Source organism: Micromys minutus (assembly GCF_963924665.1).
Source record: "Micromys minutus genome assembly, chromosome: 1".
Classification (NCBI taxonomy): Eukaryota; Metazoa; Chordata; class Mammalia; order Rodentia; family Muridae; genus Micromys; species Micromys minutus.
In genome coordinates, this window is record NC_137969.1 from 40,408,610 (window position 1) to 40,526,678 (window position 118,069).

At 40.8% G+C, this 118,069-nt stretch overlaps 3 protein-coding genes across 3 annotated transcripts; 2 read left to right on the forward strand and 1 right to left on the reverse strand.

Moving 5' to 3' along the window:
* Window positions 1-39,429: 39,429 nt before the first annotated feature.
* On the forward strand, window positions 39,430-78,438 carry PPP3R1 (protein phosphatase 3 regulatory subunit B, alpha). The gene is made up of 6 exons (XM_080924854.1): window positions 39,430-39,674; window positions 61,032-61,071; window positions 72,994-73,170; window positions 74,332-74,391; window positions 74,755-74,939; window positions 76,329-78,438. The coding sequence occupies exons 1-6, from the start codon at window positions 39,672-39,674 to the stop codon at window positions 76,374-76,376; spliced, it is 513 nt and encodes a 170-aa protein (XP_080780980.1). The 5' UTR covers window positions 39,430-39,671; the 3' UTR covers window positions 76,377-78,438.
* A 1,169-nt stretch (window positions 78,439-79,607) lies between these two features.
* PNO1 (partner of NOB1 homolog) lies at window positions 79,608-89,822 on the reverse strand. Its single transcript, XM_080919444.1, has 7 exons — window positions 89,609-89,822; window positions 89,328-89,477; window positions 88,016-88,099; window positions 87,777-87,837; window positions 87,481-87,598; window positions 82,950-83,020; window positions 79,608-82,425 (listed from the first exon to the last, which is right to left on the reverse strand). Exons 1-7 carry the CDS (start codon window positions 89,810-89,812, stop codon window positions 82,358-82,360), a joined length of 756 nt encoding a protein of 251 aa, XP_080775570.1. The 5' UTR covers window positions 89,813-89,822; the 3' UTR covers window positions 79,608-82,357.
* A 437-nt stretch (window positions 89,823-90,259) lies between these two features.
* DNAAF10 (dynein axonemal assembly factor 10) lies at window positions 90,260-115,963 on the forward strand (the record flags this gene model as incomplete). The annotated part of the gene is made up of 8 exons (XM_080908577.1): window positions 90,260-90,442; window positions 102,187-102,287; window positions 104,641-104,771; window positions 106,697-106,798; window positions 109,018-109,133; window positions 110,009-110,143; window positions 111,561-111,658; window positions 114,895-115,963. 8 exons carry the CDS (start codon window positions 90,260-90,262, stop codon window positions 115,100-115,102), a joined length of 1,074 nt encoding a protein of 357 aa, XP_080764703.1. The 3' UTR covers window positions 115,103-115,963.
* Window positions 115,964-118,069: the final 2,106 nt, after the last annotated feature.

Sequence of the window (118,069 nt, forward strand, 5' to 3'; positions counted from 1 at the left end):
TTGTCCTGTCTCAAAGAAATACGAGGAAAAAGTTGGAGCAGAGACTGAAGGAGTGACTGGCCAGACTGAGACCCATCCCATGGGCAAGCACCGATCTCTGACACTATTACTGAGCCTCTGCTATGCACAGACAGGAGCCTAGAATACTGCCCTCGGAGAGGCTCTACACAGCAGCTGACTGAGGCTGGTGCAGATACCCTCAGCCAAACGCTGGACAGAGGCCGGGGACTCTTCTAGAAGAGCTGGGGGGAAGAACTGAAGGCTCTGAAGGGGACGAGAACTCCACAGGAAGGTCAACTAACCTGGACCCCGGGAGCTCTCAGAGACTGAGCTACCAACCAAAGAGCACACATAGGCTGAAATAAGGCCCCGTGCACATATGTAGCAGACGTGTAGCTCAGTCTCCATGTGAGTCCCCCAATAATTGAAGCAGGGACTCTCTCTAAAGCTGTTGTCTGACTGGGATTTCTTCCCAAACAGGGCTGCTATGTCTGTCTTCAGTGGGAGAGAATGCACCTAACCCTGAGGAGACTTGATGTACCAGGGAGGAAGGATACCTGTGGGGGCTCCACCATCTCAGAAGAAAAGGAGATGGGGAGACTCTGTTAGGTGGGGATGGGGGCAGAAGTTGGGATGTAATAAATAAATTGATTAAAACGAAACAAAACAAGAAAGCATGGAGGTATGTTTCTATTCCCTGGCTACTAACATTGGCAGGCTGGGGCGGGTTGAAACCCACCTTGAAGCATTAATTGTAAATTTGTCTTTCATTTGCCCGGTCTATCCTGCTAACTGTATTTTGCCTGTTGCCTTAAATTCCTTTGTTTCTGTTTTTCTCTCCAGAGGTCCACTTAGTGTTTAGTATGTGCCACCAACGCTGCAGATTTAAACAAAAGACCAAAGCAAAAGCCCTCTAGACCCTTCAATAAAGGTTTCCTAGATTGGATGAAACTTTCTTGACTACACTAGGAAAACACTGCTGAAGCTTGCCTTCCAGTAGTTTGAGCCGCCTCAAATTTCTCTTGAAATTTATGAGACAAACCCAACACACAGTGGGAGAGCTACTCCCCCAAAACAGCCCATTCTGGATCCAAAATACTTTAGCAATGGCAGCTTCCCACCTAAAACACTTCAAGTTGCTCTCTGCTCCTCCCCAGCCCGTCCTGGCTCCTCTGCCTCTGTAGAGCTAATAGCGTAGACAGGAAAGTTTCATGGACCGTCCTCCTCAAAGCTCACAGGCTGGAAAGAGGGAAACTCTGATAACATTTTCCTCAGCATTGTATTCATGGCTAGCCTTTAACTCGTGAGGCACCAATCTCGTCTTTAACTGCAGATTCTCACTGTGTGCGTGAGTGCTCTGACTTCTTACCTGATGCCCGTGGAGGCCAGAAGAAGGTTGCAGGTCACCTGTAACTGGAGGTTCCAATGGTTTTGAGCCATCATGTGGGTGCTGGGAATCTGTGTCCTCTACAAGGCCAGGAAATGTTCTAGACCACTGAGCCATCTCTCCAGTCCCACAGAAAATATGTTTAAAGATACCACAGTATGCAGATAGTATATTTCCATCTATGTTTTTACAAAGGAGAAAGACAGAGACAGAGAGACAGAGAGATTGAGGGTTGAAAGGCATTAGTCACTGTTAATGAGAAAGAGTAGGGTTTTGAGACAAGAGGACTGAAGAGCATTTTACAATAGGCCCTAATCTCTTATGCCTTCCTCGTTGTTTTTAGTAGTAAGTTTTCGTGTAATTTGTAATTTTTAAATAATATATTTTTTAAAATGCTGACACATCTTGGCTACCACTAGGTGGCAGTAGTGGCAGAACAAAATGGATGGATTTTAATCCTCCTGTGTTCCCCGCGATACCTGGATATGGGTCTAATTTCAAACACGTGTGCGTAGGTCTAGGTTTCTAATGATACAGGGCGAAACAAATGCCTTTGCCAGTTACTACTGGTGTGTGTGTTCAGGGCTCCCTGTGGAGCACCCCAGGACATCATGTTACTCTCCTGCAGGTACGAGATGCAGGATTTTAGTATACTTTCTGCCTTAATCTCATTGACACAGCTCTGTTGCATGTCAAGACGAATCCCTGCACCTACAATGATATTCCCATGCCAATCTAAATATATGCACGAGGACCACTGATAGCACCTGAGGTGGCCATTCCCAGTTGTCAACTTGACTGTGTCTGAAATGGATGACAATCCAGAAATCGAGAGCACCCCTGTGATGCAGATCTTGAGGCATAGTGGGCATGAAAAGCTAAGGCTCAGGCAAGGTGGTACACGCCTTACATCCAAGAAAACAGAGGCAAGCAGATCTCTGAGTCCAAGGCCAATATGGAGGTTTGAATGTGGAGTGGCACTATTAGGAGGTGTGGAGGAAGTGTGTCACCATGGGAGTGGGCTTTGAGATCTTTGTCCTAGCTTCTTGGAAGTCAGTCTTCTCCTAGCTGCCTTAGGAACAAGAGCTAGAACTCTCAGCTCCTCCAGTGTCGTGTCTGCCTAGACGCTGCCATGTTTCCCACCTTAATGATAATGGATTAAACCTCTGAACCTGTAAGCCAGCCTCAGGTAAATGTTGTCCTAAAGAGTTGTCATTGTCATGGTGTCTCTTTACAGCAATGAAACCCTAAGGCAGCCAGCCTGGGACAGAGAAAGTTTCAAGTAAAGAACAGCTTAGGTCCAGGCATGGTGGTTCACACTTTTAATCTGAGCCATACCTTCTGCTGGAGACCTATATAAAGACCTATATAAAGAAGGAAAGTTTGCTTCTTCGCTGCCTGCTTGCACTTACTTCCCAGAACATTTCTTGGAACCTACTTCTTCAGGATTCTAGCTTATATAGAAGACCAGCTGAAACACCCAGCCTTGGGCTGGAGAGATGGCTCAGTGGTTAAGAGCACTGCCTACTCTTCCAAAGGTCCCCAGCAATCACATGGTGGCTCACGCTATCTGTAACAGGATCCAATGCCCTCTTCTGTTGTGTCTGAAGACAGCTAGTGTACTCATATACATAAAATTAATTAATTAATTAAAAAAACACCCTGCCTTGTGGGGCTGAGCAACTACTAGACTTTTAGAATTCCCATTCACAGCTGCCCATTGTTGGTTAGTTGGACTGCAGACTGTAAGTCATTCCAATGATTTCTTTAAACATACAGAGATAGTCCATAAGTTCCGTGGCTCTAGAGAACCCTGAATAGTACAGCACCCTTCACCACTTGAGTGTCCAGCTATGACTTGTGTGTCTTCCATCAGCTCAGCTGACATGGGCATGGTATAAGTGCTCCATCTTTTTGCTTTCCGAATGTACCTATTATCAGGTTGCATGTCTGATTTTTCTCTCTAAGCAGGACCTATTTCCAAGTATCAGTTAAGTCAATTGTTTAGATCAAACCAAAGAAGAGATGACCAGTTGCTTAGAGAGTCGTGATTATACATCCGCATGGTCAAGTAAGCCACCAGTAATCTCAGAAGAGTCAGGAGCATTCCATCCAAAGGATATAAAATTTTAGATAGACAACTGCTATCTATCGATAGCAATGAAGCTACTGTTTATTCAGATTCTTCATTGATGTGCTGAGTGCTTTACTTCTTTAATGCTTTTGATTCCCTGTGAAGTAGAATTATCATGCTAGTTTTACAGACATGGAAGCAGAGAGTTAAAAAGATGAAGATGCCCAGTGCAAATTCATCTGCTTCCAAATTTGTCTTCTCAATCTAAAGATAGTTAAGGGCTCTGAGTCTTCCAAGACCTTTGATAAGTCACTTAATGAACTACTGAGGACATTAATGCTTTCTCCTCCTTACTCTTCTTCAAGGGAGAGGACAAGGTCAAGGCAAAACACAAGAGGGAGGGGAAAACCTGTTCACATATATATTTTTTTAATTTTAACTTTAAGAAGATATGTATGGATGTTTTGCCTTAATATAGGTATGTGCTACGTGCATGTCTGATACCCACAGAGGTCAGAGTGAGGTTTCTGATCCCTTGGAAATGGAGTTGCAGAACTGTGAGCAGGCATGTGGGTGCTGAGAGAATTCGGGCCCTAAAAGAAGAGTACCTGTACTCTTCAACCAGTGGGCCATCTCTCCAGCCCCATTCAGAGACTTTCTACTAAAAGTGATTATAAACCAAAGTTTTCTTTTCCTCATTTTAAAAATTATTTGCCTCAAAATCAATCTTTTCTTCACTCATTTTCCCTAAAAAAAAATAAATGAAAATAAATTGAAATGTTAATATATTAGTTGAGACTAATTTTGCTAGATGAAATTTTATTGTTTCAAGAAAAGCTGATCGGGGGCAGGAGAGATGACTCAGCAGCTGAGAGTGTCTGCTGTTCTTCCTGAGGCCCCAGAGGGCTGATCCTGGCTCACAACTGCCTGTAATCTCCACCCCAGGGTATCCAGAACCTTCTTCTGACCTCTGTGGGCTCCTGCATACATATGGTATATAGACACGCACTCAAGCACACATGCACATATGAACATAAAATAAATACTTTCTATAAGTAAATAAGAGCTGACCAACAATGGTTGGTTGAAAATACTAAGCAAGAACAAATATAGCACAAACAGTCTTTGCTAGAAACATTGGACTAAGATTATATTCAGCATAAAAATAGGCATGGTGACAATTTAAGGATCTGAGTTACAATACACACACACACACTTTTTTGTTTCTGGTTTGTTTTTTCAAATATTATTTTCTTCTTCTGCCTCTGGATGAGCCTGGCTCTGCTACTCCAAATTCAATGATGTCAGGTCAGCAGGGACCAAACTCAAGACTATAATTTTCATCATCTATCAGCAAGGGACAAATTTTCATCCCCAAGGTCCAAGTTCAGTTCTAAAGGGCATGTTTTCTTTTGTACATGTGTGGTTATCTCTTATTAGCAGTAATGGGCACTACCCATGTGCATACAGAAAATACTGTACCCCTAAGACTGGCCCAGATATACATTGCATGGGGTTAAAGGAAACACATTTTTGACTCATGGTGCCATCCTCCTTCGTGTTAGGACAAATGTTGCTACAGAATGAGAATTTAAACCAATTAAATTAAATGCCAACAAGTATTGCTTTGTGCTCATGTTATCAGAAACACCTTTAAAATGTGGTTTGTTTTGTTTTGTTTTGTTCCATGTTTAGTGCTGGACCTGAGATCCATTACAGTCTTAGTAAGGAAGTGACGAGAGATTTCTAAATTTTTTTCTGTGTCCATTTCACCACAACTTGCATTAGTACGTATATGATATCAAACCCTCCGGTCCCAATTTGAAAACTATGCATGTAGACCCTACATCCCTGACTGTGTCTGAATGTTTATGTTTTCATCTGCTTTCATTTGATCTCATCACTATCAGATCTTCTGGTCATCAAGTAGAATTACAAACAGGTATGAAAAACATCCCTGAACTGTGATTGATAAGCTGTTCGAGACAAAAACAGCCAGTTCTTGAAGGCTGGATACAGAGGTGTGTGCCAAAGCCAAACCAGCCAGGGTAGGAGACAGTCTTGTTTGTACAGGACTTAACAAACCCCAGAGGGACATGGGACAGCTTAATGAAACAATATCTTGCCCAATTTTTAAAATTAGGTTCTTAATTGCTTGGAACTCCTGGTTTAGAAAGATCTGCAAAACATAATGATTAAAAGAATGCTTCCCTGGCAATGCTTTCCAGGTTCCTGTGTTTGCTCTCACTGTCCTGGAACTCACTCCACAGACCAGGCTGGCCAAGAACTCACAGAGATCCCCCTGCCTTTGCTGCCCGAGTGCTGAGATTGCAGGCATGAATCACCACCACCCGGCTCGTCTGACTTGGTTTCAAGCACTAATTTTTGTGTATGGTGGGCGTCACTGGGGCTGAAGCTGCAGCGTAGTTGGAGAGTGCATGATAAGTCTGCTTGGCACCTTTGGGTTTAATCTCAGACACCACCCCTCCAAAATATATCACGTTGGAGTTCAGACCTATTGAAATGTGCAAATTACTACCCATAAGGAAATAGAAGTTGGAAATACTTCAAGTGTCGTGGCAGTAAAAAGGTCTCTCTAACAGACACTTGCATTTTTCCCTGCAATGATTTGAGTCTTAGGACAATAAAGTCCAAAAAAAAAAAACCTGGAATTTCCCTAGAAGTCTTCTGCTGAGAAAAGAACTGGGTGGCCCAGACGCTCCACCAAAGAGATTTTACATCATTCTAACAGTATTCAGACTACCTAGCAGAAGAGACCAGACCAGAGACAACGGTGGGCAGTACCAAACCTTTATCATGGCTGCAGCTACACACACCTCCTGTCCCCTCCATTTAAACCTAATACGGCGTCAGCATCCTGAAGTGGACTTGAAGGTGTCACTAGGCAGTGTATGGACCGAGGACAGAAGTCAACATTTAGAAACTTAAAGGAAACACTTAAATTTGAAACTTCCAGGCCCTTGGTCCTAGTGTCTTAGTTTGAGTTTTATTGCTGTGAAGAGCACTGTGGCCAAAGCAACTCTCACAGAGAAAAACATGTAACTACGGTGGCCTACAGGTTCAGAGGTGCAGCCCATTATCGAGGCAGGAGGCACGGCAGCATTCAGGAATGCATGATACTGGAAAAGGAACTTATTTGCCAAATGGAATCAAAGCACATGGTTCCTTTAAGATTGTCTATGCATAGATTTTTCAATTGCCAACACTGTGTTACAAGTTTAAAGTTAACATTTTGTTATAGATAATGGATTTTTTGCCATAGATATTTTACTTTTAGATAACTAAATGAAACCAATAATCCCTCCCACTGTTTTGTTTTGCTTTTTTTCCTGTCTTGGCTCTTGACCCTGGATGTGGAGACTTTAAAAGTGTGTCTGGGTCTGGGAAAGAGTGAGACATAACTTAATTTCAGAGCTAAGCTGTTCAATAAAGTAGAACAGCATAAAACAACTGAATAGTACCTATGTCCAAATGACATTTGAATTCCTATTACATTAGGGCCAGGGGCCAGAAAGCCGGAGATAAAGTCTGAGCCTGGGGACCTGGAGAAGCAGCATAGTGACCTCACACATTCAAGAGCAGTCAGAAATAAACCAGAAATGGCCACATACACACACTCAAAAAAGACAGACAAAAGTGTCCTGCCCAAATCTCCTCCTCCAATGTTGTAACTTGGGGGTGGGAAGCACCTTGGTAGCTGCCACTGAATCCAAAACCCCACAGGCCCTGTGGTGCTGTACTGAGGCCAAACCCTGGCTTCACTATAGAGACCCTGGGTTTTTCAAAGCTTCCGATGGGCCCGAAGCATTGTATTCTACGCCCAACCCTCAATCGCTGAATCCTATGCCCTCAAAGCTCTGCCATTTCCGCAGTGATCTCTCAAAGCTGCAGCAGCCTGTCAGTCTTGTTTTTTTCCATCCAGTCGCCCCAAGTCAGAATATACGACAGTTACAGCCATAAAACAAGAAACAGTCCAAACAATGGCAAACATAGAGCCAAACTACAACAGAAAACAAATCAACAGCAACAAAAACGGAGTCCTCCGCTTAAAGTGGTCCACCACTCTGATCAAGAGAGAAAAAAAAATGTATAGCTTTCTTGTACAGCCCTGATACTCAGAACCCATCAAAGGCCAAGCCTCTCTGCATCCTCCACTTCCAGATCCACAGTAAGCCCTTCCAAACACTCGGCTTGGCCCTGGTGCCCTGGAATGCCCTCTATAGTTCCTCGGCTCTGGTGTACAGCGTAGACACTGGAGTCCTGTTGGTGGGCACCAAGGGCCAGGCCTCTCCAAGTACTTAGGCTCCCGGTTTCACCAGGGGGTTCTCAAGGCTCCAAGGTCAGGAGAGAGAAACTGGTGACTCTGGCTGGATGCCCCCAACTAGCCATAATTTGCCAGTGAGCTGTGGGCTGCCTCTCTTTGTTCTGAACAAGAGTGCGTAAGTCTCATAAGCTCCTCCCTGGGGTATCTCATAACCAGAATACAGAAACCAGGCAGAAAAATGTCACAGGAAGCTAGCAAAAGAAAGAAAAAAATAAAAAGTCTTCTCTAACTTACCTAAGTTTAAACTTTAAAACCCATGTAAAAGTTCAGAGACTCAGCTCCACAAAACTGTCCTTTGACCACCACATAAATGCCCTGACTTGTGTGTGCCTTCACATACACATCATATAAACACAATAATAATAAATAAAAATAACAGAACGGACTTTCACTTAGGGTTTCATTACTGTGAAGAGACACCGTGACCAAGGCAACTCTTAAAAAGAAAACATTTCACTGAGGCTGGCTTACAGTTTTAGAGGTTCAGTCCACTGTCATCATCATGGGGAGCATGGCCTCATTTAAGCAGACTTGGTGCTAAAGACCCAAGAGTTCTACATCTTGGTTTGAAGGCAGCAGTAGGAGACTGTCTTGTGCAGGCAGCCGAGAAGAGGGTCTGTACCACACTGGCCAGACTTGAGTACATGTGAGACTCAAAGCCCGGCTTCCACAGTGACACACTCTAACAAGACTACATCTCCTCCAATTAGGCCACACCTCCTAATAGGGTTACTTCTCATAGGCCAAGTATAGTCAAAACAACACAGACTTGGAACATATCTCACTGGTAGTGTACTTGTCCAATATACATGAAGCCCTGGGTTCAGTCACCAAAATGTCACCACAAAAACAGAGAAGGGGTGGCAAAGAAATGGCTCGGGAGCATGCAGTTGTCTTACAAAGGATTCAAATTCGGTTCCCAGTATCTACGTTAAGTTGTTCACAACCATCTGTAACTCTAGCCCCAGGGTTATCTGACCCCTCTAGCTTCTGCTTGAAACACATATACACACACACACACACACACACACACACACACACACACACACTTTTAAAGAGAAAACTGTTAGAAAAGTTGTCTGTGTGGTATGTGAGTGTGTATGTATAAAACCGTACATAGGGAATTGACTTGTTTGCGAAGTGTGGAAGTCCATTTCATTTTTCCATTTCAGTCTCAGCTCTTGTTCTTACTAAATTCTATTTCAACTCCATCTTTAGAAACATTTTGAAGCTTACTGAATCGTTCAGATCTGAAGAATTGAAGCTTTAAGTCTAAAACTAAGTTTGTGACTCTAGGATCAGCAGGTGAGCAGGCGAGAGGTCTCCTTAGTACAGACAGCATATTTCCTCTCCAAGCACACCATGTAAAGAAAAGCAGAAAGTTTACACGTGAGGAATGAACTCTTCCGAGTATATACCTATAGCTATACAATATATGACCATACAGTCGGCTTCATGCCCCGCCTGCTGGGTCTCATTTCTGGCTGTGCTATTTCTTCAGCTCATACCCAGGTGAATCATTTGACCTCGTAGACCATTTGCCTGTCGAATTGGGGACATGGGTATCACAGGGGTGTGTTGATAAATTAATTAGCATTTCGTGTTTCAATTAAGATCCTCAAGCAGTTTGCCTTAGTTAGAATTTTACTACCATGAACAGATACCATGACCAAGGCAAGTCTTATAAATAACAACCTTTAATCGGAGCTGGCTGACAGGTTCAGAGATTCAGTCTATTGTCATCAAGGCGGGAGCATGGCAGCATCCAGGCAGGCATGGTGCAGGAGGAGCTGAGAGTTCTACATCTTCATCTGAGGCTGCTAGTAGAAGACTCGATTGTAGGCAGCTAGGATGAGGGTATTTAAGCTCATCCTCACAGTGACACACCTACTCCAACAATGGCACACCTCTTAGTAATGCCACTCTGCGGACTAAGCAGATACAAACCAACACAATTTAGGAAGTAAATACATCACTTTTAGGAAGTACTTCAAGTAATATAGTGCATGCAAGAATGGCTTTCTTTTCTAGCAACAATTGTCTATCTGCAGTGAAATATTAGCAGGTTACAAAGACTCCCTCAGGTTTAGGCTGTAAATTAAGTAGCTTTAATTTGTAATTTGTAACCAGCAAAGAAAAAAAAGTCTTATTTAAAAATAAAAAAATATATTGATGATATTGGAAATCTCTAATCCAAAGGAAATCTCTTAATACATTTTATAATGTTTAATTTTTAGCTGATGATGATAGTGGTCGTGTTGATGATGATGATGATGATGATAATGATGTTGATGATGATGTTGATGATGTTGATGATGTTGATGAGGATGATGATGGTGGTGGTGGTGATGTTGATGAGAGCACACACGTGTCACAGCACACACGAGGAAGTCAGAGGGCAACCCTCAGGAGTTAGTTCTTTCTCGAACAGGAACTGGGGATGGAACTCAGAGAGTCAGGCTTGCACAGTTCCCACTGAGCCACCACACCAGCCCTGTTTTACAACGATTTCATTCTAGCCTTGAAGCCCAGAGCCATTTGTTCACCTAAGCAATGGTGCTTCCCACCCGCCTTTGAGAGCAGCACTTCAGTGCATTAGCCTGTCGATTCTGCGTGTGAATGTGCAGTCAGACGACAGCTTGTAGGGATCAGCCCCATCTTCCCGCCATGGGGGTTGCCCGGATTGAGTGCTGACAGGTCTCACTAGCAAGCACTTGCCTACCTGCCGAGCTATCCGCAAGCACCTAGAACTGTCATTTTACAGGTGAGCTTGAGAAACAGAACAAAGAATTAAATCCCAGCCACCCATTCTCTTTCTACGACCTCGAATAGGGAGCGATCTCTAAGAGGTAGTTACACCTTAAGCTGCCCTAGGGGCACAGGTAAGATTTTCTTCTGCTTATCCCAATCATCTCTCTAAACTTGCAAATTAAAGCAAGGATTTTTAATGGAATCTCAGTTATATCTTTGGGAACTTTAAGAGATTGCCCAAATAATGAGTCGATAGACATTTGGAGGGACACATATAGAAAATAATTTTTAATTACTTAACTTTTTATTAATTCTTTGTGAATTTCACGTCATGCACTCCAATCCCAACCATGTCCCTGACCCTTCATACCTGCCCTCTGCCCTTGTAACCTCCCACACTCCAAAGGAAAAACTCTTACGTGGAAGCTGTAGTGTGTCTCAGTCTTTCCCACAGTCGGCCCTTTTGTCCACAGTTCCTTGCAAATGTTCACTGCAGTGAGTCCTGGTCTGGTCTGAGGCCTCTGTCTTCTGTCACACCATCAGTACTGGATCCTCACTGGGACTCCTCTTGGACGTCCTGTTGTTGCCCTGAATCATAGAGATCCCGTAGCTTTGTCCGGCCCTTTCACTTGCCCCAGCAATTCCCTGGTGGGGTAGATACTGGGGCGCGTTAACTCAAAGTCCTCGATCTTGGCCTCGGTAGTACCCGAGCGGCTCAGCCTCCTGCATCCACGCCACCAGGGTGGGCTCTCCACCTGGGCTGCTTATCCAATGCCACAGTCGGCAAATGGCTGAAGCACCTCTCCCATGCTCATTCCCTCGGGGTCGGCTCACCTTCAGCCCTCACAATCAGGGCAGGCTCTACTATGCTCTCGCACCTACAGGACCAGCTCTCCCATGATGCCCAGACAAAGGATGGGGCCAGCTCTGCACAGCCCTCAGACACCAACATGGTGCCCGTGGCACCTTAGACCAGGGACGTCCACCTGAGTGGTAAGAGCCCCCGACTGCTGCCGGGCCATGGAACTAGACATGGCCCCAGGTGGCAGCCCAGACCAGAGACATCCACCAGGGTAAATTCAGACCCCCACTGCTGTAGGGTCATGGCCTCAGATGTGGCTCCATGAGGAAGTGTAAGCTACAACCTCACCATGTCTCCAGGAGGCATCACCAGCTACTCACATCAGGCTGTTCGTACATTGCGCACGCAGCCTTCTGCTTCTCTTCCTTTTCCATCTCTCCACCACTTACCTGTTTATGTTAGTGGTGCTTGGGGCCTCTCGGTGTCTGGAGTTATCTGAGGGGTGGTCTTAGGAACACGATACCCCACCCATGACAAATAGTAGCAGGCAAGGGTCTTCCTGTGCATAATCTGCCTACCTAGGCTTGTGTGGCATTGACCAAAGGTCACCCCTAACTTGCTCCCAACCAAAGCCTGTGTAGACTTACGTTAAGTGGATACAGGATTGGACATGAGAGAGCCAGGCATAGAAAGGTCTAGGAAGGCAGAAGAGGAGGAGAGAAGGAAGAGACTGAAAGGAACAGAGATGGAGGCAAATGTATATATTTCTCTTGGTGCATCTATAGCTTGATGAGGGTATTATTTCTAAGGGTTTCTATAGATCTTTTTATTTCATATAGAAAGGCAGTTTGTGTTTGTCCATTGGTTGTAAGCTTATTGTGTAGAGGGTTTGTGGGTTGAGAATTTAATATATAAACCTACTGGATAAGCTGCCAGGTTTTGGAGTCATGTTTGTGCCGAGCAGTGAAGGAAAGGAACAAACCGGGCAGTCATATCCACCGGGGACAGAAGCCACAGGGCGGAGTGAACCACCTGGGAAGGGAACCTCAGGGAACCTCGTGGAGAGGGCGGCTTGTGGACCATGTGACAGTCTGTTTGCTCAGCTCCACACTGGAGCAGCGTCTATGGAGTAAGACTTAGAGGGCTGATAAAAGGTTAAGCCATCTTTTTAAATATTTATTGAAACAGCTCTGGACCTAGGGGAGAGGGTCATCTGTAAAATAATTTTCAAGGGCCTGTCAGGTAAAAACACTTACCACAAAAACCTGACTGCCTGAGTTGGATCCCAGGAATCACGGCAGCAGAGGAGAACCAACTCCAAGTCGTCTCGGGACCTCCCCGTGTACACTAGGCACACGTACACCCTCACAGGTACATGTGATGGTATAAAGTTTATGTTTACAAAAGTTTTTTAAAAGAAAAAATCAGAGCCAAAGAGATGGCTCAACAGGTAAGAATATTTGCAGCTCTTGCAGGGACCCAGGTTCGATTTCAAGCAAACATCAGGCAGCTCCAACACCCTCTTCCGGCCTACACAGGCCTTGAATTCGTGCAGTGATCATACAGGCTGATATGTAAATAGAAATAAATGAATGGATCATTTTAAAGTTAAAAAACTGTCTTTTTAAAATATTTTGTGTACTTTCTTTAATAAAAAAAGGACATGTTCCTTGGTAACAATTGACTTAGTGAGCCAATGAAATGCTCAGTGAGTAAGGAGCTTGCTCCCAAGTCTGATAATCAGAGTTGGATCCTTATAACCACATAGTTAAGGAGCAAACTGAGTCTTGCAGGTTATTCTCTGACATTCACATGGATGCTGTGGTATGCATGGCCCCATACATATATATATAAATATATAAATTAAATTTTATTATGTTAAAAATAAATAGAAAAATTCTTGCTCCTGTCTGAAAGAACTTCAGGAACAAAAATGGAGAAAAGCCTGAGGCAAAAGAGGTGACAGGCTCGAATTGAGACCCATCTCAAGGGGAGGCCCCAAGGTCTGATAGTATTACTGATGCTGTGGTGTGCTCACAAACAGGGGCCTATCATGACTATCCTCCAAAAGGCCTAACAATCAGCTGAAAGAGTCAGATGCAGATATGTCCACCCAACAAATGGACAGAGGCTGCAGACCCCTGTGGTTGAATTAGGGAAAGGCTGGAAGAAGCTGAGAAGGGCAACCCTGTAGGAGGACCAGCCATCTCAACTAACCTGGATCCCCAAGATCTCTTCGACAATGGACAACCTACTAGGCAGCACACACCAGCTGATAAGAAGACCCCATTCATATACAGCAGAGGACTGCCTGGTCTGGACTTAGTCTTAGAAGATGCACCTAACTCTTAAGAAACTTCGGGCCCTAGGAAGTGGGGAGGACTGGTGAGGAGGCAGTGGGCTGGGGACATCTTCTTGGAGATGGGGGTGAAGGGGAGGTAGATGTAAGATGTAGAACATTTGGAGGGGGATAAAGTCTGGACTGTAAAAAAAAAGATTAAAGAATCAAATAAATAAGTGAGACAGTTCACTCAATTTCAGTGATTTTTCAACTACATTAACCTTTATGCTATATTGACAGATTTTAAATTTTCATTCTGAAATAGAATAAAATGAAAATGGGGACACAATCAGTAAGAAAATTAGCTTTTTGTGTTTATTGTGGGAAGGAGAACAGGATGAACACAGCATGAGCCCCTGACGCTTTGTCAGTTTTAGACCTTGTGAGTTTTTCTCCAAATCCAGCCTGACGAAGCCTCAAGTACCCCTCAACTTTCAGCACTGAAAAACTGTTCAAGTCCCCCCTAATCTCAGCCATGGGGTGGACAGAATGTTCCTTAAAGGTCCCATACATGGGGATAGAGATGTATTACAAGTCCTCTGTGCTCCGGACAGAACTGAGAGGAGGAAAGGGAAACCGCAGTTTGGTTAAAGAAAGCAAGGAAGGGCCATGAACAAAGATAAACTTGTGGTTTGTTTTGTATTTTCAATAGATACGTTTTACATCAAAATAAAATAAAAATGGAAACCCGATGCAGGAACAGGATGATGGGGCAAAGAAAGAGCTTAGAGAGAGGATTAGGCAAAAATAAAGATGGATTAAAAACTTCAGTGAGAAACTAACTACTCTCTAAGCTAATTTTAAAATCTTTAAAGGAGTTTTCTAGTTTGCTTTGCGTCAATGCGATGAAACACTAAACAACAGTCCACTTGGGGAAGAAAGTGTTTATTACAACTCATAAGCTCCAGTTCTTTATTCATGACCGAAGGCAGGCAAGGCAAGAACAGCAGGAGCCCGAGGCAGGAACCAAGGCATAGACTGTGGACGGATGCTGCTTCCTGGCTTGCTCTCAGACTCATGTTCAACTCTTCCTATAGAGCCTAGGCTCACCCATGCAAGGGTACCAGTGCCCACAGGAAGCTGGGCCTTCAATACCAATGAACAATTTTAAAAAGGTCCCCAGAAACAATCTGTAGGCCAATATGATGGAAGCAATTCCTCAGTTGAGGTCCCCCTTTTCCAGGTGTGTCGAGTTGACAACCGAAGCTAACCATGGTGAGGTGTTTGAACAGAAATACAGGAATGGGTGGCCAATACTGGTCTCCAGAGGCCAGAGGTTATCAAACAAACACCCCAATGCTAGACATAGGAGATTCCCTTATGAGTTTTTGGCTAGAAAGGTCCTCCAGGCTCCCACAGCAATTCAGGCCATTGCCATTGCTCTTGGTTGCCTACAAGAACTAGATGGTAGGAACCCATTAATGACTACCCCCTACACTGCTGCATCCAGTCTTGATAGGACCAAAGGATTTTCCTCCCATCAATGCCTGGCAAGGCCGTCCTCTGCTACATATGCAGCTGGAGCCATGGGTTCGTCCGTGTGTACTCTTTGGATGATCGTTTAGTCCCTGGGAGCTCTGGAGGGGTCTAGTTGGCTGGTATTGTTGTTCTTATGGGGTTGCAAACCCCTTCAGCTCCTTTAATCCTTTCTCTAACTCCCTCATTGGGAACCCCATTCTCAGTCCAATGAATGGCTGTATTTGTCAGGCTCTGGCAGAGCCTCTCAGGAGACATCAGTATCAGACTCCTGTCGCCATGCACTTCTTGACATCTGCAATATTTTCTGAGTTTGGTGACTTTATATGGGATGGATTTCCAGGTGGGGCAGTATCTGGATGGCCTTTCAGTCTCTGCTCCAAACTTTGTCTCTATATTTCCTCCTGTGAATATTTTTGTTCCCCCTTCTAAGAAGGACTAAAACATCAACACTTTGGTCTTCCTTCTTTTTGAGCTTCATGTGGTCTATGAATTGTATCTTGAGTATTCTGAGCTTTTGGGCTCATATCCAGTTATCACTGAGTTCATACCATGGGTACTCTTTTTTGACTGGGTTACTTCACTTAGGATGCTATTTTATAGTTCCATCCATTTGCCTAAAAATTTCATGAAGCCATTGATTTTAATATTTGAGTACTATGCCATTGTGTAAATGTACCACAATTTTTGTATCCATTCCTCTGCTGAAGGACATCTGGGTTCTTTATGCTTCTGGCTATTATAAATAAGACTGCTATAAACATAGTAGAGCATGTGTCCTTGTTATATGTTGGAGCATCTTTCAAGTATATGCCCAGGAGTGGTATATCTGGGTCCTCAGGTAGCACTATGTCCAATTTTCTGAGGAACTGCCAGACTGATTTCCAGAGTGGTTGTATCAGCTTGCAATCCCACCAACAATGGAGGAGTGTTTCTCTTTTTGTACATCCTACCAACATCTGATGTCATGGGATAATACAATACTGTTTTATGGAGTAATGCAACACTATTTTATGGGGTAATACAACACGGTCTTTTAGGATAATACAATACTGTCTTATGGGATAATATAATGCTGTTTATGGAATGACATAACACCTCTGATTATATTGAAGGCTCACACCACAGAGAAGAATTTATACCTGACACTGCAAACCTTCTCAGTAGTTCATGGCTGATTAGTCACATGTCATAGGAGAAAACATACTACTGTTTTTTCACTAGATGGGTCTTAAATATTTTGTAGGTAGGCACTGCCCTGTACTAGCAGGCATTTTTTAAGTGTTAGGAATTGAACCTTAGGCCTTACACATAAATGTTGATGGACCTACATTTCCAACTCACATTTTGTTTTGATTTTAATATACAGGGACTCCTACAGCTAGCCTGCAACTACTTATGATATAGACCTGGCTAGCCTCAAACTTGTGGTAAGCCTCCTCTCTCTGCCTCCAAGGACTAGCACATACTACCAAGCCTAGAAATGATCACCTTTTAATAAAGGTTCTAATCCACAGTATAGGTGTATAAGATTTGGTTCACACAATTAACCTTCACGTACATTGCCTATTTTAAAAAACAGTGTGTCTTTAAAGTACAGAGAGACTCAAGAATATGAGAAAGAAATTTAAATAAATCTGACCCAAGCTGATAGCTCTCTTTGTCCTCAATACAGACTCATGGTCTTTTGATTATCATTCGCTAACGGTTCAGTTGTGAAGACCATACGTAGCTCGTGACACCAACCTTTGTTGTTAAATATCAAACCTCTGAACACAGATGTGCACAAGAAATACACAATTAATTGAGTTTAGTCTTCCTGATCATAGGACTTTTACTGCACTTGACCCTACCACATTTTTCTCTCCACAATGAATCAATTCAGCCCCATTTTTAACTTAAAAAAAGGACATAAGTCTACAAAATACTCTGCTTTTGGCCAATAACAAAAAAACTAAAAGTTATTCCTTGTGTGCCCTTCAAGATTGACTTAAAATGTAAGCCCTGCTCTCGGGATCGGTTGTGGCACAGCAGGTACAAGGGAGGAACAGCCTTCTGGGATTGTGTCCCAGCTGGGAAGTTCACTGCTGGCTTTGAGGCTCTAGCACCATTAGTAGAAAACACCCTGTGAAGGTTCCTGAGGGACTGAGTTCAGTGCTTTTGTCTGCCTGGTGAAAAACATAATCATTCTCTAACGATTCCCTCCGGATTACTCCCTCAGGAGTATCACACACCACACAAAACTGACCCAATTGAATAGCGGGTTAACAAAGAAAAAGACTGTCCCTTGAAGTTACTGGTTTTTCAGCAGTCAATTGGGTTTAGTTTGTTATCAAAAGTTAATTACTACCCCAGACCTGTTGTGTTTACTGATGCAAGCCAATATTCCCTGCTAGTTGAGAAGGTGGGGCAGGAAAATTGCAAGTTCACAGCTTCATGATACCCTGCCTCAAAATAGAAGGCAAAACAAACAAACAAACAAACAAAACAGGATAGAATGTGTCTCAATAAAATGGTTACCTCGCATGCACAAGGCCTGGGTTTGACCCTGAGTTCAATACTCAGTGCTGAAAAGAAAAAGAGGGGAGGGAGGAAAAGAAACAAACAGAAAAAGAACAGGATTGGGACTAGTAAGCATGCTTGCCATTGTGCCTGGTACCTTCTGGAACTGAAAGTTGTGAGCTACAATGAAAATGCTGGAACTTGAGCCCTGGTCCTCTCTAAGAGCAGCAAGTGTTCTTAACCACTGAGCCATCTTTCCGACCCCTGGAGTTGAAGTTTTACCCTAATTCTATCCAAAAATATCTCTGGGCCAATGAGATGGCTCAGGATTAAGAGCACTGTCAACTTGACACAAACATCTCTGGGAAGAAGGTTGCTTTTGGTAATGATGTTTTATCACAGCAGTTGCAGCTCTAAGACAAACACTTGCTTCAACAACTGATGACCAGAGTTCCCTCCTTGGGACTCACATAAGAGAACTGACTTTGTCAAGTTGTCCTCCGACCTCCTCACTAGCACCTTTGCACATGCACACACACACACATACACACACACAAATACACAGAGAGATACACAGATACAAACACACACATAGTCACACACTCACACAAGCAGACACAGACACACTTTCACAAAATAAAATAAATATTTTATTGAAATAGAAATATTTTAATTTTTTTCATTTTATAAACACAATACAGTTCCAGAGATTAAAACCTTAAATAAATCTCCAACAAAAGAAGAGTCTGTGGGATAAATAGTGGAGGAGACTTCGTAGAACTGACCTATGAATTACAAAACAAGCCCTTTCCTTGCTAAATCAGAGAAATTATAGAATGGAAGACAAAAAAGGCTATCCTGTATAAGTGCATGTTGATGGAATAACTCCCATCACAAGAGAGCATTTCCTGATATCTATTGTTAATAATAAAGAATGAGGAATTGTTATTTACAAGCAAACACAATTTTTAATTTTTTTATATTGCATGTGTGCATATACATGGATGGAGCCACACGCGTGAAGGTCAAATGACAACTTGTAGGAGTCAGGCCTCTCCTTCCAACATATGGGTCCCTAAAACATAATTCACGTTGTCAGGCTTGGTACTGAGTGCCTTTACTTACTAAGTCATGTGACAGAGCTAGTTTTCAGACAACGGAAAATAAACCAAAAATGTATATAAACCTATTGCACAGATGAAACCTCTTGACTAACTCAAAAGCCTAGGTTCCCCAGCCTGAATAAAGTCACCAGATTTCCTTAATTTGCCTAGTTACATAATTGAATCTGTCACTTGTAAACAAACAGCTCTATTGCTTCACAGTTCTGGATCTGTGGGTTGGTAGCACTGTTTCCCTGTGGAGGCTGAAAGCTTCATGGTGATTTATTCTTTTCCCAACCCTCTGCCTTCTTTCCTTATTTTTGCCATTCCTCCTTCTTTTCTCTTTTGGTAAAATGTAGGCTGAAAACAATTAAGAGAAATTAAAGGCAAAAAGAAATGCAGATTCTAGGACTTCCCCACAAAGAGAATATAAACACATGACCTTTAACATGTCTATACTCCTACATACCCTTTCTATGCAAGGTAGCTGATTTCCCACACACCGAACCCTCCCTGGCTTTAAACAGAGCTCTGCATGCACAGGACAAATGGGGGTGTAGTTCAGGAGGAGAATGGGGGAGGAGGCAGAAAGAACGTGGGTGAGTTAACATTCACATGCAGTGTTGATTTCAAGGCCACCTCTGCTGGTGTACTGCAGTACTCACTTGGGCTGCTGGCAAACTAGAAGACTTTTTAGATTGGTGCTTATGGGAAACATGTGTAAGATGTTCTCTCTCTTCTTTCCAGGGTGTTAAGCTTTCAAAACATACAATAGAGGCTTCAATAGCCACGTGCAATATGCATCTACTTCCTCGGGTTTGCTGTTTTCAGCAAGAGCCTGTTATCTCAGGGGCTCTGAGGTCTGGACAGGCTCATAAACTAACATGTCTATAAGCAAAGTATGGCTCAAGACTGTATCATGTGCTCAAAAGTTGACGTTACTCATCAACTGCGCCACTTTGAAGGACTTTGTTTTTGTTTCTGCAGACAACATAAGAAAGTAACGCTGGGATCTGAGCATGCAGAACTAGGAACATCCCCTGTGTGTGAGGAATAAAACTCCAGTGGGACTTCTTTGGACGTGCCTGACTCCCTCCGTAATCACACTTAGGACGTGGCACCCTTAGGCAGAGGCAACTTTGCTTTGAATCCTGTGATCTTTTTCCTGAGAGCCCCCACAGTCATTTCTAACAGACATTAATCCTCATCAGCCACCCCCAGTTAAAACGCAGGAGAGATGGTTCAGCAGCTAAAAAGCATTTGTTGCTTTTGCAAAAGACCGGGGCTTCAGTTCCCTGAACCCACACAGTAGCTCCCAACCACCCAGAACTCCAGTTCCAGAAGTCCTGACGTCTCTGATGAGCTCCTTTGGCACGAGGCGTTCTCACAGTGCAAGGACTTACATGAAGGCAAAACACTCATACACATAGAAATAAAATATATAAACCTAAGATTAAAAATTATATAATTCCTCCACAGACGTTGGTTAGGTTGGTTATTTGAATTTTTTTAATTGATTTTTTTTTCATGGTGTCCTGTAAGTAAAGACAACAAACCTTTAACCCCCACCAATAATGACATAAAATTTTGGCATGTTCTCTATCTCCTCCGTGCTGCTGGTGATCAAATCGATACATACAGATGTGTGCCACTACGTACACACAGATCAGACTTTTATTTTTGAACATTTTCAAGCTCCTCCCATATGTTCCTATTTCTCTTAAAACTCTGGACATGGTAAATTATTTCTATGCCAAAGAATCTTTTAAAACATCCCAGTTTAATCTACTAATGGCTTTTCTTCTAAAACAAAACGCTCTGGGCAGTATTGTAATGGCTACATCCTCAGAGTGGAAATAAGGATCGTTTGAAACTGAAAAAGGATCCTCGAATGCCGTCTTTGAAAGCCTATGGGTATGGGATAATTGAGTATGGGATATTTGATAAGGATGTTTATCTTATAAAATCATCTTGTTCTTTTAATGTTTTAAAATAAAGTATCTCTTATTAGTTGACAATTTCATGCACGTTAGTGATGTATTTTGATCATGAAACACATCCCATTCTGCTCCTCTCGGAACCTCCAACATATCTTCCTACTTTATGTCTTTTGTTTTCTTTTCCTTTGCTGTTCTTTGTTTTTTGGGGGGATTTTCTGTTTGTTTGTTTGTTTGTTTGTTTTGGTCCTGTGGAACCTACCATGTCCATTAGCATTGCTTGCTGGAATACCGTCTCTGGCAAACACAGGATTTCAGCGGCTTAGTAGGATATAAATGCTACTAATGAGAATTGGAATTTTAACAATGGCTTAAAAAATAATACACACAGCTGGGCATACAGACAGAAGTCTGAACCAGACACTTGGGAAGTAGAAACAGGAGGAGCAAGAGTTCAAGGTCATCCTTGGCTACAGAGTGAGTTTGAATACAGTCTGGATTATGTGAGACCCTGTCTTTTAATGTGAAAAGAAGCTGGAGCCTGTCTAAATGCCTTTTCTGCATCTATGGAGATGACCGTGTGCTTCTGTCCTTGAGTCTCTAGAGATAATTTACAGCACTGACTGACTTAGGTGTAGCCAGCCATCCCTGGGTCTCTGGAGTAAACTCAAGTTGATCAGTTATATTCTTGAGCTCACTTTGCAAGCCCTGGGGAAGTTTTAATGTTCACCCATCTCCTAGATGTCTCTTTAATTTTTATTTTCATATAAATATATTTGAAAAAGAAGGGTCAGCCTCCAGGACACTGGTCCATGTACTTAGCTGATTGAGTCTCTGAGAAGCTAGGAGGAGGCTGATGAGAGCCGGAATTGACTCTGCTCAGAGAGTTTCCCCAGCTGAGGATCACCCGTGGAGCAGCACCCGTGGAGCGGAAGTGACGATGCTTAGCCTTCACCTAGTGTGAGACTATAATTTTATCGATGAGAAAATGCACACCACAAAGGGATTGTGGTCATGGGTCACATATTTTCTGTTTGCCTTTTGAGACAGTGTCTCAAGTATCCCAGACTATCTCAAACTCACTGTGTAGCCAAGGATGGCCTTGGACACTTGATCCACCTACTTCTACCTCCAAAGTGCTGAGTTACCGACATGTGTCACTATTCAGAGCTGTGTGTATTATTTTAAGGCCATTGTTAAATTTCAAATTATCATCACTGACATTTATATCCTACTAAGACGCTGAAATCCTGTAATTGCTAGAGAAAATGCTGGGTTTTACTTTGCATCCCCGAAGGGACTGAAAATTTTAAGGGGCAAAGCTTGGATCTGATCAATATGATTAATAACCTTCTACATGCATAGCACGTGTTGGCATGCTCACTGCCTTGCCAGCCAGGAACCCATAAGAATCATCACTTTGATTTTTAATTAAATAATCAATGTCATTCATTGAAACATGCTCAGGAAAGCTGAAGAAGAAAATTCCTAGGTTTGAGAATGGATGTGAACACATAAAATCCAGGGTTATTTCTTTTTAATTGAACAACTTTATTTAAAAAAAAAGATAGTTTGTTTATATGGTGGATTACATGGATGGATTTCCGTATATTAAAGCATCCCTACATCCCAGGGATGAAGCCTACTTTATCATGGTGAATGATAATTTTGATGTGTTCTTGGATTCCGTTTGTAAGGATTTTGTTGAGCATTTTTGCAACAGTGTTCATAAGTAAGATTGGTCTGAAGTTCTCTTTCCTTGTAGGGTCTTTGTGTGGTTTAGGAATAAGGGTTATTGTAGCCTCAAAAAATGAAATAGGTAGAGTTCCATCTGATTCTATTCTGTGTAATAGTTTGGAGAGTATTGGTGTTAGGTCGTTAATAAATGTTTGATAAAATTCTGCACTGAACCCATCTGGACCTGGGCTTTTTTTGGTTGGGAGGCTTTTGATGACTATTTCTATTTCTTTGGGTGTTATAGGATTGTTTAGATGGTTTGCCTGGCCCTGGTTTAACTTTAGTATCAGGTATCTGTCTAGGAATTCATTCATTTCCTCTAGATTTTCCAGCTTTTTTTTTTAAATAGGCTTTTATAGTAAGATCTGATGATTTCTTGAATTTCCTTAGTTTCAGCTATTATGTCTCCACATTCATTTCTGATTTTGTTAATTTGGATACTCTCTCTTTTCCCTGTGGTTAGTCTGGCTAAGGGTTTATCAATCTTGTTAATTTTCTCAAAGAACCAGCTCTTGGTTTTGTTGATTCTTTGAATGGTTCTTTTTGTTTTTATTTGGTCTATTTCTGCCCTAAGTTTGATTGTTTCTTGCCGTTTACTCCTCTTGGGGGTATCTGCTTCCTTTTGTTCTAGAGCTTTCAACTGTTCTGTCAGGTTGCTAGTGTATACTCTCTCCAGGTTCTTTTTGGAAGCACAAACTAACTCATTTTTTGAGGCTAAAATACCCTCGTTCCTAAACCACACAAAGACCCTACGAGGAAAGAGAACTTCAGACCAATCTCACTTATTAACATTGATGCAAAAATACTCAACAGAATCCTTGCAAACCGAATCCAAGAACACATCAAAAACGATCATTCACCATGATCAAGTAGGCTTCATCCCTGGGATGCAGGGATAGTTTAATATATGGAAATCTATCAATGTAATCCACTATATAAACAAACTCAAAGAAAAAACCACATGGTCATCTCACTAAATGCTGAGAAAGCATTTGACAAAATTCAACACCCCTTCATGTTAAAAAGTCTTGGAAAGAACAGGAATCCAAGGTCCATACCTAAACATACTAAAAGCAATATACGGCAAACCAACAGCCAACATCAAACTTAACGGTGAGAAACTTGAAGCAATCCCACTAAAATCAGGGACTTGACAAGGCTGCCCACTCTCCCACTACCTATTCAACATAGTACTGGAAGTCCTGGCTGGAGCAATTAGACAGCAAAAGGAAATCTTAGGAATACAAATCGGAAAGGAAGAAGTAAAAACATCACTATTTGCAGATGACATTGATAGTGTACTGAAGTGACCCCACAACTTCCACCAGAGAACTCCTACAGCTGATAAACAAGTTCAGCAAAGTGGCCGGATATAAAATTAACTCAAACAAATCAGTAGCCTTCCTCTACTCAAAGGACAAACATGTGGAGAAAAAAATTAGGGGAAAGATACCCTTCACAATAGTCACAAAAACTATGAAATACCTTGGTGTGACTCTAACTAAGCAAGTGAAGAACCTGTATGGCAAGAACTTCAAACCTCTAAAGAAGGAAATCAAGGAAGATCTCAGAAAATGGAAAAATCTCCCATGCTCATGGATTGGACAGATCAACATTTAAAAAATAGCCATCTTACCAAAAGCAATCTACAGAGTCAATGCAATCCCCATCAAAATTCCAACCCAATTCTTCATTGAGTTGGAAAGAGCAATGTGCAATTTCATATGGAATAACAAAAGATGTATAATAGCGAAATCCATCCTCAACAACAAGAAAACATCTGTGGGAATCACTATCCTTGACCTCAAGCTATATTACAAGGCAATTGTGCTAAAAACTGCATGGTACTGGTACAGAAATAGGCACATGGATCAATGGAATAGAATAGAAGATCCAGAAATGAGCCCTCACGTATATGGTCACCTGATTTTTGACAAAGGAGCTGTAAACATTCAGTGGAAAAAGGAAAAAGCCCATTCGACAAATGGTGTTGGTCCAACTGGCACTCAGCATGTAGAAGAATGAAAATAGACCCTTTCTTATCTCCTTGTACAAAAGTCAAGTGCAAGTGAATCAAAGATCTCCACATTAAACCAGGTACACTGAAACTATTAGATGAGAAAGTAGGGACAACCTTAGAACACATAGGCACAGGAGAAAATTTCCTGAACAGAACACCAATGGCTTGTGCTCTAAGGTCAAAGGTCAAGAAATGGGACTTAATGAGATTACAAAGTTTCTGTAAGGCTAATGACACTGTCAAGAAAACAAATCGGCAACCAACAGAGTGGGAAAAGGTCTTTACCAACCCCACATCAAATAGAGGCCTAATATCCAAGGTATACAAAGAACTCAAAAAACTAGACACCAGAAAATCAAACAACCCTATTAAAAAATGGGGTCAGAGCTAAACAAAAAGTTCTCAATTGAGGAATATCTAATGGCTGAGAAGCATCTAAGGAAGTACTCGACATCCTTAGCCATGAGGGAAATGCAAATCAAAACAACCCTGAGTTTCCACCTCACACCAGTCAGATTGGCCAAGATCAAAAATTCAGATGACAGCAGATGCTGGTGAGGATGTTGAGAAAAAGGAACACTTCTCCACTGTTGGTTGGGTTGTAAACTGGTACAACCACTCTGGAAATCAGTCTGGCAATTCCTCAGAAAAATGGACATAATACTACCTGAAGACCCAGTTATTCCACTTCTGAGCATTTACCCCAGAGAAGCTTCAACATACAACAAAGACACATGCACCACAATATTCATAGCAGTTCTATTTATAATAGCCAGAAGCTGGAAAGAACCCCGATGTCCTTCAGTAGATGAATGGATACAAAAACTATGGTACATTTACACAATGGAACACTACTCAGCTATCAGAAACAATGACTTTATGAAATTCTTAAGAAAATGGCTGCATCTAGAGAATATCATCCTGAGTGAGATAACCCAGTCACAAAAGAACAGACATAATATGCAGTCACTGGTCATTGGATACTAACCCCAGAAAGCTCTAAACACCCCAGAAACAACTCACAGACTATATGAAGTTCAAGAAAAGAAAAAAGAAAAAAGAAAAAAAGAAGAGAAAAAAACCATTATGCTTAACTTAATCCTTACACACCAAAAAAACTTTGACTAATTCCAGGTTACATCCTGTTTTACATTGTACTTCATGCTCATTGTAATGAGTAAGATCTTAATGCACACTATCAAACCTTAAAAAAAAAAAAAAAACAAGCACTGACAAAAATGTATTCGTATACTTTTATGCAAAAAGGCTTAAATTTTGTACATTTATCTTTGTTTTCTAAAATTAAGTGATTATAAAATTAGAAAAGAAAAGAAAAACCGAAAAAAAATTATGAAGGACTAAATGTTCAAACAATAGAACCATAGCATGTCTATAGTTAAAGTTTAAAAGATGGTTTAAAATTTTCTTAAGTCAGACATAGCAACATCTGCCTATGATCCCATAAGTGGTAAACTAGAGGCAGAAGAATCCAGTCCAAGGTCAGCTTCAGCTACATAGTGAGTCTGGGGCAGTCGCAGGAGTCTATATTGTACATGAGACCCTGTCTCAAAAAACAAACAAAAATTTACTTACTTATACATCTATGACCAGTGCACCTTAGACTCGTGTAAACAAAATTGCATCTTGAGAAAAGTCTATGTTGCAAACAATATATGGTATAATCTAATGAAGAGGAATATTAAGTTAGGAAACAGAGAAGTGTATTTCTGCTATTTCTATATGTGGCCCAAAGCATTTTAAATGAGAAAATAGTGAGTTTGTTACGACGAATGTGTCTCCATGACCTGATCTGACCATTCTTTTATATAAAAAGTCAATAAAACTGCATTATTCTTACTTTGTTCCCTCTCTTCATTTTTCACTTTCTTCCCTTCCTTTTATCCTTCCTTGCCTTCATCCTCCTTCTGGTGGAAGGTAGGGAATGGAGCATGGCTTTATTCTGTTCATGGGTAAGATGGCATCTTGGTAGTGCTAAGGCTTTGAGAGCCCCAGGCTAATGCCTCCTCAAAGTTCCTTGTGTTGAGGCAGCAAACACCAGAGAGTCCACAGACAAAGTGGTGAGGAGCCTACTCCAACTAGGCCAAGTAGCCCAAATCTCAATAGCCTCAGGCCCAGGCCACCTCTAGAGGGACTCCCTACAGATTTAAATTTCTTTCTCCTGTGCTTGAAAATGCATAGTGGGTTCTGGGTTTTTGCCTTCCTAACATTTCTATGGGAGGACAGCTTCTTGTGCTTCTGGTTAGGGTGCCTCAGGTCACTAATTGCAGCAGAAACCAGGTAGGCAGGGATGTTAGCCAGGTGCATCATCACCATAGGTGCAAGGGCAATTCATGGCAAAACAGCTGGAAGTCGATAGGGTTGCATCCAAAGTATTGTCTGATCTTCTCTCAGCCTCTGCAGCTCCTCTTTGATTTCCTCCAGTCTTGCCTTCCAAGTGACCTGTTAATGACTGATTGCCTGTTGCCCCTCAGTCTCCTCCATCTTCTCCATTTGGAGGCAAGGCAATTTAGTCTAATTGGTGATCTCCAGGCCAGTGAGAGACTCTTTCTCAAACCATGTAAAAAGTGTTCAAGACTGACACTCAAGCTTGTACACAAACACACACACACACACACACACACACACACAGACGGGGAGGCATCACCTTATAATGTGCCCTCTTCTTTATTCCCCCAACAGCTCTAATAACTTTATAGAATTAAACCTTTAATATTTACAAATTTAAGTGTAACAAATTCACGCAATCTCTTTTTATACTATACCGCTGAGAAAACGTCAAAATATAAGACATAGTCACACAGTTCTGGGTTCCCAGACACACGAAAGTTGTTTCTTCTATAACATCAAGAAAGGTGCACAGTAAACAGCGAACTGCAATGCACCACGGTGAGCAGTGTTTTACTTTGTGTTTAATACAACAGTAGCACAGTGAGTCTTGCTCAGTCATAGCTAAGGCTTTGCCCAGCACTGCAGACAGTACAATCACACTTAAGTACTTCCTGTAGTCTGAAGTGTCCAAATAAGTCCAACCTCTTTTTCTTGGGTAAATTCACTATAATCTCGATTTTTCCGTGCTTTGTGGAATCCAGTTGTTTCGGCTTGGTCTTGGTCTCTCACAAAAATTAAAAATAGAAATACCATATGACTCAGCTCTTCCACGCCTGAGCACGTACCTGAAGATACACTACCTACTGGGAGAGTAACATGTCTATGCATTGGGCTCTATTCAAAATAGCACAGAAATGGAAGCATCCCAGGTGTCCATCAGTGGATGGATGGAAATTTCAAAAAGCGGTACATACACAGTGGAATTTTACTCAACTGCAAAGAAAAATGAAAAAACTCAGGAAAATGGGTGGATCAGGAAATTGTATTAAGTGAGGCAACCCACACACAGAAGGCAAACAAAGCACATGTTCTCTATCATGTGCATATGCTAGATTGTAAAATTCACATGCGCACACACAGACACTCCCTCACACACACACACAGATAGGGATTAAACGCAGTTATGGGGGTTGAGGGAGAAATGCCCCCTCCTCCATAAGCTCATGTATTTAAGTGCTTGGCCCTCAGCTGGTGTTACTGCTTGGGAGATGCAGTTTTGCCAGAAAGAAGTATGTCGTTGGAGGCAGGCGTTAAAGTTAATAGCCTCACCCCATTCACTTCCGGTTCCCTGTCCCTCTGCTTCCTGGGTCTGGATGACAATACACTCAGGCAGCTCCCTGATCATGCTGCCGCGCCACGCCTTTCCCGCCGTGATGGATTCTATCATTCTAGAAATATAAGATAAACTCCTTCCTTCTTAAGCTGATTCTGATCTTATCACATCGGCGTAAAAGAAGCAACACAGTGGGAGAAGCCTAACATGCTAACAAGGACGCTGACTTGGTTACTTTTTTCTTGCTATGATGAAATACCTTGACAAAACCAATTTAAAGAAACAACCCACTTTGGTCTGAATTTTGAGATGCATAATGTCCATCACGCTGGGGAAATAAAGCAGGAGCTTGAAGCGACTAGTCATAGTATTTCCACAATCAAGCAGAACGCAGCCGAGGAAGAGTAACGACTATGGTCAAAATATAATGCAAAAATTTGTAAAAACCTTTAAAGATGCAGAGAACAGTGATTATGTTTTATTCATGTTCTCTTTTTTATGAAGTCTAGGATCCCAGCTTAGGGAATGCTACCGCCTCCAATGGGCAGGTCTTTCCATTTCAGTTAACCTATAGAAGAAAGTTTCTGCAGGCATGTCTGGAGGCATATCTTCTAAGTGATTCCATATTTCTTCAAGTTCACAAATCCACACGATGATACTCAAACTATCACTTTCTTTTTATCATTAGTATTTTAATTTTTATTATTTGTTTGCTTGCTTTTGAGACAGACCTCCAGGCTGGTCTTGAACTTATAAAGAGATCCATCTGCTTCTGCCTCCTGATTACTGGAATATTTTAATTTTCAAATGGTGTGTGTGTGTGTGTGTGTGTGTGTGTGTGTGTGTGTGTGTTCATGTGTATTCCCCCCTTCTGCCATGTGTGTTTCAGGCATTGAACTCAGGGTGTCAGTCTTGGCAGTAAGCACCTTGATTTGATGAATTATCTTACCATCTCAAACACATCACTCTAAATCATAACCTTCCAGCTCTTTCTGCCAAAGTCTTAAGTTTATTTCATAATGTAAAATATAATATGACTTCAAAAGTCTTCACAGTTTTTTTTTTTAACAATTTCAGCACTATGAATGTCCAAACGTGCAATCCCATCCAAAACTCAAAATAATTTTTGTAAGCTCCTGGAAAGAACAAGTTATAGACTGCTGACCGCAGACTAGCTGTTCCCATTCCAAAATTAAACAGTTGAGGCACAGCAAGGAATAACTGGAGTAGAGAAGGGGAAAACTCCATCCGGAGAAACACTCAGTCCTGCAGCACTGCAGTCAGCACCTGGAATTCCTGATAGAACCGGCTGTGCTCCAAATGGTCTAGGCAGCACTGCTTTGTAGCTCTGCGGTCTACACACACAGAATGTCTTTATCAGGCCAGTTTCACTTCATACCCACTGCTTCCCTCAGTGAATGCTCCCTGCTCATGGCATCTGCAGTGTCCTTGGATCTACATTGCAACTCAGGCGTCACCTTCACAGCTGTGCACAATGGTCTCAGTCCCTGCCACACATTGCCAGCCTCCGTTACTTTCTGAAAGTGTTGTGTCCTCCACCACCACAAAGGTGGTTTCACAGCTCCAGCCATGGTTTCTTTGTATCCCTTGGACCACAGCTGTGTGAACTTTTATGTGTCAATCATTTGGATACACTTCCCTAGGCAGTCCTCTCCAAGAAGCAGTGAAGCCTTGGAGTGGTGATAAAATTTGATCATCACAAGACAGAGTCTCCAACTCAAGAGGCTTTGCCTTAGGATGCCTTCTGTATTTCTCAGTGGAAAGCAAGAGTTTTCGCTTCAGTCTGATTGAACAGTTACAGTTGCTTTCTCTGCTGCCACAGGCTTCTTCCTGTATGGAGTCCCTACTGCCAACATAGACTGTGTCCCCTCAATCTGTAAACCAAAAAGATCCCTCTTTCCTTAACTTGTTCCTCAATAATTTTCACTACAGTGATAAGAAAAGTAACTATACACTTCTAAATCACAAACAAGGTCTTTTCTTGGTAGTTACTCTTTCAAGACTGTAAGTGAGGGTACAGTAAAGAACCCACAGAAATGACCACTCCATATTTAGGAGGAAGGTGTTTACTGTAGGTGAGAGAGAGAGAGAGAGAGAGAGAGAGAGAGAGAGAGAGAGAGAGAGAGAGAGAGAGAGAACAGCCAGAGGTATCTAGAAGAGCCCAGAGCAGAGAGAAAAAGAAGCAGACTGGCCACAGCTATGTCAAATCCATACATTTCATTATTTATTTATTTGAGGCAAGGTCTCACTGTGGCTGGCTTAGAACTCTCTATGTAGACTAGGTTGGTCTTGAACTCACAGATATTGACCTGTTTTTGTCTCCTGCATGGATTAAAAGGTGTGTGCTACCATGCCTAGCTAATTCATAAGTATTTTAAGAGTATCACTTGTACTATCAAATTTCCATTAGCAAATAAATAGAATGTCAGCCACTGCACAGCTTAAGTAGGCTTTTGTAGGAAACCCACTGTCTGTGAGACAGCCTCCATGTAATGGTTTCTATGGAACAATGAGTTTTGGGTGGAATTTAGAACCCAGCAGAATCCTTTGCTTCCGAGTACAGAGGGAATACCCCACTTCCTCTGCCACTTCTGGCACCGCAAAACACGTCCTCAGCCACCCCATGGAGCAAGGAATGAACTTGCAGTCACAGTTTTTCTTCCCTACAGAAAAGAATATTGGGAAAAAAGGCAAAGACCACTTCTGGAAAAATAAGTACCCATTCTCAGGGGAACTTTATAGCCTGGTTTTTGGTGGCAAAAAGGTACAAAGGTATTATTAAGTCTGGGGTTCTTGGACTGGGACATATGCTTTATTTAGAAGGAGTTGATATTTCCTCTAAATCAATCAACAAAACCTGTACCACAGCCAGACATTTCCTGTAAATTGTTCTAATTGACTCCCATTTCTCTATGTATTACAAGCATATAAAGTCAAACATGATTTCTAGTTCAGTAAAATCATGAATAAAGGTCACTATTTGGGAGGAATAATATGCCAGAATATCTTAAGGAACAAGACTGGTTGTTCTTCTTTAACCCAGATATTCCTTATAGATAAATTCCATAAAGATGACTCTCTGGGCATAGAGGAACTTACAGGGTAACACTGTGATGTACAATGCACTCTGATGTACTGCAGAATTTCTAACTATTTAAAGGTAATTGTGGAGACAGTGAAGCCTATTGTTGCTTATAGTCAAAGATGGCTATATATACTCCTCCCCTTTCCTCTTAAAATTATTTTGATTATTTTTAAATTATGTATCCATGTATGAAGGGGTGGTGCACATGAGTACAGGTACCTTCAGGGGCTGGTGGTGTCAGACACCGTGGAGCTGGAGTTATAGTTGGTGAGAGCCTGCCAGTGTGATATTAGGAACCTAACTCAGATCTTCCACAAGAGCAGCACGTGTTCCTTCCTACAGCACCTTCTTCCAGCACCTTTCTCCTTGTTGTTTAAAGCTTTCTTTTCCTATAATTTTATTCTTCCCTTAGTACTAACCATATCTCTGGATTCTTTCTTCCATCACTGAATAAGGAATGGAAGTGGATATTTCAGGTTCAGCTTAGCCCAGGGTTGATTATAACATCTCTACTCTAAAGTGCCTTCCAGCTTCTACTTGGGTATTCCCATGAACTCAAACTACACTTCTTTTTCTTCTTATTGCTGAGGATTCAGCCCAAGAGCTTTAGCACTAAAGGTTTATCATCTGTACTTGCATCAAATGTCCAGCTCAAAACTTTACATCCTCCTTTACATTCAAACTCGCCTCTCCTCAAAATAACCAAACTTCTGACTTCTTTCTCTTAATGCTATCAGTAGTTTTGGTCCTCTTCACATAACTTTTATTTTGTTTATTGTATAAGTATGAAAGGTTTGTCTGCATGTGTGTACCACAGACATATCTGATGTTCCTGGAGCCCATAAGAGGGTGTCAGTTTCCCTGGGTCTCGACTGGGTTGTGAATCATCATGTAAGCTCTGGGACTTGACCTTCCATCCTCTAGAAGAGGGGCAAGTGTCTTGATTGCTGAGTCAGCTCTCCAGCTCCTTGGCATTTGAGGTTGCAGGTCACACTGCATCCGAAGCCAGGAAGCAGAGGAAGATGGCACTGGTGGCCAGCTAGTTCTCTTTCTTTATCTAGCCCAGTACCAGAGACTAGGGAATGGTGCCTTCCTCTTTTAGGATGCCTCTGCCCACTTCAGTTAACCTAATCAAGCAAGCCCTATCAGACATGGCCAGAGGCTAGGCAAATCTTGTCTATCCCTCATAGGTTTATCCAGAGTCTTACTGCCCAGATGATTCTAGACCTTGTCTAGTTGGTAATCAACATTAACCATCTCAACAAGATACTTAAAATGTTTGCTTTTATCAGGAATATTTGATTTCCCTTTGTACTTAACATTATACCAAAACTTCATGGAAAGAGGAAAGAATACTTAACATAGTCATTTGGTTTTAGCCATGGAGATGTTTAAATGTGTATTTTGGGTGTATCTCTCAGTGGGTTCAAAGTCATTACTTTTGGTGTCAGAGATTCTTCTAATTACATGCCTATATTTTATGCAGTATGCCCAAAGCTAACAGAATATAAATTGTGAATACAGGAACACTAACAAGGACAGTAGGCACCAGTAAGAAGGCGACCTTTAGGTCCTGGCAGAGTTGGAACTGATCCTCCATCCCTGTCACCTGTCACTGTTGATAGGACACAGAAAAACAGCATATAAAGATAAAAAGATTCCCATAACAAGAATGTTAACAGGCTGTCTTTACAATGTCATTTTATTAAATTGTCACTAGGGAACATACTGTCCTCTTTTCAGGTTAATAGTCTTGTAAATAAAAGGATTTTAAAATGGGTCTGGGAAGGTGGCTTGGTAGAGAAATCACTTTCAACACAAGCCTACAGACTTGAGGACAAATCTTACCTGTATAATCTACAGTGAAGTGTGGGGTAGAGAGTGAGGGATACTGGGAAGTGGGTGTGCTAGCCATCCTAGACTAGCAAGGACAACAGGCAGAAACCCCGTGTCAAACACACATCTACATGTACACCATAGCACATGTGCACAAACACACACAGAGAGACAAAGAGACAGACAGACAGACAGAGAGATAGAGAGAGAGAGGGGGGGGGGAACAATACATTATATATACCATATAAAATAAAAAATATGACAACCTACTGTGGGTCGATGTCTATATGCAGGTGAGGGCAGGCATAAGATAAGGTAAGGCCTGTGATTGGGCAGTAGAAAAGGAAGATGGGTTGAGAATTTTAGAGATGGGACGGAGAGATGGAGAGACAGAGGAAGGAAGGAAGATGGAGGAAGAGAAGGACAACCCAGATCTGTGTGGCTTAAAATAGCCACAGGTAGCTACAAATACCTTTTAAGGAATGATTATTACAGGACAATTTGTCTTGTCTATGTGGGCAGTTCATATCAATATCAGTTGGCTCTGAGATCATTGTGTGAACGTTTTGTGGGGTGAGAATTTACTGATAGAAAGCTGACTGATAAATTACAAGCCTCTAGAGTTTTGAATTTACCAGGTTACAGGGATTTGTGGCTGCTAACCACAGAGGGCAGATGGCTGGGAATGTGAGCAGAATCCACCCAAGAGAACTGTTATATGGGTGGTCATTGTATAGGGCTAGCCATAGAAGCAGCAGGATCACTGGGGCCAGAGAGTAGCCGGTGCTAATATGGGATGGTGCATTATTTATTATTCATGTAACAACCCACTACTGTTCTTTGTTTTTTTTTTTTTTTTTTTTTTTTTTTTTTTTTTTTTTTTTTTTTTAAGAGAGAATTTATAAAGAACCTCAAGGGCAATTTTAATGGAGCTTGAGAGAAAGAAACAACAGGGTAGACAAGCTGGAGGTGGAATTATGGGTGGTTGTGAGAAGCTTGTGGGTGCTGAGAACTGAACCTAGGTCCTCTGAAGGAGCAACATGTGTTTCTAACTGCTGCCCATTTTCGCCCTTAACTCCCATCCTCTTAGTGATCCTAGAAGCTCTGGGGAGCCCCACACTGGACACTATATGTTACCAAGGAAATTAGTGGTCCTTTTGGGGGTTGTTACTCTTGTCAATAAAATGTAATAGGAAACATGAAGATGATTTTATTATGAGTTTGGGAGAAAGTAACAGGACAAACAGGCTATACACCTCATCAGTTGCAGGGAAGAGTGTCTTAGTCAGTGTTCTATTACTGTGAAGAGATACCAAAACCACCATGACTCATGAAAGAAAGCATTTAATTGGGGCTTACAGTTTTAGAGGTTTACTCCATTATCAACAGGGCAGGAAGTATGGTGGTACACAGGCAGACTTGGTACAAGAGAGGTAGCTGAGAAACCGAAAGCCCACCCCAATGACACACTTCCCCCTACAGGGCCACACCTACTCCAACAAATAGTGCCACTCCCTAAGCATTCAAGTCTATGAGCCTACGGGGGACATTCTTGTTCAAATCACCACATATTCTGGCCACGAGTAGCCATATCATAATGCAAATACATTCAGCCCAACCTCAAAAGTCCCCATAGCCTATGACTATCTCAACACCACTTAAAGGTCCAAAGCCCAAAGTCTTTTCTGAGCAACCCATCCCCTGGGGAAATCAAAATAAAAAGTATCACATACAGATCACATACTTCCCACATGGGGGTTGGAGTGGGGTGGGGTGGGAGCATAATGAGGAAATACCGGACCAAAGCAAGGCTAGAAATCAGCAGGACAAACTCCAAACATCTCCAAGTTGGCGGTCAAAGAGCTCTTCTGATCTCCAACTCCTTTCAGCTTTGTTGACAACAACACACTTCCCTTTTTCAGACTGTTTCCACAACCTGTTGGCAGGTTTTCTTGACAGGTATCCCATGACTCTGGCATCTCCAGAATCCTGGGGTCTTTAGTGAAATTCAGGCTTCACTTTTATAGCTTTCAATTACCTTACTATCAAACTTCTGTTTCCTTTACATAATTTTAAATTTATTATGATATTGTTGTTGTTGTTGTAAAAAGAATAGGACCTGAGCACAGGACTTAGCTCCATTCCATTTTCTGCACTCACATAAGATAAATAAATCTTAAAAAAAATGTGACCAAACCACATGACATAGTCAATACTAGGTTGGCTCTAAATCTCTTCTGTGAAAGCCTTTTAGGCCACTAATGTTCTTCTCCTTTGAACCCCCTTGAGGTAGGACATCATAATATACATTGTGTTCAGAACCATAATCTTTGATGCTTCTATTGTAAGACTCCCGACCCTTGGTCAGTGGTACTTACTTCGAGATGCCGGAGTGAGACACAGATATGAAGACTGACACAAAAGCAAGAGGTTTATTTTCTGGCACATCAGGATTGACCCTCAATTAGTTCAAGACTAGTGACTAGAAGGTGATCCCAAATGGCTATTACAAGCAGTTTTTATACCTCTTAGGGGTACAGGTAACATCAGCAAGGTTACAATTCGGACTTATTAGCTAAGCACATTGACCATTAAATCTATTGGCTATCAAGCATGGGCAGATCATGACTCACATTTGAACTCTTATCTGGGACTTTGCAGAGGGTAAGATGACTATCAGTCTATTAATCAATATATTCTGCAGTTCTTCAAGAATGTTCCTGCTCCTTTCTGAGAACTGTGGGGGAGAATGGGACTTGGCCCAGCCTTGACCCAAAATGGGTAGGTGTAAGAATGGCAGATGACTCTAAAGTCTTTCACTATGACCCATTAAGCCCTGCTTAAAGCATTCAGTTGCTTTACTAGTACAAACTCTTAAAGTGCACATCTTGCCACCAAGCATCATCATCAGGCTTAGCACAGCAATACCCAACCCCTGGTACTAACTTCTCTCTCTTAGTGATTTATTGTAGTGAGGAGACACCATGACCATGGGAACTCTTATAAAGGAAAGCATTTAATCAGGTTTGCTTACAGTTTCAGAGGTTTAGTCTGTTATCAGCATGATAAGAAGCATAGCAGCTCACAAGCAGAAGTGGTACCAGAGAAGAAGCTGAGAGTTCTACGCAGGCAGCAGAGAGAGCTGGCTTGGGCTTCTGAAACCTCCAAGTCCACACTTCCTCCAACAAGGCCATACCTACTTCAACAAGTAGTCCCACACCCTGAGCATTCTAATCTATGAGCCTATAGGGGCCATCCTTATTCAAACCACTCCCGGAAGAGGAAGTTACAGGGGAGGAAAAGAGCCCTGCCTTTTTTAGAAATGGAAGTCAGCAAGCAGCCCCAAAGCTAAAGGAGGGTATCTTCACAGAAAGAAAAGTCCAAGTGCAAGACAAACCATGTGTAGGCTAGTTTCTGAAAGAGAAATAGAAAAGAAGAACAAGGAAGTTATGCTTTTCTGAATTAGTTCTTAGAAAATGGCCAGACTTAGAGCTGTAAGGTAGCAGTTTCACAAGGGACTCTTTGAGGGTAGGGTTTCTGGCAGGGAGAAGTACATGATCTCATTAATGAAGTAACTATTATTTCTAGCTCTTCAGCATGGTGTTAAGTGAACAGTCTTTCTTGAGGGATAGCCTCTTGGCCAGGTTTAATGGAACCAGATGAATTAACTCTTAAGCAAGGAAATTACAGTATGAAATGCTCTAATCTTTAGAGTGGATCAGAATGTCTTGTCTCTAGTCACGGCCTGTGGTAGTCTGTTCTTTTGGTCAGGCCTCAAGGAGTGACAAATCTGATGTTTATCTTTCTAGTGTTACCAGAGAAATAGCCAGGGGATCCAAAGCTTCAACTTCCTTCAAAGTTACTGAAACTGCCCCCACACAGGGCATAACCCAAAAATCATTTAGGAACCAGATCAGGGATATGGAGCCACCAATATTTCTGATATCTATGGTCTCCAGGTAGGACAGAGCCAAGGGCATTTCTGAATTCTGACTTGGAAGAAAATTGTTCATTTTGGGGTCCTCTTTCTCTAAACAATACCCCATTTCTATTTCCTGTTCTTATGATTAACACATCTTTAGTGTATCATGTTCCTTTAAGTTTCTGAAGCAGACAGCTTCCCAAGGAGTATTTTCATGTCCAAGTAACTGGCTAACCTATTTTAATTAACTCTTACGGAAGGGGATAGTAGCTTGGTTTTGTTCAGTAGAAGGAAACCTCTTCAAGAGAGTAATCCCATGACTGTTCAGTCATGTTTCCACCCAAGGTCAGAGGTCAATTCAGTTCCTGTTCTTTTTGCAACAGCGTCATCATCATCAACATCAATTTAAAAATCCGGTAACAGAGTGAACTAAATGATAAAACAACACAGATATAAATAAATAAAATACCTAGGCCTTACCAGGAAGAAATAACCTTCCTTTAATGAACATTAGCAAACCCCTGCTATCTCCATTTCCCTTTGCATGCAGTATTTTAAATATTAAGTGGGGGTAATTATGATACATCTATGTTCTTGAAATTAGTGTTACCAGAGCCATTGCAGGTAAGGCCCAAGCTGATTATGACAGGAATCTTCCTTAACTACCCTCAAACCTACTAATGTCTGGGGCTATGTGTCATGGACCTGCTATGCCAGAAACAGACATATTTGTGTCTTTCCAGAAGGTCTTCATTTATTGAAAAAAGAAAAGGCTTTGAGGTTTCGATGGCAGCTATGTGCCAAATATTTCTGTTCTCCTTGTTAACCCAGGCTGAAGCAAACTTAAGCGCATCTTCTAATCTTATCTTTTACTCTCAGATCATACAAAAAATTCTGTATATACATCCATTCTTTGTGTAAGGGCACCTTGGCTATCCTGGACTTGCTTTGCAGACCAGGCTGGCCTCGAACTCACAGAGATATGCCTGCATGTCCCTCCCAAGTGCTGGGGTTAAAAACATGCATCACCGCTGCCTGGGCATCAAAAAATGTAGTTTGTTTTGATGCCAAATAAACACCTAGGCTTTAGGAAAGATGCTGGGTCAGCCTTCGGGAGTGTCACTGGTTTAAATGGGAAGCTACAGAGTTGAGTTCAGCTGTAGAGACCAATGGGCCAAATCTAGGCCCAGATAAAAGGATGGATGGAGGGTAGAGATGGAAGAATAGAAAGATGGATACTTCACCAGACCTCGTCAACAGTGATGACTTAATTGAGTTGAAGCCTCGGGGACAGTTAGGCGTCCTTTGCCTATCAGGATGGTCAGATGACAGATTGGGAGGGTTGCTGCAGTCACAGTGCTAGATGACTATCTCTTTATGGGGTCCAGGTGAGGAAGCTGCACCTTTTTCTCGGTATGATGTGCCCACCACGTTCTTGGGCCTGGTTTCCCAAACACAATTTTAACAACCCCAATGTGCTGTTACAGTTTACCCCGATAAATTCATAGGGTGCCACCCTTTCTACTCCAAACCATAAGGTGTTTACCAGTCAGTGCTGCGAGTAGAGCTGGACACATGGACACTATTCGTGTCCCCTCTGGTGCAGGCATTCCCCATCCTCAAAATGCAGTCAATAGTTCATCTCTCAAAAGCTAAAATAATCCTACTTTTACAAAAGATGAAGCAGGTAGAGCAGTATATGTCCTGACCATAACTTTCTAACCATTCAACAACTGACTAAAATAAATAACGAACATAAATGTTTTCTTTATCATATCTTTTCCTCTTAAATATAACTTCTCTGCGTGGACTGCATTACCTACTGTAGTCTTATTTCTATGGTAAGGTAACTGCCACCATTACGGACATACCCTAACTCTACACGGACAAGCTGGCAGTCCGTCTCCTAGTATTTCTCTTAAAGGCTTCTGCACCAGCTGAAAGGCAACCTGAAGGTAGTGTCTGGTGGCTTGGGAAGCAACCCTCCACTCCTGTCAGTCTCTCCCAGGGCCTAAGCTGCAGCTAGCTTTGCTTCTGTTTTTCCAACTGCGCGCTTGACTCCACAGAATGGACTTGCCCGTGTCTCGCCATAGAGACACGGTGTCCCCAAGAGCGATGCAATTCTGTGGCAGGTCCTGTCATTCGCCCCATTTCCTCCTCCCAGGAGTCCTCCTCCTGCCGGCCTTCCTTCGGTCACATGACAGGAAGCGCGGCTCCCCCCGACGTCAAGACGTCTGCCCCCCTTCTCCCGTGTCCCCCCGGCGCACCGTACGCAAAGAGCGCTGGCCGAGCGCAAGCGGTGCTGTTCGAGCAATCCGGTTGGAGAGCGAGCGCACCGCCGGGCGCGGGTTCCCGGATGTCGGCTTCCCGCAAGCTCCGCCCCGCCCCGCCCCGCGCTCGCTCCGCCTTCTGCGCGCCCTGTTCGGTGCCTTGAGGTTGCGGTCAGCGCGAGCCGCTGCTGCGATTCGGGGCCGCCCGTGAGCGTGAGGCTGCAACCCTCTCCTCCCGCCGACGCATTTCCAACCGAGACTCCGCCCGCCTCACACCGGGTCCAGGCCCTGTTGCACCCCGCCCGGCTCCGGACAGCCAAGCCGCCGTCGTCGCGTCCCGAGGAACCTACTGCCGCCGCCAGCGCCGCCCGCCGAGCAAGATGGTGAGACCTCGGCTCCCGAGTCGGGCTAGGGAGGGCCCGGGGCGTCCTCCTGGGTAGAAAATTCCAGAGGCCTGGCGGGTGCAGGTGCCGGTGCCGGGTTTCAGGACCTCGGCCACTTGCGCGCCCCCCGGCTCTGCGCGCTCCCGGGCCTCTGCAAGCTGCTAGGGCCTTGCAAGACCCCAGCCCCTGCGCGCCTCCTCCAGGCCTCCGCGCACCCCCGGTCCCCTGCAAACGCCGGAGGTCCCTGCGTCCCCTGCAAGCCGCTGGGCCTTGGCTCGGCCCGAGACTCGCCGCCCCCGCCCTCCGTGCGACCCTGGGCCTCCGGGCGCCCACAGCGCCGCCGCCCCCGAGCTCCTAAGCCCGTGGGCCTCCGCGCAATCCCGGCCCCGCCGCCTGGCTCGCTTGCTCGGCCTTTTCTGAACCCCTGTCCGGAGGGGCTGCGCCCTCGCTATCCTCCTCCACGTGGAACCCACTTTTCCGCCCCCAGATGGGTTTCCAGGTTGGGTTTTCTGAAATCCGGTGGAAATGATAGTGTGCGGCAAATGGCGCTTTATGTAAGACCCACTTCTCCAGAGTTGTGCTTCCTCCCACTCACTCCGCGTTTTCCAGCAGCGAGCCTTGGCAGGGATCCTTCCACTTTCTTGCCCTCGCTTGTTCTCGTATTTATCTCGCTGCTGTTTGCAACCTTAAGGGTTTTTTTTTTTTTCTTCTTTTTTTTTTCTTTTTTTTCTCGTGGCCGCTTTTCTCTGCGTTGGCGAACATGAAAGGGCCAGTGTGTGTATTCGTTAAGTCACCGGGCGGCTTGGTCCTGGAGAAATGCTTATATTGGTTTGTTAATGTTTTCTTAGTATTTTTATTTCTGTTTTTCCGGTGCTCGTGGTAATTGTTTTTGAACGATGGCGATTTAAAATTTCCCTTCCTTACTTTCCCATTAATCCGTAGGTGGAATTCACCATGTAGTGTTGCTGGCTGACGCTAGGGGTGTGCCTCCTGCCTGTCACCATAGCCAAGAAATCTATGACGCCTTTAGCTTGTTGCCTTACTGGTTCTGTAGCTCCACTTGGCCTCTGTTTTGTCTTTGCAGTCAAGAATTGTGTTCACAGAAAAACGTACCGCACTACACGATTTCTCAGTTACTCAAACACGATACTGGATTGTAACACTTGTTGTAAAAATCTTTTCCGTACATATCAAAGAATTTCAGGCGGTTTAGGGAACTTACACCCTTTAATTGTACATTACCCCCTGGCATGTATGATTTTAGATGCTTCAAATGCAGATTGTTTACTACAATTGAAAACTAAATAGGTGGTAGTGGTCAGAGAAAGTGAGGTTAAAAATATTCAAGTAAGTCAGCTTTTATTTAAAATATTGGGCTTACTGGCTTCGTTAAGACCCATTAAAAGAGCAGCTTAAATAAATGGTTCATGATTTTGGAATGCAGAAGAATTTTTCTTTTTTTTTTTTTAATTTGGGAAGTTATTCAGATCGTTTGGCTCCTTGAAGGTTATAAAACGTTAACCTTTTCCAGACCATTAAAGAGCATTTAGAAAGATCATATCTGTTCATAATACAGTTGTAATACTTTGAAGTTAAGGGTTGCTCTGTAGCCCAGGCTACCCTGGAGTTCATTGGCTGGCCTGCTTTAGTTTCATCTCTCAGATGTTGACTGACACCTTCTATCAGAGTAATTGGTGAACAGGCCTAGTTGTTCAAAATAGGCCTTGCTTCCATACTTCAAATGTGCCCGGGGAAGTTACCAGATTTATATTTTGTACAATCTACAAATCTGCCAAATTGGGATATTTTGTAGCAACACAGTAACTGAAGCTAAGAAATACAACATGATTTGGGGGCTGACAAGAGGCTCACCCTGTGGCTCTGGGGGCTGAATGGAACTTTGTACGTGTTTATTTGGAGATTGGTGTCTATTGTAGTGATTTCTTTTAAAAAGCATTTTAAGTGTTAACTGTGTATATATGGGGAAGGAGTGTAAGTCCAAGAGTACCCATGCTTTAGGAGACCAGAAGAGGGCCACACCCTCTGGATTCTGAGTTACATGGACTTGTGAACTTCACATGGGTAGCAGGAACCAAACCTAGTTTCCATGTGTGGTGTGTGCTCTTAACCACTGAGCCTACTCTCCAAAGTTTTAGCATCTGTATTGCATGTTCTTTACCACAGCTGTTCCCTCAGACCCTTGACTTGGTTGTTGTTTATTGAGACATGGTTTCTCGGTGTAGCCTTGGCTGTCTTTGGCCAGATTGGCCTTGAACTTACTGGGACGAAAGGCATGCACTACCACCAGTGGGCAGCCCACTGACTCTTAAATTCCTTATCTTTTTATGACTGTGTTTCCTAGTCTTTCACAATATTTTCACATTATCTAACAGGTCATTAATTTCTTGGTTTTGTTTTGTTTTTGTGTATGTGTGTTTGGTTTGTTTTTTCCTCCCTCCGGCTTCCTTTAAAATTTTCCCAGTTCACATTTGCTTTGTTCTCCATCTTCTCAATTCTGCCCTGACATAGGGACAGTCTTGTGATCCCCACCATATTGGTCTGGACGTATCAGGACCATGTGCATAACTTGCTTTGGCCATATGGAACACCGATTAACTGAAAATATGTTGGGCTTCCAAGTGATCTGGGTAATTTTCCAAGCTAAGCCTGCACTTTTGGAAAAACCCATTACCTTCAGAAAAGCTAATTCCTAGTGGGTACCACAGAATTGTTGGATGTTTGTAATAGATTTTGTAGTTTTAATTTATTGTCCTATTGTTTTAAATGGGAAAGTAAATGGGATTAAATTTTTTATGGAGTCTTGTGTGGGCACCACACACTTGGATACACGTAAATGTGTCTGCATGGATGTTGTAGAGGTCAGAGGTGGCTTTTTTTTTTTTTTAGTGAGACAGGCTCCCTCACTGAACCAGGAACTTTCTGATTGATCTCCAACCAGTGAACTCCAGGGATCCCTCCTGCCTCTGCATCCCCAGCACTGACATTACACTTGTTTTCTGCTCCATCTGGCTTTTTACATGAATTCGGGGCAGATCAGAACTTGGGCCCTGATGTTTGTGCCAAGCTGTTTATTGGCTGAGCCAGCCCTGTAAAGGCCCATTCTGACAAGAGTTTGATTTGCTGCTTTAAAAGGGTTAATTCGAGCCTGGTCTGGTGGTGGACAACCTTACTTGGGAGACAGAGGCAGGTGGATCTTAAGTAGTTTAAGGCCAGACTGGTCGACCTAGCATGTTCCAGGCAGTTGGGCTATAGTCTACTCCATTTGCTTATAGTCCAGGTTTATCCTGCCTTCACTCTGTTTAATTGAACATCAAGGATGATAGTTAGATATAAGATCTGTGAGTATGGATGGAACACCTAGGAATTTCTCCTCAGTTAGTTAGGTTGTTTGGATCTTAGTGGATTAGATAATATGGATTTGGGCTGCTGAGGCATCTGGGTGGGTAAAGGTGCTTTTGTCCCCAAGCTTGATGACTTGAGTTTGATTTCACACTCACATGTTCTGAGGTAATGGATGTCTGAAATCTGTCTTTGGATTTAGCCACCATGTACACAAATGAACAAAATTCATTACTGTGGATTTTATTGTAGATATGCATGAGCATTAATTATCTTAAGACAATTTTAAATTTCAAAGAGATTTTAGTCAATTTTTTTTAGCTTTTTATTAAACTTTCCATTTTCATGAACTGTGCATCAAACCAATTTTATTGTCAGCAGAGCTAAAATTCATACAAATTTGGAGGAAGCAGTTTTTTTCTCTCATTTTTCCCCCCATTTGGGATGAGAAACTTAAAACGGATCAGGTTGTGAGATAGAGGCTCACTAAGAATCAGTTGGTCAGCCAAGAGAGGGATGGGCAGGATGAAAGGACTACGTGTCTGCTACAGACAGTGAAGCAGGATAAACAACTTGAAGAACTACACAAGGCTGACTGTGTCTGGGCAAAGCAACAGGGTTACAGACTTTGTCTGTTGGCCACTGCTAACTGTTCTCTATGTTGCAGAGAATGTTAAAAAGTCGGTTTTCTTGTTGAGACAGTAGTTGGGAAATAGCATGTGATGAATGTCCTGAATGGTATAGGCCAAAGCCTAACAAAAAGAATTCCATGATTGGGGAACTAGAGCAAGCTTTGTGTGAGTAGAGAGTTGTGCTAGGTCTAAAGAGATGAATAAATAGGGTTGCAGAATCGTGATGTGAGGGCATCCTGAGATGTTTCATAGCCTGAAGGTAGGAAGTGCTTGTATTTAGAGTAGTGATTCTCAAATGTGGGTCTGAAATCAGCAGTCTTTATGTTGGAAGCATGGTGTGTCCTGCCCTACATAGCCTGGCAGAGCCAAGCAGTTCAGTTTTTATAGGTCTTCAGGTGATTGTGATGCTAAAACGTGAGAGGCACTGCTTAGACCTTACTTATGTAAATTGTAGTTTGATAATCTACTTAGCACTAACAATGTAAACGTGGAGGGGATGATTATGATCTCTAAGCAGTCAAGGTGAGTAAACAGGACGCTGATTATGGAGTACTGTCTCTGCTTTGGCAAACTAAATGTAGGGTGCTTGTAAGAGCAAGTGGGGGTGGGGGCAAGTTTAATTCAGATTGGGGTGGGAGTCACAGCCTACTGGAAAACTCTAGAGTCGTCTTCCAAGGATGAGTGGGCAGCCACAGTCATAGAGGCATGAACATAGAAAACTGTTCAGGGACCAGAAGTGCGGGCCTAACATGGTTTTCTTAGGAGTTTTTAATTTTACGGGAATATGTTCAGTAGATACTATACTTTTATTAAACATGTGTTAAATGTTAACTACTTCTCTTAATGATGGTTTCACTCCAATATAGTGTTCAACAAGTTATTCTAGACATTTACTTTATTATAAAACAGACTTGTGGTAAATGGGTTTTGCTTGGCCGGGGCAGGCTAAGTTGGCTCACTGTGTTCACTAGATTAGATTGTTAATGTGTCTTTGAGATTTATTATACTCTCAACTTATGTACACTGGGGTTTATCAGTTAACTCCCTTGTTTTAAGCATTAGCATCATTTTTAAGTATTAGAATTACATTTATTTTTTAAGAGAGATTACTTCGTAGTTTGGTTATTTTAATAAGAGGTAAATCTAGATGTGGGAATTAACTGAGAAATAATTACATTAGAAGTGGAGCAGCCACTTTTCGAGTCAACAGGCCTGAAGCCTGAGTTTCATTTAGGTGGAAGGAGAGCGTCAACTCTACAGTGTTGTCCTCTGACCTGAACATGTTCATGGTGGTATACACACACACACACACACACACACACACACAGAGAGAGAGAGAGAGAGAGAGAGAGAGGGGTAACATAAAAAATAGAATTACTACATGATGTCCACTTGACTGTCTATACATAACAGAATCTAAGGTATCATGTAGAGATTGTTGTGTATGTTTGTTGCATTTTTCACCTTAGTGAATCTGCGGTGGTACTATCTTTTGTGTTCATCAGTAGTTGGATGAGTAACAAAAATGTGGCGTGTACATTTCGCGTACACACGGTGAAGTTTTATTTAAAGGAGAATGAAGTCATGATTTGCGGGGCAGTGGATAGCATTGGAGCTTGCTGTGTTACACCAACAGCTAGATGTAGACACAACAGCTTGATGTAGAACAAAGATTTCAATCAGTGGTTTTCAGCCTTCCTCTTGGGACCCTTCAATGTTGTAATGACCCTAGCCATAAAATGCTACTTTTTGACTATATTTTTGGTATTGTTATGAATCATAGTGCAACTATCTGATGTGCAGGATATCTAATATTCAACCCCTGTGAAAGGATCATGTAGGGGTCACAACCTGTGGGTTGAGAAACACTGGTTTAAATGACTGTATACATGTATGTGTCCTTAAAGTGGAAGGAATCAACAAGCAGGGGAGGAAAATTGGCTACGATGAGAGAAATACATGAGCAAGTATTACAAAATTCTTCCTGCAACCAAAATAAGTAATACATATAAAGTGACATAAAAGTAATTGTAGTAATCCATTTGAGAAATTCCTTGGTTAGGGTTATTACAGGTGTGATGGAACACCATAACAAAAATTAGCTTGTGGAGAGGATTTTAGTGTACTTCTATATCACTATATTGTTGTTGAGGGAAGTTAGGACAGGAACACAAGCAGGGCAGAAACCTGTGGCAGAAGCTGATAACAGGCCATGGACTTGTGTTGCTTACCGACCTGCTCCTCATGGCTTGCCACAGCATCCAGGACCTCCTGCCCAGAAGTGACAATACTCAAAATGGGCTGTGCCCTCCCACATCTATCACTAATTGAGAAAGTCCTATAGAGTCTTGCTTGCCTACAGCCCTATCTTACGGAGGAGACATTCTTCACATTTGAGGCTCCCTCCTCTCAGATGACGCCATCTTATGTGAAATTGTCGTAAAACTAGCCAGCATAGGTAAGACCTGAAGGAATGCACTAACTGCAGATGGAGAAGGAGGACTAGATGTGTATATATTTAGGCAATGAGAAGGACGGGGTACTTGTTGCATTGTTAGAGAGGGGTGGATCCTGCTTTGGTGACTGGGTAGGTGCTGTGTCTGTCTAATCCAGGCATAGGTTTGAGTGCACAGGTTTGAGGAATATGGTTTTCTTCGCCCTAGTTACTCTGGACTGCTTATAGATGCTCAGGGAGAGATGGAGCTTTGTGTGTTTTGTTTGTTTTGGTTTTAGGTTTGTTTTTTGGTGTTTTTTGTTTTGTTTATTTTAGTGTTTTTTTTTTTTTAATTTTTGCAACACAATCACTAATAAAGACTAAAAACTGGGCATGTTGATACACATCTTTAATCACAATACTCATGAGGCAGAGACAGGCAAATCTCTGACTTCAAGGCCAGCTTGATGTAAATAGTGCTAGGCCAGAGAGGGCTATGTAGAGACCTTCAATAAAGGGGGGGGGGAGTCGTTTGTAGTGAAAAATTACTTATAGTGGGTAAATAGGGGATATGTAAATTTTATGTGTGCTTATAAGTTTGTTTTTTTTTTTTTTTAATAGCAACAGTTGGAATCTATCTCCAGCTGTAGCGAAGTTATCAGACACTGGTATACAGTAGCTGGCCGCAGCTCTGCCTTTACCACTTCTGTTTCACTTAGCTCATTTCTTTACTTTTCAATCCATTGCCTCTGTGCAGTCTAACTCTGATTTCAGTTCCTCAGTTGCTGCAACAGTGGGATTCCAGGAGCTAGCTCAGTAACACATGTGGCTACTAATGTGTGGCCTACTGTAATGAAGAAAAGCCTGCTTCTTGCTGTTCTGGTAAGGTAGAAGACGTCTCAAGAGGAAGTAGAGTATGCAGGCTTAGACCTGCTTCTCCTATAGACACCAGCCCTGGGACAGGAGTCCTGAACTCAGGACCTCTCACAGGCTGTACTTAACAAATGTTACCAACATACTAATTTGCTGGTTAAGTTTCAACATAAGAATCTTCTCAAGAGGCCGACTGCACCCTAACATTCTGCTCTCCTTCCCCCAGACTTCCCCTTCTGGTCATAGAAGTCTACCTGGTTAGCATCAATGTCTAAATCTGAGTCTCGTTAAAAACAGGTAGAAGTGTTTTTGAGCACATCAGTCATCCCAAGGCAGATTCTTGACATTCAAACCTCTTGACACTGAGACACTCTCTTCTAAAACACAGTGGTAGGACCCATAGTTTAGTGTTGTGGTAAAAATAAAAAATGGATCTGCAGCTACCAGTCTGCGTGTTCTCCACGCATCGGCTCAGGGCTGAGGTCCACGAGCTGCCCTCTCCTACTGTCTCCTACCCAGCTGCTCTCACACAGTCCTCTTTAGTCTGATAAAATCAAACTTCCAGAAACTTGTAATTTAGCAACTAGATTTATATGTTAAATCCTCAATCCACAATACATCTATGCAATAAGCTTGCAACCAGTTGACAAAGATATAAACCACCCACCTAGATAAGACATTGACCTATAGAAACCTTGAATATATTCATATCTCCCTATCACCAATTAAGACCACCTGGATCTAAATTCCCTTTCTCCAGCTCCATCTTGATTCTTCTCACTTTCTCCCCTCTCTCCTTCCTCGACCTTACCCCTCCTACCCTTCCTTCTCATCCAATGATAGGCTGGACCTGCCTTGATGCATAATGACATCATCCTACACATCACCCTTTCTGTTTAATTAAAAAGAAAACTTTTCATCAACTATAAGATGTGTACAACTATTCTCATTAGAAAAATCATCTAGACAACTATGTTTTCTCAAAGTTAATTAGCTTGGGTAGGCTAAGAGACTAATTTTCTTCAACTCCATCAGAAATCTGAGAATGACCAAATATCTATACTCATAGGAAGCATAACAGAGCTTCTAGAACTGGCACAGGTTGTAGAGACAAATCTTCACCAGCACAGTTTCCTGTTAGCAACACATGAGAGCAAGTCTTCAGCCTTCTGGCTCAGGATCAACCGACAGACCTTTGAAATGCAGAAATCTTGAAGAGCTGATAATTCTGGCTCAGCAGAGATTATCAGTCGACTATTCTTCATATGGTCCCTTTTTGGACAGTATTAGTCTGTAGGTGAAATAGCAGTTTCTCCTAGTGGCTGCCTAGCCATAAGGTATAACCTCACCTGGAGGTTGAGATGTTCAATTTCTATATAAAATCCACCAAAGGGGAAATGTTAGGAGCAGATATGTCTCAGCAAAAAATAAATAACTTTAAATGTCAATTTTGTGGATTTCTGACGGTTTTGAAAACAGTCTATCTACAATAAGGTAATCTGGACTGTTGTCCATTAACTTTTTAAAACACCCTAATGGTAAACTAGGATCCATGAATTTGTTATTTAGCCCTTAATTCCTATGTTTAATCAACTCAGATTTTTGCAATGGCATCAACAGAAGGACTGGGTCCAAACCTTGTACTTTTTACATTTTTGTGACAAATAAGCTCTATACCGATGCGAAGATATGACTTTGGCTTAGTTACCAAATCAGATTATGGCTGTACAAATCAAATCTAGCTAATTCCTCCCTGTTAACTTATGACCATTTCTAAATTTCTCATAAAAACCTTAGAATAACCACTTTCAGCCTCCTAAAGTCCAGGGAATCGGGGCGCTGACTCTTCATTTTTTTTTCTTCAAGCTGTACATGGATGTTGAGATCTCCTTAGGGGGAGGGTAGGAAAAATGGGGGAGTTGAATGGCCTTGAGAAGGCCATCCAGGGATTGTTGTGACCTCTGATGTCTGTCTTGACTGAATCTGGCTGAGAGTCCCTGAGATCAAGAATCCAAGCAGACCAGATCAGCATTCTGATAATGAGCTTCTCCAAAGCTGCGCATTCTGCAATATATATATATATATATATCTCAAAACCAAATTTTAGCATCATCAAGATATCTTTTTGTTTGATTCCTTTGAATCTAGTTTTTCAGGTGGTCTCCCTCTACTGAGCAATGTGTGAGAGCCGCTGGCTGGGAGACAGCTGGAGGGTGGGGTAGGCGGGGGTGGGAGGGTAGCTCAGTGGTCTGCGGCTCCACCTAGAACCCGTAGCCACAAATCCATTTTACTTTTACTGCAACAGAATAGACATCCCCATTTCAAGCTTTGGGGCTTCAATATTTCTTCCAAATATCCTAGTTTATTCCATTTCAGTTCTGTCCAAATCCCATGAAATCCTAGAATATGTATGTGTTCTTTGTAACGTGGTTGGCCATTTGCTCTGCTTTCTAGTACCTGTTCATTTGTCTTTCAGACCTCACCAGAATGGCTTTAACTGGGTGCATTTCTTTCTTAAGGCATATATTTTATTGAAAGGCCAGAAGACAGCCTCAGTATTGATGTGGTTGCTGGGAACTGGGGTCTGTCATCAAGCATGCTGAGTCATCTCTCTAGCCTAACTTGCATATTTCTACCAGCATTCAGGTTAGGACCACTTAATCACTGAGAATGTTAGCTTTCCTTACAGCTCTCTGAGCCTTCACCTAGTAATGAGGTTAATCTAGTCCTGAAGGCAGGCTTATCTAACGTCTTTAAGGTCCTTTGTAGTGCTGCAGTGACAGTTTCAGCCAGGTTTGGGGGGGATATCAGAGCATAGTATTACTGTGTTCTGTACTGCATCTTAGGTAGTGCTGGTCTAGAATGGTCATGCATCTCTGGTGGCAATACTTTATTATTACTAGCATGGGGTGGGAGTTGGAAAAGATGAATTTGGATTCTGACTGGTTTTTTTTTTTTTTTTTTTTTTTTTAATGATTCTGAACTGTCGTAAACAGGTTAGACTTTGTCTAAAATAGGAAGGACTCCACTTCCATAGAGCCAGTATTGTCTGGAAATTTAGTAGGCAGTCATTTAATATATTTGGCTCTTCATTCTTTGTACTAGTGAACCTTCCTAGAAGTTCTGTCCTCCTGGCTTTTGTGACTAGTTTTCTAATGCTGTATTTGTTTCTAGATTTTCATCTGTGTCATTTGGGCAAAAATTCTTTTGTATCTCTTTCCTATTTTTATTTTATTTTTTTAAAATTTATTTTTTTAATGTACCATGGAAGAAGAAAAATGGTTGGGAGTGAAAAAGGGCCGTCTCCCCATGCTGGGATGATCTGCACTTTGGGAAGGAGGGCTGTCAGTTCGTCCAAATGGGCTGGTACGTAGTCTCAGTGCTTTATCGAAGCGACTTTAGTTCTGGCCTCCTCCTTTCTGATTCCTCTAAAGGCAGTCTTGGAAACTCTGGCAGGTATTGGGATGTAGGAAAGGCCACAGAACACCTCTCTGGAGGTGAGGAAGTAAGGGAATGGACAGCCAGAACTAGCTTGATGGTAGCATACTGTAGGCTTGGGCTTGGCTTGGTGACTGCAGCTGGGAGAACAGAGAGGCCTTTTAAGGGAGATTAACAGCAGCTCTGTATGTAGGTGAAAGGCTTCTCTGGTTCCCCACAGTAGATCCTCTTCAGCAAAAGTTCTTTGAGGGCAACCTTCATCTTCTTTGACAGCAGTTCAGTCCTTTTGCCTATTAAGGCCACCAGGATCCAGGCCTGCTTTCCCTGGCTCCATCTTGATCTTTCCACTTCCCATTTTTAAATCTCATATATTGTAAAGAGACAACTCTTTAACATAAAGACTCCAGAATTATTTTCAGTGGTGGTAGTGATTATGATGATGATTATTATTGGAGATGCTCACACTTAAGGTGAAATGGTCTGGTCAAGGCTTGTTTTTCCCATGTCATTACTTTCTAAGCTGTTAGGCGGTCAGTCATGATATGTGGTTCACACCGTACTTATGTCTGGAACACCGATTGGCTTAATACTGTCTGACTATAGATAAGGAAATGAATGACATTGTCAGTGTAGGAATTTTTTCCCCATGTAAATGGCAGCTGAAATCAGGGAAAGCTAATATACCTGAAAACAGCAAACTACAAAAGAATGTGCTACTGTGTCCAGTACAGAAGAACACAGTGTACTGTTTGTTTAGTCTACTTTTTTCCTTGTGACTCAGCTTTTGTGTCAGAAGAGTTTATCTCACAATTCCTGTAGACTTTGCAGATCTACTCTATGTTTCCATACTTAGCTTCAGCTATCCCCCACACCTTTTGTTATTTATGTATGTGTACCTTTACAAAGCTATCTATGGGATATATTATCCAGCACAACTGTAACTGTTAGGATTTAGGTTTTTATTAGTACTTTAGCTATAGAATGAAAGATTATGAGTGTCTACTTAAGATCACCTCTGTCCCCAGGTGCTGGGAACTGAGCCAGGTACACATGCTAGGCAAGCACTCTGACTGAGCAGCATCCTCAGCTAGGCTGTGCTATTGCTAATGTATAGTTTTAAGAACATGAAGACTTTAGGGCTTGGGGGGTGGGGTGAGGAGTATAAATATGTCACAATAACAAAACTACTCTATAATTTAGATCTGCTCTTAAATCATTCATCCATCGTCTCTGTCACAGTTGGTCTTGTGCTGTTCTGAAGCCAATTCTTAGTTTCTTTCTTCACTGTTCTGGAAAGGAGAGCAGATGTCTTTCTTTGTTCAATTAAATGATTGGCTTCCCTTCCAGATCTAAACTTTAGACTCCTTGTATAATATGTATACCCTGACCCTTAACTTCTTGACATTCTGGTCTTTTAAGTCAGGCTGTTTCTCAAATACCCCATCCCTTTTCACTTTTCGGTGCTTTGTACTCATTTCCCAGTGTGGTTTGCCTTTGTCATTGACAAAAATCTGTGCCAGTGACATTGTATGAAAACTACTTAATTCCCCTGGACGGTTAATGTTCAACTGTTTGTAACCAACTTTCTCTATAGCCCGTCCTGTGTTACAGTATGTTTATCTGCCTTTACTAAGTTCTGGGGTTTTCTAGGGCAAGGGGCATTTTTATAAGTCTAGTTCCATGTAGTATCTTCTTCTCATGTAAATCAGAGATTCAAGGGAGCAAATTACAGGTGTTTTCTCTGGTTAGGCGAATGCAGTTACTGTATGGAAATGCCTCCTTAGCCTGCAAGCTGTTTGTTAGGCACGCTAGGAAAGCAGCCCCAGAGGGAAGTGCTGTTGGTTCAGAAACTTAGAGACGTGTTTTGCTAATCGATTATTATGTATTTGAATAGGGAGTTATATATGAGTGTTATGTTTGTTTATAAGTAGTAAAATTTTTCAGTTTTTAGGAAACTCAAAATATGAAGTGATTACTTCTCATTTAAGCTGTTTTTGCATTTTTTACACAATCTCAGAATAAATGAGCTAAGTATAATTCTATTCTTAGTTTGATTTCATTGAGCAAACATGTAATATTCACTACGTAGAACAAGCATTGCCAAGTACAAAGATGGAAAAAAGAGAACAGTGCTGGAGAAGTTCATAGCGTTTAGGACTGAAAGCACGCTGGAAGGAGTACTAATAAAGACACTGCTGCAGTAGATCTAGCAGAAGCTGATGTCTCTGTTTGCCCAGTTTGAACTTGATATGTAGCAATTTGTGAATTTTGCTACATTGATTCCAGTCACATTACTCATGCAGTGTATTAAGTCAAGTTATCCTTTAAGTGCTGAAAAAACACTTCGCTGTTACATAGCATTACATAGTTTCAAGATACTCTGTAAAGTTCCTAAAGTAAACAGACTTGGATTTGTTTTGGTTGCTTTTCTCCCTCCCTTTATAACTGTAAAAATCCACTAGGTGATTTAGTGAGGGTAGTATGTGTGTGCGTGTGCGTGTGTGTATGGGTTACCTAATATATTTGATGAACGGTAAAACTTTTAAATTTTTTCTCAAGAGAACCCAACCAGTGAGAAGCAGTATATAACACTGCACTATCAGGTTTAATTTCCACAATCTGGTCTTCTGCCTGCCTACCTGCCTGCCTGCCTGCCTGCCTGCCTGCCTGCCTGCCTGTGTTTTTTTACATTTTCATGTTGACATTTACATGTATCTTAGTTGCTTTTCCTGTTGCTGTTAAAATTCCTCAACAAAAACATCTTAAGGGAGACTGAGTTATTCTTAGCTCGAGGGTAGAGTCCATCTTTGTAGAAGTCAAGGCACTGGAGTCAGCTCAGGAGAAGAGAATGATGCTGCTTGCTTGAGCATAGTCAACTTTTCCTTTATACAACCTGATATAACTAAGCCTAGGAAGTGATGGCCCACATCTTTAGGAGGTCTTTCTTACTCATGTAATCTAATCAAGGGAATTCTTCAATCAGTTGGTTGTCTCCTAGGTGATCCAGGCCCTGTGAAGCAAACAGTCAACATTAGCATTGCACAGTATGTGCTGGAGGAGCAAAAGTGGAGGCCAGAGGTTGATATTGAGTCTTTGCCTGGATTGCTCTGCGCCTAAGATGTTGAGGCCCTGGGGTCTCTCCATTGAACATAGAAACTCCCTACTAGTCTAGCTAGCCAGCTTTATCCAGGGATTTCCTGTTTCTGCCTTAAAAAGCACTGGGATTGCAGACTTGCTGCTCTGTCTACCAGGTGCTTGGGTGTTAGGGATCTGAACTTCAGTTCTCACTCTGGAGCAGCAAGCAAGAGCTGTTTAACCCACAGAGGCACCTCTTCAGCCTATATAATGTAATCTAGACGGAGCTCATTGATTACTGCTGAGCTTACAGTGAAGACTGCATCTGCCTTTCAGTGTCTTACTGTGTTTCACCCTCTGCCATAGCACTGTCTATGGTCACTCATCATTAAAATGCTGGACCGAAAGGACCAGAATAACAAGCATGTATACATTTTGGTAATAGATGTGTAAATTATAATTGTTATGAAATAGCGCCTCAGTTGCTATACAATCACTATGTGGTCTGCGAATTTCAGTTTATATATATTATTCTTTTGTTCCTATGAAACTGGCCTTAACAAAGTATTCATATGGTGAATTAAGTTACATGAACTGGAATGATAGCTGGGCATGGTGGTTCATGTCTGTAACAATTTAAGCATTTTAGAGGCTGAACAGGTTTGTGAATTTGAAGCCAGCTTGGTCAAGACTGTCTCAGAAAACTAAAAAAGAATCAGTATTTTTTTTAAATTGTTGAACAGTTTTGTTATTGGATATGCCACTTTATTTATTGGTCAGGCCTTCTCTCCGCCACTTTCTAAGAGTAATAAAGAAGAAAATTTGTTTATGCGTGTTTAATAATTCAGTGTAAGCAAGAAATGGAAACAAACCATGTCTATTTTGACAGATGAGTGGATAAATACAGTGTGATATAGCCATATAATGAAATATTACTAAGCATTAAAAAGATACATACTATCTTAGGGTTTTACTGCTCTGAACAGATATCATGACCAAAGCAGCTCTTAAAAAACATTTAATTGGAGCTGGCTTACAGGTTCGGAGGTTCAGTTCATTATCATCAAGGCAGGAGCATGGCAGCATCCAGGCAGGCATGGTGCAGGCAGAGCTGAGAGTTCTACATCTTCCTCTGAAGGCTGCTAGGAGAGGACTGCCTTACAGACAGCTAGGATGAGGGTCTTAAAGCCTGTGCTGCCCATGGTGACACAATTTCGCCAACAAGGCCACACCTCCTAATGGTGCCACTCCCTGGGCCAAACATATTCAAACTACTACACAGAACTGATTCCTTTACTGTATAGCTGAGGCTGGTCTCATACTGACAATCTTCTGACTAAACTCACACATTCTGGGATTACAAGGGTGAGCCACCATGACTAGATACTGTATTGGTTTCATGTAGCCATTTTGAACTAATCTTGAACAGTCAATGCTGAGTAAAAGCCAGTTACTTACTGTTTATGTTTTTATTTATATGCCATAGCCAAAAAGTGTCTAGAGCCAGGAGGTGAGTCAGTGCTTCCCAAGGGAGGCATGAATGGCGTTTGGAGAACTACTAACGAATAAAAACTTTTTTGATCCTTTCATTTTCCTGAAAATTTTCTGATTTCTTAATATATGAAATTAAATCACATTTTTATTATTATTGATCTGTGTAGGATACTTCTAGCCTGGCTCTATTTCCTTGCTATTAAGTATATAGCACCAAGGAGCATGAATGTTCAAGCATATCTGTGATAGTTCAGGAGAACCAGGAGTGGTTTTCTGGGTTATGATAGTTTTTGAGATGCCTTCATACTGATAATATTGTACTGGTTTGCACCCTCCCAGCAGTGAACCAGGATTCACATCCTTACCAGCATTTGTTGTTAGATTCCTTGCTGCTAGCCATTCTTTAAGGGTGAGGGTAATGCTCTCGGCATTGTTTTTGCTACTCATGGTTCCTTATGAGTTCTTGGATTCCCCCTCCCCCATAGTTCTTGGAAGAATGACATTGACATTTTGATAGGCATTGTGTTGCAGTTGGATTACTGTGGTTTTTATGACCGTTTACAATACTGAGTATGTCAGTTCCGGAGCAAACAAGTGCACTCTGCTGTCTAGTGTCTTAGTTTTTTTTTTTTTTTTTTTTTTTTTTTTTTTCTCAGTGTTTTGAAGTTTTCTTTGTAGAAGGCTTTTAATGTTTATTCCTACTTTATTTGGGGGAACTACTCTAAAATATATGTTTCCTAATTTCTTTCCTGATGAGTTCACTGTATATTTGAAGGCCGTTAGCTGACTTTCATGTAATGATTTTGCATTCTGCAGCTTTACTGAAAATGTTTATTCAGAGGTTTGTTTGCTCTGTAGGGTCTACTAAACAGAATTGCTTTGTCTACAAATAGGGTTGTTTCGATTTCTTCTGTTGTTTTTCCCTTTTATATCTTTCTTTTCCATGTTATAGTTAAGATTTTTGGGTACTTTATTGAATGAGGGATGAGAGGGAACATCTCTGTTCCTGATTTTGGAGGAAATGCTCTTAATTCTTTTCCATTTAACATGGTATTGGTTACTGGCTTGTTCTATAGGTCCTTTATTATTTTGAGGTATGTTCCTTCTTCTCCTGATATCTCTAGGACATGAGAGTTTGTTGAATTTTGTCAAGTGACCCTTTCTGCATCCATTGTGATGATTTTGAGCTTTCTGTTAACAGACTTCAGTGATTGAAGTCCACTTGGTCATGATATATGATCATCTTAATGTGTTCCTAAATTCAGTTTGCAGTTTGCAAATATCCTCTTGAGGATATTTGCAGATATTTGCATCTCTGTTCTTCAGGCAAATGGATCTGTGGTTTTTGTTCTCTTTATTTTAGTAGTTCTCAACATTCCTAATAGGTTGCAACCCTCTAAACAGATCTCATGTTGTGGTGACCCTCCCAACATAAAATTATTGTTGCTACTTCATAACTGTAATTTTACTACTGTTCTGAATTGTATAAATATCTGTTTTCTCATCTACTAAATGTTAAGTGTTCTCCCTTTCCATCCATAATTATCTTAAAGAGCATTTTCTACATCTATTAGCTGATTATTTTGCTTTTAAAATTTCTTCATTTGGCTTTAACTTAAAGGTAGTTAAATTAATACATTTGGGACAACTAAAAGATTTTAGGACTTTTAAAGATTTTCTTTGAAGAATAGCAATGTCATGGGAGGGCCAGCAGGTTGTGTCTCTGTGAACTTTTTTATATAAAAGCTTTTGCTGCATCTGACAAATTAAACATTTGTATCCCATTCTTGAATTCTGACACGTAACGTCTTGTGTAGTAATTGCCTATAGTATACCAGTTGCTTTGTAAAACACCATTTCGGATGTAGTACCTTTCCACTTTAATTTTTATTTATTATCTTTTTTTAAAAGTTTGTTTAATGTCAAGGTCATCTTCCTGGAGAGAGTGATGGTTGGCATGTAGAGGAAAGACCCATTTATGAATGGGGCTGTTTAAAATTCATCCATAGTGGTTGGTAGTCAACATTTTTCCATCAGAATAAAATTTGACTTCATATTTATGAAAGCATATTTCTCAGATAAGAATATTCAAGTGTTTGCTACTGAGGAGCTTGAAGTGTAGTAATATAAGATACTCTCTAAGAGGAGGAACCTAGAATAATGTTAATAATTTCAATTATCAAAGTTGTATCTCTACGGAAAGTGTTTTCCCTGAGTCTAGGTTCTGTAAGTTCTTGACAGACAGACACAAAAACCATGGCTATCCATAGATGTCTTACAGCCCAAAGTTATGTTTTGGGGGACAGTATTGAGAACCATTTATAATTTGCTCAGACCTACTGTACTGCATATGTGTATATTTTCATTTTTCCTTAAAAGCTGTTCTTTAGAGAGGGTTAATAGTGGACTCTTGTCTTTATGCAGAAAAGCGTCTTAGAATATTAGTACATCAGTCTGATCAGGTGTAAATTTCCACAGTAAAAGTTACACTCAGATGTAACTCAGTCACACCATGAAAGAAGAATCAGGTGTGCTTGGGATTAGTCATATTGTAAAAACCTAAAGTATGGATAAATCAGATTTAAAAGAGGACTTAAAAGTAGTTCTTTTTCTAAAAGGAGCTAGTTTCTTGGAGTAAATCATTGATTCCTGGTCCTAGGGTAGGAAAATGTAAAGCGGTCAGCATGTTCTTATGTTTTCTATATTGGATAAAAGAGGGACCAACCCAACAAGTAGGAACAAATGCTGCCCAGATTAGATCATAGCTCAGTGTCCTAAAATTCATGTTTCTATGCCAAGCATGGTTGTGCACACCTTGAATCCTGCCACTTGGAAGCAGAGGCAGGAGGATATCTGAGTTCAAAGCTAACTTGGACTACTGTGTGATTTGCAGACCAGCTAGGACCTGTTTCAAGAAAGGAAAACCCCTTAATACCAAACAAGTCACATTGGAATAATCTTAAATTAGAAAGTTGAACATTTCTTTAACTGATTCTCAGCCATTGGAGATTTCTCTGGTTAGCTCTGTACCCTATTTTTAAATTGGACTGTTTGAATTGTTGGTGTCTAACTTCTTGAGTTCTTTATGAACTTTGGATATTGGCCCTATGTCAGATGTAGGGTTAATGAAAATCCCCTCAATCTGTAAGCTGCCATTCTGTCCTTATTGACAGTGTCCTTTTCCTTACAAAAGCTTTGAGGTCCTGTTTATCAATTGTTGATCTTAGAGAACCTGAGCCATCAGTGTTCTGGTCAGAAGTTTTCTCCTGGACCAATTCGTTCAAGGGTATTTCCCATTTTCTATGAAATTTAGTGTATTCGGTTTTCCTTAGGTCGAGGTCCTTGAGCCACTTAGACTTGAGTTTTGTGCAGCGTGATAAATATGGATCTATTTTCATCCTCTAATTGTAGACATACAGTTAGACCATCACCATTTGTTGAAAATGCTTTCTTTTCCAAAATCTAGTATCTATATATACACTGTGGGCTTATTTCTAGGTCTTCGATTAGATTCAGTTGATTTATTTCTATATCAGTACCATGAAGTTTTTAATCAGTATTGTTTTGTAGTACAGCTTGATGTCAGGGATGGTGATATCTTCCAAAGTTATTGTTCAGGATTGTTTTGCTATCCTGTTTTTGTTGTTGTTGTTGTTTTGTTTTCCGTATGAAGTTGAAAATTGCTCTTGCAAGGTCTATAAAAATTGTATTGGAATTTTGATGGGGATTACATTGAATCTGTAAATTGCTCTTGGTAAAAAGGCCATTTTTACTACATTAATCCTACCTATCCATGAGCATGGGGGAATCTTTCCAGCTTCAATCTTTTAGTTGCTTGGTTAGAGTTACACCAAGATATTTGATATTATTTATAGCTATTGTGAAGGGTGTGGTTGCTCGAATTTCTTTCTGGCCACTTTCTCATTTGTATAAAGGAGGGCTACTGATTTCTTTGAGTTTGCTTTGTATCCTGCCAGTGTGAAGTTTGAGCTACCTGTCCTCCTCAGTGGGAGAGGATTTGCATAGCCTCCCAGAGACTTGTTGTGCCAGGTTGACGGCCACAGACAAGGACAACCCAGGACAAATTCTGTTGAGTCACCCTCTCCTCCCCAAAGACAGTCTCCTATAGTCTAGGCTAGCCCTGAACACCCCAAAACCAATGAAGATTACTCGTTATTCCTTTATCACCTGACCCCTGGGTCACAGATGTGCACCATTCTGCCTGATGGAGTCTTATTGGGACATATGATATGTATTATATGAGAATAGAATATATTTGAATAGAAAATAGGAGACTATAGTTTATGAACAGAGAATATTATAAAATGGAATACAGATTTACTTTATGTATTTTTTTTTATAAACTAGGTATAAGATATAATTATGGTCTTTTCTACATGGCCTTTTTCATTGTCAGACATTGAATTTTGTGCTGTTTTGCTGGATTTTGTTTTGTTCTTTTAGAGGGGGTGCTTGTTTTGTCCTCCTCTCAAATCACTTGGAATTAGCTTACTGACTTTAGGGTTGATTTAAAACTCTTTTCTCCAGGGTAAGCTCAGAACAGCCTTTTAATTCATGGCTAATGCAGACCTTCTGAGGACTGTACGCTGGTGCCTTGTGTAGTGAGGTCTGCACATCCCTCTTATATCAGTGCTCCCAGCTGTGTGAGCATCAGAGGTAGTTTGGCCCACTTACTAGTTTGCTTTGAGGGTGTCCTAATGTAACTTAAGATGGAAGGAGCTCTTCTATAGGTCCCAGGTTGCTACAGATTTTAGATCTCTGTATCTTTCTTCTCTAATTAAGGTGGTGTTCCCCACAAATACATCCTTCTCAAACTTTTCAGTTCCCCAGGGACAGAACCCAGGCTCCTTTTTAGATCAGTGATTGCAAGTCATTTCTGAAAAGCGCTGCTTGCAACTTCTTGATTCACTGTTCTGTACCAGCTCCACAGCGATGTAACATGACTCCTAGTTGGCAGATAGTGGGTTTTTTTGGTGGCGGTAGTTTGGTGGGGTTCTCTTTTTGGTTTATTTGTTTGTTTGTTTGTTTTCTTTTTGGTTTGTGTTCCGATCAGTATAATGATAGTTCTTTGCCAGGCTTTCTGGTGCACACCTTTAGTACATGTTAGAGGCAAGGAGATTTTTATGAGTTCAGTGCTGGCCTGCTCTATATTGTAAGTTCTGTGCTAGACAGTTGCTTAGTACGACTCTGTTTAAAATGTCAAATTCATAGTTTATCTTGAACACAAAGCAAATGGTTTTTTATTTGAGGGTTTTGTCAAGTGATCTTGTGAATGACTTGGTCATATTGTACAATGCTTAAATTCTGCAGGCTTTTTTATATAGGTTTAAAGCATGTTGGCTTTAGAAAACCTAGGTAGGCCTGTATTTTTTTCTAGAATACTCCTTTCCTTCTCTAATAGGGAAAATACATAAGTTAAGCAACAGGGTGACTTCTTATGTAAAGAAATACTTAAAAATAAGTTTTAAATGGCCGTTTTATACTGGGCTTATTAATATTGCTATTAATATCTTATAGGATTTTGCAAGGTCTGTTTTAGTGAATGAGTATAATTGGTAACAAGGATTTTCTTCTTAACAGCGCATATTGTAGTCTCATTAAACTGAAATGATCAGAATGTTCTCACTCTGAGCTTTTTACCAAAATAAGTTCATTAGCCTGATGTGTTGGCACAAGCCTATAATCTCAGGGCTAAGGCAAGAGATTCAGAAGTTCAAAGTCATCCTTACCTACACTGGTAGTTCAAGCCAGCCTGGGCTTTGAAAGTGTGTCAGAAAAGAAATATACAAAACAAATAGCTCATCCATCAAGACAAGCAAGTGCACTACCAGTCTCTAATATGTGGGACTTGGTGTGTATCATGTTTATGGTGTTACACATACTTGATATGGTTTACTAAGTATAGTTTATAATTCTGAACAGAAATTTGTGTTTAGAATGTATGGCTTATTTGCCTCTTGTTTGTTCTTCAATATACTAAAGATATTTAGGTGTCTCTCATAACTAATTGATTCTTTCTTTTTTCCCCAGGGAAATGAAGCGAGTTACCCTTTGGAAATGTGCTCACACTGTAAGTTATATATGTAAGAATATAATGACAAAAAGCATTTGTTTTGCTTATGAATCTGTGGGGAGCAGGCACACATTTCTGTGATGCATGCTTGTTTTTCAATTGAATGTATCTTGCATTGAAAGTGGAGAAGACATGGGACACATATTCTTTAAGTTACTAAAGTAGGGAATATTTAAAAAACAGGCTTTATTACTAATATATGCGCAACGTTGCAATTTCAGATTAAACCCCCAAATCTCTTATGAACTAAGGTTTCTTTTCAAAGTGATTTTGTTACTTTTTTTTTGTTTTGTTTTTCTATTTGTTGATCCACGGATCTGGACTTGTTTTGTAATGTTAATAGTTGTACCCAGAATTCTCCAAAATCACTGGAGAAATGGAATTACAAGAACATGAAAGCTGTGTTTCGTCACATAACCAGATCAGCTGCCACCTGGACTAGAGGGAGGAGAAACAGATGTGTTAAGTCTGTCTTTTGACATTTGAAAGTTGAGATTTTTGGATCTTGATGGAATGGGCCAAGGTGACTATCTGAAGACCAGCAGATTTCTAGTGTGAAAGTCAGTTGTCAAAGGCTTCTTCATATACTTTAAATGTTTCTTTATAAGCTTGGGGATAGCTTTTTATTTTTATTTTATCTTTTAAAAAAAAGAATACCTCTTTTTCAGATTTATTTATTTTATGTATATGACTACACTGTCGCTGTCCTCAGATACACCAGAAGAGGGCATCAGATTCTATTACAGAAAAGTCTGAGCCACCTTGAGGTTGCTGGGAATTGAACTCAGGACCTCTGAAGAGCAGACAGTGTTCTTAACTGCTAAGCCATCTCTCCAGCCCAGCTTTTTATTTTTAATTGCATTTTACTTATCTCTACATGGGAGTGGGTGGGGGCAGGGCTCATATGTTTGCCACAGTGCCAGTGTAAGTGTAGAGATCAGCAGACAGTTTGTGTAGATTGATTTTTTTTTCCTTTGCACCATGCAGTTCCGTAGGATCCAATTGAGGTAGTTTATGAGATGTGGTAACAAGCACCCTTACTGGTGTGTGTTTTGTTTTGGTGGGGGTTGTTGTTTTGTTTTGTGGGTTTTTGTTTTGTTTTGGTTTTTGGTTTTGCCAGCCCCTTGTTTATGAAACCTGTTCTTACAGTGTATCCCTGGCTAGCCTGGAACCTTTAATGTAGATTGGGCTGGTCTTGAACTCATAGAGATCCGCTCTCCTTTGCTCCTGAAGTGCTAGGATTAAAAGCATCCATTAGTCAGTGCTTGCTGTAAAGAGACACTATGACCATAGCAACTCTTACAAAAGAAAGCATTTAATTGGGACTGACTTACAGTTTCAAAAGTTTAGTCCATGATTATGGCAGGAGCATGGAGGCATGCAAGTTGACATGTTTTGTTGCTGGACATGTAACTGAGTCTTCTACAGCCAGGTCCACAGGCAGCAGGACAGAGAGAGCCTTTGGGCCTAGCCACTCCCTGTTGACCAACCATTCAAATCTATGGGGGCCATTCTTATTCACACCACCACATCATGATTGGCTATATAGTCTTATTACTGTGTGTGTTTGTATATGGTGTGCCTACATGGATACATTTGCCACAGCATATGCATGGAAGTTAGAAGACAACCGTGGAGTCTGTTCTTATCTGTATGTGAGGTCCGGGGATTGGATTCGGGTCGCCTCAAGCACCTTTACCCTCTGAGTCATTTTTGTCAGTTTAGGTCTTAACTTTATATATATTAATATTAGATGGAAGCTTAATATTTGAAAGGCTGGATGTTAATTTAAAATTAGAGTTGTTTGTGTGGCTGCAAAATTTTAAAGCCAGAAGTTTAACATTCGCTTTCTAGCTTCTTAATTTTAGGATAGCAGTTTAATAGTGTGGCTTATAAATGTTCTTAATAGTTTAATGCAGAGCTAAAGAGATGTCTCAGTCCTTAAGAGCGCTGACTGCTTTTCTACAGGTCCTGAGTTCAGTTCCCAGCAACCACATGGTGGCTCACAACCATCTGAAATGAGATCTAGTGTGTCTGAAGACAGCTACAGTGTACTCATATAGATTAAATAAATAAACAATTTAATATAGTCTGCCTTCCCTCCCTCTACTCTTCTCTCTTTCTCTCCCACCCTTTCCTGCCCTTCTGTCTTCTACCATTAAAAATGAGTGCCCACACCCAGGTATAGTAGCATACCTCTGTAATTCCAGCCTTTGGATGCTGTGAAGGAGGATTGTCATCAGATGGAGGTCATACCAGAATATGTAATAAACTGTGTCTCAAAAGACTCTGGTTAGTCAGCTAACACATTTGCTGTAGTTGTCTGCAGTAGAACCCTGGGAAGCACAGTAGTTCTAGGGAACGTGCATGTACACCCACAAGGGAATGGGGGCAGTGACTGTCTCATCTGCACTAGGTGAGGAGGAAGGAAGGGCCCGGTATAGAACAGACACTGCATAATGTGTTTCTCTTGACACATAAATACCGTGGTTTTTAAGGGAAAACCTTAATAATACCAAGTAGCTGTTTCATAACAGTTGGGCATTAGAAATGAAGAACACGAACATGGATAGTCTAAGGGCTTGATAATCAGAGAACCAAAAAAAAAAAAAAAAGAAAGTCTTAGTCATTTTTGTTTTAAGGACTGGTGGTAACCAGGTGGCTGATGTCTTCTTAGAAATAAGTCAGGTCTCATGTGAAAGGGCATTTATCAGGAAAGGGTGGGATCTTTGAAACTGGAATGGAGACTGTGATAAGTTAAGACAATTCAAAGCTTCCAAGGTTCCAGGTCATGCTGTTCTCAGGAACAGCCGCATTGGCCCTTTGACTGTGGCTGGTTCTGCTTGCTCTGAATCCTCTTGCATTGCAGAGTGAGTTGTTGAGTGGGTTTTACAGTTTTAAAATTACAGTTAAAAAATTCATGTGCACTGTTGTGTTTTTGCAATGTTCTGGAGCCTTTTGCTTTGCTATGTAGCTCAGAGTAACCTGTGGCTTTGCAGATTGGCCATGGATTTAAGTTCTCTTTGGTTCAGCCTCCCTTTGGCATGTGCCACCTCATCTAGCTTAGTAATTCTTGGCTTTTTTTGAGACAGGATCTTGTGCGTATCAGGCTGACCTTGAACTTTCTCTGTAACCAGAGTTAATCGTCAGCTTTTGATCTTCCTGCCTTGACATTCTGAGTACTGGACTCACGGTATCCAGTTCATGAGGTGTTGGTGATGGCCATTTGACTGTTGCTTAATAATTCTGAAGTATCTAAGACTTTTAGTCAAGAAGTACTGAAAGCCCACATCAATACTTGCTTTTTAAATTTGTGATGTCTAAAATTTGGCCATTTTATTTTTGTTTTTAATTACATTTATGCCTGGATCTCTGTGCAAGTGTATGGGAGATCAGAAGAGGTTGGTCCCTTGAATTTGGGTTTATAAGGAGTTGTTAGCTACCTGGATGTGGGTACTGGGATCTGGCCAGGTACTCTGCAGGGAGTTCACTGAGCCATCTCTCAGGTGCTAAAGAGTCTTAAAACTACCGAGGTTTTATGTTTAAGAAAATAGACAGCGGAAGTGTCCATGACTGATATATTGTAATATATCACTTTAATCTTTCACATGTTGGTAGTGACTTTTTTTTGTACATTTGATAGTTGATGTCTTTTATGCAGAATGTTATTTTGCTTATTACTATTGTAATTCTGTTCTTTCCTGTGGGGCTATGCTTGGGTGGCATATCTGACTCACATTAGTGTCCACAGTGGCTTTACTAATAGACATTCCCATGAGCAGTGTAGAAGAGCCCAACCCCCACCCAGTCTTTATGACAGTCTTTCTGGCTGCTGTGAGTTGGAGTTCCCTCATGGTTAAGGATGTTAAACATTTGTTTCGCGTGCGTGCATGTGTGCCTGTGATTGTGTGTGTGAGAGAGAGTGAGAGTGTGTGTGTGTTTCACTTAATCTTTTGAAACCTGTTTTCATTTCATTTGTCCACTTATTGATTAGTTGTTTAATATTTGTATTTGGCATTTTATTTTTGAATTCTTTATTTTAGATATTTATTTTCTGTCAGATAAATACATCTATAGCTATCTATAGCTAGATCTAGCAAAACTTTATCTATGTTTGCTGTTTAGAGTGTTTGAAATAATTTTTTGTTTATTTACTTGTTTGTTTGTTTTGAGACAGGGTTTCTCTGTGTAGCCTTGGTGTCCTGAAACTCACTTGATAGGGCTTTGATAAGGGGATCCTGCCTGCCACTGCCTCCAGAATGCTGAGATTGAAGCTTATTCCACTGTCACCACCTGGCCATCACCACCTGGCCTTAATGATTTCTTTAGTTACAATTTTTCTTCTGACCACCATGTTTCCCATAACTATAACCTCCAATGGAATGGCTGGTTTTAGGAAAATTAGTATTTATTATCTAAATTGTAACTTATTTTTGGTTAATAATTTGAGATATCTTACTGTTTTAGTATCACCAGAGTCCACATTAGAGAAGTAAATGCTTAGTTAACTACAGAATAATCAAATAACAGTAGCAGTAGCATTTTGAATTCCTTCTCACCAAACACCTCCAGATATCATTAGTCACTGGGGCAGAGGCAGTGTGCCAGGTTTGGAGTATTGGTAGATTCTGTTGGTTTTCCATTTGTTTACTTACTTCATGTGTGGGTCTGTCTGAGCTCCAGCCAGTGTTTTTTGCCTGTCTGCCTACAGGTTAGAAGAGCAGTTCAGGTAATCATTTTTCTCCTTCCGTGTGTGTTCCAAGGATAGAACCCAGGCTTTTGTCTTTACCTGCCAAGTCATCTTTATTTCACAGAAAGAGGCATTCCAATAGGACTTTTTTTTTACATTTCATTGGCAAAATACACGTATTTTTCTAAATTTTCTAGACCTGACTTAACTGTTTGAGATCATGAAGATTCATTTAAACAAGAAAGTGCTTAAAAGAAAGATATGGTTTCTTGGGTTGTGAATTCCTTATTTGAAATAGTTTTCTGTATGCCCTGTTTTTGAACATGCAGCCTTTTCTTCGATGTGGCTTCAGTAACCCCAGAAACATCTCTTGGTGTAGCACCGGGAGTTTTGATTACCATGATTGTTATTGCCCTTGGTGACATGGTTGTTTTGTTGTATTTGGGATAAAAGCCAACCCAAATGCTTTGGGTATTTCTCACAGGATAATAGGGTGACAGTGACTGGGGAAGGCAGAAGTCTGAACATGCCGAAGGCTTCCCAGAGCTATACACATGTGGTCTGTAGTGTAGCTGTCAGCAGGAATTTTGAGTGCCTTGCATACTCCTGTCAGTTTATTTATGTAGTTGGTCATAGCACAGGATATCTAGTCAGATTTACAAGACCATTCAAAGTGGTAAGTTTCGTACAGTATCTTACGTCCTGATTACCTCTCCAACTCTGTCAAATAGAGCTTTTCTTAGAAGACTTACATGCCTGGTTTTTTAAAATTCTTTACAAGTTTGATACAGTATCATATCTTTTTTTTGAACAACTTTATTTTAAAAAACAAAGATAAAAAAACAAATTTTAAGCATTTTTTGCATAAAAGTATACGAATACATTTTTGTCAGTGCTTGGCTTTTTTTTTTTCCAAAGGGTTGATAGTGTGCATTAAGGTCTTAGTATCTTATACCTTGATTAGCCCTCCAACTCAGTCCACATTCTCATAACACATCTCACTCCCGACTTCATATCTTCCATTTAAAAATGAATATTTTTAACCTACCAAGTCCATTTAGTATGTGGGTCTTAGTTCATCTTAGGGCCCCAGAGTACCAGCCATCAACAACTTCAGCTAGGGGTGGCCTCACAATTCATGCCACCCCCAGTCTTCGCACCCCGTGCCCCGCCCCTGATGCTGGAACTTTTAACTGGCTTGATCTTGAAGTTGGATTTTCAAAATCTAAATTATGTTGAGTAGTAAGAGAATTATTTTGAGAGTGGAGAGAACTTTGAGTAGTCAACATTTGGCTAATGTAAAAGGAGGTCATGCCTACCAGCCATTAATTACAAAGCATGGTAATAAAGGACAGCGGGTCTGTTCCTTGTGTTAAGTAAGCACACTGTTTAAAAAGATTTACTTGTAAGTAATCATAGAGGAATTAGAGTAGAAATGCAGTCCACAGGGTTTGGGCTTTGTTGATATAGTTAAAAGCCAGTATAACCCAGTTTGGACATTCACTGAAGGTGCCCACACAGGGAGTTGGCACATATTTGAGGTGAGACAGGGGAATGTACAGATTTATCCCCACATGTGTGTTTGCTCATGTATGTGTAGAAACCCAAGGAAAACATGCATGAATCATTTCTCAACCATGTAGGTTCTGGGGATACTTAAGGATTGGCTGCAAACATTCCCACCATTGAGCCATTGTGCCAGCCCAAACCTGAAGTTTTATAACACAAAAAAATGGATGGGAGTCCCCAATGGGGTTCTTGTCAGAGAAGCCAGGACTCTTTGGTGTGATGTTTTTTTTTTTTTTTTTTTTTTTTTTTTTTTTTTTTTTTTTTTAATTGATGACATCAGCTGGTTCAGGGTCTCTTAGATATTTGTCTCCCACGAATTCCCATAGAAAGACTAACCAAATACTTAAAATAGCATATGGTATCTCTATGTCCAGCTTTATAGATCCACCCATTAAGTTTTATTTCAATTTGGCTAGCCTGGAATGCACTGTGCAAACCAAGCTGGCCTCAGACTCACAGATCACCGTACCTGCAATCTGTTAATTATTTATGAGAACAGAATTGTAGCTTTACACTTAGAAAAATCAGTGGAAGAAGTAAGTTTACAGCTCCAGTTATTTTGAAAATTGATCTCATACTGAGTTATTCATTCATTTAGCCACTAATCAAGAAATTAAAGATCATAGGCACAATGAAAATTCTATGAAATGAACAGTAATACAGTAAGTAGGAGTAATTATTTCCAATATGGTTTTCTTTTTCTTTTTTTTCTTTTTGGTAGCTTTCTTTCAGTTTGCAACAACCCAAGAAAAGGTTTCAAGGGGGAAAGACATTTTAAGACATTATTAGCTGTAGGAGTGTAGTTTTAAAACTATTTGTGGAATTCAGTAGAACATTGAGTACAGAGGCAGAGCTGCAAACATGGAAGAGTTATTACAAATTGAAAATAGACAAGAATGAAATTTAAGGATAAAGTGTGTTGCAAATAGGTTTGTGAAAAATAAATCTGAAAGATACACTTAGGACAGTTTACTGAGCTCTTAAGCATTCTCAGTGCTGATATAAACAACTGTTTCTGCCTTTTAATTTAATCCCAGCATTTTGGAGGCAGAGGCAGGTAGATCTCTTGAGTTCAAGACCAGCTAAGGGTATGTGCTGGGAACCTGCCAAAAAAAAAAAAATAAAGAAGACAGTGACCCTTTATTTGTGCTGGAGAGATGGCTCAGCAGTTAAGAAGAACACATTGTTCTTGTGGAAGACTACAGTTGATGCCCACCATTGAAACCAGGCAGGTCACAACTACTAAATTTTAATTCCAGATCCAGAGGTTCTAACCTCTTACATCTCTGACCTCCCAGGGCATTATACACAAATGTACACTTACTCAGAGGGAAGGAGAGAGAGGTAAGACAAGATGTTACTTTTTTTTAAAGGTCTAAACCTTGGTCTTAAACAAGTTGTTAAATATACAAAAGAAAGGACAGCAGTAATTGACTCCAAAGACACAGTGTATCAAGAGAAAGGATCTGAGTCTGTTGGAACCTTAAGGGAAAGAGAGCTTCTCCCTTTAAAACCCTAAGAGGAACTTCATAGAGTGAAGGAAGTGGAAAGGAAGGAGGAAGAAGGGGACAGAGGAGAAACCTAAGATGTAGAAGTGGGTGTCTCTGAATAATCTGGACTGTCTGGAAGAGCTAGGGCCTGGTTAGGACCATAAATGGGGGTTGCTGCTGCAGGGAGGTGTGGCCTGATCTTAGGCCATAGGATTTGGCCATCTACAAATGACTACTGTGTTTTAGGGGCAGGCCCATGTTCTAACAAAAGTGAAATTAAGATTGCCCATTTATTATGTATTCTGCCAACTTAAACCTTTGTGTTCTGTTTTAAATAAGCCTGTTGCATTTCTTTCTTTAGTCCCTAGTTAGTTTGGTAATCTGCTTGCAAGTCTGTACTTCCATTAGGATGGGATTGAACAACCAGTTTCTTAGAAGAGGTAGAAGAGGGTAAGGATAAAGAAAGGCCAGGAAGACTGAGGCAGAGCTGTATCTTACTCACATGTAAGCGCAAGCATGCACACACACACACACACACACACACACACATACACACACACCATGTAGACTAACAGTTACCCCAGTAGATAATGTAATTACATGAAATCAACAGCGTTAGAGTAAGTTATCAGGAAAACTAAAAACACAGGACACAATCTTACTAAATTTGGTGTGCTCTAAGTCAGAACAAGGTAATAAAATCACAACCTAAACACTGTCTAGTACAAGCCAGATATCAGAAGGTGAAGTGTGTATGCCCTTGAGCTAGTGTTGGTCTTGTTTGGGGGCTGATGAGTAGAGAGGGAAAAGCCCTTGCAGATAGACATTTCTTATTTCCAACTAATGAAACCAGAGAACCCTGAAGTTCTTTCGCAGACCAAGGGTCCAGATCCAATTGAGGAAGTTTCCAGCAGGGTTTTTGCTCAGGCATAGAGGTGGTATCAGCTCATCTCCCAATAAGCTTCCCCAAAGACAATATAACCTGACTTTTTGATTGAGAATTTTTCTTTTCTTGGCAGTTCCTAGAGAAGAAGGGGGAGAGTAAGGCAAAGCCAGAGAGCAGGGCTGGAGTGCAGCAGTGTCTCTAAGACTCACTTCCTGTTCCTCAAGTTTGAAACTTGGCCAGCAACATGGATTGCTTTTAAAGTCATAATGTATTTCCTAGGTTGCTTTTATAAAGTTCTACTAGACTGACTGTTTTTCATTTTTCGATTGCCTACAGTTGAAACTTGTATGTAAAAAAGTAAATGAAGAAACTATATAGGGATTTCAGCTCTTCCTCATTTCCCTGAATGCTTGCAAATTTCCAGGTAGAATGATAACTTTAAAATATAAAATCAGTTACTAATTAACTTTACCCCAGCAAATGCTTTCTCTCCTAGAGTTTTGGTTTCCATTTTAGTCTTTTTCCCCCTTCTTTCCTGAAAATTGTGGCTTTTTACGTGAGCTGATGGGATTTGTTTGGATTAGATTTCTCTGTTTCTATAGTAGTTCCCTTGCCTTCACCCTGGGATATTTGGATCCTCCCATACTGTAGTGAAAGTTTTATCTCACAATCTTGGGATGTCATGAGACAGCCCAATACTCTAAAAGATTGCCCATAAGTGTGTCTTCCTGGCACACATGGAGTTTTTTACAACTTAAGAGGGAAATATATTGTCTTGGAGGCCATTCAGTGTCTCAGGATGTTCCCCATGACACCTACCTTAAGTACTAGAAAGATATGTCTCTTTGCTGTTTTTATGTTTAGCTACTCAGAGAATTTCTATACTAAAAGTAGCCAAGTCATAGGAAACAAAAGAGACAAACAAATGCTAAGTTACTGGAGTAGTAGGGAAAAAAGACAAAGATGGTAAACTAAGTCTGTGACAACAAACTCAAATGAGTATCATGTTAAAAAAACAAACAAACAAACAAAAAAACTGTTTAGAACAACACAGGGAAGTATGGCCCTTAGAGGAAGTACAGGCCACAGGGAGACTCCTTGCTTACCTTCTAAGGCAGAGAGACAGCTGGGTGCATGGTGTTTGGTGCTAATTACTGAGTGACTTCCTAAAAGTAGATGATCCTTTGAGTCACTTGTTGGGTTGTAAAAACACTGACGTAGGGCCGGTTCGTGGTAATGTACAACTTCAGTCCCAGCACTTGGGAGGCAGAGGCAGGCAGATCTCTGAGTTTGAGACCAACCTGGTCTACAGAGTGAGTTCTAGGATAGCCAAAAATACACAGAAAAACCTTGCTTTTTATCTTTTTGGGGTTTTGTTGTTGATGATGTTGTTTTGTGGGGGGTGAATGGGACAGAAACAAGCCTTGTATATCTTTCTATTTCCCTCCCTCTCTGTGTGTGTTTAAAGCACAGCTCTGACTCCAGTGGGAATATAGTTTATTCTCTATACAAATACAACTGACTGTAGTTAAGGAACAGAGAACTAGGTTATACAGAGTAACACATGCTACAAAGCAAAATTAGTTAGAAAATTACTGTGTTTACCAAATATATTGATGACGATCTGTGGTAGATGGGGTAACTGTAAAATAGGAAAGCTATTGCTGTAGGTCTCAGATACTGTCTGCTGAGCTAATATACACCAAACCTGATTATCAGTAGGGTGTTAGGTAGGCACAGGGACATCTAAAATAATTTAGACCAAATCTTGAATATACTAAAAGTATATAATCATGAAGTTTTAATCAGCTCCTTTTAAGAAATTTTTAGCATAAGTGTGGCATTTCTTTAGGTCACTTCAGTTTACCATAATTTATATTTAACAGATAAGCAATTAAAAAAAAAATCTGTACTCAGGATGCAGAGTTAAGCAGATCTCTGAGCTCAAGGTACATAGTGAAACCTTGTCTCAGAAAAACATCTTTTTTTTTAAAAAGAAAATTTTATTTTTCATAGCTTATTCTTTTAAACGGTGGCAGAATTACATGCCCATAGTTTGTTGAAACATTGAGAAGCACAATAGATGAAGACTGTTTTGCTTAATTTTTTTTAAAGGAAGAATGGGATGTTTGAAAGGTGGTATCAGATGAGGAAGTACATGCTTCAGTATGTATGCAAAGTGACGATCTGTGACTATGCCAGATACTGAAGGGTAGTAACAGGGTTCAGTTTAATCTGTTACAGAGCTGTCTGCATGGATGGTGGATTTGTAAAAACAGCATCTCAGTGAAATCCTGTTTGATTGCTACTTTGCAGCGGGCTTCATCCTCTGCTGACAATAGGAGGCAGGCTTTGGCTGCCCCTTCTGTGGAGATGGCAATCATCACACTCCCTTGTGCAGTGCATTTCCTGTTTTGCTATTCAAGTGTGTGTTTTCTGATCTTCAAACGATCTTTTTTCTTTTGTTCTCCACTTCTAGGTAATTAGGGCAGGCACCATGCTTTTGAAATGAGAGTTTTCCAACTTCCCTTAGATAAGTAGCATATATACTAACACACACTCTGTTAATGCTCTAAGAATACCAGGCAATGAAATACACTGATTCCCAGCTGCCATTGTGAAATCCTGTTCTGCGGTGTGCTCTGTTTCAGGGGCCTTGGGCATAATTGACCAGATTATATGATGTGTTCCACTAATTACCACAAAACAAGCTTGGGAAGTTAGGTGATTCTGCTTAGCTATCGACTAATGTATATTTCTTCTAAGCATTTTTTTTTTAAGGTACAGGAGGCTAGACTGTGATGACTGCTAGGTTTGATGTATGTATTCCCATGGGTTGGTTGAGGTTTTATCCCATCTGTAAGTCCTAGAGTGTCAGTACTAGGAGAAATCTCCATAAACCCATACATTTGCATGTTTTACTGACATTTCCCCTTTTGAGTTACAATAGGTGTCATTGCCATCCTGTGGTTGTGTGGTCTGTACTTGAGTACCATAGATAATTTTTGCAATATCCATTTGACTATGTTTTTATCTTTTAAATGCACACTTTAATGAAGATGGGGCACAGCAGACTGACTCAGCCTATATCACAGTGTCCAGGATCAGCTTGGTAAAGCACTGTCACCCTGATGTTGCCTAGCATGCCATTGGTACCCGATGGGAGCAACAAACAGAAATGCAACTGAAGAAAGAAAATATTTGTTGTACTTACTTAGAAAGAATTTGTAGCTTTAGGTCAAATTGAAAATTAAAATTTTGCTACTTTTTTCATTTGCTTTTAGTTGATGCTGATGAAATTAAAAGGCTAGGAAAGAGATTCAAGAAGCTTGATTTGGACAATTCTGGTTCTTTGAGTGTGGAAGAGTTCATGTCTCTACCTGAGTTACAACAGAATCCTTTAGTACAGCGGGTAATAGATATTTTCGACACAGATGGGAATGGAGAAGTAGACTTCAAAGGTAACAGTCATTTTATTTTTAAAGTTAGTCTTAAAGCACTCAATCAGAATGAAACTAGAATTTTTTAAAGTCTCTGTTTTTGGTGATCTTATAAAGATTATGGTAAAACTTGAAAATCTGTGTTGCCCAGGTTTTAATTACTCTTTGCTTTTGCTTCCTATGTTATCAGGGCATCTATTACAGTGTAATATACTACAAAAAGGAACATTGACTATTTTCTCCGTTTTCAGAAAATTTTTCTTACTCAAGGGCAGCTTAACAATATTAAAAACTGTATTTTTCTTGTTTCTTTATATTCCTCTTAAAAAATGAGACCTGTACTGTTCAGTTTTGATACCTCATGCATGTTTTATTTTAGCTAGACATCAAGGAATCTTTTGTGTAAATATTAATTTATATATAATTTCACATTTGATCTTATAGTTCTAAATAATGTGTAATTAGTATTTTCAATGCTCTGTTTTTTGTTTATGAGTTATTGTTTGCCAAATAGTAAAGAATTTTTCAAGAACTTTCCTCCAGTATATTTACATGATTTGGAAACTTGGAATGGAAACAAAACGATTTTTGTTTTGGAAAAATAATGTAGACTTTCTTATAATCTAAAGAAATTGCTTAAATAAATATCCTTAAAGAATTTTTTGAGTATTAATGACTCACAGGTTTTAACACATAATTGAAAATGGTTAATTTTGACAACTCAAATAAAATTAAAAGTTCAAATAAATAAAATGAAATCTTGTATTTGGAACCTTAAAAATGGACAATATGGCTCAGTGGTTAAGTGCACTGACTGTTCTTCCAGAGGTCCTGAGTTCAGTTCACAGCAACCACATGGTGGCTCACAATCACCTGTAATGGGATCTGATGCCCTCTTTTGGTGTGTTTTAAGATAGCTACAGTGTGCTCATATACCTAAAATAAATACTTTTAAAAAATTAACGTTATTGATTTTTCAGTTCTACTTATAATATTTTGTATAAGAAAACAGCCTTTTGGGGGGAGGGTATAATATTTGAAATGTAAATAGAGACTATCCAATAAAATTTTAAAAAAGGAAAAAGAGGTGGAATAAAAACTAAGAAAATAGCCTTTTGAATGTTGCTTTTCTTTATAAAAATTAACGGTTGTAATTTGTAAACATTTTCGACTTTCATTTAGAATTCATTGAAGGAGTCTCTCAGTTCAGTGTCAAAGGCGATAAGGAACAGAAGTTGAGGTGTAAGTATTTCCCTTCAACTGTCGTTCTACAATGTCATTTAGACTTCTAAAAACATATAAGACCTTTAGTTACAGTACAAGTCATGTATGATGTTTGTAACTAGTATATTTGAATAATGTGCCATCTTAGTTGTCTAGTGGGAAAGTAGATGTTTCTGAGGCCAGGCATACCACATGCTTGAGGCAATACTGCTTTTTTGTCCTATAACCTTGTAATCAGTTGTTAATTCAAACACATGTAGCATCTGTATTTTAAAAAATGCCGTCTTCAAAGTCGGGCAATACTGTTTTTCATTTGAAGTATTTGTTGTTTGCCTTCTAATTGCTGTGATTTTCCTTTCACCCCCCCCCCCCTTTTTCTAGTTGCTTTCCGTATCTATGACATGGATAAAGATGGCTATATTTCCAATGGAGAACTCTTCCAGGTGTTGAAGATGATGGTGGGCAACAATCTGAAAGATACACAGTTACAGCAGATTGTAGACAAAACCATAATAAATGCAGATAAGGATGGAGATGGAAGAATATCCTTTGAGGAATTCTGTGCTGTAAGTGAATAGGCTAAGTTTATTAACTGTTTTAACACATTTTAAGGACAGTTCACTAGACAGTTTTATAAGCATGTTTTTCTCCGAAATTCTTTTAAGTTTTGTCTTCGCACATTCAAGTTTCGGAATATGTTTTAAGTATCGAAAATTAAAAGCTACTATTCTCAAGAATTAGTGTTCATAAACAGCATGATAGTGTGCTACAGGAATGGTACCAGCAATTGTGGGTGAATGTGAATATCTGTGTATGTGAGGCTGGGGGTCAACATCAAGTTTCTGCCTCATGTACAGGGAATTACTTTGAACTCTTCTCCCGGAACCTAAATTCACTGTTGAGTTAGCTGAGCTGGCCAGCAAGCCCCATGGGCCTCACGACTGTTTCACCAGTGCCACACACAGCTTTTTATATGGATTCTAACTGAAGAGCCTCATTCTTGTATGGCAAAGTTTTTACCAACGAAGTTGTCTCCTCACAGGACCACTAATTTGATAGTCCCTAGAAATTACAAGTGGAGCATGCTTTAATTTTTGCTTAAAAAATTATGCCTGTTGGGATGACAATAAAGTCTTGGAGAGCATTTGCCTACCACCGTGCACGAGGTCCTAGGTCAGTGCACACCCAGTACTGCAAGTAACAACAACAGCAACATGTTTGAAACTGCTTTGGTGATGGGGTTAGAGAGATGGCTCAGTGGTGAAGAGCATTGGCTGCTATTCTAGACAAGATGCTCTTTCAGAGGAAAGGACCTGGTTTTAGTTCACAGCACCTACCTACATAACAACTCACACCTGTCTATAACTACAGTTCCAGAGCTTCTCATACCCTCACACATGCAGGCAAAGCACCAGGAACATATTAAGAAAATGCTTCTATGAAAAAGAACCCTGAGTAATATAAGGAGGATTGGAAGTCATAAATTTAACTGAAAGTCTCAACCCCCGATAACGTTATCTTAAACCAGCTTCTGAATTATCTAAACACTTTTAATTACCCTTTTTGGTAAACTAGTATCCTACTTTGCTTTCTATCGACTGCGATAAAACACAATGATCAAAAGCTAAATTGTAATCTATCATGAAGAGAAAGTGGGATGGGGACTTAAGGCAGGAACTCAGAAGCTTTGGAGGAATACTGCTAACTGGTTTGTTCACCATGGCTTGCTCCAGTACCCCCACCTGCCCAGAAGTGGTACCATTCATAATTCACATCAATCATTAATCAAAAGTGCTCCACAGACTGACCCATGGCCAATATGATGGAGGCATTTTCTCAGTTAAAGTTCTTCCTCCCAGATGATTTGAGCTTGAGTCAAGTTGACCCCCACACACATACCCCCCAAAAAGAGGGATGTGATTTACTTACTGAAAGTCTGTTTGTATCTGTTGCAGGTTGTAGGTGGCCTAGATATCCACAAAAAGATGGTGGTGGATGTGTGACTCTTTGAAGAATACCACCCAACACTTTTGCTTTCTTCTCCATCTCTGAAGATCTGCTCAAGACGTCCAGCAATGCTCTCTGTGTATTTAAATGGAAGTATTTTTCTCTGTGAAGCCACATTTTCCAACATGAGCCTCATGAAGCCAACTAAGTGTTATTGAACTCCTACTCTCTCAATAACTCAGTGTAGCACTTTAAAGTTTGAGGGACAGCAGCATGAAAAGAGCATATCAGTATGGTGGAGAAAGGGAAGGGGGTGGCTCTTTAATTTATTTTTCTTCATCTTTTATAACAAGAAAGTATCTATATATACATATGTAAATATTTATATATAGATATATGTAGCTTTCTATATATTTAGTAGGTTGGCTTTAATTTAATATACTTGATTCAGAAACAAAATGTTAGAGTACAAAAGTGCCAAGCAGAACATAAACCATCCTTACTTTTATTTCACACAGTTTTATATGTAGATAGAAGATTGTACAATTTGCGCCAGGTATCAGGCCAGCTATTTTCCTTTCTCTGTGCTTTCTCCTTTGAGAGATTGATAAAGCATTTGTTAATGCCCTATTATTTACCTTAATTACACTTTTGTAACGAGTCTGTAACTTTATTTATATCTCTGAATATCTTTCTAGGGACTGTGTCTTATTGCTGAGCAGCAAGCGATTAATCCATCTCTGGAGGTCTAGTTCAGCGCTGTTGCCAAGAGTGGGTTCTTGTGTCCGTAGGACTACGTACACTATGGCCGCTTCAGGCTGATACTTTTTTAAGTAGTCGATGTTATTTTTATTAAGTGTCCCTGAGAAAATGTAATTAGCAGTTGTGATTTATCAAGGTCAGAAGTTTTCTGAGGCAGTCATGACTTTTTAAATGTATTATTTAGTGAAGAAAACCCAAAGCAATCATGTAATGGCTTAAAATACCCTTGTTTCATTATACACAAGGAAATACTTGTCACTAAACTGTAAATCATGGGTTTATTTTCCTTCTGCATTTCAAAAGGCATACAGTTGACCTAAAACGTTAACTGATACTGAATGAGCACATATTTATGTAAAATTCCACTTGTGGTTAAAATGGAGAAATATCTTGCTAATCTATATGCCATAGGAGAGCATATTTTGTCCACGTTTATATTTTTAAAATTTCTTTGCTAGAAGGCAAGATAGTACATGATGAATTTTTGTTGTTTTACCCGCACAACTAGTGATGAATGATGACTTAGTAGATATGTGTGACATAAAAGTACGTCATATTCTACCACTTGACATTATCCCTTCCCTTTTCTGCAAAGGTACTATTGACTGGAAGTAAGACATTCTGGATAGTTTTATATGGCAGTCTTCCCTATACAGTTTTTCTATATAAATTGGTTTTATAATCATAAATGGTCAGGGCGGGTTGAATCAAGATGAAAGAATATTAAACTGAGCACACCTGCCAGCCACTGCTGTCCTTTTAACTGAGTGCTGCACGTCATGGGCTCTGTCTGTGAGAGAAATCCCGGTGCTTGGTGTCTTTGCATGACATGGAGTTTTGCATGTAGATCAATTTAAAATGTACCTCTTGTTTACATAATTTGCATAATTTAAAAAGATGATGTTGCCAAACTTTGGAAATGTTAATACTCAAAATGAAAATCTCCACTCCATGTAAGTACTCCCTCCCTCTGGATCGGCACATGGCTTGCAATCCCAGCCAGTGGTTTGATCATCCCAGTGTCAACCGCCGTGTGCTCTGCTTCAAGAGGGAAGTAGTCTTTTGTGAATTTTTTTGTACATAATTATTTGTTACAAATATTTTAGCAAATGCTTTCTATATCTCTTGCTTGTGCATATCTTGGCTGGCATTGTGGGAAAAAAAATAGTGCAAACTATTTCCTTCCTGGGGAATGAGGGGTTTTCTTTTTTAGTTTGTGTGAGGGAGGTGGGGAGGGCATGGTTTATGTTGAATGTTTAAATTTTCTTCTGCATGATACATGTCATGTTGTGAAATCTTTAGGAAAACTTCATACTGTATGAGTAAGAAAATAAAATATTTGAAACTTGGCTTGAACGTATTGTCAGCTTTGATGTACTGCTACAGTTGACGGGCCCGTCCATGCTTTTAGGGTTGTAAATACTTGGATAAATGTTTTGTTGTTCTGCACCATAAACTACAGGTGAAATAAGTTGTTGTATCTGGACAAACAAGGAGGCTAAATACTTCAAAGCCCTGAGACTACACTCCCCAGACCTGGGCCTAGTACAAGTGCCTTTGGGGTTTGGCTTGTTTCTCACAGCTGTACATCAACTCCATACCCAGTAAACTAATGCCTGTAACATAATTGTTCACCCGTGTATGTGTACGCTCCTTGGGTTTCCTTTACACAGTCACACTTCGTTTATTCAGCAGCATTCATCCCTTTTCCTGCCTGCTGTCTTCCCTGGTTATAAAATAAAGATGCTTTACAGTCACTTGCTCGTTTTGCACAAATTTAGGTTTTCAGAGTTATCACCTGGGTGTCATTGATTGTTCATTAAAGTATTTAGTAAGTATATACGTGGCTCCTAGATCATGCTTGTTCTAATTTCACTTATTTTTCTTGGCAAAGTCTCACTAAACAAACTGGCCTTGAATTTTTTAATCCTGCTTTTTGAGTGCTGAGATTGTTGGATGTTTTATAACTGTAACATGACATTTTGAGACTTTCTTCAGACAGGGTTTTCTCTGTATAGCTCTAGCTGTCCTGGAACTAGCTTTGTAGACCAGGATAGTCAAGAGATTCCCACTGCATCTGCCTCCCCAATGCTAGGATGGACTAAAGCACGTACCACCATGTCAACCTACTTTTGACACTACAAAATCCTTGTGTGTTCATGCAGCACTGCAACAGAGGTGAGATACTCACGCCAGGTAAATGATGTGACTAGCTCAAGTGAGTTTAGGATGGTGGGTTTGTATTCTACAGTTTCATGATCATGTGCAGTAAATCCAGTGGCTGCTCTAGAGGATCAGAAAAAGAAAACCTAAGAAAATGACTATTGAGTGAAATAAAGATTCTCTTAAGAATAGAAGAAACTACTTGTAAACGATATAGAAAAAAGTTAATCCCACCCAAAGATCTATAGAACAGAAAACAAAACTAATTAAAATATGGGGAAAGGACTTTAATAGACATTTGTGTAGATTAACACAAGTGCTCCCTAAACATAGGAAATGATGCTCAATAGTACTGTCCTTAAGGAAACTGCTCATCACAGATCCACGTTACACAAATAGTATCAAAAACCGTATGGGCCACCTATTAGTGAAGTTCACAGCCAAAGACTAGAAGCAGCCCAAGTATCCTGTAGATGGGTGATCTAACACATGCTCTAACATGAATAAGCTCTGTTAAGTGAGATAGCTCCACTTGCATATTGATGGAATGATATTTCTAGAGACAGATACTGAACTGTTGGTGCCAAGGGCAACAGACAAATGGAATTAGTGTTGAAATCTGGTATAGAGCTTCAGAATGCAGCATTATAATGGTTGCTGTATTAACATTACAGTTAAGCTGTATTAATATCTACCAATTACAAGTTAAGGAAAGCATTTTTATATTTAAAGCAGTTTTAATGTGTAGAATGTTTAAGAAAAGTAGGCAAGAGGGTAAAGATTTGCTTCCTTGATAGTCCTCCAGGTGTACCAAATGAAATAAATGGTTTTCAAGATAAGGATTTTCATCCTCGTCAAAATCTCCTCACCTTGATTTAGAGCTTCTAAGTCCTAACGCAATCCTTCCCCATCAGCCAACCCAACCAATGGCTCAGTTCCTTGAAAGTTCCTGGTGATTGTTGTTTCTATGGCCAAATAAGCAATGCTTTCTCAAGGCAAGCATTTCCCATGTGATAGGTACTTCATAACTTTCAGAATGGCTATGGATGCTTTGAGAAATGTAGCACTGCGTTGCCCCAAGCATACAGTGCCAAGAGTTGGAGCCCAGATCCGAAATATCTAGGAATCCCCAAATTGTACCATAGTTTTACCTAAGAAAATTCCCTTCTCTTTTAACCCCGGCCAATGTATTAACGAGAGGCATGATAGATGCCGAGGACCCAAAAGGCCATGGCTTTCCATCGAACATGAGCTGAACAGCAGGCAGTGCCACAGACTTCAGTGAGCTTCAAGCTGGCTACACTGTACTGACCATATTAAGGGAGTTATTTGGTCCAGGTTAAGACTGACTACCAGCAAGACACATTCCTTCATCATTTTCATTGCAGGAGTTATTCTCTAGCACTGTATCCCTTCTGAATGCAGAGTAGTACTCAGGAGGGAAGAACACAAACACTGCAATTTAACAGAATCTAAACCTCAGGCAGAAGTTACATTAACTCTGCCTCAATTCCTTAGAATCAAACCCAAACACTTGACTGTTTAACTAGCCATGGATCACAAGGACACCTAGAAAAAGGTATTAAAGACACAGACCTCACTTTCCAGAAAACCACATGGTAGCAATCGTCAAAAGTTTGAATCTCTCACTGGGCAGTGACAGTGGGTCCCTCTTGAATGCTCTAAAGACTCCATAAGTTGTCCCAATATAGCCCTCCTTTCAATGAGGTCTAATTAAATTCTCCTTCAGTGACACTCCGGTAGTGTACTGTTGGTAAATGGTATATCCAAGCACAAAGCAGTCTGGACAGCTAGCACCTCCCACTGACAGAACCAAAGTGTAAAACCACTACTAAACAGTGTGACCGCTCACATTTGTAACCCTGGCACATGCCAAGTTGAGGAACCAGAACGACCCAAGTTTGAGGCAAGCTGGCCTATATAGTGAGTTACAGGCCAGCCTGGACTACACAATTTTTCTCAAAACACAGGAGCAGGAGCAAAGTCTCACTCCTGCTCTTCCAGAGGACTGCAATTTAATCCCTACTGCCCGCATCATGGTCTCAACCATAACTACAGCTCCAGGGGGACATCTCACACAGGGTAGGCATATGTGCATAATACACACATGTCCTCATAAAATGTATGCTCAGTTTGGAGATGTACAAATTTGATTGCCAGCATTCAGGAGACAGAAACAGGATTTCTGCGGGTTCAAGGCTAGCTGGGGTTACACAGTACTACTCTATTTTCAAACACACACACACCCTCTTTATTAGATCTGGTTCAGTCGTTAAGAGCACTTACTGACCTTTCCGTACATGGGACACATACCTAATACAGGCAAAACTCAAAAACTTAATTTTTTAAAAAAAGTACTACTTTTAATTACTGCATGAATTTCCTGACCTCTAATCATTACAATATTTTGGTTAAGGCTTTTGAGAAACAAGGGATTGTAGTATAGAAGACACGTGTTTAATAAAATGTAAAGCAATGTAAGAAATGCATCAAATTCATATACAGACGTTAGTTACAAGAATACACTGTTTGGAGAACAGTTTTCTTGGGAGATATTTTACAGTTTTATCTTTACTGCACAAGAGAAATATGTCTAACATCTTTCTGTACATATTTGAAAAATATTTATTAGCCTTGTGATGCAGGACTTTCACTTTATAAATTTTACAGGAAGTGCAAAGATGAGCACATGTAGTTCAATAGTGCAAGTTACCACCATGACCCAACCCTGAAATAGTCACAGTGCTACCAAGAACTGATTCATTCTTAATTAAAAATTTCAGAGTTTATGTATATAAGTTTAGCTGTCAACCTATAACCAAAAAGTTGAAAGCAAGAAGTTGCCTCTAAATGACAGGGCTTTAACTGTGAATCTGCCCTGTCTGGTTAACTTACACATTGAGTATAAACTGTTGTATTTTTCAGTTATTACATCATATTTAAGTTATCCTAAAAGCAGCTGAGTTCAAGTCCTGTTAAGCCTTCTTTTTCTGCTTCTGCTTTAGCTGAAGCTGAAAAGGAACCTGAGCTCCAGGTGGCTAGGAAATTCCTCCCATGGTTTTATGTGAACATCTCAGGGGTCCGTGAAAAATCAGAATCGATCTGCTGATCTGCTGGCCACGGCTCGGATATTGCCATACACCTTTGATGGAGGATTTCCTGTTTAAGAAAAAAAGCAGCTGATATAGACAAATATATCTAAACACATAGAAACTACACAGAAGACAAATACTTTGCATTCCTAAGGAAAATAAACAGAGTTGTAAAAAGATATTAAAAAACAGGCCAGCCCGCCGGCCAGCCATACCAGAACACTAGACAAAACCCACCAGCTCCTCTGAGCAAACTGCTATGACTCTAGATCTAGATTAACCAGATAAATCAAGTTGACTGCCTAAGTTCAGCAGCCCTCATTTTATAGAACCTAATATGTACTGTTTTCAGTTATTTTGGAATGGGTTTTCTGTGCACTTCCCTAGGAACGGCAAGAGATTTAATGATATTCCCAATATACCCTTTCTCTCCTCTAACAAATAGAATCCAAGTGTTCCTGGTTTTTCCTTTGCCAGCTCTTCAGCTTCTGTTTAGTATCTTTAACAATATAGAAGCTGCTTTGTAAACATGGCTTGAAGTCCTCCATTTCCCATCTTTCCAGAGAAAATGCCAAAGAAACAAACTATTACCTAGGATGAGGTTGCAAATGGCTGTTCTTGCCATCTTGATGTTTTGGAAAGAGCCAAGAATGTGAACTTTCCTGAAAGAAGTAAAGTGAGCCAGGTTAGTCACAAATGGCACATCCACATCAAATCCTGGGAAACTAAAAACTATGGAAAAATCACAATAGATCCAGTCCCTAAGCCGAGGGTGGGGTGATGGCAGACAGTGTTCTAAACCCACTTCTAGAATGAGTGACTTATAGTAAAAAAATTATATATCCCCACAAAAAAATTATCAAGAAATACAAATTAAGAAAAAAAAGAATTTCTTTTTCTTGGCAGGTTCTTGCAATGCTGATCAGACTGGGCTCACATACAGTGAGCATCCTGCCTGCCTCCTGAGGGCTGACACACGTATGTACCATCACACTCAGATTATTCATCGCAGGCAGGAGAGATGGATCTGTGTATAAAGGTACTTGTTACCCAGCCTGACAACCCGTGTTTGTTCCTGGAGGCCCACTTGGTAGAAGGAGAGAACTTAACTTTCTTTCAGGCTGTCTGTCCCCTGACCTCCACACAGGTGTCATGACACATGACCTACTCATCCAAACACAGATTAAACAAAACAAAAGACTCCTGGTCAATAATTGCTACCTTCCACCAAGTCCTCCGTGTTTGCTCATATAATCCTCAAAGGAGTTTTACTAAGTAGATGTTATTCCCATTGTACACCAGGAAAGAACTTTCAAGTAATAGGGACACCTAGGGGTAGGGATGTACTCAGAGGCAACATCACTGCCTAGTGTGAGGCCCTGGATTTCATCCTGAGGGATTAGGATGGGGAAGGATGGAGGACATAGAATCTGGAAAGGACATAGAAATCAAGAAAACTGAGACCATGTAGATGCTCACTGCCCAGAACTGTAATGCTGATTATTCAAAGATTACAACACCTTTTAATTTCATCAAATCTATGAAAACCCATTTTAAAAGCTCTTTAAGTTTATATATGAAGGAAACTAGATGTCATCGAATACCTAAGGGCTATAATGCTTCTCCCTGACTTAAAAAAATATTAAATGAAAAGCCCAATGCCAGATGTGAGATACTGACTTTGAGGTTGCTGGATGGGGGCTATATTTCCCTTGTTAATATCTCACTGCTGAACACACGGCACACTTTAGTTATAGGACACTGAAATAGAGCTGGTATTACCTGGAAGCTTCCCCTCTACTTACTAGCTTGCACAGTAATACAAGAAGCTACACAGGCTGTCATGCCAGAGAAGTCACCAGGTTTTACTGAGCTGTGAACCACTGGCTATCAATAATGACCAACCTGGCAAGATAGGCTCACTAATATAATGGGGCTGTCAATGTCATGGGGCAAGTAGACGCTTTCTGATAGTTTTAAGGTCCACTGCACAGGATGGAACTCATACCTAGCACTGAAAATTTGGCCAACAGCGTGCTGGGGAGGACATAAGATGGGAGAAGAATCAACTATATATTTTCCTAAATAGAGCAACAAACTTGCCTTCTGAATACTCATCTGTGTACCCACCGATAAGTGCAGCTCTCATTAGAGAAGCTTCTTTGTGCAGTGGATGGTGATTAATGCAAAGACTCCAAGTTGGTCAGAGTGCGGCAAATGAGCAGAATGCTGGGACATCCACATCACCTCCCCTCCCCACATGGCTTATGGAGCATCCAGAAAGGGGAGCTGAAAGAATCCAAGAGCCAGAAGCCGGAAGCTGGCCACAAAGCACTGCGCTCTGGCCATGTGGAATAGTTGTGCTCATGAACTCATAGGAGCTGCATAAACCTACCCATGATAAAGCAGGAAAATCCCAGCATGGATAAGGCAGGTGCTCATAAAGGCTTACCCCTACTGTGTGCATGTTTAGATGCATGAAGGTCTCATGAAACATAGGCAACATTATTTTCCCCTCTGGCATTTCAAATACATCTAGAAAGCAAATTGTCTTTAATTTTGTATCTTGCTCATGTTGTACTGTGTACCAAGTCATTAACAACTTTATAAAAACACCAGTCTCACCTGGGACCTAGCCTGGTAAGGGTAGTCTTCACCCCTCACAAAAGAAACTTCTCTGTGCAATGGACAGAAAACCACAATGAGTTGTGAAACCCAGTCCCAATGGATATACCTACAAAAGCCCCATACTCAGGAAACATTTTGAAGAGCATAGAAAGTTTGTGAAAGCCAGAGGATCAGGGAGTTTGCCGTGAGATTACATCTCCTACTAACATTAGAAGTGACTCAAAGTCTCACTAACAAAATGGCTCAAATATGAACTGAACAAGGACAATAGCAATGGACAGCCAAAGTAGACTGGAAAAGCCCAAAGGGCCTCAGCAAAGAACCACAGCCAACTGAGGAAAGCTGGGAGTAGGAGCACGCCAACTATTTATTTAATACCAAAGGACAGCACTGAAGACACACATGCATAACATTAAGTGGACTGAGCAGCTTATATCTAGAAATATATATATATATGTATATATATATATATATATGTATATATATATGTATGTATATATATATGTATGTGTATATATATATATGTATGTATATATATATATATATATATATATATATATATATATATATATATATATACATATCTGCATGCAGAAACAATTTTTTTTAAAAGACCATAAGTTTCAAAGAACAAAGAGTATGATACCGTTTGGAAGGGAGACATGTAATTAATATTACAGTATCAAAAAAGTTTAAATGTAACAACAACAAATTACTGTTTACACCAGCATTGGCCATAATGGCTCCAAAATGAAACATCTCTGATGCCCATGAACTGTAATTATAAATGCTACTTGGCTATAAAAACAAGGAACTACTGCTGTACCCAACAGAACAAAGAAAACGATATGCTGAATACACACTGGGAATTCACATACTTGAGTTTCTGGAAATGACAAAATCAGTGACAGGAAGTAGAGCAATGGCCACTGGGGTAGAGTGGGGGAAAGACTGATTAAATGATGCACGCACAGGGTGGGCACTGTGGGCGTGGCAGGGCTATGGCACTGTGCAGAGCTCAGCAACTCACTAGGCTGACCCTGCACTATTAGACTGACAGGTTTTACACTGCGGATTGTCCTATAACCATTTGTATTTTGATGCCAATTCCACTTCTCCAAGAAGGGCTGCCTAGTCAAGTACTCAGGTGACTTCATCAGAACCTTCTTTCCATTTTAATTTGTAAAATAAAGGTGAAAGACGATTGGGCAGGGTGGGGGAAGGTGGAGAGAGAGGGTCGGAGAAGGAAAGAGGAGGAAAAAGGGAGAAGATGGAGCTGGAACTCGTGGCCTGCAGTTAAGGGGTCTCATAGCTGGCGAGTAGAATGGTCAGTGGTAGATCTGCCCAATCTAGGTGCGCAGCTTAAATTCATATTTACTGAGTTGTGTTTTCAATGAACGGGTTTATTCAGGTTGAAGATGTTACTGCACCATAACTCATGTAAGCTGAACCCAAATACCCTATTTAAAACAACCTTTATAGTAAATTCTCAGATATTGAAATTTGTGGATTACAATGACAAATTAGCCAAGTCCATTTCAAGTGGGTTTGAGCTTTGGATTTCTCAACCAACGAAGATGTTTGGGCTTGATTCAGCCATTTTAAATATGGTGTTTCCATGTCTTTGAAATTTTTAGTAGGAAAAAAAAAGCTCATGTTTCAGACCCTCAAGACCCAGTCCATAAAAGAGCAGAACTATGATAATACACTTGGTTTCAAGGAGAGGGCCACCAATATAATACAAGTTACCTTCAGTATAAAGAATGTCTACATAAATGTAGCCCCATAATGATCATTGTAGCAAATTGGTCTTAAGTGAAATCCTCATACCCCCTGCCAACTGCTATTTGCCAACCTCATTTTCTATCAGCTCTCATGTACCGCTCTGTCTGCCACCAACCTCCAAACAAGTAGACCTCAGAGAGGTCCTCCCAGCTCTGCATCCAGTGCCTCATCCTCACTGTAAGCCTGTACCATCTTATTTATAATCACGTGTAACTGATGGATTGTTCTTACCCAGCATGCAATACCTCTCTTCCTATAAGAAAAGTGTGGGTGTGCCCCTACCTGAAATACAGATATGTGTTCAAAAGAAAGCTTCATCTCAGCATTTCAAAGACCTACTTCTTGTACTTCCCAAAACGATTTATCAGATCTGTCTAAAATTAAAATCTTACCTTGTGATCAAGTATTTTAAGAGTGATTCTAAATATTTCTTTTATTGCTGAGGAAAAAAAATATGATTACTGAAATTTTCAGTCATCAGCCTTTCAAGGTGATGTATTCACCTAGAACCCCATGCCCACAAAGCTCCAACAAGAACGTGGGTTACATGCAGCATTATAAATAAGGGGTGGTTCTTGACCAGAATACACAGGGTTTCCAATTCAATCCCAAGAGAAAGAACAGAATGCAATAAATAACAGCTCTGATGTTTTTGAAACTATGAGATCAAATATAAATTATGACATTTCCCTCAAGGACAAATACTTACACATCTGCCAAAACAATCCGTGTCCGTGTTACATTCTCTATAGTAAATTTGGTTTTTCCTCCTTTGCCAGCGATTCTTCCTATTGCCCTGGACAGGTGGTCTCCTTTTAGGGGCTTAACTAAAGAAGAAAGACAAGCCATCAGGTGGCTGGCTACATACTGACTTTTCCTACCAAACCACACTACATATATATCTTCAGAAGTGTTAGTAATACAGCTCAATTGAAGCTATCAGACAACAGTCACAACACCACAAAATAAGGAACACAAAGGCTGACTGTTCACACATGTTCTCACCATCTGTTATTTCAAAAGATTCTAGGAAGAGGTCATCTAGACGGATAAGGGCAAGTGCATCCTACAAGACAAAAGTAAACATTATGAAGGCCTTTTCAGGCACATACTTGACAGATGAGGATAGCATTTTCACATCTGAACTTCTCAGATGCTACAATGAAAAGACTAAAGGTTTGGAAAATTGGCCATCTATTAAAATGTCTACCCTGTGTATTTGCGAGTCTCAGGGGATCACTCACCTCCACCTGAAAGCCAAGAACAAAGGCCTTCACAAAGTCGGCAGCTTTTGTCAGGGCACTGACATCCTTGGTGTCTTTACAAGTCTGGAAAAAGAGTGAAGATATGAAGGGATGGAAAGAAGAGCATTTTAACAAAGTAACAGAAATGTTCATCTCTATTATAATTTCCTTCACCATGAACCACCCTCCCCAATATTGTAACACCTCCTTTATACAGGATAAAGCACTCTCTTTAATTTGTATGAGAGAATATTCCCACTCCAAAGCTGGGCAATTCTGTGCACACCCTCTCAAGTGACTAAACATATTGACTGGTCCAGGTGTGGCAACATTCCTCTAACACACCCCCAGAGCTCACACCCATTCAGCCATCTTGTAAATTTTCAGATGGGTCCTCTTCTCCCCATCAAGGCAGCCTCTCTCCAGGCATCCTGACATGTTCTGCTATAAAGGACCGTTTATATGCTGTTGTTTCCCAACCAACAAGTTCACTTCTGACTACTTGCATACCTGGTGCTGAGAAATCAAGAATAGCTTAAGTGGGAGCCTTGTCTACAAGTAAGTAGCCCATAAATATTTAGGATTTAAGTTTTTTTTTTTTTTTTAACCTATCAAATATGTCAGAGTAGATCATGAATGGTCCCTTCTAGCAATAAGATTCAATTAGCTTGATGACTCTGGCTAAGGCACTAAATTTCTTAAGCTTCCCTTGCCTAATCCCCTGGGACTTGAATGTATATGGGTCACTCCTTAAAGAGCAAATGATGTGGTTGATATATGTCAAGCTACCACCGTGCACCTGATATATGGCATCAGCAAATACTAAGAATACAAACTAATGCTCCTGCAATAAACAAGGCAGCTAAGTACAATAGAAATGTATAAACTTCTAAAGAGAACTTGAGCTAGACCTTGAAAACTGATTGGAACTGAAGTAAGAAGACAGCAGAGAAAGTGGCCTTCTCCAGAGAGCAAAGCCACCAAAGATACTGAAGTAGATACCTGAAGTTATCACTTATGGATGAATATCCGTGTACCATTCTCTACTTTTACCAAGTCAACACACAGAGAAGACACCCGGAGGATAGACAATATTCTGGAGTGACTGTATAAGAGATTTGGGAATGCAGTCAATACCTGTTTTGAATGCAGTTTTGAAGGTATTTTGGTTAATTTAAAATTCACTATTTCAAAACCCTGGGTGGGGGAGACACTTAACTAGAATAAACTCTACGAAGAAAAATGCATTCATATAATTTTAGTTGTGAAGGAGAAAAATTGGTATGCTACAAATGGCTACCCTTTTCCTTACCCTGATTTCTACATTCCTTGATTTCAGGTTAAAGCGTATCTGGAGTCCCAAATGTTCAACAATTGGAGTAAAGATCTTCATCCAGTTTTCTTTCAATGGTGTGTATCTGTTAGCTGGGACGGGAATTTTTCTGGTCTCTTCTTTCCCAGTCTGCAATAAAAACACACCCACTTAGGAGAAGACTAGAAAGATGCGGGTCTAGAAGAAGAAAAAAAAACGAGAACGAACTCTTTCCCTTGACTCCTGGACCCCGTCCCGTCCCGTCCCATCCGGATACCCACCAGGAGCTGATCACCCGAGAGCGGGGGAAAGACCGGCCTCTTTGCCGGCCGCGCCTCCTCCGTGTCCATGCGTCCGGCGTCTCCATCCTGACTCGCAGCTGACGACTGCTCAGCCCGTCGCTTCTTAGCCCGGCGGCCCCCTCTGTGCGTGACGGGAGTAAAGCCGTCTTCCATTCCGATATTTTGCGTCTCCATCTCGGCCATGTTCAATCCGAGTAAGTACAACCAGCTGAACACGTGCGAAGTTGTATCGCGCATGCGCCAGCCTCCACCAATCAATTTGAAGATACCACCCCTTTTTCGAGGTGAGGTCCATGCCGGGGGCCTAAAGCACGATTGGCCTGCGTTTCCGCATGGCTGACCTAGGATATGCCTGTTTGTTAATGTCTCCGTGCCCTCATGCGCTCGCAGCCGAAACATTTACAGTCTCTAATGTGTCCATATGAAATAGTTGTGGTAAGGGCAGTAAATAAGTTTATGCCGTGTGTGGAGAAGCATCTGGTGCAGTCTCAGTAGCTCACCTGGCATTTTCGGAGGCAGCCAAGCCCAACTTGTTAAGGCGTCCGGGTAGAGTGCGGCTAGGGCGGGACAAACTGCCCCAGATGTGTTTGCAGTCTGGTTACCAGGTAAACGTTTGGCTGCATCTGCACCATGTCCACCTTTGAGAAGCCGCAAATCATTGTCCATATTCAAAAGGGCCTCAACTACACAGTGTTCGACTGCAAATGGGTGCCCTGCAGTGCCAAATTCGTGACGATGGGCAACTTCGCCCGGGGCACTGGCGTTATCCAGGTGTACGAGATCCAGCGCGGGGACCTCAAGCTTCTGCGGGAGGTGGGTGCAGGCTTGGACTGCTGTTGGGGTTTTCGTGTTCTCGGGTTTGCGTTCCTCTTTGCCACAGCTTTGCTCCAACAGAAACAAAAAGGAGATTACAGATTGAGGAATACTTAAAACTTAAACCTTCCCAACTCTCACTGCGGAACTAGTTCCTCGGCTCACTGCTTCTCCCTCTGGCCATTCTCGGTGCAAGGCTTCTGGGAAGTGAAATTGACTTTGTATGGCAACGTTCGAGGACCTTTTGGGCTATTTGCAGTTGTTGTAGTCTACTAGTAGGTATATGTAATAAACCCACATTTCATGTAAGCAAAACCAAAGAAGGCACCACCGGGAGACCTACAACAAAGTTGGTGAGAACTAGTAAATACCCCATCCTTTCAAAACCTGTCATTTCAATGCCTGATAGTCCCAGACATGGGAACTGCAATGCGAACGATCTCATGGAGTTCATTTTCTGTTGGGGGAGACAGTCAAACAGCCAGACCAAGAATGCATAAATGTAAATCAGGATGAGTTTTCTAATACACAGGTCTATGAAAGTAAAAACAGATTTAGGATCAATAGAAACTCACTAATGCAAATTCAGAGTAGAGTATGAAGTTTTCAGAAGAAACAGCATGTGAGAAAGCTTAGTGATGTGGTGGAAGATGGTTTATTATCTTTTTAAAAACAAAAACACGAGCTGGAAGTGGTATTGTACACCTTTAATTACAGCGCTCAGGAGGTAGAAGCAGGAGAATTTCAGCTTGAGACCCTGTTTGCAACAATCACAACCCCTGTTAAAAAAAATCATACACATACAAAAGGGGTAAGTAGGAACCATTGCAAGATCTGTAAGACACTTAACAGATTTTTCCTTTAAGAAAAACAGGACACCACTGAAGGACTTTTAAAAGGATAATGCATGACCTGATTACAGGTTTTGTAAATTACAGAACGGTGACAGTAATTGACATTCCCTTCCTTCCGTCCTTCCTTCAACGGGTGTTTTCTATGTTATCTAATCGGCCTCAAACTGCTGATCCTCAAACCAGCTTCTCAGTGGCCTGGGACTCAGGCCATGAGTTGTGGCTGACTAACAATTTATAGTTCATTCGGGTTTTTAAAATGTTTCTATTTGGACTGACTGAAACAAATAGCAGTCACATTGAGGTGCTGAGAGTTGATAAGAAGTTAGGGCAGGTAGAGGATAAATACACTTGCATGGCAGAGTATGTGGGGCACAGTCGTTCTAGTGCCTAGAGCCTGTTTTCCAGTTTAGTTTCTACTCTCTAGCCAGGCATTTGACTTGGAGATTCTAAACATGGTTTGATCTTGCCTTGTGTTTGATGCTTAATTCAGTCACCTGCTGCTGGTCCATGGCCAGCTCGGATTATCTGACTTACAAAGCCCTTTCTGATCTTTGCTCAAGGAGCCTTTCATTGCATTCCACTCCTCTAATGCTGACCATCTGTGCCAGAAATAAACAGTCTGTCTCGATTCTAGATTGTGTTGAAGAACAAGGGCGAGTGTTCTCCTCTCAGTACACATCTATGAAAAGAATGGAGACCGAATGAACTTGGGACCCAGTTTTAAATGCTGGTATAGGGATTGCCAGTCAGTGTGTGGGGTAAGGACTCTGCACAGGGGAGACATTGGCATAACAGAAACCTTAAAGTGAAACAAGAGGAGCAAATATCAGTCCTCCCTCAGCCAGAAAGCATTTCTGGGCTTGTCTTTTGCTTTCCCAAGAACTGTGATTTTTTTTATACAGTTTAGTAAGTGAAATAGTGTTTATCTCTTCTAACTTCCAAAGAATCCTAGCAAAGTTTTAGTTATTTATTCATTTTCAGTGAAAGTAATATGTGTTTATAAAAGAGCATTTAGGAAACATAACTAGGGATAAGAAAGAAATTGTCATACATAAGCTAAACCACAAGAGTAACAACTTTGATGTTTTGCTTCCTTATTATTCCATGAGTAATTACTGAGGCTACCATAGAGGTACTGAGCTAAAAAAGAACATTTCTAAAAACCAAGTAAGATCAGGAACAAAGCACCTTTCAGAACCTAACGATGTTATTTGGGCTGCAGCAGAAAACCATGCAGGTTAAGTACAGTCAGTGGCTCTCACTGCATTAACGTTTGTTTGTGTGTTTGGCTGCTAATGCTGGGTGAGTACAAGATTTAAAATACTCACGCCTTGCTCCCTAGAAATGTGACCTTCTGCTAGTTGGTTTTAGTGAGAATTGCTGGGCCAGGTGGATTATGTACCTAAATATTAGGAGATATACTCATTTTGTTATGAATTACCTCAAGACTTGCTCCAAACCCTATGCACCCAAGATGACATACAAAAGAAGCAAGTCAGCTGCTGTCTGTGTTGTGCTTTATCTTATTGCTAAAGAGATGGAGGTGGAGGGCAGAAGGCTGGGTAGTTTGGCACACACCTTTAATACCAGCACTCAGGCAGCAGAGGCAGGAGGATCTCTGTGAGTTTGATACTAGGCCTAGTCTACACAGTGAGCTTCGGGATAGCCAGAGCTATAATGAGATCTTATCTCAACAAAACAAACATGCATAAATAAATAAAAATGGAGGGTAGGAAGCCGTAGAGATGACTCTGGTTTTCAGCACACTAGATTCCTTTCCAGATGACCCAGGTTTGATTCCCAGTTCCCGGATGGCACCTCACAGCTGTCTATAACTGCAATTCTAGGGACTCTGGTGCTCTCTTCTGCCTTCCTTTGGTACCAGCCATGCATCTAATACACAGGCATTTTTGCAGGCAAGATACCTGTACACATAAAGGTTAAAAAGGAAGGACAAGTGGAAGGCGGGGCTTCCTTCCCTAGTTATACAGTTTGCTGGGCAACATGACCAGTGTCTAGCCAAGTGTCATTGCATCATCCTTATCCAAAACTTCAACCTATAAGACAACTTTTTTTTCCTAATGAATTTAAAGGTGCCATATGGACAAAGACAGCCTTGAAAGATGAAATCATGGTTGAAAATTGGTGGTCAGCTAGTTTGATGTTTTAGCTCCCATGCCCCTGAACTCACTGCTTCTTAGCATTTGCCGAACTAAACTTTCTAATGTTAATTAAGTAGTGCCAGGAAGTGGAGGAGGAAATACTGACAAGCTGCAGTAGACCTGCCCACAGACAGAACAAAAATAGCTCTCATGGTAATTATTGATCATTGGCTTCTTTAGTCATCCTGACATATACTCCTGGGAAAGAATATAAAAAACTACATCAAGTAAACTATTATTGATGGCCATACTCAGTATTTATCAATTTCATATGCCATTTATATTTAATAAATAGGTCATTATTTTACTTCTTTTAACAAATTTGTTTTCTACAAAAGTAACCACTGGATTCTATCCATCTTTCCAGAGTGTAAAAAGAGAGTCCTTTTGTATGCTATACAAATCAGGGTTAGTTTTGTTTTGTTTTGTTTTGTATTTTTTGTTGGTGGTAGGGTTTTTTTTTGGGGGGGGTTTTTTGTTTTGTTTTCTTTTGTTTCTGTAGTGTCTTCTGTTACTAGTTTCTGTGAAAGTCTGAGAGCAGAGGAAGCATGGCTACTTTCAGAATCCATGTGCAGCTGAGCCAGCCTTTCTGAGTGGAGTCACCCTGCAGGCGGGTGACACAATATAATGTTTTAAATTGGCTTTACCAAGTGTTTTGAGTTTAATTCTTGAACAGTAAAGTAGTAGTAAGGTAGTGTAATATGTAAGTTTCTGCTTCTTTGATACAAAAAAACAGAAACCCTGAGGGAAACGTGATAAAATATATTTATCTTGCAAAAAATATGAATGGGGGTTAAAAGGAAAATCTAAAATTAGCTTTAATTCATTCCTGCACTGATTCCCCACCACCACCATCACCTTTTCAGGCTTATGCCTTTTTTTTTTTTTTTTTTTTTTAATATTTCTGTTGACTCAGGCTTGAAGAATAGGGCTGTATAATAAAATGTTTCTTGGAATCTCTTTCTGGCCCGGAGGCAGCTTCCCTTAGTAGAAAGAGCTGGAAATCTGCCTGACAGTTGGGATATATATAAGAGACATCACTTCTCATTTTAAAAATGGTATCTGTGAGGATACGGTTGGGGGAGGATTTGTCATCCAAGCATGAGGACCCAGGGTTTTTGTTTGTTTGTTTTGTTTGTTTTTGGTTTTTTTGTAGCATTCTTTTCTTCTAACATACAATGATTATCACACAGATTCTATGAAGTATTGATATTATTCCAAAGGCCAAAGAGTTTAATTATGTATATTAATAACTGGAAATAAATTTCCAGAACTTGATTAGGTTTAACAATTGATAGCCAATTTAGCATTAATTGTAACATATCGTTGCATTGTAAAATAATCACTTCCAAATAAACATTAGATGAAATATCCTTACTTGCATAATAAGTTTTGAAAAATTGATATTTTCTTTTAAAGTACATGAAAGTCTGAAAGTATTTCTAGTATTGTAGATGAGGAACAGAAAATGTATGTCCAAGCTTGTGATGGACACTTGACCTCACTTCTTATTCTTTTCTTTTCCTCTATCTTTTTTTTTCTTACAACTTTATTTAAAAAAGGGGATACATGTACAAATTTTTGAAAGCATTTTGGCATAACACTATATGAATATATTTTTGTCAGTACTTAATTCTTTTAGAGGTTTGATAGCATGCATTGACATTCCACTAGTTACCATAAGCATAAAGTACATGAAAAACAAAACATAACATGGAAACAGTCAGAGTTTTCTTGGTGTGTATAAATTAAGCATAATGATCTTTGAATATCAAAAATTGCCACAAGGCTAAATTCCTAGCTCTTGGATTATTAATGATTTAAGATCTAGGTGTACCACACACTGTGAGGGTGCTATACACTTTTTTTTTTCTAAGAAGGACTGAGGCTTTCACTTTTTGTCCTTTGTTTTTCTTGAGCTTTATATGGCCTGTGAGTTGTTTCTGGGGTATTCAGAGCTTTCTGGGGCTAGTATCCAATTATCAGTGACTGCATATTATATCTGTTCTTTTTTGACTGGCTTACCTCACTCAGGATGATATTCTCTAGTTCCATCCATTTGCCTAGAAATTTCATAAAGTCATTGTTTCTAATAGCTGAGTAGTACTCCATTATGTAAATATACCACAATTTCTGTATCTCTTCATCTACTAAAGGACATCTGGGTTCTTTCCAGCTTCTGGCTATTATAAATAGGGCTGCTATGAACATTGTGGTGAATGTGCCCTTATTGTATTTTGGAGCATCTCTGGGGTATATGCCCAGAAGTGGAATAACTGGGTCTTCAGGTTGGACTATGTATAATTTTCTGAGGAACCACCAGACTGATTTCCAGAGTGGTTGTACGAGCTTACAACCCCAGAGGCAGTGGAGGAGTGTTCCTCTTTCTCCCCATCCTCACCAGCATCTGCTGTTATCTGAGTTTTTGATCTTAGCCATTCTGACTGGTGTGAGGTGGAATCTCAGGGTTGTTTTGATTTGCACTTCCCTGATGACTAAGGTTGTCAAGCACTTCCTTAGATGCTTCTCAGCCATTCGATATTCCTCAACTGAGAACGTTTTGTTTAGCTCTGTACTCCATTTTTTTAATAGGGTTGTTTGATTCTCTGGTGTCTAGTTTTTTGAGTTCTTTGTATACCTTGGATATTAGGCCTCTATCTGATGTGGGGTTGGTAATGACCTTTTCCCACTCTGTTGGTTGCTGATTTGTTATCTTGACAGTGTCATTAGCCTTACAGAAACTTTGCAATCTCGTTAAGTCCCATTTCTTGACCTTTGACCTTAGAGCACCAGCCATTGGTGTTCTGTTCAGGAAATTTTCTCCTGTGCCTATGTGTTCTTAAGGTTTTTCCCTACTTTCTCTCCTAATAGTTTCAGTGTACCTGGTTTAATGTGGAAATATTTGATCCACTTGCACTTGACCTTTGTACAAGGAGATAAGAAAAGGTCTATTTTATTCTTCTGCATGCTGAGTGCCAGTTGAGACAATACCATTTGTTGAAGAGGCTGTCCTTTTTCCATTGGATGTTTACAGCTCCTTTGTCAAAAATCAAGTGCCCATATGTGTGAGAGTTCATTTCTGGATCCTCTATTCTGTTCCATTGATCCACGTGCCTATCTCTGTTCCATTGTACCATGTGGTTTTTAACACAACTGCCTTGTAATATAGCTTAAGGTCAGGGATGGTGATTCCCGCAGATGTTTTCTTGTTGTTGAGAATGGATTTCGATATTCTAGGTTTTTAGTTATTCCAGTTGAATTTTCAAATTGCTATTTCCAACCCTGTGAAGAATTGAGTTGGAATTTTGATGAGGATTGCATTGAATCTGTAGATTATTTTTGGTAAGATGGCCATGTTTACAATGTTGATCCTTCCAATCCATGAGCATGGGAGATCTCCCCATTTTCTGAGATCTTTTTCAATTTCCTTCTTCAAAGATTTGAAGTTCTTGTCATACAGTTCCTTCACTTGCTTAGTCATACCAAGGTATTTCATATTGTTTGTGACTATTGTGAAGGGTATCTTTGCCCTAATTTCTTTCTCAGCATCTTTGTCCTTTGAGTAGGTGAAGGCTACTGATTTATTTGAGTCAATTTTATATCCATCCACTTTGCTGAAGTTGTTTATCACCTGTAAAAGCTCTCTCTGATGGACTTTTTGGGGTCACTTAAGTATACTATCATGTCATCTGCAAATAGTGACATTTTTACTTGTTCCTTTCCGATTTGTATCCCTTTAATTTCCTTTTGCTGTCTAATTGCTCCAGCTAGGACTTCCAGTACTATGTTGAATAGGTAGGGGGAGAGTGGGCAGCCTTGTCTAGTCCCTAATTTTAGTGGGATTGCTTCATGTTTCTCACCACTGAGTTTGATGTTGGCTATTGGTTTGCTGAGTGTTGCTTTTATGATGTTTAGGTATGGGCCTTGGATTCCTGTTCTTTCCAAGACTTTTAACATGAAGGGGTGTTGAATTTTGTCAAATGCTTTTTCAGCATCTAGTGAGATGACCGTGTGTCATTTTTCTTTGAGTTAGTTTATATGGTGGATTACATTGATGGATTTCCGTATATTAAACAATCCCTGCATCCCATAGATGAAGCCTACTTGATTATGGTGAATTACTGTTTTGATGTGTTCTTGGATTCGGTTTGCAAGGATTTTGTTGAGTAGTTTTGCATCAATGTTCATAAGGGAGATTGGTCTGAAGTTCTCTTTCCTTGTAAGGTCTTTGTGTGGTTTAGGAATGAAGGTTATTGCGGTTTCAAAAAATGAGTTGGGTAGTGTTCCATCTGACTTAGTTTTGTGGAGTAGTTTGGAGAGTATTGGTATTAGGTTGTCAATAAATGTCTGATAGAATTCTGCACTGAACACATCCTGTCCTGGGCTTTTTTTGGTTGGGAGGCTTTTGATCACTGCTTCTATTTCTTTAAGTATTAGGGGATTATTTGGATGGTTTACCTGGTCCTGGTTTAACTTTGGTATCTGGTATCTCTCTAGGAATTCGTCCATTTTCTCCAGATTTTCCAGTTTTGTTGAGTATAGGCTTTTGTAGTAGTATCTGATGATTTCTTGAATTTCCTCAGTTTCAGTTGTTATGTCTCCACTTTCATTTCTGATTTTGTTAATTTGGATACTCTCTCTTTGCCCTCTTGCTAGTCTGGCTAAGGGTTTCTCAGTCTTGTTAATTTTCTCACGGAACTAGCTCTTGCTTTTGTTAATTCTTTGAATGGTTCTTTTTGTTTCTATTTGGTCAATTTCTGCTCTGAGTTTGATTATTTCTGGCTGTCTACTCCTCTTGGGTATATCTGCTTCTTTCTGTTCTAGAGCTTTCAACTCTGCTGTCAAGTTGCTAGTGTATACTCTATCCAGTTTCTTTTTGGAGGCACTCAGAGTTTTGAATTTTCCACATAGTACTGCTTTCATTGCATGCCATAGGTTTGGGTATGTTGTGTTTTCATCTTCATTAAATTCTAGAAAACCCTTAATTCTTTCTTTATTTCTTCTTTGACCATGCTATCGTTTAATAGAGCATTGTTCAGCTACCATGTGTATATGGGCTTTTTGTTGTTATTAAAGACCAGCCTTAGTCCATGGTGATCTGATAGGATGCATGGGAGTATTTCAATCTTCTTTTATCTATTAAGGCTTATTTTGTGACTGACTATATGGTCAGTTTTTGAGAAGGTGCTGTGAAGTGCTGAGAAGAAGGTGTATTCTTTTGTTTTGGGGTGAAATGTTCTGTAGATATCTATTAATTCCAATTGGTTCATAACCTCTGTTAGTTTCACTGAGTCCTTCTTCAGTTTTTTTTCTTCCATGATCTGTTCATTGATGAGAGTGGGGTGTTGTAGTCTCCCACTATTATTTTGTGTGGTACAATGTATATTTTGAGCTTTAGTAGGATTTCTTTTATGAATATGGGTGCTCTTTTATTAGGAGCATATATGTTAAGGATTGAGAATTCCTCCTGATAAATTTTCCCTATAATGAGTAAAAAGTGTCCTTCCTTATCTTTTTTGCTAACTTTTGGTTGAAAATCTATTTTATTTGATATTAGAATGGCTACTCTAGCTTCTTTCTTGGGGCCGTTTGCTTGGAAGTTTTTTTTTTTTTTCCAGCCTTTTATTCTGAGATAGTGTCTGTCTTTGTCTCTGAGATGAGTTTCCTGTATGCAGCAAAATGCTGGATTCTGTTTATGTATCCAGTCTGATAGCCTATGTCTCTTTATTGGGAAATTGAGTCCATTTATGTTAACAGATATTAAGGAATAATGGTTGCTGTTTCCTGCTATTTTTGCGTTTATAGGTAGAAGTATGTTTGTGTGTCTTCTTTTGGTTTTCTTGCTTGGTTATTTTCTTGCTTTTTCTAGGATGTAGTTTTCTTCCTTGTGTTGGGTTTTCCATCTATTACTCTTTGTAGGGCTGTATTTGTGGTCAGATATTGTGTAAATTTAGTTTTGTCCTGGAATATCTTGGTCTCTCCATCTATGGTGATTGAGAGTTTTGCTGGGTATAGTAGCCTGGGCTGACATTTGTGTTATCTTAGGATCTGTATGATGTCTGTCCAGGATCTTCTAGCTCTCATAGTCTCTGTTAAGAAGTAGGGTGTAATTCTGATTGGTATTTATATGTTACATGTCCCTTTTCCCTTATTGCTTTTAGTATTCTTTCTTTGTTTTGAACACTTGGCATTTTGACTATTATGTGTCGGGAAGAATTTGTTTTCTGGTCCAATCTATTTGGAGTTCTGTAGGCTTCTTTTATGCTCATGGTCATTTCATACTTAAGGGTAGGGAAGTTTTCTTCTACGATTTTGAAGGTATGTACTGTGCCTCTTAGTTGATATTCTTTGCCCTCTTCTATTCCTATTATCCTTAGGTTTGGTCTTCTCATTGTGTCCTGGGTCTCCTGGACTTTTTGGGTTACGAGCTTTTTGGTTTTTGCATCTTCTCTGAATGTTTTATCTATGTTTTCAATATTGTCTTCAGCCCCCGAGATTCTCTCTTCTATCTCTTGTAGTCTTTTGGAGATGCTTGCATCTGTGATTCCTGATTTCTCTTTTAGGTTTTCCATCTTAAAGGTTGTCTCTTTTTGTGTTTTCTTTATTGTTTGTATTTCCATTTTCAATTCCTTCATCACTTTGGTTGTGTTTTCCTGTAATTCTTGAGTTCTTTGAGTGATTTTCGTGTTTCCTCTTTGAAAGCTTCTATTTGTTTATGGTTGTCCTCCCATACTTGTTTAAGGGAGTTATTTATGCTTTTCTCAATGATCTCCATCATCATCTTGAGGTATGACTTCAGGTTCGAATCATCTTTATCTAAAGTGTTTGGCTATCCACTGGTTGCTGTGGTGGGAGAACTGGATTCTGATGTTGCCATGTTGTCTTGGTTTCCATTGCTTACGTTGTTTTGTTTTCCTCTTGCCATCTTGTTATCTTTGATTATACGTGATCTTGTTGTCAGTTATTCGCAGCTGTCTCTCCCATGGATCTGAGGGCCCGTGGGCTCAGGGAGAAAACTGCTTCTGAGTGTTCAGCTTTTAGTGGGCAAGCAGTGAGTTCTGGTAGCAGTGACTCAGCTCTGTCTTTGTGGGCTCAGGTGTGGGAGCTCTTGTGAGGCTGTTCTGGTAGCTCAGCCCTGGGCCCTCAGGTCCTGATTACTCTGGCAGGTACCTGGCTCTTTCTCTTTGCCAAAACGGTCTCTTTTCCAGATAGCACAGTACTTTTGCTCTTTGACAACTCCTGATTTGCTCTCCCTGGGCCTATGTGTCAGACTTCCCTCTGGTTCAGGTGTAAGAGGGCCTGTAGAATTGAACTTCAAGCACTGCCTTTCCTGGGCAGACCCCAGTTCCCACTGACAAGGGCCTGTGCCTTACTGTGTCTGTGAGCCCAGGCTTTCCAGGCGGACCCCGACACCCTATGCCAGAGGTCTGTCTCCACTGTGGGCTGTAGCGAAGCGTTTTCTGAGTGCTCCGCCTAGCCCTCTCCGCACCTTGGTTACTCACAATGAAATATCACCAGGCCTGTGTCCCTGGATCTCCGCTGCTCCAGATGGCTAACGGCCTGAGCGTTTGGGAGGGACCCAGTTTTAATCTAAGGAGACCAAGTAAAAAGCCAGGCTCTTCTGCTCACCTGTTATCATATGTTCAGTTTATGTAAACAGTTTTCATTATCTTTTGCCAATGGCACCAAACACCATCTTAGACACACAGCACCATGAAAATCCAGACCATGAAAAGGGAGGAGCGGAGAGACTACTGTGGTGCTGAAGGGCTAATGGGGGCTTCCTTATGCCCTCATTCAGAGAGCACTGAACGCCTGCTGGATTCTGTAGGTAGGACTACTAGAGGCTCATGGACATCTTGTTCCTGTAGCCTTCAGAAAACAATGACTCCACTGTATTTCATTTCTGCTGAGAGGTTAGCACATACCTGCATGCCAGCAGAGATGAGGAAGCTTTCAGGATTGTGAGAGGAAAGATTAAAGATCTTGTAGCTTAATGTGGCTTACTATTCACTGTGTAGCCTTTTCTGACCTGGCACTCACGACTGCCCTTCTTATCTGGAGTGGCTGGGATTACTGGAATGAGCCATCACATGGGGTTCAAGGTGGCAGCATTTGGATCCTTCGTAAGACCATTCTCTCTCTGTCTCTCTTCTTCCCTTCCCCCCCCCTCTCCCTCCCTCTTCCTCTCTGGTAATCCTATGATCTCTGGGTTTTAGACCAGTTTGTATCATGTCTGATTTGGGCAACAAAATAAGAAACCTTGTCTCAGAAACTGGAGAGAGAGCTCCAAGGTCACTGACTGCTCTCCAGAAAGCCTGGGTTTGACTCCCAGCACACACACACGGCAACCACCACCAGTTCCAGAGGCTCCAATCCAATGCCCTCTTCTAGCTTATGTGGGCACTGCATGCACCTACATGATGGCAAAACATCCATACACACTAAGTAAAGATAAACTCTACCTACGTTTAGACAGTGACCTAGGAGCTTCAGTTTAAGGACAACTAAGGCTACATAGTAAGACCGTGACTGGAAATAAAAACAACCTTTCTTTTGACAGTTATATGCATTTTAAATTATACAAAATTAAATAAACAGTATATTTTTATAGAAAATGTTTTAATTGCATTTGTGTATATTGTATTTATAATCCCCACAGCAAAGCTGCCAACATTGTGATTATAAATAACTGTTTACATAAGTATCCTCTCTCCTTTCTGTCCAGATTGAAAAGGCCAAGCCCATTAAATGTGGAACATTTGGTGCCGCATCTTTACAGCAGAGGTTCTTAGCCACTGGAGATTTTGATGGAAATCTTCATATATGGTGAGATTATTGTTAAACAGTACGCCAGTGGGATAAGCATTCACTTTGATAGGCTTGTTAGTCTTCTAAAAGAGAATTCTAACTTTAAAATACTTAATTCAAATATTTTAATTCCTTCCAAAAGTAACTGAATCCATGAGGACTGTGTTGTATCTATGTCATATTCGTCATAGAAATATGTTTACTAAAACTCCTAAACTTCATTACATTTAGGAATGTGTATGTGTAGCATTGTGTGTGTGTGTGTGTGCGCGCGCGCGTGCGCGCGAGTGCGTGTGATAGCAACGAAGAAGCAGGCTGAATGTGAAAGAGTGGGGGGGGATCTGGGAGAGGGCTGGGAGGGGGAGGGGAATGATATAATTATACTATGACCTCAAAAGTTAAAGGACAAAGGTTTAAAGAGATGCCAAGCTCTTTGCTTTACAACCGGAAAGAATGTTACTGGTTCCTACCTGCCCAGGGGCTATTTGGGACTAATAATTAATTAATGCCATCTTAGCAAGAGGTTTGGCTTTTTAGAGCAATACACTGATTTTAATTTTTTCCATGCAGAACTCCCTGTTAAAGTTTTGGTTAGTATTTAATACTTTAAGATCTAGACACAACTTTTAGGAAAATGTCTATCGAACAACTTTGTAAAGGGTTGCTTTAAATGAACAAATTACAGAATTGTGTGCTGCCTTTATATAAATCTTAGAATTATTTCTTAATATTTAAAGTTAAATGAATTCAATTTTCTCTTTAATTACTTTTTAGGAGAATCTATTTTCAGCATTTAAAGTAAACAGCAGCTTGATTTTTTTTTTTCTTTCTTAGCTCATTTTTAACATAAGCTGTTTGTTTTGGTGACAGGGTTCACATGAAGCACTGGCTGGACTGGAACTCACTGTGTATCACTATGTAGACCAGGCGAGCTTGGAACTCACAGGGCCCCTCCTGCCTCTGCCTCCTCGAGCTGAGGCTCGAGAAGTGTGCCACCACACCCCACCGAAGGGTTTGGCAGCCTGTTTTGGTTGTCAGTTGGATTACACTGCATAATATTTAAACCATGTTCACATATTTAACTAATTTTAGAAGCATAACATAAAAGTGAAGCTAGTATTACTTGCTGTAAAAGCTAGCGTCGTTTTCCTTTCTCTGTCTAGCTACTAAGTTCATATTCATTCATCATTTTACAAAATTTGTCATAGAACTTCAGAAAAAATGGAAAGAGAGCCAGTGTCTGTCTTTCTGTATTGTATTTATTTTTCATCAGTTTGGGAGCTTATCATATAGAGTAGTGGATGTTATTTCAATTATTTATACACACACACACACATACACATGTATATGTATCAATCTGCTTTGGTCTCATTAATTTTCCTCTCCTACTGCTTGCCCTTGTATGCCTGCTCCATGATAGCTGGTTCTCTTCCTGCCAGACACAGATTTGCTTGCTTGCTTCCTTGTTTGTTTTGAGACAGGGTCTCTCTACATATCCCTGGCTGCCCTGAAGTTCCCAGTGTAGATCAAGTTGGCCTGTAACTCAGAGGTCTGTGTGCTCCTCCCTCCCGAGGGCTGAGGTTAAAGGCATTCCCCAACACTCAGACAAGATCCATCCCTACTATGTTTATTCCATTTCGCACTCCCTCCCTTCTGATCCCCTTTTAAGTATTGTTTTGTTGTTGTTTAAATGATTTTCACACTTAATTCAATGTGTGTGTTTCTTTGTCTGTCTGTCTATGTGTACATGGACATGCACAAGTGGAGAGCACATGTCTCTGTGCGTGTGCATGTGAAGATGACTTCTGGGACTCTATTTTCACTTCATACCTCGTATGATCTTGGAATCAGTGCAGGTTGTCAGGCTGGGTGGCAAGTGCCTTTACCTCCCTGGTCATCTTACTAACCAACCTTTGCCAGTTCCAGTCTACAAACACACACATATATACATGCACACACACACAGACACACACGTGTGTATAATGTTAAATTCATTTTCATGCATAAGAAGAAACACGGTCTTTATTTTGATTCTGGCTTTATTTGCTTGACATAACAACCCGCTCCTGTCTGCTCTCTTACAGAGATCATAGCTTCGTTTTTCCGTCATGGCTGAATAACACCTCATTGTATACAACCTTACCACTCCTGTCTTGATGGTTCCATTTCCTGTGCTATTGAGTCCGTTTCAGACACTCCACCTGTGCTCCTATCATCAAGAGTTTTGCTTATGTTCTCCTCTAGCATTTTCAGAACCTCTATCTTAGGTTAAAGTCTTCTGTCTAGTTTGAACTGTTTTGAGTTTTTTAATTTTATTTTATTTTGAATTGGTTTTTAGGCCATTTAATAAGTAGTTATGTTTTTTGCCTAGGAATTTGGAAGCTCCAGAGATGCCAGTGTATTCTGTAAAGGGGCACAAAGAAATCATAAACACCATAGATGGTATAGGTGGACTTGGAATTGGGGAAGGAGCCCCTGAAATCGTGACAGGCAGCCGAGATGGTGAGTCAGTCTATGTACTAAGCAAACGTTTCATGGGAACTTTTGCACACTGTCACACCCTCTGCACATGGAATCCTCTTGTTGGCCTGACTCTGCGTCTTCCATTTGTGCATCTGCATCACAACAGCCAAGTTTTATTGAACATCCCTCCTTCAATTCAGGCTTCTGTGTATTTTCAGGTAGAGACCCAGCACTGATAGTTTAGTGTGGACTTAGTCCAACCTAATAATGAGCTTACTTTGAAGGACTTAACAATGTCTTCACAGGTTTCAGAGGCAGCCAGTGATGTGATACGTGTGGCAGCTTCTCATTCTCTTTCTAAAAAGCAGAGCTACTACTTAGCAGAGTGTCAGGTTGGCCGGTAGCTGTTCTGGGATCTGTCTGTGAGCTCCCTAGAACTACATGGGCCCAGGCTTTGTTGTCTCACATGGAGATGTATTATTTGCTTTAAAAAGGTTACGTTAAAAGAAAAACAGAAATTAATTTTCTAATAGTTACTGGAGAGCAGAGGTGTGTTAGAATGACTTCCCCATGGGAGCCACGTGGAACACAGGAAAGATGGCGGGCAGTTCCTCGTGTTGCCACACCATTGTGCTTCTCCATAGCACTTTCCAGTTCATCAGATGCAGATGCTTCTGCTTCCATAACTTATTTTAGTGCTTGTGACATCCCACTGCCCGGCAGTAACACATACTTAACCATGTTTCTGCAATGCCCATTCAGTGTGCTCCACATTTCCTGGGTATTCTAAGATACTGGCTTGAAGTTTTAAAGAAGTGACTATAGTTATGTATGTAAGTCCTTGGGATATTTTATGACTTATAAAATATATCTCTAAATAACCCATGGTACCCATTCCCTGGCCAGCTGTAGTGGATGAGGGCTCACGAGTGGCTGACATTGCTTTTTCCTCCTGTAAATTTGTAGATTAAACCTCTCCTCCGTTTCTACGTACGCTGGTGTCAGTGCCTGGGTATTGATTAATTCTGTGTTTGAATTGTCTTTATGTTCTTTGCTAATTCAAGTGTGGAAAACTTACTAGGATCCTAATGACTTATATAAACCCATAGCTGAGAAAGTAATCTCTGTCAGATTGTGGGAGTCCCTCCACATAGGATTGTAACTTTTCTGATGACCAGCTCTGTCCCTGGTCTCTTTCAGGGATATTTTCCCCTCCCCTGTTCTTGCTCAGAAGTCGGACTTTTAGCCATCTCATTACATGCAATCATGTTGATTGTAGGCTGTGACACTAGTTACTAACTAGATTATTAATTACACTACAAGTTAGTAATCTTATAATGCGAATCAGTATAAGAGGGTTGAAACTTAATTTAAGCTAATTTTATTAATAGTTCCCTTCTTGTTAACCTATATGGGAAAGTTCAGCTTAATTACATGTGGAACAGGTGGGGTTGTTTCTTTTGTGTCAAGTGAAACTGGACCTCATGTGTGCTGGTCACTCTGCCATGAGCTGCCTCCCTAGCAGCTGAAATGGTATTTTAAAACCCCATATAAAAATGTAGTGACAACCCTTATTCTTTTGTATAAAAAAAGAACCAACGGTTATATGTGTAGTAGGAAAAACAAAGTTAAAATGATACTCTTACTATTCTAAATGTGTTAGTATGTATTTGGTGCTAACCTAGACAATAAGGCATGTCTTTAACATGTCAATCATAACTTACAGATAGCCTAGGAATACTTTTTGGGTTTTCTTTGTGTACCTATTAATTTAGGAATCATTTCTAATACTAACATGTGGGTTATGTCTGATATCAAGTACAAGTTAACCCAAAAGTCAGAAAAACAGCAGTTTTCAGATGTGACAATTATTGTTGTGTGTACAGATTACTGGAAAGAGAACACAGACAGGAAATACGATCAGTCACTATTGAGTTTGGCCAACCCCCTTTTATCTGTGACAGGCACTGTAAAGGTTTGGGACCCAAGGCAGAAAGAGGATCCTGTTGCGAACATGGAACCTGCACAAGGAGAAAACAAGAGAGACTGTTGGACTGTGGCATTTGGTAAGTTACTGACAAAATACCATGGTTCAAGTCCATCGCGGTTCCGGGAGTTACAGGTGTCCGGTAGCCTGTTCTGGAGGCTCTTCTGAGAATTGTCCAGACAGGCATTGTGGTCTTACTGTCAGTCGCAGGCCAAGGTTTGCGTCTTCACTGTGCTATTGCTTGTGTGGCTTGAGGAAGTACTGTATGTACAGTGTTGCTAATAGTGTTGAGGAGCCAATGAAGTAATGTCACTAAAGCTCTTAGAATGTACATAAGTTATTGAGTGTTGAAAATATTTACTATTGATATACTGGTTTTTTGTTTAATTGATAATATTGACCTAGTTTAGTACCAAATGCCATTAATAGGGCTTAGCAAAGCCTCAAATGCAAATGATAACCTATAAAACAAAATCTCACATCACATTTTACATAGTGCTTATTTTCTAGAAAGTAGTCGTGCCGTTCTATGATTGTATCTTGTAAGTCTGATAACTGTGGCCCTGTATTAATATACTTACAGTGCATACTGATCTTGTCATGTTTCTGCTTGTCTTTGACTGTAAAAGATGCGGGCCAGAGCCCAGGCTAGCCACACCTTCCCAAGTAGCGACAGGTACAGGCATGTACTGCTTTGTGCAGCTCCATATTAAGTTTAAAACCTGTGTTTTCTTTTTGATAAGTCTGGCCTCAAACTGGCAGAGATCTTCCTGCATCTACTTTTCAAGTTCTGGGATTAGGGCATGTGCCACCACAACCTAGCTTTTGTGATGTTTGTTTTGCTGTTTTGAGATCTCACGGTGTTGCTCAGGCTAGCCTCAAACTTCTAGGTTCAAGTAATACTCCTGCTTCAGCCTTCTGGGGCACTGGAACTGCAGGCGCACCTCCATGCCCAGCTTTAGGTTTTCTGTCATTTGTTGTTTAATTACTACACTGTGAATGTGCAGCAGTGAGACCTGAAGCCCATGGTTTAATGAAGAAGGGCTGACATCTGCTTTACTTCGAGTGTAAAACATAAGCAATAAAGAATGGTAAGAGGCATCTGTCTGTGCAGAGACAGAGGGGAGGAGATCGTTTTGATCTCAGAACAAGGATCCAGAGGATTTTCATCTCTGAAATTGGGAAAGCTTTGTAACATAGAGAACTACTTCAGGGTGCCCCAGAAGGAGATGGTGGAGCAGCTGGCTACAGAGAGAGACGGCTCTAGCCACAGTTGTTTGTGGGGCCTGGAGGTAGTGTTGTGCCTAGGATGGTCTGTGCTCTCAGGATGTCACTGCTGCTGAGTAGAGGCAGTGGGGAAAGCCTAATGGTGATGAGTTGAGAAGTTTCAGGTGGAATTCCCAGTAAAGAAGGCAATGAAGATGGTCCACAAGACAGATACAGAATAAATAGTATTTACAATTTTGTGTACGTCAAATGGAAAACAACAGAAATGATTCTGTCCAAGATGATCGTGAGACTGATCATGGAGGGAAAGATGTTCACTGAAAAGTTGTACAGTGGGGCAGTGATAAGCTGAGGTCAGCTTGGGACCTAGAAGGGCAAGATACTGGGACCATGGAGAGCCCACCATAGGAATGCAAGGCTGGTGTTTATGAGGAGGAAGCTGGAGGCAGTTGAGAGTGAGGACACTGGAGTCAGATATCCCAGGTAGCATCAACACTGAGAGGACCTTCCTCTTCCCGCACATTTCCTCATTCAGTGAGAGCTGTGCAGGAAAACCATCCTGGAGCTAAGCATGCTGAATTGAATGCCACATTCTAAACTTCAGGCATGGTCATCTGCACCACTTAAAATGCATTCCAACTGATTGCAGAGGTGGAATAACCAGAAAAAATATTTTGTAAAATAATTTAAAACATTTGCATTCACAATTGTCAGCACTCCGGAATGAACATATTTATCTTCCCAGGCCCTGCTGAATGTGAACTGTAGGTGGTCTGTCTTTGCAGATTTATGATGGATTATAGAGCCAAAGAACATGCCAAAGAAGCCCTAAGGTATATCTGAGCCTGAGAGAACATTCCCTTTCTGTTTAGAATCCAGTAAACACTTTCAAGTAGACTTTGTCATAGAGTTTCTAGTAAGCATTTAACAAAAAAAAAAAAAAAAAAAAAAAAAATAGTACTCCTCATCTCCTGTTAGGACTGACGGCTGGGGTTATCCCAGTGTAATTTTTTTTAATTAGATTATTTTTCTTAGTGTCCTTTACCTTGCATTATGTATCTTGATTTTCAGGCAATGCTTATAATCAAGAAGAGCGTGTTGTTTGTGCTGGCTATGACAATGGGGACATCAAGCTGTTTGATCTCAGAAACATGTCACTGCGGTGGGAGACGAACATTAAAAATGGGGTAATGTGCATTTCTGTCCTTTCCAACTTCACTGAGCATGCTTGTACCTGCTCCCTACCTCCAAGCACAGCAAAGGTCTCAGATCCCCTCTCTTAACCCATGTTTTTCAGTCTTGTACCAAAAGTTAGCTCTTAGGGCAAAGCCATCTTGAATCTAATGGCAGGCATACATCCTTTCTTCTTAAAAGTGGCTGAAGGGATGGTTCAACCATTAAAGCTAAGCTTACAGCCAAAGTACAAGAAAGTGAACACGTATCCAGATGTGGTTTTTACAGAGTCCATGAAGCCTCCAGCCCATCTGAGGACCACACAGATGATATCAAATTGAGTAAATAAGAGTCTTTCTTCTTGCTGGGGTAGGAAAAGCTTCACCAAATACCTTTGGACTTTTGGTTCTTGAGTTGTTAGACCTTTATTAAAGTATATTTGGTTCCTTTCTGATTTCTGAAGGCACTGCTAAATGATGAAAACATTGGTTTGTGACCTTCTGTTGAGCATGGGGACCCAAGATGGTTTTGTTGATCAAATTAACTCAAATGTTTAATAATTATTCAAGCACCTCCCCATGGTCTTCTCATTTTTAAGCCATTCAGATAATTGAAAAGGGCCAACAAGGACTGGAGAGACAGCTCAGTGGTTAAGAGCATTGACTGCTCTTTCAGAGGACCAGGGTTTGATTCCTAGCGTACACATGGTGGCTCAGAACTGTCTGTAATTCCAGTTCCAGGGAATATGACCTCCTTGTCTGGCCTCCTGGGTATCAAGTGCACACCTGGTGGGCATATGTGAAAGCAGGCAAAGCCTGTGAACCCATACACATCATTTAAAAATAAAGAGATTAAGATCCTGTCAGTAACAGATACCTTCTACTTTCAGGTGTGCAGCTTGGAGTTTGACAGAAAGGACATAAGTATGAATAAGTTGGTAGCTACATCTCTGGAAGGGAAGTTCCACGTCTTCGACATGAGGACACAGCATCCTACCAAAGGCTTTGCCTCTGTTACCGAGAAGGTAGACATGAGGGACTCTTCCCGTGGAGGGGGTGCTGTTTGTTTTGGGTAGTATATAGAATGAGTCTCCAGGCTTCCTCTGACTGCCACGTGCTGTGGGATCTTAAGTGATTTTGTGTAGATTACTTTTCCAAAAGTTGCCAGCTTTATAATTTCTTATTATTATAACTATCTTGGTTAGCCTGGAATCTTGTTTTATTGTTTAAAAACAAAAAAACTTTGCTGATGCCAAGATTTTGATGAGGAAATCCTAGCCTAGTATTTTCTCGTAAATACATATTATTTCTATTAATAACTAGCGATGTACTTTTCAGAAATAACATTTGTACTCTGTCATTTTATCCTAATTTGTATTTTAAAACACTGGATTAGAAAGTGATAGATATTTAAGAATGTTCTGTTTGCTTATACATTGGCTTCTACTTGAGATAGCTTAGTGGGGAAGATGTTTTGAAAAATAGGTAAGGAAAGCAAAACAAAGGAAAAATAACTCACAACAAAGAGAAGATGTCTGGAATAAAGTAGCTATAAAACATTCATCTTACAAGAGACAGGCAGGGAATGTGACCCTCTTTGCTAAGCATAAGAACTAAAACAGCTTATTTCCTTAAGATTCAAATATACAACTTGCTCAGGAGATAAGAAGTTACATCCCATCCCTCCCCTACTGTGGGATTTCATTCATTTCTTGCCACCCCTCATTGTGTGATTCTGGAGGATTTAAACTAGAAAAGGCCTTAAACTCAGAGATCAACCTGTCTCTAACTCCTGGGTGCTGGGATTAAGGGCATGCTCCTCCACCACTCAGTGGGGTGGTTTTTTTTTTTTTTTTTTTTTTTTTTAGCAAAACTGGTATTAGAAATGAAAAGAACGCTGAATTTAGTGTGTTAATTTTATATTCTGTTACTTTGCTGGAACTATTTATTAAGTTTAGTAATTTTCTGATAAAGTCTGTAGGGTCTTGAGTCTAGGGTTCTCCTTTATAACATGAGGGAGCTCTGGGCACCATGAAAAAACCCAGTCACGGGATTAAGGGAGGATAAGAAATAATACCATAGCAAACACACATTGTCACTAAATCATAGGCAGTTCCCTGAGTCTAGAAAAGCAATGCCCAGGCATGTCTAAGGTGCCTGAAGAACAGCAAACAGGGAGAGAAGAGAAGCTCTCATGATGTATTGTAGTTAAAACACTGAAAGCACGTGAGGAAAGGGTGTTGGACACTGAAAAGGGAAGATTCAGGTCGCTTACAGAGGCAGCCATAGTACCTACTAATTCCATAGAGATGCTTCAGGAAGGCTCCCGTAGGCCTCACTGTGTTCCTCAGTGCTAGCTAAAATCCAAGCAACAAAGTGTTCTTTAGTAACAGCTGGACTTCCATTTCCTCTTTAATCATTATGTGTGTGTTGCCTGACTAGGCCCATAAATCCACTGTATGGCAAGTCCGGCACCTGCCTCAAAACAGGGAGCTCTTTCTGACCACAGGAGGCGCTGGGAGTCTTCACCTCTGGAAGTAGTAAGTCTTTTAAGTTTGTTGTGGGTGTGAAGTAGGAGTTAATGATTTTTTCTTTTCTTCCTTTAATATTTGATTTAATTCATTTTGCTAAGATGTTTACTTTCTGGGTGTTATGTAACTAGTTTTCAAACTATTTTCTTTTATTGATGTATTTATTTATTTATTTATTTGAGAGAGAGGAAGGAAGACAGAAAGACAGACTAAACAAGCTTTTTTTAAAATAAAGATTTATTTATTAATTATATATAGGTACACCATAGATATCTTCAGACACATCATAAGAGGGCATCAGATCTCATTACAGATGGTTGTGAGCCACCATGTGGTTGCTGGGAATTGAACTCGGGACCTGTGGAAGAACAGTCAGTGCTCTTAACCTCAGAGCCTTCTCTCCAGCCCTGATGTATTTATTTTACATTTAATAGAAATTTGCCCTTTTCTGGCACAGTAAATGTATTTGTCACAGTTATGTCTCTCTATATGAGAACTACATAGAAACATTTGGGATTTTCGACTCCACGCCCAGCCCCCATAAATTTGAAATTGTAGATGGGCATGTTCACACAGTTAATCACAGCACAGAGAAGACGGGGCAAGAGGGTCTCATGAGCTTGAAGCTCGCATGAACTGCATAATGAGTTCCAGGATAACCCTGTCTCAAAGAATAAATAGTAAATAAAAAGGGAGGGCTCAAGGGATAGATGGGACGTGGTGGGGGGAATAGCTTCTCCAACTTTTGTATTTGATTTGATCCAAGACTTTAGTTAAATACTATGCTCTAATCATCAGAACATTGCCTCTGGCATTGGGAAGAGGGCAGAATGCTTAGGTCTGGGTAATGAGTTTGCTAAGTTGATTGTGGTAGAACTGAGGCAGCCTGAGGCCCCTGGTTGGTGTCCAGATGAAGCCTCAGCACCCGTGTCTCCTTCCTGCACACCTAGGCAGGGTGAGTTACCGTGGAAGCTGTAACCATGTGCTGCAGCCCGTGCCCGTGCTTCCCGAAGACACTGAAGCGCCTCTAGGTCAGCTGTCGGTTCAGCAGGTCTTAAACAAACTGAATGTTTGAAAACCTTATAAGCAAAAACAAACAAACAAACAAAAAACCTATAAGCATTATTCAGAAAATGACAAGCTTATGCTTGAAGAATATTTCAAAATCAACATTTGGTTACTAGTATTAAAAAAAACAGCATTTACAGTATAGCTTGGGCTTCAAGTTTACAAATTCTTCTCTAAGCTCCTTTTAAAAGCTGAAAAACAGGCTGCAGTCAGATAGTACTTGTTAGGGAATTGTAGCTATTAACTGACACACTTGTGATTGCTTTTGATTGAAACATTTTAATACACTCCATCCAGCCTAGTCTCATAAATTGTGCTTTCTGACAGTAGGAAGTAGTAAAAATATTTTAGGTGTTCTGCAATGCAGTTGGGTAGATAGATCATCTGATCCTGGACCTTTGCCCTGTATTCTTTCATGGTTCTAATCCAGTCTCGACACAGTTCAGGCTTTGCCAGACTCGCCAGCTAAGCTGTGCCTGTTCCTTGATTCGGCAGTTCTTGAAACTGCTAACGGAGGCAAGTACAAATTGTCCACATGTGGCCAGAGTGACAGCTAGATTTTTTTTTCTTTATGTTACTAAGGCTGTATCTATATGCACGTGTATGCCCATGTGGAGACCTAAAGCCGATATTCAGTGTCTTTCTTGATCACCGTCCCCTTTCTTTGTTGAATTGGGAGCTCCCTGGTTATGACGAGGCGATCTGAGTGGGGATGGCAGGGATGAATGTCCTGCTCTCATGGGCAGCACCAAGGTAGCCTGGTTTGTACGTGGTTCTGGAACTCCCAGTGAGTTCTTGTAGGGGAGGCACTTTATCCAGGAGGATCAGCCTCACTCCTGAGGCTGACTTAGGTGAACATCAGTCATTCCCACAGCAGGTGACTTGTGTACTTTGTAAAAGCTTTGGGGCTTTGCTGTGAGGCTTCTGTGCCAGCAAAGAGTGGCTGAAATAAAATGCACCCGAGCTTGGATTGTGCCTACCTGCCTGGGAGTGCAGTCAAGTTGTCAGCGTTCCCGGGGCACCTCCGGGACATTGCGAGAGAGGGTGCAGGGGAGTTTTCAGACTGTACAAACAGTAGATAGTGTGGGGAGAGTAGAAGTTTCTGATGTCATTGTTCTGGTTTGCTGAGATGGGTCTCACTGTGTACCCCGGCCGGCCTCAAGGTAATGGAGCCTCTGCCTCCTGAGTGCTGGGGTTAAAGGTGTGCACAACCGTGCAGGGCCTTTATGTTTTAATACTAATTACTGCAAACTTTGCTAAGAGATGTGAAAAAGTGTCAGAAATGTGCCAGTGCACTAAAGAGGGAGGGAGGGAGGGAAGGAGAGAGAGAGAGAATGTGTGTGTGAACATTTTATTCCTTTTAAGTAAAACAATGTTGGTTGTAAAAAGGAGAGAACATGGTTTCACCTCCAGTTCTACTGTGATTTCTTTGTGCCTCTTAGTCTCTGGGTCTGGATTGTGTTTTGTTCTTGGTTGGCTGCAGGGGTTTTGCATTCATAAAGTATCAGAATTGATAAGCAGTGGATTCTCAAAGGCTCTCTGAGGAGGTGTTCTTTAAAGCCTTAAAGCATGTCTGGGAGAAGGTTGTTTCTCTTTTCCCACCTTTCAGATCTGTGTCAGTCATTATTTAGATGCTGACCCTTCTTCTTGGCTTAAAATTTTGTAATTTTAGCTGAAAAAAGATCAGATGTTTTTAGCATTGCTTTCTGTACTGTGGAAAGCACTGGTTTTTAAAATGTCTCCCCAGTGACACTCCCACACCGATAGTACAGAGAAGGACCTCAGGCGAGGTGTGAATGTTGACTCTGGAGTGGGGTATGGACGCCTTAAGTGAGCTTTTGTAAATGTTACTTCCGGCCTTTTCTGTTGCACACACATTGCAAATGGTGTCTAGCCATCCACATTAGGAGAGAACTACAACAAAAGATTATGGAGAGCTCCAAATCAGACCAGCCTAGAGCGTGGGCAGATGCTGCACAGAGGTGCTGTGTAGTTTGCAGGAGGAGCCTCCATTGCCTGAGGTGTGTTGGACTAGGGCTGAGCGTGAAATCCCGTCTTTCCTCATGTGAGGTCAATACCGGAAAGTCCTATGTGCTGCAGAGAGTCCCTGGAGCTCCATATGAAAGGACAGCAGTGAGTGCCAAGCTTCCGCTCTTACCGCTCTGCTTGTTTTTCAGTGAATACCCTACTCAGCGGTCAAAGAAGGATTCGGAGGGCCTAGAGATGGGAGTCGCAGGCTCCGTCAGCCTTCTGCAGAACGTGACCGTGTCCACTCAGCCCATCTCCAGTTTGGACTGGAGTCCTGACAAAAGGGGGCTCTGCGTCTGTAGTGCCTTTGACCAGATGGTGCGCGTGCTGATAGTTACAAAGCTCCAGACCATTTGATCCGAGGCTTTGGAACTGAACTCGTCCAGAGGGTCACTCACAGAACTTGAGCTGTTGCTCAGCTTCCTCTGGCCTTATTGAAGACGGTTGGATTTGAGTAATGAACGACAGCCACAGGCACAAGACCAGGAGCCTGCAGCGTCCTTGCGTGCTTGGTGGCCTGGCCAGCATGCTGCTGCACGTGAAGGTGCCGCACACCAGGACCAGCTTGTTCCTTTTCCCCATGTTTCTACTCTAAAAAATTAGAACAGGAGCTATTTGCTTGTGGTGGCAGCTACTTAACACGCTGGGGCAGAAGGATTATCATAGCCCATGAGATTAAGACTAACTGGGCAGCATAGTAAGACCCTGCCTTTAAATCCTGCCTTTAAAAACAGTTGGGGTCACAGGGGTTGTAAGTCACCTGGTGTGGATACCGGGAACCAAACTTGGGTCCTCAGCACGAACATCCGGCACTCTTCTCAGTGAACAAAGTGCCAGCATCCAACTTCCCACCCCATTTTCTGGCTGTCTTGGGCAGTAGTACTCACAGACACATGCACATCCTTAGAAATTAAAAAAAAAAGTATTTAAATTAAAAAATAATTTTTAAGAAGCCAAAGTCAGTAGTTGTTGGCTGTATCCTACGTTTGTTCTGTGTCTCCATAGCTCCAAGCTTTCTCTGCAGTTTGTGCTTCGTTTTAGTGTCTCCACTGGGACTCTCTTCACTCGGCGTGCACAGCACCAGAACACGGTTTGACTGGACAGCCTAGAGACCTGTGTCCAGCAGTGTGACTGGTAAACACTGTGACTTCCAGTCTCTTCTCAGATTCAGGCCGTGGTTGACTTTGACTGTGGTGAGCGATGATGAGCCGTTGAAGATTGGAGTAATTTTTTTTAAACCTTTTTGTGAAACCTTTAAAATATATTTTTTAAATAAACAGGTTTTTAAATATATGGAAGCTTTGATTCTTTTGCTTTGGTTTTCCCACTCTTCCTCTTGTTAGGGACACCTTAGTTCACTATTCTTGACTCTGGCCGAGCCTCCAAATGGACTGGGTCAATCTTGCATTAAACCTTGTGCTCCCCAGCTCAGTTCAGAAAGGCAGCGCACCTACAATATTCATGATTTACAAAATCAGTGAACTCTTTATTCCCAAAATGCTTTTGTGCACAACAGAGCTGTGGGGGGGTTAAGTGCTGCTCTGCAAGGACAAACAGCTGACTTCTAAGGACTCCCGCCTCTGTGTCTAAGGTGGAATGACACACTCAGCCCTGGCCACTGGCGCATGTGCACAGCATGAAGACATACAGACACAAAGCACACTGGGAAAGAAATGAGGTTGTGGGCATAATGTCACCGTGAAAATAAAATTGACCTTTAGGAGGGCAACTTGGATTTTTTCCCCTCCATTTAAAAAAAAGAAAAGAAAATATATGAAAATCTGGCTTAGAGTATTTGTTACTGATAAAGAAAGGTTTAAGTAGAACAATTAGTTTGTTTCATTAAGTGTAAGATGTCAGTTGTAGAATTATCTCGTACCACAGAGGGGGAAAAAAAAATGTGAGCCATGACATACCTGCCATGCTTTCTGATCGGTTGGTATTTGTGTTGTATTTTATTTCAGTACCAGGCCTTATTTCCAAGGCTTCACACATGCTCAGGATACACTACATATAATACTTAGATATTAACTTTATTATAATTTGTATATTTTATCTTTAGGCCATTTTAAGGAAATGCACAAAAACTACTTGGTATGGTTGTGATTTCCCTCATATTTTTTATTTTTTTGAAACCAGCCTGGCCTTGAACTCTGTCACCTCTCTCTTCCTCATTTGTATGCTGCTATGTTCCGCTTCCTCGAATTTCTCTTTTCTTTCTCTCTCCATAGACCCTGGCTGTTCTGGAACTTGCTGTGTACATCTGGCTGGCCTTAACTGGCAGAGGTCTGTGTCTCAAGAGCTAGGATTAAAGGTGTATGCCACCACACCTGGCTTTGGCTTCCTAGTGGAAGCTTCCCTAATTGGCTAAGTAAAGGCAGTAGAAGCCAATCACTGGGCGAAGATGTGGAGGTGGGTTTTCTGGGTCTTAGGAAGAGAGGGAGACAGGAGGATTAGAGTTGGAAAGAAGAGGAAGCTGCAGACATGTAGATTGTAGCCTCCAAAAGTGGCTTCAGAGGCCAAGGAGGGTGGGGCAGGATATTCAAAGGAGGTCCAGCCTTTGAGTTATCTGATCAGTTTCAAAATATAAAAGTATCTAGTGTTTTCCCTCCACGGAGCTAATGGGAGCTATGTGAGACAGCCAATGCCGCGTACTGCGAGGAGCAAACGGAAACCAGGAGAGGTAGCGTGGGCAGTGAGTGTGCCGGGGTGGTAGTTGGCAGCTTGGTGGAACTAGCCTTGAGCAGTTGAAAGAGCTCAAAATTACACGCAACACTTACTGTCTGGAGTCTGACCCTTTAACTCACTTTAAAATTTTCGCTTATTTCTTTTAAAAATATTTCTCAGCGTTTTCTAAATGTCTTTTAAAGTCAGTCATTACTGTTCATGCTTACTGTCTTCTGTAAATGGCGTGTTGGTGATGGGGCTGGAGGACTCGTAACTAAGAGTCCATGTTGTTCCTCCAGAGGGCCAATTTGGATTCCCATCATGCACATCGGTCACAGCTCACAGCCTCCTGCACCTGTAGCTGCGGGGACTTCGACTCGTCTGGAATTCCCAGAGGAGTATCTCTCGGTTGATCCCATTTCCAATCAAGTTGATACCAAGCCCCACCGCCATAATCAAAACCAAACTATATATTGTCCTTAGCGTTGTCAGTGGCCTTGGCATGCAGTCTGGCTACCACAGCAGCTCCTCTCCCTCATTTCTTTTCCATTTTCATTACGTTTTTCACCTTGACTGCCCAACATGGCTGTGAGACTTCCCTCATCACACCCACATCCAGCCTCTCAACAATGTAGGAAAATAAGGAAAAGGATCCCT

Coding starts and splice junctions, on each gene's coding strand:
- PPP3R1 (XM_080924854.1), top strand. Junction 61,072..72,993: donor TTTGGAAATGTGCTCACACT/GTAAGTTATATA, acceptor ATTTGCTTTTAG/TTGATGCTGATGAAATTAAA. Junction 74,392..74,754: donor TAAGGAACAGAAGTTGAGGT/GTAAGTATTTCC, acceptor CCCTTTTTCTAG/TTGCTTTCCGTATCTATGAC.
- PNO1 (XM_080919444.1), bottom strand. CDS start 89,812: ATGGCCGAGATGGAGACGCAAAATATCGGAATGGAAGACGGCTTTACT. Junction 89,478..89,608: donor TCTCGGGTGATCAGCTCCTG/GTGGGTATCCGG, acceptor TTTTTATTGCAG/ACTGGGAAAGAAGAGACCAG. Junction 82,426..82,949: donor CATTTGCAACCTCATCCTAG/GTAATAGTTTGT, acceptor TTTCTTAAACAG/GAAATCCTCCATCAAAGGTG.